Source organism: Canis lupus, chromosome 7 (genome assembly GCF_048164855.1).
Source record: "Canis lupus baileyi chromosome 7, mCanLup2.hap1, whole genome shotgun sequence".
Taxonomy (NCBI): Eukaryota; Metazoa; Chordata; class Mammalia; order Carnivora; family Canidae; genus Canis; species Canis lupus.
Window position 1 is genome coordinate 25616313 of NC_132844.1, and position 144179 is coordinate 25760491.

At 38.3% G+C, this 144179-nt stretch overlaps 3 protein-coding genes, 1 long non-coding RNA gene and 2 pseudogenes across 19 annotated transcripts; 3 read left to right on the forward strand and 3 right to left on the reverse strand.

Annotated features, from left to right (window-relative positions):
- Nucleotides 1–4786: 4786 nt before the first annotated feature.
- On the reverse strand, nt 4787–72473 carry CFAP206 (cilia and flagella associated protein 206). 8 transcript variants are annotated; one of them, XM_072832126.1, is made up of 13 exons: nt 72456–72473; nt 35844–35956; nt 35151–35234; nt 32701–32791; nt 31133–31321; nt 29790–29948; nt 27867–28123; nt 20895–21014; nt 18824–19022; nt 16980–17120; nt 13949–14142; nt 9531–9674; nt 4787–5984 (listed from the first exon to the last, which is right to left on the reverse strand). In XM_072832126.1, exons 2-13 carry the CDS (start codon nt 35949–35951, stop codon nt 5754–5756), a joined length of 1917 nt encoding a protein of 638 aa, XP_072688227.1. In that variant the 5' UTR covers nt 35952–35956; nt 72456–72473; the 3' UTR covers nt 4787–5753. The 8 variants fall into 8 exon arrangements, with proteins under 8 accessions (XP_072688227.1, XP_072688222.1, XP_072688226.1 ...); XM_072832121.1 differs by lacking the exon at nt 72456–72473 and adding an exon at nt 68150–68458; XM_072832125.1 differs by lacking the exon at nt 72456–72473 and adding an exon at nt 37621–37850 and having other exon boundaries at nt 35844–35952.
- Nucleotides 52919–53217, forward strand: LOC140636253 (NADH dehydrogenase [ubiquinone] 1 alpha subcomplex subunit 2 pseudogene; annotated as a pseudogene).
- LOC140636678 (uncharacterized) lies at nt 69004–73349 on the forward strand. 2 transcript variants are annotated; one of them, XR_012033894.1, is made up of 2 exons: nt 69004–69184; nt 72818–73349. It is a non-coding gene; the product is annotated as an uncharacterized lncRNA (long non-coding RNA). The 2 variants fall into 2 exon arrangements; XR_012033895.1 differs by having other exon boundaries at nt 69004–69180.
- Nucleotides 73350–98132: 24783 nt separating this feature from the next.
- C7H6orf163 (chromosome 7 C6orf163 homolog) lies at nt 98133–118447 on the reverse strand. 2 transcript variants are annotated; one of them, XM_072832128.1, is made up of 5 exons: nt 117999–118441; nt 114567–114661; nt 113045–113152; nt 106982–107184; nt 98133–98637 (listed from the first exon to the last, which is right to left on the reverse strand). In XM_072832128.1, exons 1-5 carry the CDS (start codon nt 118144–118146, stop codon nt 98202–98204), a joined length of 990 nt encoding a protein of 329 aa, XP_072688229.1. In that variant the 5' UTR covers nt 118147–118441; the 3' UTR covers nt 98133–98201. The 2 variants fall into 2 exon arrangements, with proteins under 2 accessions (XP_072688229.1, XP_072688230.1); XM_072832129.1 differs by lacking the exon at nt 113045–113152 and having other exon boundaries at nt 117999–118447.
- A 3095-nt stretch (nt 118448–121542) lies between these two features.
- Nucleotides 121543–132061, reverse strand: SMIM8 (small integral membrane protein 8). Of its 7 annotated transcripts, none has more exons than XM_072832134.1 (5): nt 131977–132039; nt 130503–130552; nt 129975–130104; nt 123783–123943; nt 121543–121979 (listed from the first exon to the last, which is right to left on the reverse strand). In XM_072832134.1, exons 4-5 carry the CDS (start codon nt 123915–123917, stop codon nt 121821–121823), a joined length of 294 nt encoding a protein of 97 aa, XP_072688235.1. In that variant the 5' UTR covers nt 123918–123943; nt 129975–130104; nt 130503–130552; nt 131977–132039; the 3' UTR covers nt 121543–121820. The 7 variants fall into 7 exon arrangements, with proteins under 7 accessions (XP_072688235.1, XP_072688238.1, XP_072688232.1 ...); XM_072832137.1 differs by having other exon boundaries at nt 129907–130104; XM_072832131.1 differs by having other exon boundaries at nt 131868–132029.
- A 406-nt stretch (nt 132062–132467) lies between these two features.
- Nucleotides 132468–133377, forward strand: LOC140636254 (chloride intracellular channel protein 1 pseudogene; annotated as a pseudogene).
- The last annotated feature ends 10802 nt before the right edge of the window (nt 133378–144179 follow it).

Here is a 144179-nt window from a genome sequence, read left to right on the forward strand (position 1 = left end):
CTTGATATATCCTAGATCATGGAATCCAGTATACTTCAAGGAACTATGGTTCCTTCTGGTAGAGAATAGTATCTCTGTCTCTGTCTCTCTCACACACACACAAACACACACATATACATATACACAAACTGATAATAATTAGCGTGGTAGGTAAAATGCTGTTGTGCTGTTTTTGAGGCATTTTGTGTTCACATAACATCATGCTGCTGAACCTTACTTAATAAATTTTAATTGCCCAAAAGACTTCCTACCCCATTGGCATGAACCTTGACTAGATTTTTGATGCATCTTGTCGTAACCTGTTCAGCCCAAGACCATGAGAGACAAATTTAACATTCAGACAGAATCAGGATTATTGACCCATTCCAATGAGGGAAATAACACACCAGAGGAATTATGTGGGATGTTGCTGGAAAGAGTTACAAAATCTAGGAGACTGATAGATGGGTGAAATTTAAAGGAAGCAATGTTTTGACAGATTCAAAGCAGGGCTACTTATAAAGAAGTGAACATCAGATCTAGACTGAAGAATAGTCTCAGGATCCTGTTTCTTAAAAACAACAAAGTTACCAGATGTAGAATGCTGTGTTCAGGAGCCCCTGAAATGAAAGCTTTCTTTGGAAATTGGTTGGAAATTGAGGCTGCTTCTTTGTGTCCAAGTGCCTTAAATCCTCCAAACAAAAGCAGGCCATTTCATTCCTACTGGTAACTTCGACAGCAAGGTTCCTAACAGTGAATGCTTTTAGAGAACAAAATTTTTCACTGAGTTAGAAAGTAGACACTCAAAAGAAGGAGTGGTTATTATATTTTACTGCAGCATACCCTTCAGGGAAGTTATTATTTCCTGTTAACTTTCCAGCTGGTGTTTCTGTTTGTTTCTCATTCTGAATTATCCTGTCTTGGAGGAAAACCAATTGACATGATGTGCTTTTTACGTGTGCGTAGCCTTCTATACAACCATGGTTATTGCAAGAAGCAATGATCTTGAACATGTGAACTGCAGGGTCATTTGACTGATAATGAGCTAACCTGTGTCTCAAACAGCTACTGCTGTTGCCATTTGAAACCCTAATGATATTTCTGATTGTAATTACCAAGCTGCAGTATTTGCCTTGAAATTCTCTCACTTCTCTCTCTGCACAGGCATGAGAGCTACCCTAGTCTCAATGAATTTTATAAAAGGAAGCCCGTTACTGTATCCATTGGCAATATAGTAAAAGTGTAGGCTGTGCAGTAAGCAATATGAAAGGCTTAAGAAAGTTACAGCTAAATTCAAGTATTTAGCTATATAACAGATTATTAAAAGTGGTGAAGGTTCCAATATAGTAAACTAATAACCATAAAGAACATTTAGGCAAATGCAGATACCTAAACATAATTGTTTCCATGACAACTTAAGCATATTTTCCTTATTCTGCTATTAAGAAAATTACATTCCAATCTGCTAGGTTGTTATTTTAAAACAATTATTTCCTATGGTGTAGTATTACTAAAGACAACCTAAAAAGAATGTTGCATTTTATAATTGAGAAAGTAAAAAAAAAAAAATACTAGGAGACAGTGTAAATTAAATTCAGTGTCTAGACTTGAAGAGCACAACATGAGTAACAATCATCAACAATCATCTAAACATTTCTTATTTGAGCTTAACTCTCCCTTGCCTCTGCTTCCTTTTTTAGCTACCACAATCTCATTTCTTTTCCTGCCAAGAAGTACTGTTTTGCAGTCTGTACTTATTTCTACCATTTCTGCTTGCTGCAATCTTACTTCTACTCAAGCCAACTCTATTAAAACAGAGCCCAGCAGTTGCCTACTTCATTGACCTTTTCTCATTTCTCATCCTCTTCTGTTTATTCCTCAGACGTTGACTGAAAGCCATGATGTGCCAAGCATTATTCGAGGCATCGAGAGCTTGAAAACAGAAAGTCGGCAACATGAGGATTGAAGTGCAGTAGAATGAGACACTGGAGACTCCCTTCTCTCCTGGCTAACATTAACATAGCACTTATCGTGTAAATGCTTTGGATGGGTTAACTCCTTTAATCTCCTGACAACCCAGTGAGGTCGGAATTATTAGTATCCCAATTTTCATGAAGAAACTGCAGCAGAGAAATGTTAAGTAACACAGCCAGTAAGTAGTAGACCTTGACCTTACTTCCTTGACCAGAGAGATTCCTTTCTGTCTTCTTTTACCTCTCTGACTGCTCCTTGGTCTCATCTTGTCTCTTCCTCCTCATTCCATCCCTATTCCCTTGGGGATGACCTCCCAAATTATCTTTGTCCAGTTCAAATTCCAGTCACCTCTGCTTTATTATTTTGTCATCCCTTAAGCACGGTTTTTCTAAGTACTGGACTCATTATCTTTTTGATCAACCAGATCCTCTTCCCAATTATCCTCAGTCTCCTAGGGTAGACACCCTGAGGTCATACTGTGATTTTTTTTCCTTCTCCTGAGATGTTATATCCGATTCATTAAATCTCACATTTGCCCTTCATGTCATCTATTACCACATGCCCCAATTCTTGCAACAGCTTCCTAGCCATCTCCCAATCATAGAATCTCTCTCCTACAGTCAATCTTCAAGAATCTGCAGAGGTTTCCTAATGTCTGACTACAGAAAGGCAACATATTCCTTTCCCTGGCTTTCAATGTTCTCTAAAAGCTATACCAACCTGGCTTATCCAACTTACTTCCCACCACTTCTCAAAAAATAATCTCCTTTTTCCTCTCTCTTCCAGTGATCCCTTTCCTCTCTCTTCTTTTCCAATGATTACTTTGCTGGTGAGCTCCTTAGCAATTCCCACCTTGATGATTAAAATAATCACATGACCAGTATCCTGCCTCCAGTTTGTTCTTTTGTTTATTCCCTTTTCCTTCCTTCAGTCATCCAACAACATACAAAAGCCAAGGATAGGGACACCTGGGTGGCTCAGCGGTTGAGCGCCTGCCTTAAGCCCAGGGCCTGATCCTGGAGTCCCGGGATCGAGTCCCACGTCAGACTCCCTGCATGGAGCCTGCTTCTCCCTCTGCCTGTGTCTCTGCCTCTCTGTCTCTGTGTCTCTCATGAATAAATAAAGTCTTTAAAAAAAAAAAAAGTGCTACAAAAGCCAAGGATATAAAAATGCCTAGAACACAGTTCAAATCTCAAGAAACTCACAATCTAACAGGGAAAATACAGATGACCACATGTATACCTATTTAGGTACTATGCTAAGGTTATAAATAAAAAGTTGTGAAAACCCAAAGGAAGAAGCAATGAATTCTCCCAAAGCTGATCCGGAAAACCTTCACTGAAAGGGTAAAATCTGATCAGGCTGTTTGAGGACAAACATAATCTCAAGAGGGTGTCCTTGGACGACATTCCAGGTAACAGTGAAAATCAAGAGCAGAGAGTGGTGGTATGAAAGACAATGATATCTTTGAAGAGTTTGATTCAACTTGCCTAATATGTATAGTATATGGAGGTAGCAAGGGAGGAACAGAAAATGAAACTAGAAGATAAATGGATATATTTCGAAAAGTCTTACATAGTATGTGAGGGAGTTTTTCCATTATCCCCTAAGTAATAGAAATGAGTCTTGGTAGGTGTTTAAGTGAGGGAGGTAAAATTTGGGGGAAGGGAGCAGTGTGACATGACTGGATTTCTGTTAGAAACATTATGCCAACGAATCAGGTAATAGGACTAAGTCCTAAATGATAGCACTGGTGATGAAAACAGAAAGACACAGACAATTCAAACCACATCAACAGGGCTGGATGACTTGTTAAATATAGGGGCTATAAGATAAAGGCAGTCAAGAAGTTCTTAATGTCTGCTACTGAGTAAGAGAGTGATGCCTTTAGGGCAGCCCCGGTGGCGCAGCGGTTTAGCGCCGCCTGCAGCCCAGGGCGCGATCCTGGAGACCCGGATCGAGTCCCACGTCAGGCTCTCAGTATGGTGCCTGCTTCTCCCTCTGCCTGTGTCTCTGCCTCTCTCTCTCTCTCTCTAAAAAAAAAAAAAAACAAACAGAGAGAGAGAGAGAGAGATGCCTTTGACCACAGAAATACAGAGGAAAAAAGAAGTCTGTCAGAGAAAAGTGAGGTTGGCCTGCAACCTGCTGAAAAGGCGATGACTGTCTGATGCAGGGTCCAGCATGTGGTTGGGAATCTTTAAAGAGCACTGGGGCTTAGGTGGATGGTCAGGATCCTAGGAGATGACCATTTGGTCTAGCTCCCTTTATTCTGATTCTATTGTACTTACCAGGCAACTTTCTGATATTAAATTTAGCTTTTCAAACTGGGTTTGGTATTTTTATTATTTGGAAATTTTACTTTCAACCTTAACTCAATAACCTCAAATTAGAACATATCAGCCATTCTTTTCTGTATTTAGAAATCTTGCAGAATCGGGATGCCTGGATGGCTCAGTGGTTGAGCATCAGCCTTTGGCTCAGGTCACCATCCTGGGGTCCTGAGATGGAGTCTCCCATCTGGCTCCCCATGGGGAGCCTACTTCTCCCTCTACCTATGTCTCTGCCTCTCTGTGTGTGTGTCTCTCATAAATAAATAAATAAAAGCTTTGAAAAAAAAAATCTTGCAGAATCGAATGAGGGTTGACAGAACAGATAAAATCAAAGACCTGATGTTGTAAAGCTCAGTGTGCTCTAACCATCCCACCTCCTTCAAGGACAGATCCCGCCCCCGCCCCTGGCCCCCACCCCAGGCCTTGCCTCAACAGCCAGTCAGCCTATCTTTAGCATCATTTCTAAACTACAGGTATGAAAGTCATGAACACTTAGAAGTAGGTCTGTTTGAAGTTAATCTTTATGATATATGTAGAAAATGGATTTTGAAACATACTATTATAAATTACATTTCACCTACATAGAAAGCAAATTATATAAACACCTTAATAAAAGTCACCAAGGCAGAAAAAAATGCATTAAATATAAATGATCCCCTCACCATTAAAGCATGTTTTAACAGTCCCTCCCTCCATCTGGGAGTCTTTATTATCCAGGAGTTGATATTAGAAGTATGTAAGACAGTACTAAAACTATTGCTCTAAAATTCAGCAATCAGTAATTCACATGGGCCCTACACACAACTACCTATGGGGTCAGGCAGAGATAAGGCAAAGCAGCAGAAATGGGGTCTGGAAGTACCTAGCCTATGAAAGAGCACAGCATCTCTCACAGGAATGCTAGCCAAGTACGTCAAATATTCTGATTTTTTGCAAGGGGGCAGAAATCCAGATTTTATGTAAAATTTCCAGGTTTTGAAAATTCATGTGGACCTCTACTCTCATTATTCCAAATTAGTGAGGTCTTATTATACATCAATTTAATCTATGTTAACAATTAATAGCTAATGAGGCTGAAAATATTGACTAGATTTAAAAATGTTAATGTTTAACATTAAATGTGATTTTAGGAACAAATAAGCTTCTATCTCAGTTACAGTCTTATAAATATATTAATATCTAAAGAGCATCATAATTTCAGCCTTTAATGCTGCCAAACTTTTTCTAACAGAAAATGGGTAGACAGTTTTACTTCCCAATTTTAATAGAATGCAAAATGTGTTACAGAGAACACTTTTTAGTTTTTTGTAGCAGTTTGACAGTGAATATAAGAATCTGGAAAACATTTACACAACCAATAAATGTGCCAGACCCACAAAATTAACTAATTTTCACAGATACAAAGATACTTGTCAATATTTGCCACTGTCCATAACTTAGTGAAATCCACTTTAAAAATTCAGTCTCTAACTAGGTCTCATCAACAGCTCTGGTTAAGTTCACCTTGACCCCAGAAGTGATTTTACTCTGTCCCCCACGGAGACCAGCTAGGTAAATCTGGGGCCTGGGCACTCGGGTGCTGCCTTCTCTCATAGACTGCGTGCTAGCATCCTTGGGTGGGTACACCTGTGAATAATTCTCTCTTCTCATGTGACTGAGATCGGTTTGTACTGAGTGAGTAACTTTCTGACGCAAATTGGCCTAAAAAGAAAGAGAATACACAGGAATTAGCCCATCTCTAAAGAACAAATAATATCAGCCTCATGTTTTTTCTCAATCCACAGAGAAATTAGCCCTACAACACAGTATTTTTCTACAAAACATTAAAACATTAGAAAAACTAGAACATAATAAATATCCTTTGTCAAGAGGTGGGAAAATACATAAAATGTTGAAAACAGACCCAAGGAAAGAACATACAGATTCAAACTTCACAGTGAGTTCACAATTATTTGTTAACACAATCTTCTAACTCCTTCATTATTATACTTTGAGATTCATACAACTTGGATTTTCCCACCATACTTGGTTTATTGTTTTAAAAGACAAAAATTTAAGATTTTCTTTGTCTTTTTTAAATGGACTTCACCCAAGACTTTTAATATAAAAAGTTCCGATGTCTTCAGGTTACATTTTACAGTATTCAACATCCTGCTTGCTCTTTTTATGGATTACTAGTAAACATGAAGTTAAACAGAGGACTCAGGCTGGGAAACAAAAAGAAGTTTATGAAAGGGAGACTAGAAAAAAAAAATGAAAGGGAGACTAGGATGTACTGAAGTAATAAGGAAGTCCTAGAAAAAAAGCTCAGAAGCATTAGAGCCTGTGAGTTCAAAAGCAGAGACCTCACATTCCAGATTTTGAGATATTGTGGGTGACTAAGAACTGAAACAATTTCCCCCACACTGAGTTTATTGTCAAGTGACTATGACTTGGCTATTCCATTGTCTTCATTAGCGTGATTTTACCACTCCAGGAGACCCTTGCCAAAGGGTCACTACAGAACATCCTGAAAGACATACCTTCAGTAGTAAGCATCAATGCACAGATTAAGCCCTCACATTCTTTCCACCCCTGCCCCATAAATCTTCACCTTCTATTCCCATTACTGCTGGGCTGGGTTTTTCATGATCTTTCCCCAATCCAGTACAAGCCTTCATCCCATCCCCTGACCTACTCTTGGCATTGAAAGACCTGCCTTCCACCACATGTGGATTCTCAATAAATTCTGACCTTGCTGTTTCCCCTCAGGACACTATCAAGGCTCTGCTAGGGTGGTGGTTCCCCCTACAGCTTTAAGCACTACACTCAGTTTTGTCTTATCAGTAGGTTATATTGCTAATATATGGGGAACTGGCATTCAACATAACATAATTCTAGAGCATAATTAGGTCTACAGTGGGAATCAGAATGAAGTGGAGGCTGAGGAATGGGAAGAGAGGGTTCAGTCAGTACACAGTGCAGCCCCACCAAATACCCCGTTCTCTTAACATTTCCAGCCCAGACCTATGCTGGCACCTCTACCTCTCCTATCCTATCCAACCATCACTCCCCTCTTCTCTTTTGCCTTTTTATACCTCAGACCAATTTAAAATGTCACTGAAGTTAATTCTTATTTCACTTCTGTTACATAACTTACCAAGAGGTACTGAAATATTTTTAGTGTATCAATGTCACTTGCGAGACAATTAGCTTCTGAAGAACAAAGCAGTGATATCTATGTTACCTAGTATATATCCAGTGGGCTCAAGTGAGTTTAGTAGATGACAGTAAAGAACATCAGGATGAAGCTTCATGAACTACGGAAGAGTAACTGATAGGAATATTAGCATTCCTATCAGTTACTCTTCCGTAGTTCATAGGAACAAGGATCTGGAAGGTATACCAAGAAACTGATCCTTCCTCATCTCAGGAAATCAAGGGACTGAAAAGCTGCCACCAGAAAGGACAGCAAGAAAAATGTCAAGGATGGTGAAAAGCCTATAAGACACAGAATATACAAATGGACAAAGGCTAGACCTTATATGACAATAGAACTCTGACCCACAACCTCTGTAGCCATAGCTATCAGCACAGAAGAGGCAGGATTTGACTAGCTTCCCTATTTTTTGCTGCCTCCACCATTCAATTAAGGAACAACCAGAGAAAGCCAACTATGCCCACCAAACCAATCATATAAAAGTTCCCACTTAGAGTTAGCCCACGTCCAGTTTTCCCATGTCAACAACATCCAATCAGAGAATGCCTGAAGCTTTCCCCTTTTTTTTCACTATAAAGCTTCCCCACTTCCCCTGCCCACTTTGGAGCTCCCGCCAACTGCAAGTAATGGTGGCTGACTCCCTTGCTATAGCAAACTTTGAATAAATCGCCTCTGTTCTCATTTGGGTAGTCTTTGTTTATTTCCATACCCCATTTTAAAGAGAGAGATAAAATATACTAAGAAAAGGCTACAGATATAAAAGGGTTTATTTCCTTCAGACTCTAAATACTTGTTTAAAATGACGAGGTACTGTAGAAAGAATGAGTGGGAGGAATTCCCGAATCAGACAGGGATGAGAGTTTCAAAACCATCATTTGAGGGCATGCACCTCTTATGATTAGTGACTGAGAATCAGAAGGATGAGAGAGATCAATGCCTGTAGAGAACATGTTAACAACAGGAGGGGACAGTAGCTGTGATATAACAGAGATAACCTTCTGCTCCTCAAAAAAAAAAAAAAAAAAAAAAAAAAAAAAAAAATCCAAAAGAGGACATTGAGAGTGCTTTAAATGCTAGAACCTCATAGATTTGCACAATAGATGGGTATAGAAAGAGAGAGTGGGGGATCCCTGGGTGGCTCAACAGTTTAGTGCTGTCTTCAGCCCAGGGCCTGATCCTGGGGCCCTGGGATCAAGTCCCACACGGGGCTCCCTGCATGGAGCCTGCTTTTCCCTCTGCCTGTGTCTCTGCCTCTCTGCCTCTCTGTCTCTGTCTCTCTCTCTCTCTCTCTGTGTGCCTCCCATGAAAAAATAAATAAAATCTTAAAAACAAAACAAAACAAAACAAAAAAAGAGTGAGCAGCTACCATTGTTCTAGTTACTGGACTGTATAATTGGAGAATAGTTTCATGTTTCTGTATATGCTTAAAATTAGAAGACAATAAAAAAAATTAGAAGACAATCTTGCGACGTAAAGCTGGCAAATTATTTGTGAAGAACTCCATGTACAACTTATTGGCTTTAATAAATAGTTTAAATCACTAACTCTATGAGTAACAATACATTAAAGTTCCCCAACCTATAGCTCTCAGCCTTAGTGTCATCTTCTCGGAAACTCCCGAACCAAGTGAGCCAAGTGGAGGAAGAAGCAAATATGCAGACTGAAGTGAGAAAGATGAGGCAGAGGCCCAAGCAAACAGGTAACTTGTACACCCATGGAAGCCACAGGAGCAGACACAAGGAAAGCCAGAGGCCAGGGACACTGGTACAAATTGTTGGACTGCATGCTGACTTTCTAGAACTTGATTCAATGGATCTTGAATATTCATTGCCATCTGATCACAACAATATCTTGGAGAAACCCACCTTGCTCATACCAAAACAGTCCCCTTTGGTCCTATGCCCTGGACCTGTGGCTTGAGGACTAACACTGTTTTCATTTGTGGCTGAATGTAACATATATACAATAAGTCATCTCTTCTGCTGTCTTAGCTAAAGAAAAAACAATCCTCCAACCTATAAATAATTTTAGAAAATATTGTTACAAACCAATTTTATAGCTTTTCTTCTTAATTCCCATTCATTCCACTCATACGATCTCACAATGGTTGGTGGCAATATGTGTGTATCCGTCTGAGTGCTACTTTCACACTTTGTAATTGGTTTTATATAATGTTTGTCAACATCCTTCATCTAAAGAAATAAAGTTTTGTAATTAGTACTTATTAAAAAAATAAACATTATTTAGGGAGAACAAAAAATATTTATCTAAACAAAAAGATTAGAAAAACAAGAATTTTTGAACATGGAATATACTCATAAAGACAGCAGAGAAAACAAGCTGATAGTAGTGAGCTAAATGTGATAACTTTCCTGGGCATTATGACTCTCTTTGCACCTAACTTTGAGGTATATTTTGGAAGAGGAAAACCTAACATCACTCATTCCTAAGTCAAATGCCCTTCTCACAATTGGTGGCATAAGTGAATACTTGGTTGAAAACTGACAGAAGTTTAAAATAGCCATTAAATATTAAATATGAGGGGGCAGCCCAGGTGGCTCAGCGGTTTAGCGCCACCTTCAGCCCAGGGCATGATCCTGGGGACCCGGGATGGAGCCTGCTTCTCCCTCTGCCTATGTCTCTGCCTCTCTCTGTGTCTCTCATGAAAAAATAAATTTAAAAATAAAAAAATTAAATATGAATCACATTTGTTTAAAGTATCAAAACATCTTTAGGATATATACATATTTTAATGATAGTTGATGATGGGACTTTTATTTTTTGTTGTTTATTTTTTAATTTAAATTCAATTTGCCAACATATAGTGTAATACCCAGTGCTCATCCCATCAAGTGCTCTCCTCAGTGCCCATCACCCAGTTACCCCATCCCCCCACCTACCTCCCCTTCCGCAACCCTTTGTTTCTCAGAGTTAGCAGTCTCTCATGGTTTGTCTCCCTAATTTTTCTCACTCAGTTCCCCTCCTTTCCCTTATAATCCCTTTCACTATTTCTTATATTCCACGTATAAGTGAAACCATATGATGATTGTCCTTCTCCGATTGACTTATTTCACTCAGCATAATACCCTTCAGCTGATGATGGGATTTTTTAAAGTTCATTTATTTATAATCTCTGTACCCAATGTGGAGTTTGAATTTATGACCCTGAGAAGAGAGTTGCATTCAGTAGCAACTAAGCCAGCCAGGAGCCTCTAGGATAAGGATATACCTTAAACTATGCATACACAGCATATTATCCAAGGTGGCTTTGTTTTAGTTAGATATTTTGATTTTCTGCTAGAGAACCCACAGCGTCACTATTAAAACATTAAATATTAACTCCAAGCTAAACAAGATACGATTATGCTGTATATGAAATTGTTGGAGAGGATGGTAGAGTTTAAGGAACTCAGATCATAATGAAGAGAGAAAAGATCAGCTTCTCTTTTTTTAATTCCAGTATAACAGTGTTATATTAGTTGCAAGTGTACAACATAGTGACTCAACAATTCTAAACATTACTCAATGATCATCATGATCAGTATACTCTTATTCCCCCTTACCTATTTCACCCATCCCCCCACCTCTCCTCTGACAACCACCAGTTAGTTCTCTATATTTGTCTGTCTCATCTTCTCTATGTCCATTTGTTTTAGTCTCTTAAACTCCACACATGAATGAAATCACATGGTGTTTGTTTTTCTCTGACTGACTTATTTCACTTAGCATTATGTCTTCTTCATCCAACCATGTTGTTGCAAATGGCAAGATTTCATTCATTTTTATGGCTGAGTAATATTCCATTGTGAATATATATTCTGTATTTATGTATACATATTGTGCGTGTTTATGTATATACACACACACACACATATATATGTCACATCTCCTTTATCTGTTCAATATTAACTCCTTACTCCAAATCAAGCAACAGATAATCACTGATTGCCTTACCACCTACCTCAAGATACAATTTTTTACTTTAAAATGAATTATGATATAGTTGGATAGATAAAAACATGCTGCAAGATGATTAGCAATATTATACAATTCAAGTAAATGGCTAGTAGATAATTATAAGGATCACAGCTTTGAAATATGAAAAGAGAAAACTCATTACTATAGGTACTGAAGGCCACTGGAGAAGAGCTGGGAATTAAATGTACAGAAAAAAGGGAAAAACACGATGAATAAATGGGGGAAGGTTATTCTTTGATGGAAAACGAGGCATTACCTACATATTGCACACCTTTCTGATGATCTGATTCTAGCTTTTCACTGTCTTTTAGGTATCCCACAACTCTGTAAGTTATAAATAAGTGATAGCAAGGCCAAATAATGCTTATCTATAGACATGCAAATTCATAATTCTTTCAAAGTTTTCTATGTAACTTGACAATGTAATTCTCAAATTTATATGGAAAGTAGAGTCAAGTATAGCCAAGATTCTTTAAAGAGGAAAGGATGGGAGAACTTAGTTTACCAGATATCAAGACTTATTATAAGGCTACAGTAAGATATAGGTACAGGAATTCTTCAAAAATTGAAAAATTGAATAGAGAGCCTAAAAATTAAGCTTGTGCATATAAGACACTGTAGATGCTGGGAAAGGACAGAGTATTGAACAAATGGTCAAGGGACAATTCACTACTCAAATGGAAAAAAAATTAAAATTAGATCTTCACCTCCCCCTAAACACAAAAATTAAATCCAAGTCATAGACTCAGGTATAAAAGGCAAATCCATATTTTTTTTACAAAACAAGGTAGAAGAATATTTTTATGATCTAAGATACTTGAGGATTTCTTTAACAAGACATAAAAGTTCAAGACATGAAAGAAAAAAGATTAATAAAATACATATTAAATTGAATTTTTATTTGTGAAAAGATATCACAAAAACAATGAAAAATATAGAACTGGGAGAGCATAGACTAGTGGAAAACAATTGAGAGCCTAGAAACAAACCCATTCCATATGAGAATTATTAATTCAATGGAGGTGTAATAATACTGAGTGTCATCATATTGAAAAGCATATGTTTTTATTATCATTACAGTCACTGCTGGGATCACAAACAGTTTTAGAAGTAGTCAGACTAAAAAATATAATTAAAACCATTATGTTTTATTAAGACATAATTAATGAAACTACTAATTATTTTTTTTTTAATTTTTTTTTTTAATATTTATTTATTTATGTATGATAGTCACAGAGAGAGAGAGAGAGAGGCAGAGACACAGGCAGAGGGAGAAGCAGGCTCCATGCACCGGGAGCCCGACGTGGGATTCGATCCCGGGTCTCCAGGATCACGCCCTGGGCCAAAGGCAGGAGCTAAACCGCTGCGCCACCCAGGGATCCCTGAAACTACTAATTATTTTAAAAACTCAGTAAATGATACTTCTTATGGATGAGACAACCCAATACAATAAACATTAAAAAATTCTTTATTTTATTTTATTATTTTAATGCAATTCCACTTAAAATCTCAAGAAGACCTAGGAGGAAACTTGGCAAATTTATTAAGAAAATTACATATATATATATATATATAAAGATTCATGCATCACTATCTAAGACAATTTTGAGAAAGTAAAAGGGAAAAAGCTTGCTCTATCAAATAATAAAATATATCAGAAAGCATTAGTAATCATGACGCCTGGGTGGCATAGTCAGTTAAGTGTCTGCATTGGGCCTGGTCATGATCTCAGGGTCCTAGGTCAGAACAAGGAGCCTGCTTCTCCTTCTCCCTCTGCCCCTCCCCCACTGCTCCTTCTCTTTCTCTCTCTCTCTCCCACTCACTTCCTCTCAAATAAATACATACATACAATCTTAAAAAAAAGAAAGCAATAGTAATTAAAGCTGTATGGTGCCAGTGTAGGGACAGATACAAGGACCTATTAAATTATCTTACAACTCTAAATTATCACCTGTGTTATCTGTGCTAAGCTCCTTTATGTTTTTTTTTTTAAGATTTTATTTATTTACTTATTTGAGAGAAAGAGAGCAGAGTGAGACAAAGCATGAGCAGGAGAAGGGACAGAGGTGGAGAGAAGCAGGCTCCCCGCTTAGCAGGGAGCTCAACAAGGGGCTCAATCCCAGGACCCTGGGATCATGACCTAAGTTGAAGGCAGATGCTTAACCAACTGAGCTACCCAGGCACCCCTGTGCTAAGCTCCTTTAATTTTAGATAAAGAAATAGTATAGTTTCAATTATTTATCTAAATGTGGTCTTTCTCTTCCAAATTTGTCCAGTCTTATTCATCAGCTTGACTCCTTGTTTTCATTATTCTTTATGGATTTCATTAGTTTCCCTCTTCGTGGGTGAATCTTTTCTGATAGCATTAAAGGCCCTCTTCTGATCCTGTCTCTGCTTGGACTTAGGAAACATTCTACAACAAAGTATAACTTTTTCATTAACTACACTTTTAAAAGTCATAAATTCTTAAAATACCAACTCTGCTTACTTGAGAATATGGAATGAGGGTTTCGAACTGTTGATGAAGTTCCAGTAACTGAATTAATTCTGCATTTTTTTTTGCTTTTTCTTTAATTAGATCAATATAATGTTCAGGATTTTCTGCAAATAAGTATGCAGCATCTTTGGTATGGAAAGTGTAATACTTTTCTTTATATTTCAAAATTCCAATTGCTGGATTTCCTGAAAATTAAGAAAAGGAAATGAATTAGGTATGAAATATTAAGTGATTCCATGTTTATAATGCATCCATAAAACCATCCCCTATAAACTGCATCTTTATCATATGGCTTTTGTTTTTCATTTTGCTACAATGCTACAATTTGCAATTTTAAATTATATATTTTGTTAAATTATATTTTATTTTTATGTGAAATTCATGTTAAAGTATGATTTACATAAAAATTTACTATCCAGATATAAAGTGTTTGAAAATCTTTTATGAGAAGCCAGTCATCTGATGTTTTTTTCAAATCTCCTTTAACTATACTAACTACTGTATACATTGTTTTAAAAATAATTCTAATTCTATGGGGCACCTGGGTGGCTCAGCAGTTGAGCGTCTGTCTTCGGCCCAGGACGTGATCTCGAGATCCGGGATCGAGTCCCACATCGGGCTCCCTGCATGGAGCCTGCTTTTCCCTCTGCCTATGTCTCTGCCTCTCTCTCTGTGTCTCTCATAAATAAATAAAATATTTAAAAAATAAAAATAAAAATAATTCTATAAAAACTATAAAGATGGGACTTTTCCAAAATACAGGAGGGGTTTTTTTGTTTTGTTTTGTTTTGTTTTTTGAGATTTTTTAGTAATTAGTAGTCTCTACTTCCAGCATGGGGCTTGAACTCACAAGCCCAAAACCAAGAGTCACAGGCTCCACTGATCCAGCCAGCCAAGCACCTCCAATACAAGTTTCTGTTAGAAAGTATTTTCCACTGTGAACAGATACTACATAAAATATGGATTATTAAATATCCACATATTGGTGAGAAAAAGTAATATTTTTTTCCTTGTTCAACAAAATGCATTGGCTCTATTCCTGGGACTAAGGTTATTTTTTTTAATATTTGATTTATTTATTCATGAGAGACGGGGTGGGGGGCCGAGACACAGGCAGAGGGCAAAGCAAGCTCCATGCAAGGAGCCTGACCTGGGACTCGATCCCAGGTCTCCAGGATCATGCCCTGGGCTGAAGGCGGTGCTAAACCGCTGAGCCACCCGGGCTGCCCTATTCCTGGCACTAAGGTTATAAAAGAAAACAAAGTTCCTGCTCTCAGTAAATCAACAAATATATCATGGACCAGAGAATACTGCAGAAAAAAATTAAACATAAAGCCAGTTAAACACATAGTGAAAAGAAGAGGATGAGGTTGATATTTTAAATTGGGTGATCAAGGAAGGCTGTAAAATGAAGGAGGAACAAGGTACATAGCTATATGGGGGATAGAGTTTTCCAAGTAGAAGGAATAGGAGGGCAAAGGCTATGAGATAAAAAATGGGCTCAGAATGTTCAAGAATAGTAAGGCCAGTGGGACTGGAACAGTGAGCAAGGGAGATTGGTTGGCAATGAAGTTAGTGACATCATCTGAAAAGGACCCTAACTGGTAAACCAGTGTCATCTTGGCACTTAAGCCACGTAGTCTACAGTCCTGAAAGGAGGGAAGTCCTACAAAATTCCTCTGAAGTAATGCAGGCTGCTACTGTCCAGAAAATAATGTAGTTAACAGAAATAATGTAGCAAACAAAATAGTCAGGACTAGCTTATTCATAGGTCCTCAAGCCCTCCTACTTTCCTATTTCTATTAGAATCCTAGTTAGTGGAAGCTGGAAGGGGCCAAACAGTTCCAGACTAGAAACCAGGCTCTTCTGAATCTTAGCCCATAGCGTTTTCAACTACATCATGCTACCTAACATCGCCCCACAGCCATGTTTCTCTGTTTGTGTCTCTTATGACTCCCTTCCCTTCTTATTCAGAATGGTGGATGGATAGAAGGATGGATAGAAGGAAGAAAGGAAGGGGAAAGGAAAAAAAGAGAAAAGAAAAAAGAAAAGGAAGAAACCATCTATATTCTGTTACTTTTTACTTCTTCATGGCTCTTGACTGTTTCTTCCCCAGTATCAGTGATCCTTACGGGGCCTCAGAATACTATTCTCTCAGCTTCTTACAGTAAACCTTCTGTTACTCCCATTAAGAAAAATCTAATACCATAAAAAATGAGGCAGAATGTGTGTTCTGTTGCCTGTATATACACACAATTCCAATAATTATTTCTAATAAAAAACAAATACCCAACTACGAAATATAGCAAAAGAAATAACAAAGAAAGAAAAAAAAGGAAGGAAGAGGTTAACGGTGTAAGATAAATTAGAAATAATTTTGTCAAACTGTTTTCAGTATAGCCCTAGATGACTTTTTAATTTCCAATTCATAGAGCACTTTTTGGATAATAATTTCTGGCTTATTCTTTGTTTTAGGAAAGCCCTAGTAATCTATACATCACAGAGAGATTTTTACTTGATAAAATACTGGCCATTTCCTTAGACAGATCTGACTTATCCAGAAATCCTGATCTATGTTAATGGAATGTAACCATAAAGTGACAACATATTGTTTAATAAACATAACCAGCCAGTTAGTGTTGCTCTTTCAAGTAATTACTTTGGAAGATGATGTATTTTAGTAATGCCATGTGAATTCCTGAAATCCTTCATTGGACATCTGAGTCATCCCTCTTTTTACAATACTGTGGCATCCATATTTCATTATATACACATTCCATCACTCATCATGCATAGCATAATTTCTTGGTTATGTCAGTCTACCAGATTATTTCATGAGTACTTCAAAGATGAAGACTTTGGTCTGGATCATCTTTGTGGCTCCTTTCCTAGTTCACCACCGATCCCATAAAATTTTAAAAATGAGTAAGTTTTAAAAAAAAAAGTGAATAAGTGACAATAATAGCACTTTATCCAAAGAAAAAATGGGAAAGTCAAAGTAATGTTGTTCCCAACAATATACCTGGAAGGAGAAGACCATCTGTTGTGGCAAATGTATAACCACAGAATCCTCGATACTGAATTAGCAATTTATCAAAATTTGCTGTTGTTTCTGGGAAAAGCCATTCTTGTTTTCTGAAATCCACCAGATGTACTCTATCTTCTAAAATGAAAGAGGAAGACAAGAAAAACTTTAATCAATAAGAAGAGTAAACAACAAGGAAATGAGCAGAAAAGACTGGCTGCTATGTGACTAGAATAGAGAGAGACAGACTTCACTCAAGGCAGTAGAACTCTTCATAATATACTAGGTGGCCAAATACTTTGAATATGATGCTGACATACTAGGACTATTGCTTCTTAAAATGGCGGGGAATGTACTCAATGGAAAGATTCAAGGATTTATCTCTCAGTAATTTACTTTTGATAAGATGTACAATTTTTGTTCTTTACACTTTTAAAATTCTTCCTAATGGTCACTGGTTTACTTATAGACATGTGATAAACACATTGTCTAAATTTTTTTTTTCTTCAAATAAAAATGCATATTTATAAGACACTGGTCTCCAGGGTTCTTATCTTTTGCAATCCTACTATACTTCTGGGCCTGGCTGTATATCAGAACATCAGCTACCACAAATGCCCTTTTGGTCACAACAAGAAGTAAATGCAAATGCTGGGGAAAATAAACCTTCTTTCTTTTTTCCTGCTATGCCCTGAAAGCCTCAAGAAAGGGATGAGATGTGGCAAGTGTTAATTAAATTCTTTTAGAAGAATACTGGGTCTCCCAATTCACTGGGATCAGTAACTGATAGTGTCCTATTGAATATAAAGTGGTGACATATGGTGGAAAATGACACGTTAACTCTAAGCAGTCAGTTGTCTTGCCAATATGGTTGAGTTTAACATCTACTGTTGAAGTGACTTTAACATCTTAATTTCATGTAGTATTTGTGTAGATAGGCTGTTTTAACAAAATAAAAGGGGTAGGAAAAACTAACTGGAAGGATACTTTGAGTCTTTCTGATTTAGTTTGCAGGGGGTTTATATTCTAATAGTTTAAGAATGGAAATTACCACTTCATTTTTATTTTCCACTTTCAACAAAAGTTGAATTTGAAAAGGAAATTTAGAGAGTAAATTATCTGATTTCATTTTCTAGAAAAACCTTTTTAGGCAACAACTTTCAGACTCTATTTTGGCATTTCTCATGAACTTCAAGTTGTCTTTAACTAAGAAGATGCCAAAACAGGAAAAAGTAGTTTGTTGATAAAGACAGCCTTTTCATAAGAATCAATGCATCTCTTAAAGGTTCTAAAATAAGCTCAAATGTGCGGGAATAAAATTCACTGATTTATACATTTCAGCCTGACTCTGAGGTGGATATATGGCAAATAGCATTCCAAAGAAATGGAGCTTTACTTGCAAAACATATGGCAAAGAATAATAGTATTTTCTACTATGAATCAATAATAAAAACACAAAGACTACAATAGAAACACATAGGCAAGGAGCACATTATCAACTAAAATGTTTACAATACCATGAAGAATGGTTATTGCTGGATAGTAAGGTATTCGGTTTATGCGTTTTCCGTTTGCAATATTTTCTATAACAAACATTACTACTCTTTTAATCAAGAGAGATGTTTAATACCTTATCAGAAGGAGCCTGAACTTCTTTTTTTTTTTTTAAGTAGAGTCTACACCCAATGTGAGGCTTGAACTCACAACCCCAAGATCCAGGAACACGGGCTCCTGGGACCGAGCCTGCCAAGTGTCCCACACATGAAATTTTTAAAACAAGAGTGGCTTTATTCTAGAGGCAATTTTAAGAGGAAGAGGAAGTCAAGGATGATTTCTATTACCCAAGTGTTCTTTCACCCTGCACACATCGGTTTTCACAGTCAGTCCATCAAGAAGATTCTGCATCACTTTCTCAGGAAAGAGTAGATCATGAGAACCCAGGAATGGCTCAAGATGAGTTGTTAAATTGCTGAGGACACTAATCAAAACAGTTTCATCCTGGAAGCTAGTCCACAGTCTGGAGAGTGCAATGAAGATGGGCTGAGCAGGAGAAAGCAATGTTCAAAATATAACTGGCTCATAAAATTATAAGTCACTGTACTCTTTTAACAAATTTGTGTTTGTAAAGAAATTCATTCTTCCTGAAGATAAGTCAAAGTCTCCTCAAGTTAAACAATAACATCTACATAGCAACTAGACTCATAAGTTATGAGAAAAAAACTTGGGGACGCTTGGGTGGCTCAGTAGTTGAGTATCTGCTTTTGGCTCAGGTCATGATGCCAGGGTCTTGGGACGGAGTCCTGCATCAGGGTCCCTGCAGGGAGCCTGCCTCTCCCTCTGCCTATGTCTCTGCCTCTCTCTCTGTGTCTCTCATGAATAAATAAATAAAATCTTAAAAAAAAAAAACTTGTATTTTATTTCAAAGCATTTTATCTTAGTGTGATTGTCATAAAGTTAATTTACCCAAAAAAGTCAAACACATTTGATCACCTAAGAAAGTTTCATGGATGCTTGACCTCAAAATATCAAGGGAAAAGATCTTTTTTTTTTAAAGAAAAAAAAAAGCTAAATATGACTCATTACCATTAGATTTATCTGGCTCAATTATGATTTAAAAGAACCTGGAAAATCTAGAGATACATCTTGGGGCATATTTTGTGATCTGCAAGTTAAAGATTTTAGGTCAGTGAGATAAAATGTTTTTTATTCATATTAAAGATCACTGACTTATAGAATAAATATATAAAAAATTAATCAGGTCCTACATAGCCTTTTGTTTCTTGGTTTTAAAACCTAATATTAATATAATGAAATATTACTCAGCCATTATTTTTTTTTTTTTATGATAGTCACAGAGAGAGAGAGAGAGAGAGAAAGAGAGGCAGAGACATAGGCAGAGGGAGAAGCAGGCTCCATGCACCGGGAGCCTGATGTGGGATTCGATCCCGGATCTCCAGGATCACGCCCTGGGCCAAAGGCAGGCGCCAAACCGCTGCGCCACCCAGGGATCCCTACTCAGCCATTATAAATGACAAATATATTTGCTTACAACGTGGATAGAACTGAAGGGTATTATGCTGGAGGGTATTATGCTGAGTGAAGTAAGTCAATTGAAGGACAAACATATAGTCTCATTCACTCGGGGAATATAAAAAATAGTGAAAGGGATTATAGTAGAAAGGAGAGAAAATGGGAAATATCAGAGAGGGTAACAGAACATGAAAGACTCCTAACTCTGGGAAACAAACGAGGGGTGGTGGAAGGGTAGGTAGGCGGGGGGTTGGGGTGACTGGGTGATGGGCTGAGGGGGGTGATGAGCACTGGGTGTTATGCTGTATGTTGGCAAATCAAACTCCAATAAAAAATGTATAAAATAAATAATAAAACCTAATATTAGAAATGGTTACAGAAAATTATCAGAGCTTCAAACTGCTCTATAAAATACTGTATATGCATCTTATACCTCCTTAGGACTACCAGATTTGCCCATAAGATGGTGCAGATAATCAGAAAGTCAGTATATAGGCCTAGTAAACACAGTAGTTATCCTCTATCTCTTCATAGAGGTCACAAGTTACACCATCTCTTTGCTGAAGACAATTTCTAACCAGCCACTGTGAACATGTTTTCAATACTGCATTATGAATTCAGTAAAGGTTGCCACAACCTTTACTGACATTATGGCTACCATAACTTATATCTGCATCTCCAATTTGTAGCAATTGCCTACAAAGAGAATTCCCTCATCCAACCTACACTAGTAGTACAAAATAACTATAAAGAACATGACCAACTTTATAAAACAAATATTATATTTTTAGTAATTAAATATAATTACTTCTGATTCAATTATATAGGACTCAAAGGTATACTCACTCTTAAGCAAGGTCAAAGTTGATGGTGAATACTTACGAAGACTTGTGATGTTGGAACAGCTGTCTTTGACTTTATAGTCATTTTTAATTGTTCCAGTTGGGCTCCTAATTGCTTTGTCATCATTTCTACCTCTTGAGCACAGGTAATTACATCTGACTATGAAAACAACATAATGTACATTAACATTTTTATAATTTCACTACAAAAATCATGTATTTTAAGTCCCATATGGTCCCCAAACCTCCTGAAGGTAAGCACAATGAAAGCAGAAATTCTGTTCTCCCTGGTATCCTCAAACCAAGAATGGTACTGGCACATGGATAGTGCTCCAGAAATATTTGTTGGATGGGTGAATCTTTTGAAATACAAAAGCTATAATTTTTCCCAAAGGTATTCTTTTTCTCAAGGTATTGATATGCGCTATAATTATATTTCTGAGAAATGGATCCTATGACACAGATTTGTTCAGCTGTTATTTTCCCATCCTCAATAATAATATTAATGAGGTGTTCCTCCAAAAATTATTTGGATACTAAGGTTTTTATTTTTATTTATTTATTTATTTTTTTTTTTTTTAATAGTCACAGAGAGAGAGAGAGAGAGAGGTAGAGACACAGGCAGAGGGAGAAGCAGGCTCCATGCACCAGGAGCCCGATGTGGGATTCGATCCCGGGTCTCCTGGGCCAAAGGCAGGCACCAAACCGCTGCGCCACCCAGGGATCCCCTGGATACTAACGTTTTTAAAAGTTACATCCAAAAATAAGATGTTAAAGATTGACTCTGAAATAATGACATTTATTCCTACTGTATGCTAAAATCATATTAAATACTTCTAAGTCCAAAAAAAGGGATGAGTATAAATAGGAAAACCAAGATGCAGAAAGGTAAGGAAATTGCCCAAGGATATAGTTAATAAAGGGTGGAATCATGGTTCTGTCCCAGACCATCAGAACCTAGAGCTCAGCTCTTATCCATTATATTGTACTGTCTGAGATGTGACTAGAAATGGAAATGGTAAGGGTTTATCAGTACAGTGCAAAAGAGTGACAGTCACTTGAAGAGAAAAAAAAAAAGCATTTAAGTCTTCAGATACTTGTAGCCAAACCACAAGCTTTACTAGATATTTTTAAATGACAAATAATTATTTCACAAAAAATATCAGATATTACTGTATTTCAACTAACACAATCTTTATTCACAAATGTACCATTATCCTGTCTTAATTTTACCCACACTATTCTTTAAATATCTCCCTTCCCCTTCCGTCATGCTCCATGTAATTGTCTATCCCATCTAATTAGTCTCTCATCTACCCCATAGTTATTCCCCTTGTTTGTTAGGTTTTAGAAATCAAATATGAGAATGGAGTCCTAAAAATCTCTTTAGATTTGTGCAACAGCAACAAGAAAACAAATGAATCAGCATATGCTCTCCAAAGTAAAAGTTACATCCAACACATAATTTCTTTAAGCCTATAACTGAAGATACTTTAGACTTCCTCCCTGGAGCCATATTTTCAGGGACCAATCACAGAATAGGCACACAGGACTCCTTGATTTTTCCTGATAATGACCTAAAACAATCACTCTGCTTACATGTATCTAAAAGAATTTGTTCACAACGATGTGGAAGTTTTAGTTGTAAAGTTGGTCCTCACAAATAAATAGAAAGATATTCTGTGTTCATGAACTAGAAGAATTAATATTGTTAAAATGTCCATGCTATGCAAATCAATCTACAGATTCAATGCAATATCAAAATTCCAATGGCATTTTTCAAAGAAATAGAATAACAATCCTAAAACCTACATAGAGGCATAGAAGACCCCAAGTAGCCAAGTAATCTAGAGAAAGAAGAACAAAGCTGGAGGCATCACACTACCTAATTTCAAACTGTATTACAAAGCTATAGTAATTAAAACTATAGTAGTGGCATAAAAACAGACACATATATTAATAGAACAGAATAGTGAGCCCAGAAACAACCCCATCATATATGGCCAACTAATTTATGACAAAGAACGCAAGAATATGAAATGGGGGAAAGGATAGTCTCTTGAATAAATGGTGTTAGGAAAACTGGACAGCAACATACAAAAAGAAGTAACCTGGACCCCTATCTTAAACCATACAGAAAATCAACTCCTATTAGATTAAGGAATTGAATGTAAGACCGAAGCTATTAAATTTCTAAAAGGAAAACATAGGGCAGAGTAAGCTTTTTGATAGCAATCTTGGGGGTGATTTTTTGGATTTGACACCAAAAGCAAAGGCAACAAGAGCAATAATAAACAAATAGGTCTACATCAAACTAAAAAGCTTCTACAGCAAAGGAAACCATCACAACAAAATGAAAAGGCAACCTGCTGAATGAAAGAAAATATTTGAAAATCATATATCTGATAAGAGGTTAATATATTAGATATACAAAGAACTCATACAAATAAATAGCAAGAAAAAAACCTCCCAAACAATCCAATTAACAAGTGGGTAGAACATCTGAATAACATTTTTCCAAAGAAGACATACAAATAGCCAACAAATACATGAAAAAGTGTTTGATGTCATTTACCATCAGGGAAAGGCAAATTAAAACCACAGTGAGATATCACCTGTTAGTATCAAGAAGACAAGTGTTGGCAAGATGTGGAGAAAAGCAAACCCTCATGCACTATTGGTGGGAAAAGTAAATTGGTATGGTCACTGTGAAAAACAGTATGAAGATTCCTCAAAAAATGAAAGATAGAACTACCCTATGATCTAGCAATTCCACTTCTGGGTATATGTCCAAAGGAAATGAAAACGGCAACCAGAAAAGATATATGTATCCCCATATTCACTGCAGCATTATTTATAATAGTCAAGACAAAGAAGCAACCTAAGTGACCATTGATGGATGAACAGATAAAGAAAATACGGCATATATACACAGTGGAATATTATTCAGCTATAAAAAAGAAGGAAATCTTGCCACTTGAGACAACAGACAGTCCCTAAGGGTGTTATGCTAAGTGAAATAGGTTAGATGGAGAAAGACAAATATTGTATGATCTTACTTATATGTGAGATCTAAAAAAACCTAAAAACAAGAAAAAACCCAATCTCATAAATACAGAGAACAGACTAGTCATTTCCATTGGCAGGGGGTGGGGATGCGGGTAAAATGGGTGACAGGAGTCAAAAGATATAAACTTCCAGTTATAAGATAAATAAGTCCTGGGGATATAATGTAACAGCATGGTGACTATAGTTAATAATATTGCATCGTATATTTGAAAGTTGCTAAAAGAGTAAATCTTAAAAGTTCTCATCACAAAAAAAAATTGTAACTGTGTGGTGAAGGATGTTACTTACTGCCAGTATTCATTTTGTAACATACACATATACTGAATCAATGCCTTGTACAACTGAAACCAATATAATGTTATGTGTCAATTATATCTCAATAAAAAAGGCAGTTTCACTTAAGAATATCTTTGGTAATACAGTAAAAAGAATGTTTTATTAAATCTTGATCCTTAAGTACAAGCCTTTTAGTAATCAGTGTGATGAGATGGAAAGTACATGTAAAACATGTCTGCTGTATATTAAAATGCATAGTTCTCCCAGGAAAATACTTACTGATTGAATTCTGAGCTGAACTAGCATTTTCCCCCCAGCAGAACATCATTTTTACTTGATAAAGCAACTGACCAATAAACTATAACTACTGAGCCTTAGCTATTTGGCAGATATTTTCTTCAAACAAGTAAATGAAATGAGTCTGTCACTTCAGAGAAACAACAGCTTTGGTTGCCAAAGATAAAATTTGCATTTTGAAAAACTTGTATCTGCCACCATGAAATTGACAGCATCCTAACACTTAAACCTATTTCTAATGAGACTGTTGGTGGAAAAAAAATTAAATTAGTCCTCTAGGAATGCTATCACTTAAAAAAAAAATTTTTTTTCATAATGTGGTCCAAAAAATGCTTAGGGAAAAAAGCATGTGAAGCTGGCATGCTTCTTCCCCATTCCCTTTTAATTGATAAATTCCTCATATTTTGTTCCACGGACATTTTTAACAAGTCTAAAAGAAGTACAAATTCCACCTGATTTGTTTACTTGCATTATCATGAAAAATCAAGAAGTCTGGGGTTGTCTATTCTGTGAATAGCCCTGCAAACATAGCTTAGGGAGAAAGTCTACAAAAGTCTTGACATATACATTTAAAGAAACTGCAGCACTTATTTGCATCATAACAGTAAGTGGCTTTCTCTCTTTGGTGACTGTCTTGCACTTCAAAAGCCCACAGAGGATGGAATTCTGTTCTCTCAGCTATGACAAGTCAACAACATTGTGCTTACTCCTCCTTCTTCTCTTTCACAGTATCTAGATTTGTTTACTGTACCAGATAAAGTTCTAATTGAAGAAAAAAAAATAACTCACTACCTTACTCAGGCTATAATTAAATTTTTTAAATGTTTACATAAGCTGTATGTAGCATTGGCAGAAGAAAAAATTTTAAATCAAAATCAACTCTTCAAAAAGTTATATTAATATACCTATCAAATAATGTGACCTTAAAAAAGAACATTCACAGATTTTATAGACAGGAAAAATTCTCAGCTAAACATAAACTGACGTATTTTATATCCTAGAGATAATATATCCTAGAGATAATATAATTAAACCAATATCCATTCTGTAATAAAACAACCTTAACTATAACTAAGGTAGATTGATGAGAGAAGATTAGATATTTAAAAACAAAACAACAACAACAACAACCAAACAGTGAGTAAGCCAAAAAGAGGCAGATGACAATTAGGAGAACTCATTCTGACCCTGACTGAAGTTAACATGAAATAGTCACAAAGAGTGGTGAGATGAGAAAGTTAACTTTCTCAATAACATAAGCAGCAAAGGGCTTAAAAATGAGATACTGTCTAGAAAAGTAAGAGCTCTCCAGTCCCCTACAGAAATAAAATCAGAGCTGTTCTGCTAAAGCCCTAAAACAATGATGACGGTGGCATTAATAAACATTAACAGCATCAGCATAATCATCAATTTAATGAGCTCATAACTAATAACTACATGCCAGGCATTGTTCTATCTTTATATAGTGTGAGCTATCAACAACCCCATTTTACAGATCTGGAAACCAAGACACAGAGAGGTTAGGCAATTTCCTCAAGGGCATAGATTTAATAAGTGGCAAAGTCATGATTAGGACCCATATGTTCTGGTTGCAGAGCCCACGCTCATCACTTTACCTTCTACTCACTGTCTTTCTAGCTCTGACAATGAGAACTCCAATGAGATTTTTAGACTGGAAGTTAGCTGAACATGCCCCATGATTAAAAGCTCTGAAAAGATGCGCTATAATAAATGACATTCTCTACAACATCTTTACGTTATGAGTGACAGTTTCCAAAGGTTCTTTCTTATGATATCACTTCCAAACACAGATAACAGAGTAAACGTGAGGTTCTTACTCTTGTGGACCTGCAAGCACTTCAAAATAAATTGATTGTAAAATCCTCTTAGTATCTGACTAGTTATAAAAGGCTGATAACCACAACTTCATGTTAGAGGAACATCTACCCAAAAGAATCATTCAATTTAGAACAGCTGACCTAGAGTCCTCATTTCTGAAGACAATTAGATAGTAGGGCAGTTGTGAACACCACCTACTAGTTTGTTGCAATGAAGTCATATCATCTGGATGTTTATTTTTCTATTCTCTACAGTAAAGAGAGAAGACAGATCAAGTGCATCCAGAAGTAGTAACAAGTCATTAAGATACAAGTTGAGAACACATCCCGTTCTGTCTTCCAAGACATTAGTAATGTTCAGTCATATAAAAGACAGTTCAAGGATGCCTGGGTGGCTCAGCGGTTGAGGATCTGCCTTTGGTTCAAGGCGTGATCCTGAGGTCCCAGAATCGAGTCTCACATCGGGTTCCCTGCATGGAACCTGCTTCTCCCTCTGCCTATGTCTCTCTCTGTCTCTCTCTCTGTGCCCTCATGAAGAAATAAATAAAAACTTAAAAAAAAAAAAAAAGGACAGTCCATGAAGGACAGTCCATGACTTGGAACGCATGACTTGGACGCATGACTTGGAACACAGATGTTGTATAAAGGTAAACAGTGACCAGTGGAATGAATGTGTTAATTAATTCGATGGGAGAAGTTGCTTTCACAATGTATACATATATCAAATCATGACTTTGTATACTTTGAATATCTTAGAGTATTGTCAATTATACCTCAATAAAACTAAAAAAAAAACAAAACAAAAAACAAAATCATTGACTGATAGGAACATAGCTTGCTATAAAGATGCAGTTAATGAACTGTGTCTGCTAAAACCCTAGGGCAGGATGAAGATGTTCGTTGGTGATAAGGTCCCTCAATCCTTTCTTCTAGATTCCTGTTTTGTATTTTTAGGATTCTGAGTAAGTTTCCATCTGAAAGAAAGTGCTCTGCCACTTTAAAAACAAATTTTAAATCACCACTTTACCAACTTTTCCAACTATTTGGGGATACTGTTTGGTTTGTTCATTAAATCTAAAAATATTAGCAATAAAAATCTTTTCAACCAATTTTTACAATAACAAATGTTCACATAAAAATTATTTAGGTGCCAACTACCTGCCAAAAAGTACACTAAATATGTGCTCTGTGTGAAAACAATGCAGTATCACTTACATGGACACACATACCACTGCTTAACTACAGCATGCTAACTACCACTCCACTGGGCACCAAAGAGAATCAACAATTAGAAATCAATCCCTACTAAAAAAAAAAAAAAGAAATCAATCCCTACTTATATTTTCCATTAAATAAAAATCCAACTTCCCCATTTCTATTTTAGTTCCCAGCCCTACAGATGCAATATAAGTCAAGCAGTTATTAAGACTGCTTCCTTTATCAATGACCTGATTCTGCCTTTTGCTTCACCCCATAATATATAAAGTGGTTGCATTCTATGGAAAAGGCCAAATCTTATGACATTAACTCACCAAAATGATCTGAAGGAAGACCTCATACTGCCGCACATTATACAGCGCTTCTTTTAACATATATGGCTGAAGTTCTACACTCATAAGCGGGTTCTTTGCTGCTTTCTCCAGGATGGCTGTGTAGCGGTATGCCTGGTCCTGGGCAATCTGAATTTGGGAATCAATGTGCTGAGTGGTGGCTGGGATTGCTTCATGTAGAATGGCTGGCACTGTTTTTAAAAGCATATTGAGAGACACGAAACAATCTACAAAGAAGCCTAGAAAGTGGTCATAATTGTGAGCATTAAATTGAGTGAGTTTTTTTCTCAACCAAATTAATAACAAGACATGCATGTCATACATTTCTTCCCACACCATGAAGGAAATAATTGGGAGAAAGAAACCTGTCCAAACAAGAGATATTGTCAGAAAGATAACCAAAAGGTAGCAGATCAGCTTTGCCACTAAAATATAGAAGAATCTAAAGAAGAGACAGGTTTTGGTATTATGTGCTACTGGCCATATGCCTCTAGAAAAGGCATATTTTGTGAAAAAGAAAAAAAGCTATGTGAATTACAAAATTAAACAGGATATAGCAATATAACAGATTAGTCTAGCAAGATAGAGAACTTTATAAAGAATAGGAATTGGACTTTCTAGAACAGTTTTTAGAATAGAAAAACTGACCCTATTGCACTAGATAAGTGATCTAGTAAAAGACACTGACACCTTATCAGTGGGCATGCATAAGGAAGTTCCTTCTATGGAGTCCCTGATCAAATACATCATGAGTGCCTTCAAACTCAAGATGATGAATGCATTAAGTATATAACAGTACAGTAAATGCTCTTGGATTTGCAGTTTACAAATATCTCCTCTTGGACTTTCACATCCCATAACGGCATCAGCCACTCTTTTCAGGATGATTTTTATTTTTTACGTCACAAGTTTTATTTCCTTTTGGTTATTTGACTTGGAATAAAGAACACCATCGCCTGGGGTACCTGGGTGGCTCAGTGGTTGAATGTCTGCCTTTGGCTTGGGACGTGAGCCCAGGGTCCTGGGATCGAGTCCTACACTGGGCTCCCGGCAGGAGGCCTACTTCTCCCTCTGCCTGTTTCTGCCTCTCTCTCTGTCTCTCATGAATAAATAAATAGAATCTTTAAAAAAAATAAATAAATACAATCTTAAAAAAAAAAGAAAAAGATTGTATTTATTTATTCATGAGAGACAGAGAGAGAGAAAGAGAGAGAGGGGCAGAGACACAGACAGAGGGAGAAGCAAGCTCCATGCAGGGAGCCTGACATGGGACTCGATCCCCGGTCTCCAGGATCAAGCCCTGGGCCAAAGGCGGTGCTAAACCACTGAGCTACCTGGGCTACCCAAATAAATACAATCTTAAAAAAAAAAAAAAAAAAAGAACAAAAAAGAACACCATAGCCCAATGAATTGGGGAAGCTGGCCCCCAGGCAGGCCCCTCATTCCTTCCACTGATTCTCTCTCCCACACGAGCTTTAATAATAATGCTGTAAGTCTTGCCCCAGCAAAATTAAAAATTACTATCCACTATGAATACTCGCTGTATCCAAGGTAGAGTCAAAACTGCATACCTTAGGGGTGCCTGGGTGGCTGAGTTGGTTAAGTGTCTAACACTGGACTTCAGCTCAGGTCATGATCTCAGGGTCATGAGACTGAGCCATATTCTGGCTCTGTGTGGGTGTGGAGCCTACTTAGGATTCTCTCTTTCCCCCTATGCCCTCCCCCACCCATCCTCCCACTTGCATGTGCTCTCTCTCCCTGTCTAAAAAAACAAACATAAAAAAAAAAAGCCTGCACACCATAAATCTAGGAATGCCAGTGAAATACTGTGCATTATTTTCCTCAATGTGCAAGTTAGATTTTAAACCTGTATAACCTGCAGACTTAACCTAATGATATACCTACAGTCATCAATGCCTTCTCCTCCCTTTCCACAGTCTCGGTTAAACAAACGGATCCCAGTAACAATCATGGTGAGTTCATGCAGTTGGCGTTCTTTGTCCTTCTTAGAAAGCGTTAGAAATGTTCCAAGCTCAGCCTGAGGAAAAACACTCTGTAGGGCAGCTAAAACAAACCACAAGAAGGACAACAAAATGGTAGAATAAAGATATCAGAATTTAAGTCACAGGTTTCTTTCAGTAGGAAGTTGAGAACTGTCTTCCTAGAGCTGCTTCTGTGATTCTCTAAATTTCTAATACTTGGTTACAGAACACATGGCAAAATTTATCACATATCAAAACTGGGCTACTGAAAATAATGCCATTGCCTTTTGTCTCTTTTCAATAATTAAGTATCCATCAGTAATGTTTTGACAATGAGCATGAAAACAAGCTTTCTACTTAGGATTCTGAGTAGAAAAAATGTTTTAAAATAATTGTGGAGGAAAATCATTAAAAGGCTAGAAATCTTGCCGATTCCTTACCTTAAATTATCAAAGTGGGCAAATACTTCCTGAAGATTAAATGGTGTCCTTTTCTATCATCCACTTTAAGTGAGAGATGCAACTCCCTTTATCAATATGAAATCTCCCTTTCCAGCGATTCTCATCATCCAGTCAGCCTGGTACTCTTAATCGTACTGCCAGTGTTTCTCTCCTAAGGATTGATGGGTTCCTGGATATGTACAGCTCTAAGAAAATTAACAATACTCACTCTCCAGAAGTGCTGCTTGGGTTTTAGAGTTGAAACACAGTGTGAAAGGAGTCTGGCTAAGTTTTAACCTCTTACCTGTGCTGATTTTATTTTCAGATACAAAGGGGATCTCAGGGGATCCCTGGGTGGCTCAGTGGTTTAGCCCCTGCCTTCGGCCCAGGGCATGATCCTGGAGTCCCGATGGAGTCCTGCCTCAGGCTCCCTGCATGGAGCCTGCTTCTTCCTCTGCCTGTGTCTCTGCCTCTCTCTCTCTCTGTGTGTCTCATAAATAAATAAAAGCTTTAAAAAAAAAAAAAAAGGGAGGGGTACCTCATGGGCATCTGGGTGGCTCAGTGGTTGAGCATCTGCCTTTAGCTCAGGTGGTGATCCTGGGGTCCTGGGATCAAGTCTCGCATTGGGTGCCCTGCAGGGAGCCTGCTTCTCCCTCTGCCTATGTCTCTGCCTCTCTCTCTACGTGTCTCTCAGGAATAAATAAATAAAATCTTTTTTAAAAAATGGGGGGACCTCAGTCTTCAATACTTTCAATTTAACATCTTTGGTAAGATACAACGTTCATATCTTTTCACATGTGTAATGGAAGTTATATAGATTTTTTACCTGTTGCCTCTCTGACAATCTTGATATCTGTAGGCGATCCCAGCCCAGAGCACAGAAGCACGTAGCTGACAATCTTTCGGTAGAGGCTTTCCAATTCTTCTCTAGCACATGCTCTATTATCTGTAATTTCTCTCATAACAGGACCTAATCTAGACTCCAAGACCCGGTGATGTTCTTCAAGAAATTCCTCTAAAATTGGCAAAGGACAATGTTCCATATATTTGATTTAGAATTCTCACATAAGAGTGTAGGACCAGAGGGAAAAAATGGCTTGGGTATGGCAATTCTATTGCACAAAAACAAATATTTTCTTAAGGTGTAGTAATCAAAATAAAAAACACACAGTCGCCAGTAAGTAACCTCAAGGGAAAAAATCTAATAGGAAAATTTATTATAGCGCTTTAAATGGCATACTTTGTCAAAACACGTAAAATTTTCAACAGACAATCCAAACAATAATACCCAAAAGAGCTAAAACCTCCTAATTAAGCAGAAAGTAGCACAGGTAGTACAGTGTATGCAAGCACATATAGTATAAATACACATGTATGTAGCATAAATATTCCTGTTCAATTATGTATTTTTTTATTTTAATTCTAGATAAATTTCCTTTGAGTAGAATAATTGATAATATGATGCTACATCAAGAACTGTTTCTCTCCCCCCTCTTCCTGTGATATGATGGGGTCTAGGCTTAATTGTGGCAGGAGCCACAATTCACTAGTAGTACAATTCTTGCAACTAACTTAGTAAGACACCCCATTTTACTATTTCAAGGGCAATAATTCACATATCAACCATCCACAGTTCACACCTGTACTCTTACCACAAAAACAACTAAGAACTTTATGCAAATTTTAAAAATCTAAATTACGATTTCATCAATTCCATGATTACTTATCACGTTAACATCTCATTATTATTAAGCAAAAAAGCAAGATATATAACATATATATGTAGCATAACTGAAAATTCAATACACAGAGGGAAAAAATGATAACAAAAATCCCCAAATGGATAGTAATGATTGCATTACAGTGGGGCAAAGGCACTCTTGTCTATAGAGAAATTTATTTTCCTTTTTCTTTTGTTGCCAGTGTGTCTTTGATGTATGTACTATGCTATTTACATAAAGAAATATGTTCTAAACTTAAATTTCCCATCATTCATTTCATTTTGGAATAGTTACCTAGGTAAGCATTATAAGATAATAATTATAAAGCAAAAACAAAAAAAATCAGCAAATTAGAATCTTTTAACTTTAATGGGCTGGTTGTTTTAATTTCTATTTATTGTATATTATTAGTGCTATAACAGCTAAAACACAATAGACTTGGAAGCATTACTATCAGAGGCATAATAATTAGAATTGACTTTTAACACAAAGGCCATTGGTGTTTTTCTCATTTACCATTTCCATCTATACTATATACTTCAAAGTTGGAAAAAATTTCAAAAGATAGCTTAAAATTTTAAATTGTTCATTGTAAACCCATTAAAACCCTTACTATCTGAAATACAACAGGAATCTTTTTAAAAAGGTATCAAAATAGGTAGATATATGTTACCTCGACTCGTATAATTCATATCAAAGTAGACTTGCATCTTAATGGTGTCCAGGGATGGATTTTTACTATCCAACAGCCGACACACACAAAGCTAGAAAAAAATACCCATGAACGAAAAAAAAATACCCATGAATGTTTCTAGTTACATTTTCTAAAATACTCAGAAGTATTCTTTAAAGTTATTTTCAAAAAAATTGAGACACATCAAAGCAGTGGTTTCTGATACTTATCCACCAATAACTCCTTTTATTATTATATTGTTCTTTGAGGACTTCAGGCTTCATAGTTTACCCAATGGACAACAATTATTAAGTAATAAGTCCTTTCCCTGAGGTCACCGATATCACTGTACTCAAGTGGCTAACAGCCTAGTTGAAGGCAAGAAACTTGACACCTTTGCTTAGTCTATGCATCTGAATGTGGCTAAGCGCTCCATGAAGAGTATGCTCCTGGCTAGAGCTCACCTAGGGCTCTTCATTACTATTTATTCAAGACTTGAACAACACTTCTTTGCAGATTTGGGGGGTTACTTGAATTTTATGAAAAGCTGTTCCTCTGCTCACAAAAGTTCTCTAGCTCTGCCTTCTATTTCAAAATTTCTTCCTCTGGTCTGTTTTCTCCCATTTTTCCTCCCACATACATTGCTCATTCCACTTCCTTGCTTTGCCCCTTTAGATGAACAACCTGAATTTTTCTTTTCTCTCCTCTCCTCCAAGTTCTTTCTTTCCCTTCTCATCCCTTAGGCTTTATTTCTGCAGCTGCCAGGCACAGCAGCACCAACACTCTCAATGCACCTCCCTGAGCACCAACACTGCTTTTCTGGGAGCGGGACACAGAATGCAAGAGTGAGGCCTGGTCACTGCATCTGAATCCATCCAGGGATAAAAGCACTGTTTTAAATGCAGACTTTACAAATATGAAAATTAACTCATCCACATGATTTTTAATTAAGAAAAAAGAAAACAGTCTTTTCCTCCGATGCAGGATGTACACTGATAATTTATGTACCTATCATATTAAAAGCATATTGAGTTTAATTATTTCCAACTTAGTTGTATTGGGGGGGGGTGAGGGGGTAGGAAACAACTCTTCTTGAGCCCTGAAAAAGAGAAAAATTTATTTTCTGACTCTCCTTGATTCTCCTTCAGAACTTTCCAATAAAATTTCTGGCTGACCATCACAGTCACTTTGCTAAGTCGTATTGCAAGAACAGGCTTCCTACCACATTTAAAATCAGCACAGAAAGATCCAGCTCCAGGCTACTCTGGAGAATCACGGTGTCTCTACTGCAGAATCATCCTAACAACATATTCCCCCCAGCTCCAGGCTTCCAAGACTCTTCTTGATTCCTGTGGCATCTGCATATGGACTCGTGTGCCACTATGTGAATTGTCAGATGTGAAAGAAGATGGGGATGATGAAAGTTTTCTCTGCCATTTGTTTGAGCCCAGAAAATACCCATATACAAGCCTAGGAAAGCTTGCTTCAAGTCTTTTATGTGAAGGAGGGAATTAATATTAAAATCATTAAGCCTGGGAGAAAAAAAGAAAGTTGAACTTTTAGGAACTACATCTAGGAATGTTCAGAAAATAAATGTAAGCACCTATATCCAGGGAGTCAAACTTAAAACATATGAGAAAATAGGAAGCCTTGGTGGCTCAGTCAGTTAAGCACCTGACTTTGGCTCAGGTCATGATCTCAGGGTCCTAGGATAGAGGCGCTTGTCCCTCTGCCCCTGACCCTGCTCATGCTCTCTCTCAAATAAATAAATAAAATTTTAAAAAAGAATGTGAAAAAACTAATGATGTCTAAAATTCTTAAAACTGGGGTTCAGGCACATATACTTGATTTCTAACTATGAATTATTTGCTGTGGCTTCAATTTTTCCTTTAGAATTGAAAAACACAAATTACATTGAATGAATAATTATCTGAATCTTAATTTAGTGCTAGGTCTATAGTATATGAACAGTCAGTTAATGTTCTCAGTGTAACATTAGATTAATAACAAGATGTTTCTAAAATACACATTTAATGACATTGCTACCTGCCAGTATCCATATCCATCCTTCCTTACCAACAGCCCCAATCTGGATTGGGGACAAGATTTGTTCAGCTGAAAACAGAAAAAGAAATCAATGTCCCTGGCTCGCCTGCAGTACCATTCTGGTCAATAAATGTAAACAGATGGGAAAAATTCTAAGAAAGCTATTACTTTCTGAATATAGTGACTGACCCAACTGGCACATGCAAGATGGTGACCCAGGAAGCCAGGAAAAACAACCTATGTATCTTTAGACTTTATGAGAAACAATAAATCTCACATTTTTTTTGTACCACCAGTTGGTAGGGTTTTGTTTCATGAAGCTGAAGGCAATAATGGCTAATACATATATTGTATTCAGAATTGCAAACAAATAATTTAAAATTTGAGAACTGTCGTATAATCACCTTAACAAGTTTCTGTACATCACTTTTCATGAGGGTTCTATCCATGTTAAAGCCATTACTGGGGTCCAAGACAACAGCTTTCACCTGAGAGTGGAAAGAAGCTATTAAATAATTTTATTTCATATAATTATGAAACTGGTTTGTTTCCATTTTTTAAACTGCCTCCTGATTACTCAGGGGTCGATTATTCAGCTGATTTTCTTATTATTACCCAATTCACCAGTGCTTTCATTAGAGGTTGAAGGAAGCAAGCAATAACCATCACATTTGAATATGGTGTTTGAAAAATTATGTGGAGAAATAAATTGAAAAAAGTGAATAGATTTTAGATTGGGAAACTATTTGAATATTTTATCATATTTTTATTATGTATTGTTAAATCTAAAGCAAGAATAGAGAGACCAAGGCAATGAGTAATTTTTATAACAGTGAACAAAAATACATGCTACAGCTCTGACACAACAATATTACCGATGCTTCTAAAACAAATCAAGATCTTCTAAATCAGTGTCTATAAATCTAGAATGACATGCTTCATAGAAAAAAATAATTTTTGCTAACTTGTCCAGTGGCCTCAATATGTTTTCAGCAGAGTAACATTTAGGAAAGCTTCACAAAATCTTAAGAGGGAAATCAGCACCACTTAAAGCTATTTTTCAATAAAGCAATAATTCAAAAAATATTCATTCTTACCATAAAAGCAGCCAGAGTTTCAGAAACAATCTCTCCATGGCCTGCACATTCTTGTCCTATTTCTCGAATGATATTCTTTATAACACTTTCTGCCTGAGTGGGAGGCATTCTGCCTAAGTAAAACAATGATTATTTTTTTAAAGAACTGTATTTATATATGATTTTTTCCTCTTAGATTTGTAAAGAGTCATTCTATTATTTATTAACCTATTAGTATTTATTAGCATCTATAAAAATTTAAAAACTTTTCTCTAATTTATAAAACTGAAGGACTTTGTTGATGACAGAGCAATCAGGACTTCAAATTGGAACGGAAGTATTTCCTATTTTGTGAAAAATGACATAAATAGAGCCATTTTCAAAACAGAACTGGAGCAGCCATTTCAGGGGAACTGCTCTGCATGTCCTCTTCTCTTCTTTACACCTTTGAACTAAGCCCAACTGCCAACATCCCAAGAGTCAGCAAGAACGAGAAAATCCTGTTTGAAAAGCAATAAATAAGAACTCTTGACTAGCGACCACTTCACTTACCCAATGACTGAAGTACAAATCTAGCCCTGCTTGTCAACCCCAAAGAGCTCTTCTTAAAAACAACCTACCCAAACATTTTTCTTCCATAAAAACCCTGAATCCACCTCCTTTAATTGGCGAACTATTTGGGTTTCTACCCAAATCTGTACATCCCCAATTGCAATCCTTTTATCACAAATAACCGCTTTGCCTCTTGAACTGGTTTCTTGTTTTTAGGTTGACAGTCTAAATGCTGGTGATTACCAAAGGTATATTTATATCATGATATATATTTTTCCAATTTAATGACTGAACTGTATTAGGGAGGTAGATTTAATGAGAAACCCCAGTCCTATCGGTGCAGGGGGCAAAATACAGTTTTTAGGCGGAAATGTTTAGTCCGCCACATTCACTAAGTGATCTCTCATAATTACATGGGACTCTAGGAAAACAATTCTTGCTCAAATCCTCTAAATTCTCTTTCCTGCGCATCCCAGCTGGAGTTTGGGCTTTTGACTAAAAATATAAATGAAAAAAAAAAACCAAAACATATTATGTGAAATATGGACATTTTGAAAGATAAACTCCTAAATTATTAATTCCATTTACTACAAACCAATAAAGGGTGGTACGTTTTAATGAGTTTCCCCATCTTCCCAAGCATCAGTAACTGAGCACTGGGATTCTTTGCACGTAGAGAGGAACAAAGGCAATCCGGGTAGATAAAGCGAACTCTCAGCATCACTAATGTTCATTTAAGGTAGCGCTTGGCATTTTGTCCAGTAGAATCAGACGGCCTGGGATCCGTGGCGACCCCATCATTTTCTAGCTGAGACCCTAAGCATTTGCTTCCCCCCTCTGAGAGCCGGTTTCCTTCTCTGAAACTTTGGTATGACTAGTACCCTCCTCCCAGATTGTCCCAAGACCTAAGCGAGCTCTGTGCACCTACTGGTTAAAACAGTGCGAGGCATAAAAGGCATAAAGTAAGCGATTAGAACAGCGGCTTGCAACAGGTACTCAGGGTCAGCGGCGCCTGCGCGCGTTCGCGAGAGCTGCGGGGGCGGGGCGGGGGCGGGGCGGGGGCGGGGCGGGGGCGGGGCGGGGGCGGGGCGGGGGCGGGGCGGGGGCGGGGCCGGGGCGGGGCCGGGGCCGCAGGGGGTTGCTACGGACTCGCCTCCGCCCCACTTCTCCCCTCTCCCGCGGTGCCCCGCAGACACCCGAAGACTCAGACGCGCGCTCAGCGGGATGAGAGGTCTGACCTGCCGACCTGGGCGCCTCTGACCGGACACCACCCCTGTTTCCGCTGAGTCTGGGCGCCGGGAAAGGAATTCTGACGGCAGCTGAGTCCCAACCGAGGCTGCCCCGGGCGTCCAGCCGCGGGGGCTCCACCTGCTGCGCACGCGGCCTCCTCTGGCGGTACACCTGGGGCTGCGGGGCGCGGCGCCTCGAGGCCCCTCCACGCCCCGCTCTGCCCTGCCTCGGGCAGGCCGCGGTACTCCGCGTGGGCCCAGTAACCGCGGAGACAGAACGCGGAGGCCCAACCCAGGGGGCCTTGTGGGCGGAGCCAACGTGGGGAGGCGTGGCCGCGCCCAAACGCCAGAGACTTTGCCCGAAGGGATGGGCAACAATTTTTTTTTAATTTATTTTTTTTATTTTTTTTAATTTTTTTTTAATTTTTTTTTTTTATTTATTTATGATAGTCACAGAGAGAGAAAGAGAGGCAGAGACACAGGCAGAGAGAAGCAGGCTCCATGTACCGGGAGCCCGACGTGGGAATCGATCCTGGGTCTCCAGGATCGTGCCCTAGGCCAAAGGCAGGCGCCAAACCGCTGCGCCACCCAGGGATCCCCAATTTTTTTTTTAAAGATTTTATTTATTTATTCATGAGAGACACAGAGAGAGGCAGAGACACAGGCAGAGAGAGGAGCAGGCTCCATGCAGGGAGCCCGACGTGGGACTCCATCCCGGGACTCCAGGATCACGCCCCGGGCTGAGCCACCCGGACTGCCCTGGGCAACAATTTTTAAAAACAGAAATGAACAAAATATATAGAAGGTCCCAAACCTGGTAGAGAAAAGCAGGCTCACTGCACCTTAGTGGTTAAGGGTGTCAAACACGAGGTTTCTTAAGAGTATTTACTTGGGTGAAAATTAATGAAGAGAAGTCTCCCTAAAAGCGGACTTGGAAGGCTGGAAGGGGTGCCTGCAAGGGGAAGCCCCTCCCACTCCACCATTAAATTATAGGAAGAATTGCCAATTAAAGACCGCAACGGAAGAATCTTCAAAAGGAAAAGAATCGTCAATTACAGCCTGAACAGGGAAGGTGTACATTGTAACCTATGAGAAATCGAATACCCCTGTACCTCAGCCAATGAGAAATCCTCATCCCCTGGACTCTTGCTTTTCTCAAACGGACTTTTTTTTTTTTTTTTTTTAAGACTATCTATTTGACACAGAGAGAGAGGCAGGCAGAGGCAGAGGGAGAAGCGGGCTCCAGGCTGAGCAGGGAGCCCGGTGTGGGGCTCCATCCCAGGACCCTGGGATCACAAGCCCGGCTGAAGGCAGGCGCTTAATGGACTGAGCCCCCCAGGTGCCCCTCTCCAATGGACATTTATTGAAAAAAAAAAAAAAAACCCTTCTACCTTCCTCTTTCTTCTCAAGAAAATAATGTTCCTTGTCTTTGTTGTATTTGCCTTTGGTTTTGTGTAACTCTCTTGTCCTAAATTGCAATTGTCTATTATTCCCGAGTAAACTCGCTTTGCGGGCAAACTAATGCAGAGCTCTATTTTCAAGGTTAACAGTTACTAGTGTGGGAACCTATATGGCCTCTAAAAGGGAGCCAAGGCGGAGGCAGGAGCCAGTTTGGAGAGGATGGGAAAATCGAGAGGTTGTATTGTTGTATGGAGTTTATATAAAAGTATCTAGTTTTAAAAACCAAAAGCAAAAAGGATTGTTGCGCCCAAGATTGCAAATCCGAGAAACCACCAAGGGGCCGACACCCATGCAAGTACATGAGGGTTTATTTACAAGCTCGAGTTTGGGTCCAAGTATACTCCATACAGCAGAGCAGGGACTTGGACCCCAAGACTAAGAAGCACAGCAGTGTTATAGGGTTCAGTGGCCAATGAGATTATAACATACGCAGAAAGTTGCACAGTCATGTGGTCCACACGCAGGTGGCCAATTGAATCACGATTCACCCTATAGTGACCATTTGAACTAGCCTATTATTCTGGTTAGAATTGGCGCGCAGGTTTGGCAGGCAAAAGAGGGGTTTTCATTCCTTGGCTGGTTAAAGGTCAGAGGTCCCGCATTCGTAAGTGTTCTGGTTTCTGATAAGGGTGTGTTTAATAGCTAAACTAGGGTGAGGGAGTGCCTTAAACAATAGGCAGGTCGTGGGCGGGGGTGGGGGGGTGGGGGTGGGGTTTACATGAGATGGCAGGTGTAGCACAAAATGGAGTTAGTCCTGCTCTGCTTGTCCAGGGGTAGGGGATTTTTGTTAGATTTCCTGGGTCCCACAGGATCACAGTTTAATTTCATGTCCTGTTCAAAAGAAGTCTGTAACAGGATGGTGTAAGATGCCAGAAGAGAAAACCACATTCAGGAAGTACATGATAAGGACCACACCCAGGACTGGAGTTGGGATGATGAGGTTTTGTTTCTTAACATTAAGGTGGATTAGGCCCGCCTACTGACCTGAAGTACCAGACAGGATTAACTCTATACCAGAAACCAGTATCAACAAAGTTTTATTTTAACAGGTTACTGCCAGTAATTTTTTCAAACAGTAAAGGAATACAGTTGACCCTTGAACATCCTGGGGGTTAGGTGCTCTGACACCTACCTGCCTGTCCCCCTAGCCCTCACCTCCACGTGGAAAAATGGTATGTGACTCCCCAAAAAACATAATTACTCATAGCCTACTGTTGACTTGAAGCTTACAGATAATATAAAGAGTTGATTAGCACATATTTTGTATGTTGTATGTATTATATTCTGTATTCTAATAAATTTAGAGAAAAAAGAAAATCACAAGGAAAAGACATTTACAATGCTGTATATTTTTAAAATACAAAATGTAAAAAAATGAAAAAATAAAAAAATTTTTAAAAGTACACGTAAAAGTAGACCTGCGCAGTTCAAACACATGTTGTTCAAGGGTCAACTGTACAGAATATATTTTGCTTAAAGATATTCTTAGATTACTAGGAAATGAATAAACACAGGAATGCACAAGTTAGAGTAAAAAAGGATTTTATTTATTCTAGAAAATTCTAGAAAATTCTCCTAGAATATGGATGAAGCTTGTGCAAAAATAGATGTGCAGAGTAGCAAGTTATAATAGCAAAACGTTGGAAATCTAAACACTTGATATTTAAGGAATGTTGACAAAGTGAATATAAGGCAGATATTAAAAATAATGTGAACAAAAACCTTAAGTATTTGTCTAATGTTTTTAAAAGCTAAATGCAAAATGTATATACAGCATGCCTTCGATTATATTCATATATATGCATATATAATATATATATATATATATAAAGTGTATAAATCATGTACCAGTATTCTTAGCAGTGTTTGGATCTGAGTAAGGGTAAGTTATTATTCATTTTATTTTCTTTATTATTTGAGATGGCTAAGTTATTATTTTTATTTCTTTATACTTTTTTAGTATTTCTAGATTTTCTATGATGAGTATATATTGTCTATGAAACAAAATGAAGGAAAAAAATAATGGGGAGAGGGGCTAGCTATATGTAGAGAATGAGCCCAATTTGGAAACTGTAAATAGACAAGGTAAAACAACCAAAAGGAAAGTGAAACAGCAAAATTTTAAGTGGTGATATCTAGGCAATAAGATCATAGCTATTTTCTTCTTTATACTTTAGGATATCTACCAAAATGTTTTTCATAAGTGTATTTCCTAAATGTTTCCTAAACATTTCCTAATGTGTCTGTCTGATGCTAATTGCCCATCTAATATCAATTTTCTCTTCTTTCTTACTAAACCTGATTGTGTGGTTGTGTTGTGAATGATAATGTTCTGTGCCAGAAAAAAAAAAGAAAGAAAGAAAAAGAAAAAGAAAGAAAGAAAGAAAGAAAGAAAGAAAGAAAGAAAGAAGGAAGGAAGGAAGGAAGGAAGGAAGGAAGGAAGGAAGGAAGGAAGGAAAGAAAGAAAGAAGAAAGAAAGAAAGAAAGAAAGAAAGAAAGAAAGAAAGAAAGAAAGAAAGAAAGAAAGAAGAGATCTCACACCCTCTTTCAGCTAGAGGTGGAAACATGTGATATGGTCCTGGCCAGTGAGATTTAAGTGGAACCACTGGATAGATGTCAGAGAAAACCCTTTCATTTTATGTCTATCTCCTTCCCTTTTCATTGTGCTTGAAATGAGAATGTACTAGCTGAAATTCCAGCCTTATTGTGAACATGAAGATGAGGACTACAAAAATCTACAAAGGAGCCTGAGTCCTTGGTGATATTATAGAGCATTTCATATCAGTCTTTTTGACTAGCTACCTCTGGAATTCCCATTACATCAGAGAAAATGAAACTCTACCTCATTAAGCCATTGTTATTTAGGTTTTCTGCTACATTCAGACAAATTCAATAGGTACGCCTTTAAAAATATTATTTAGCCTTTTGTGCTTACTGAATTATTGGTTCTAATTCTTCACTCTCCTGACATGTACACTCTTACCACAGACTTGTATGCTTCCTCCCCCTTTGACTTGGAGCTTAGTTCTAGGACTTGCTTTGCCCAACGGGATGTGTGGAAGTGAGAAATGTGCCAAATTCAGAGCCAAGGACTTAAGAGACCCCATATTTCTCCTTTTCCTCTTGAATCTGTATCACTGCCATTAGAAGAACATATCCTGGGAATTCTTTGGTCCCAGGAGAAGAATGAGAGGCAAATGGAACAAAATTGCCTGAACCAATCTTTCAGTAAGATATACAGCTATCCAATTGGGCCCAACCTAGATCAGCCTAACTCCAGACAAGCTGTAGATGTGTGATAATTAAGAAGTGTTGTCTTCAATCACTAAGATTTTTAGTAGTGTATTATACACTATTACAGTGGTACTAGTTCATTTGTAAATCTTTCAACAATTCAAATTTCTCATTTATAAAACATAGATAATAACAGCATCTACCTCACAGAGTTGAGCATAAAATGTGGTAATACTTATAAAGCATTTAGCATATGACTGATATAAATAAAAGGATCATTAAATTTTAGATATTATTATTACCCTTATCACTACTATTATTGAAAAAATCAAGTATGAAAATATATTTCACATTCCCATGACTTATTGGACTTCTAGTCCATTAGAACTATTTTTTTCTAGTTTTAACAAGGCAGCAATTTAAAAAGAAACATGGGAGACCGAGAGAGTGCCTCCAGAGAATCTTGTCAGAAAAAAATAATGGTAGGAGATATATTTACCTTGAGAAAAAGATAGCATGAGAACTGTTAACATTTTTGTTTAACAAGAAAAGACTTTAAGTATCAGAATATCAGAGCAGAAATCTACATACAGTAGTGGATTTAATTTAACATAAAGAAATAGAGCTGACCAATTGTGATGGAAGTCATACTAGAAGAGCTGAGCTCCAGTTTATTAAATGTTTTTATCTCAAAGTTAAAGGATTACCTTCAAGGATGTTGTGGATTTAAAAATCCACAGCTAATATCACACTCAATGGGGAAAAAATAAGAGTTTTCCCCTAAGATCAGAAATGAGACAAGGATGTCCACTCTCATCACTTTTATTCAAAATAGTATTGGAAGACCTAACCACAGCAATCAGACAAGAAAAAGAAATAAAAATCATCCAAATTGGTAAGGAAGAAGTAAAACTTTCACTATTTGCAGATGACATGATACTATATATAGAAAACCCTAAAGAGCACCAGAAAAATACCAGAACTTATGAGTTCAGTAAACGTGTAGGATACAAAATCAATATACAGAAATCTGTTGCATTTCTATACACTAATAGTGAAATAGCAGAAAGAGAAATTAAGAAAACAATCCCATTTATAATTGCACCAAAAAAAAAATATCTAGGAATAAAGCTAACCAGGGAGGTGAAAGACTCATACTATGGAAATCATAAAACCGATGGAAGAAATTGAGGTTGACACAAACAAATGGAAAGACATTCCATGCTCATAGATTAGGAGAATAAATACTGTTAAAATGTCCATACTATCCAAAACAATCTACAGATTTAATGCAATCTCTATCAAAATACCATTGGCATTTTTCACAGAACTAAAACAGGTAATACCAAAATTTGTATGGAACCACAAAAGATCCCAAATAGACAAAGCAATCTTGAAAGAGAAGAACAAAACTGGAGCTATCACAATCCCAGATTTCAAGATATACTACAAAGGTGTAGTGATATAGTATGGTACTAGGCACAAAAACAGACACATAGATCAATGGAACAAAATAGAGAGCCCAGAAATAAACCTATGCTTGTGTGGTCAACGAATCTATGACAAAGGAGGCAAGGATATGCAACAGGAAAAAGATAGTCTCTTCAACAAATGGTGTCGGGAAAACTGGACACTATATGCAAAAGAATAAAAATGGACTTTTTTATGTGCACAAAACTTGACTCAAAATGGATTGAAGACCTAAATGTCAGACCTGAAACCATAAAATTCCTAGAAGAAAATGTACGCAGTAATTTCTTTGACATCACTATAGAAAAGTTTTTCTAGGTATGCTTCCTTTAGCAAGGGAAATAAAAGCAAAATTAAACTATTGGGACTACACTGAAATAAAAAGCTTTTGCACAAGTGAAGGAAACCATCAGCAAAACAAAAGACCATCCACCAAATGGGAGAAAATATTTGCAAATGATATATCTGATAAGGGGTTAATATCCAAAATATATAAAGAACTCCCACAACTTAACAGCCAAAAAACAATTAGTTCAATTTAAAAATGGGCAGAAAACATGAACAGACATTTCTCCAAAAAAGACATACAGATGACCAACAGACACATGACAAGATGCTCAACAGCACAAGTCATCAGGGAAATGCAAATCAAAACCACAATGAAATATTACCTTGCTACTGCTAAAATGTCTAAAATCAAAACACAAGACAAGTGTTGGCGAGGATGTGGAGAAAGGGGAACCCTCATGCACTGTTGTGGAGAATACAAACTGGTGTAGCCACTGTGGAAAACAGTATGGAGGTTCCTTAAAAAATTGAATACATAATTACCCTATGATCCAGTAATTCCATAACTGGGTATTTACCCAAAGAAAACAAAAACACTAATTCAAAAGAAAAATGCACCCCTGTGTTAGCCAAGGTATGGAAGAAACCCAGGTATTCATCAACAGATGAATTGATAAAAATGGGGTGGTGTGTGTGTGTATATTACTCAGCCATAAAAAAAAAAAAAGAATGAAATGTTGCCATTTGTAACAACATACATGAATTTAGAGGGTATAACGCTAAGTGAAATAAGTCACTCAGAGAAAGACAAGTACCATATGATTTCACTCATATGTGGAAATCTGAGAAACAAAATAGAAAAAAAAAGAACAAACAAAATAGACTCAACTATAGAGAACAAACTGGTAGTTGCCAGAGGGGAGGTGGGTGGGGATGGTGGGTGAAATAGGCAAAGCAAACGAAGAGTACACTTATCATGATGAGCACTGAATAATGTACAGAGTTGTTGAATCACTATGTTGTACACCTGAAACTAATATAACAATATATATTAATCATACTGGAATTAAAAAAAAAAAGAATGTTGCAGACTTCATTCCTATGACTAAGTGACTTTAAGATATCAGGAACCACCATACTTTTATAGAAGTGAGTATATATTTTCTTTTTCCTAAAGTCTTTTTTTTTTTAAGATTTTATTTATTCATGAGAGACAGAGAGAGAGAGAGAGATAGGCAGAGACACAGGCAGAGGGAGAAGCAGGCTCCATGTGAGAAGCCTGATGTGGGACTCGATTCTGGGACTTCAGGATCAGGCCCTGGGCCAAAGGGAGGTGCTAAACTGCTGAGCCACCAGGCATCCCTCTTTTTCCTAAAGTCTTAAGAGCAAATGAGTTGAATATTTTAGTGTTTATGAATTTTTTGAATGTTGAACAGTGTAAATGTTCTCCTTGTTGAGTGTCTGAATTTTGTTGTCTCCCTTGAAGTAGTGCTGAGCTTTCTTTGTTCTTTTTCAGACAGTAAAATCATTTGTGGATCACTTTGATTTCTTTGAGGACTATTTTTAAGCTTTACTAGAATGAGTCTAGAGTAGTCTTCACTCCAAGGAGAATTTGTCCCTACTCCTAAGTTATGGCTGCTTTGAGGTTTTCACAGAAGATTCTCTGTACTCTGGCTGGCCACAGATCCAATGTCTGCTCATCTTCTGTGAATTCTGGGAATTATTTAGCTTACAGCTCTCTAGTCATTCTTTGCTCAGACTCAGATTTATGGAGCTCTATTTTTCCCCCTTAGCTTCCACCTTTCAAATTCTTCTACCTTTCAAATTCCATTTCCCTCAGCCTCTGGGAATGCTGCACTCCATCTCTTCAACTCCGCTGGGTCTCCAAACTCTATTTGAGTTTATTTTCTCATGATCTGGAAAATTCCTCCAAGCAAAAAGTTGGGGAAACCAATTTCATATGTTTTTTTTCTCTCAGGTATCACACTCTTTGTTTTCCAATGTCTGAATACAATTGCTTTACAGATTTTGTCCAGTTTCCAGGCTGTTTGTGACAGGAAGTCCAGTTATTATTTTGTCATGGTCGCAGTAGAGCCCTGAGTAATCTTGGAGAGAGGATAATAGGAAATAGTCACCTAGGAGAGTAGAAAAGTATGCTTAATAAAAATTTTCAGCTCATTATTGGGAAGTGTGAATATTCATTTGAAGGTTATAATCATGAATATAAGGTGAAACCAATCTTCCATGTAAAGTGACTTTATTCAGACATTGTTCAGTAGTCCAGGAGCAGCATGGGAAGAGTAGATGGTGGTCTACTCTGGATTTGGAGTGTTGCCAGACTAGCTGTTATAATGATAGTCTAGGGCTTTTCAACCAGCTTTAATCAACAAAAGCAATTATGCAGTTCTTTAGATATTGCAAAGATCTTACTAAGAAAATTTCCAGTTATTCACAGAGATATAATTAACATTTGGAAGAGTACTTTAGGGTTTACAAGGTTGTTTCACAGATAACAAATGAGCTGTTCCTTACAACAGCCTCACAAGAAAATGAACTTTTGTCATTTCAGTTTATACATTTCATATTCAGAGTGTGTAAGAGACCAGCCTAAGACTATGCAATTACTAAGTCACAGAACCATCTTAGTCCAATTGCTCTAAACAGTCCTTACAATTTGAAGGGAACTCTCAAAGATTCTGTGAGAAGTTCTACTCTTTCCTCCAGAAAAATACATAAAATCCCTAAGTTGCATAGAATTTCAGAGAACTCACAAATTCCCTGAAGCTCACGAAAGTGTCAATGGCCTCTTAATTAAAAATCTTTAATGTACCTGTGGGCCCTAGGATGGCTTCATGGTTTGAACATCAACTCTTGATTTCAGCTGGGATCATGGTTCAGGGTTGTAGGATCAAGCCCCAGGTCACAATCTGTGTGCAGCAGGGAGTGTACTCCCAATTCTCTCTCTTCCTCTCCCTCTACACCTCCCCACACCCAAACCCACCCCCCACCACTGCTCAAATAAATAAATCTTAAAAAAAAAAAAAAAGAATAATGTACCTGGACAGGGGTTAGTTGGATATTCACTTTATAATTATTTATTCAAGGGCACATATGTATCAACCTTTTCTGTATATATATTTCGTAAAAAAGTAAAGAAAAAGCACAATAATGTAGAACTTCTCTACTTTTCATTATGCTTTTTGGCTATACCATTGAATAGAGTTTCATCCAGGTTTTCAAAAAAATCCTCAAAAGTTTAAAAAAATTCAGATCTTGTGTTTTTCACCTATTACATTTTTGTTCTCTATTATTTATATGCTATGCAATAGTTAACCACTTTTTTTTTTGGATAGCTATCGTGTTAGCCTATGTAAAACATGTAGTATATCAATTTTGAAACCACAGTCGAGTCATGGAATTAGACCCAGAGAGTCTTAAAATTAGCTGACAATTTCCTTTCCCAGTTTAACTTTCCTTCTCTGTAAAGATGTTTGATAACAAGAGGGAAAATGAATTTTCAGGGTAATGATGTGAAAGAAATTGTGGAAGCAAAAACAATACAAGTTACCCTTAATTCAGTTTCTTTCAGAATAAGCATGAACTATTTTAAGTCTATTTTCCTGCATCCTTTCACTCAAGAAGATCATGAGATTATTTTTTAATCATCTTCCTTGGAGAGAATACTTTTTAAAAGTTAGTTACCTGGGCACGGATATGAAGAGGTAGAAAAAAACAGAGTTGAGTTTCCTGACATAGAAATAGCATAGCTTCTTAAGTTTTTTAGTCTGACACTTAAAAAAATCTACTTTTCTTGGGAAAGAATGTGCAAAGATCATAAAAGATCCTGAACCCAACTCCTCCCACGTACACACCAAATCTACAGCCATATATGAATAATTTCCCTCTGAAAGAGATCTGAAAACTAGAGTAACTGCTTTCCATAACAAAGGGTAAAAGGACATCCAGACAGGTAGGAGAGACACAAACAAGGTCCTACAAAAAAACCCACCCCAGCATGGTGACACACAACAGAGAGGAATCTCACCAGACAAGTGCTTCTCTTGGAGGAGCAAGGGGTTGATGCCCTACACAGGACACCCGGGCTTCTTCCTGAGTCTGCACCAGAGAAAAGTTCCTAGGACATCTGGCTTAAGAAACCATTGTGCTGACATCTGGGGGTTCCAAAGTGCTATGGGATGCTCAGAGTCCCCCTCAGAGGGCTCACACATGCAGTCTTGCTGCTTGAAGAAACAGCAATTTGGAAAGCCCTAGTGTCAATCCACAAGCAAAAAAGACTATCATAGGCACGGAGGTTCTCCCCAACAAAGAAGGGTGTCAAGCCCCATATCGAGCAACTTCTGCCCCAAGGATTTGCACTAGGAAAACAGATACCTATAATGTCTGGTTTTGAATACTGGCAGGACTTAACTCTGAGAGTTTTGAGTATTAGTGAGGCTTAACTCCAAGAAAGTGAGAGAGCTATAGGAAAATGAGACTCTTCTCTTAAAGGGCCTGCACACAATCACATTCACTCTGAGAACCATCACAAAGGCAGCACTTTGAAAAGTGCCTGGGCCATACACAAAGGAAATGTATTGATAATTTCAAGAAGTGTGCAGGAGGACAGGGATCTATATATACAGAATTGCTGGCAGGTGTCATTTTTCTTGTCTTCTTTCAGTCTAACTCACTGAACACTGGCAGGTCCCAGTTCTGACACTCCATCTACCTTGCTAGCATTTCCTACCCCCACCATAGTGATCCTTAGTGGCCCCATACAGCCCAACACATTTCTCCAAAGCAGATCCTGTCCTTTCACACCCAGTGGGCTGTCTTGGTCAGGAACAGTGGCCTTCCAAAGCAACTGCTGCCCTGGGGAAGGGAAGCTAAGCCTACTAAGCAGCACACCTTTAATGGTTGCAGTTGGGCATTGAAGCAACAGGGTCAGGGTGTGGAGCTGAAGAATACAATAATGGAAATGAGAAACACACTAGAGGGAATCAATAGCACATTATGGGATGCAGAATAATAGAAGAGCAATCTTGTAGGCATAGTAGTGGAAATCATCCAAGCTGAACAACAAAAAGAAAAATAAATTTTTTAAAAATGAGGGTAGGTTAGGGGACCTCTGGTAAAACATCAAGCATACTATCATTTACATTATAGGGGTCCAAGAAGGAGAAGGGGGGGGGCAGAAAACTTATTTCAATAAATGATAGCTGAAAACTTCCCTAAGCTGGGGAAAGACACAGACAGGTGTAGAAAGCATGGACAGCTCTAAACATGATGAACCCAAAACTAGTCCACATCAAAACACATAATAATTAAAATGTCAAAAATTAAAGACAAAGAGATAATCTTAAAAGTAGAAAGAGAAAAGCAACAAAGGAACACCCCATAAAATTATCAGTTCTTTCTTCAGCAGAAAATTTGCAGGCAAAAAGGGATTGGCATGATATATTCCAAGTGCTAAAAGGGAAAAAATTATAGCCAAAAACACTCTACCCAGCAAGGTTATCATTCAGAATTGAAAGAGAGATAAAGATTCTTTGAGACAAAAGTTGAGGGCATTTATTATCACTAAACTAGCCTTACAAGAAGCGTTAAAGGGACTAATTTAAGCAGAAAAGAAAAGGCTCTAGGTAGAAGAAAATTATGAGATAAAAAATTTCACTGCTAAAAGCAAACATGTAGTAAAGGTAGTAAAGCAATCACTTATAAAGCTAATTCAAAGGTTATATAAAATCAATTACATCTATAATAATTAGTTAAGGGATACACAAAATAAAAGGGTATAAAAATATAGCATCAAATATATAAGTTGTCAGAGGGAAGTGTAATAAAAAATGGAGTGTTTTTAGAATGTGTTCACACTTAAGCCACCATATCTTAAAATAAACTGTATATAGTCTGTTACATGTCAACCTCATGGTAATCACAAATCAAAAACTTATAATAGATACACAAAAAATAAAGAGAAAAAAATCCAAGCATAACACGAAAGAAAGTCGTCAAATCACAAGGAAAAGAGCAGGAGAAGAAAAAGGAACACAGGAGACCCACAAAGCAGCCAGAAAACAATGGAAAAAAATAGCAATAAATTCATCCCTATCAATAGTTATTTTAGATGAAAATGGAATAAATGCTTCAATCAAAAGACATAGGGTGACTGAATGGATAAAAAAACAAGACCCGGGATCCCTGGGTGGCGCAGTGGTTTAGCGCCTGCCTTTGGCCCAGGGCGCGATCCTGGAGACCCGGGATCGAATCCCACGTCAGGCTCCCGGTGCATGGAGCCTGCTTCTCCCTCTGCCTGTGTCTCTGCCTCTCTCTCTCTCTCTCTCTGTGACTATCATAAATAAATAAAAAATTAAAAAAAAAAAAAAAAAAAAAACAAGACCCGTTCTATGCTGCCTACAGAAGACTCACTTCAGACCTAAAGACATACAGACCAAAAGTGAGAGGATGGAAAAAGATGTCCCATGCAAATGGAAACAAAAGAAAAGCTGGGTTAACAATGCTTACCTCAGACAAAATAGACTTTAAAACAAAGGCTGTAACAAGAGACAAGGAAGGGCATTACATAATGATAAAAGGATCAATCCAACAAGAAGATATGACAAGTGTAAATGTTTATGCACCCAACATAGAAGCATGTAAATATGTAAAGCAAATATTAACAGACATAAGGGAGAAATTGACAGTAATACAATAAAGTAGCAAACTTGAAAATTTTTATTTATTTATTTATTTATTTATTGATGAGAGACACAGAAAGAGAGGCAGAGAGAGAAGCAGGCTCCCTCAGGGGAGCCTGATGCAGGATTTAATCCCAGGACCCCAGGATCATGACCTGAGCCAAAGGCAGACACTCAACCACTGAGCTACCCAGGCACCTATAAGTAGGGGACTTTAACATCTCACTTAGATCAATGGATAGATTATTCAGACAGAAAATCTGTAAGGAAATAGTGGCTTTGAATGACACATTAGACCATATGGACTTAATGAATACACAGAGCATTCCATCCCAAAACAGCAGAATATACAGATTTTCAAGTGCACATGGAGCATTCTCCAGAACAGATCACATGTTAAGCTACAAAACAAGTTTCAATAAATTTAAAAGACTGTAATCCTATCATGCATATTTTCCCAACCACAATGCTATAAAACTAGAATCAATTACAAGAAAAAAGCTAAAGAAAAAACACACACATATGGAGGCTAAACAACATGCTACTGAACAACGTATGGGTCAGCAAGAATTCAAAGAGGAAATTTAAAAATACCTTGAGACAAATGAAAATGTTCAAAATTTTTGGGACACAATAAATATGTTTAAGAGGGAAATTTATAGTGATATAGGCTTTATGTTAAGAAACAAGAAAATCTCAAATAAACAATCTAACCTTATAGCTAGAGCAACTGGAAAAAGAAGAACAAACAAAGCTCTAAAGTAGCAAATGAAAAGAAATGGTAAAGATCAGAGTGGAAATACATGAAATTGAGACTGAAAAAACAATAGAAAATGTCAATGTGGGATCCCTGGGTGGCACAGTGGTTTAGCACCTGCCTTTGGCCCAGGGCGCGATCCTGGAGACCCGGGATCGAATTGCACGTTGGGCTCCCGGTGCATGGAGCCTGCTTCTCCCTCTGCCTGTGTCTCTGCCTCTCTCTCTGTCTGTGTCTGACTATCATAAATAAATAAAAATTAAAAAAAAAAAAAGAAAATGTCAATGAAACTAAGAGTTGCTTCTTTGGAAAGATAAATGATATCAATAAATCTTTAGCTATACTCATCAAGAAAAAAAGAAAGAGGGGTGCCTGGGTAGCTCAGTGATTGAGCATCTGCCTTTGGCTCAGGTCGTGATCCTGGGGTCCTGGAATCAAGTCCCACATCAGGCTCCCATAGGGAGCCTGCTTCTCCCTCTGCCTATGTCTCTGCCTCTCTTTCTGTGTCTCTCATGAATAAATAAAATCTTTTTAAAAATAAAGAAAGGAGAAAAAGAAAGAATTCAAATAAATAAAATCAGAAATGAAAGAGAAGTTACAACTGACATCACAGAAATATGAAGGATTGTAAGAAACTACTATGAAAAATTACATGCAACAAATTGGACCACCTAGGAAAAAATGGATAAATCTTTTTTAAAAGATTTTGTTTGTTTGTTTGTTTATTTAAGAGAGGGAAAGTGAACAGGAGGGAGAGGGAGAAAGGATCTGAAGCGGACTCCACACTGAGCACAGAGCCCAACAAGGGGCTTGATCCCATGACTGCAAGATCATGACCTGAACCAAAACCAAGAATAGGATGCTTAACCAATTGAGCCAGGCTCCCGCCAAAAATAGATAAACTCTTATGAACACATAGTCTTTTAAGACTGAGTTAGGAAGAAATAAAAATTTTGAACAGACCAATTTCTAGTAATGAAGTTGAACCAGTAATCAAAAAACACACACAAGTCCAGAAGCAGATGGTTTCACAGGGGAATTCTACCAAACATTTAAAGAGTCAATACTTATCCTTCCCAAATTATTCCCCAAAAAATTGAAGAAGGAACAGCTCCAAATGTATTCTATGAGGCCAGCATTACCCAGATACCAAAACTAGATAAATATACTATGAAAGAAGAAAAATTACAGGTCAATATCTCCAATGAACATAGATGCAAAAGATCTCAAGGAAATATTAGCAAATCAAACTCAACAATATATTAAAAGGATGATTTACCATGATCAAGTGAGATTTTTCCAGAGATGCAAAGATGGTTTAATATCTAAAAGTCAGTCAACCTGATACACCTCATTAACAAAATGAAGGACAAAAATCATATGATCAAGGGTTGGGTACCAGAAGAGATGTTGGTATCTGCAGCAAGTCAAGGGATCCAGGCCTAGCTGGGCCTGCAAGAGATTGGTGTCCACTTTGTCAGTGCTTTCCTGGCAGTCAAGGTGTCAGGGAATTCACTGAGAAACCCTATACGGAGCTGAAGAAGACAAACCCAGACCTGCCCATCCTAATATACAAGTGCTCCAATGTGCAGCACAAGTTCCCAATCCACAATGAATGTGGCCAAGAGAAGAATGTGTCTTTGAACAACTTCAGTGCTGATCAGGTAACCAGAGTCCTAGAAAATGAGCTAAGTTGCAAAGCCTGAAATCTCCACTAAGGATTAAGCACAACAGCATCACAGCCTGAGCTTTGCTGGACTGAATACAATGTGGAAAATTATGTTTTCTTTCTTTATGAAGCTTGTGCTGAAAAATGTGATCTCGCGATATCTTTTTCTCATTCCTCTTTCCAACCTTTGTTGTACAACCACTGAGGGAAAAATAAAGTTTTATTTTGTTCATCCAAAATAAAATCATATGATCATCTCAATAAATACAGATAAAGCACTTGACAAAATTCAGCATCCATTCATGATAAACACCCTCAGTGAAGTGGGTATTTTTTTTTTTAAGATTTTATTTAATCATGAGAGAGAGGCAGAGGGAGAAGCAGGCCCCATGCAGGGACCCCGATGTGAGACTCGATCCCAGGACTCCAGGATCATGCCCTGGGCCAAAGGCAGGCGCTAAACCACTGAGCCACCCAGGGATCCCTTGAAGTGGGTATTAAGTGAACATACCTCAACATAATAAAAGCCATATGTGACAAATTCACAGCAAATGTCGTTCTCTGGTGAAAAGTTGAAAACTTTTCCTCTAAGATTAGAAACAGGACAAGGATGCCCACTCCTACCACTAGGCACAATAAAAGGCATTCAAATTGCAAGGAAGAAGTAAAACTGTCACTTTTGCAGATGACATGATACTTTATACAGAAAACCTTAAAGACTCCATTAAAAATTTTTAATTAATAAATACATTTAGTAAATGTGCAATATACAAAATTAATATTCAGAAATCTGTTACATTTCTATACACTAATAACAGACTAGCAGAAAGACAAATTAATAAACACTTCCAGGGACACTCGGGTGGCTCAGCGCTTGAGCATCTGCCTTCAACTCAGGACGTGATCCTGGAGCTCTGGAATCAAGTTCCACATTGGGCTCCTGCATGGAGCCTGCTTCTCTTCCCTCTGCCTATGTCTCTGCCTCTCTGTGTGTCTCTCATGAATAGATAAATAAAATCTTAAAAAAATAAATAAACATTCCCATTTATAATTGCATCAAAAAGAATAAAATACCTAGAAGGTGAAAGACCTATACTCTGAAAACCATAGGATATTGATGAAAAAAAGTGGAAACAACACAAATAAGTGAGAAGATAAATCATGCTTATGGACTTGAAGAATTAATATTATTAAAATTTCTGTACTGTCCAAAACAATCTATGAAATCAATGTAATACCTATCAAAATATCAATATTATTTTTCATAGAACCAGAACAGATAATCCTAAAGTTTGTATAGAACTACTAAAGGCTCCAAAAAGCCAAATAAATCTTGAGAAAGAAGAACAAAGCTGGAGTTATCACACTCTCAGATTTCAAAACTATGGTAATCAAAACAGTATGATACTGGCCCAAAAATAGACACATAGATCAATGGAATAAAGGAGAAAGTCCAGAAATAAACCCAGGATTATAGAGTTAATTAATCTACAACAAAGGAGGCAAAAATATACAACAGAGAAAAGATATTCTCTTCGGTAAATGGTTTTGGGAAAATTGGACAGCAACATGCAAAAGAATGAAACTTGACCACTCTCATACCATATACAAAAATAAACTCAAATGGATTAAAGACCTAAATGTAAGACCCAAAACCATAAACTTCCTAAAAGAAAATGCAGCCAGCAAATTCTTGGCTATTAGTCTTAAAAATATTTTTTGTGTCTGTCTCTTCAACAAAAGCAAAAACAAACAATTGGGACTACAACAAACTAGGAAGCTTTTGCATAGTGAAGGAAATCATCAATAAAACAAAAAGGGAAGCTACTGAGTGGGAGAAGATATTTGCAAATGATATGTCTGTTAAGGGATTAAACAACAACTCGATTAAAAAATGAACAGAGAGGGCAGCCCGGGTTGCTCAGCAGTTCGGCGCTGCCTTTGGCCCGGGGTGTGAACTTGGGGACCCGGGATCAAGTCCTGCGTCGGGCTCCCTGCGTGGAGCCGGTTTCTCCCTCTGCCTGTGTCTCTGCCTCTCTCTCTCTCCTCTCAGTGTTTCTCATGAATAAATAAATAAGTAGTTTAAAAAAAATAAAAAATGAGCAGAGAACCTGAATAGATGTTTTTCCAAAGAGGACATAAAGATGGCCAATAGATACATGAAAAGCTGCTCAACATCACAAAATCATCAGAGAAATGCAAATCAAAATCACAATGAGATATCACCTCATTCCTATCAGAATGGCTAGTATTGGGGATCCCTGGGTGTCTCAGCGGTTTGGCGCCTGCCTTTGGCCCAGGGCGCCATCCTGGAGTCCCGAGATCGAGTCCCACCTCGGGCTCCTGGCATGGAGCCTGCTTCTCCCTCCTCCTGTGTCTCTGCCTCTCTCTCTCTCTCTCTCTCTCTCTATCATAAATAAATAAATAAATAAATCTTTAAGAAAAAAAAAGAATGGCTAGTATTGAAAAGAGAAGAAATAAATATTGGCAAAGATTGGAAGAAAAGGAAACCCTTGTGCATTGTTGGTGGAAATAGTTGGTGGACCCACTGTGGAAAAGACCATATAGGTTTCTTCAAAAATTAAAAATAGAAATACTCTATGATCAGGTAATTCCACTGGTGGATATTTACTCAAAGAAAATGAAAATATTAATTTGAAAAGATACATGTACTCCTATGCTTATTGTAGCATTATTTATGATAGCCAAGGTATGGAAAGCAACACAAGTGTCCATGGATAGATAAGTGGATGAATATGTTATGTATGTGGAATATTACTCAATCATAAAAAGAATGAAATATTGCTATTTGCAACAACATAGGTTGACCTAGGTGGTATTATGCTAAGTTAAATAAGGCCAACAGAGAAAGACAAATGCTATATGATTTCACTTAAATGTGGCATCTAAAAGCAATAACTGAGCAAACAAAATAAAATAGAAACAGACCATAGATATAGAGAACATACTGGTGGTTACCACAGGGGAGAATGGTGGGGAGATGGGTAAAGTAGGTAAAGGGAATTAAGAGGTACAAACTTCCTCCGGTTAGAAAATAAATAAGTCACAAGTATGCAGATATGCAAAGTATAGCCTAGGAAATATAGCCAATAATATTGTAATAACTATATGCTGACAAATGATGGTGACAGATGATAATTGCACTTATGATAAGCATTTCATGGGGTATATAAATATCTAATCATTATGTTGTATGCCTTAAACTAATATTGCATGTCAACCATACTTCAAACAAACAAGCAAATAAATAAAATTATTTTTAAAAAATCTATTCTTTATGATTTTCAACTATCTCCAAAGGTGACAAATGATGAGGAAAGCATTAATTCTTTGTTTCCCCTCTTTTTCTCCATCACAAGAATCAGCCAGTTGAGCAACAACAAATCTTAGGATTAGATTTTCACCACCTAAATCAGGGAGAAATTGAAACTTTTACTGTAGATACCCAAACATGGGGTCCTCTTCTTTCATGTATTATAAAAATCAAAATTATTAAAACATAAAACGAATAAATTTAATCAGTGAATTATATTCTAATCAAATTAAAGCCTCTATAAAAATGTGGAGGCAATAGTGATTCTTAAAATTATTTGCCCCTTAACCAGGTAAATTTCATACACATAGTCCTAATCAGGAAAACCTGATCCAAAGCATAAAAACCTTTGCTAATATCACCTCTGTGGCAGTGATTCTCAACTCTGGAGAGTGAAGGGTAGCATACTTTGGGAGTCCCTTGTGATGAACTCTGATATGCCCAAAGTATGCTACCTTTCACTCTCCAGAGTTGAGAATCACTGCCACAGAGGCGATATCAGCAAAGGTTTTTATGCTTTAGATCCTGTCTTTTACTCACCTACTCCCATACTCATCTCCAATCTTTAGCTAACAACCAATTCTTCATTAATGTCTTTCAAATCAGTTCAATTCTCTCCATTCCCATTTCTCCTGCATTAAAGCAACTATCTTTTCTTGTCTGGATGACTACAACAACCAAGCTTCCTGACTCCAGTGTTGTACCCTCCAAATCTTTGCCTATACTAAAATGATATTTCAAAAATATAAATCTGATTGTATCATTCCCCTGCTTAAAATCTCATGAAGGCTTCTGAGTAGCCTTGGGGTGAAGTCCAAACTCCTTGGCATGGCATAAAAGGGCCTTTATGATCTGATCTTGGCTCCTCTCATCCAACCTCAGTTCAAGCAGCTGCCTCCCTCCTCCTCCCAGACCACACCCTTTCCATTCTCTGAGTATGTTAAGTTACTCACTGGCCACCTTAGCATATAGGTTATTCTATTTGAAAATCCCTTTCCCTCTTCACTTGGCTAACTTTTTCATGTTTCAGAAGTCATGTCTCCTGTGAAGCACTCTCTGACCTGTCAATATTGGGTTTAGTTCCAAACATTTTCACTGCCCCTCAAAGAAAGTTCCATACCCATTAAGCAATCACTCCCCATCTCCCCTCCCCACAGTACTAATATGTGACAGAGCTCTCAGTACTCTAGAGAAGTCTATTTTCTTGTCTGTTTCCTCCACTAGACCACAGACTCCTTGAAGGCAGGGAGATTCTGTGGAATCTCCAGGACCTAACAACAGAGCCTGGGATGAAACAGTCACACCAGAGTATTTGGGTTAGGGAGGTAAGTATAGTGTGGGTGAGTGAAAAAAAGGAGAGAATTTTTAGAAGTCTTTAATGTCTTCACTGAAAGGTGGGAGTGATTTCAGAAGGAAATAATTTTAGAGGGAAAGATAGAAACATTTATATTATAGGTCTTCAGAACTTCCTTTGACTCTACTTTTGGCTCTCCTGCTTTAGGATCCTCTATCTATCCCCAAAAACGCTTTTATGCATCCCCAAGAAGGATTGTTCTCAGTATTCTCTTCTTCCCTCCATGCCTCAAACTAGAGCAGGGTAGTTTCCAATGGTGCCTGGGCTTCAGAAGGTGGGTGCTGAGTTAACTGACTCCTAAGCTTGCAAAGCTTCTTGAGAGACCAGGTACTGGTCTTGAGAGACCTGGTACTGGTACCAGGTGGGTATGGGGGACTGAGATTTAGTTCCAGATTGAATCTCATCTCTGTGATTCTCTCCCACTATGGGGAGCACTATGGCATGGCTCTCAAGGATGAATGTTAATTTGGTACAGTCTAAACCCTTATTAAAGGAAGAATATGTTCTCAATTGTCAAGGAGCTTACTTTGCTTGGCTCGTAAGTCTTCATTTTTGTGAGGAGGGATTTTCTGAATCTCCCTTCCAGGTTTGCTGAAATTATAGAAGAGCTACATTCTACTTTCAGCAGCTGTCTTCTTATGACCAAATAAAGGGCTTGGATGCATCAGATTATTTCAGTTCATTTGTCCCTCTGATGGGGAGGGCTGGCCTGCCAGTTCCACCTGGCACACTGCAAGTAGTCATATATCACCTGGATTTCTCACTTCACTCCAAGCTCAATAACTCTAACACCGATCTCTCTAAAGCAGTCCCACTCTCTGCATTCTTTTTTTTTTTAATTTTTAAAATATTTTTATTTATTTATGATAGTCACACACACAGAGAGAGAGGCAGAGACATAGGCAGAGGGAGAAGCAGGCTCCATGCACCGGGAGCCCGACGTGGGATTCGATCCTGGGTCTCCAGGATCGCGCCCTGGGCCAAAGGCAGGCACTAAACCGCTGCGTCACCCAGGGATCCCCAATCTCTGCATTCTTTATTGGGATGAATTGCCTTTGACTTAATAGCAGGCCCACTGATTTAAGCAACCCCAAACCTGCTTTGGGTAACCCTGCTTCTCCCTCCTTCTAATGCTTCACACTCAGATCTGTCACTAAGCCTATCCATTCTACCTTTTTCAGCATGTCTCATATCCATTCCCTTCTCGAACTACAGTATTCTAACTGAGGCCTGTTACTGGAATCTCTTAAAGTTTTCCCCTCCTTCCAGCCTGCACCACTCTCAAATGCAAAGCTGATCATATAATCCCCTATGTATATCCCTTTGAAGATTTCCCATTACCTACAGGAGAAAATTCAGTTTTGCATCCTTTGCGTTGGATGCAAGTTCCTCCTTGATCTGGCTGGCCTCTTTATCACTAGACCTGCACTGTCTAATAGGATGGCCACCAGCCACGTGAGTTTATTTACGTTTAAATTGGTTAACGTTACATGAAATTTAAGATTCAATTCCCTAGTTGCCCTAGCCACATGTGTCTAATGACTACTGTATTCAACTATGAAGACATAGAACAGTTTCATTGATGCGTAAATTTCTACTGGACACTCATCTCACCCCTACTGCACCTGAATTCAAACTTCCAAACTATTCTTACCTAAGAGCCTTCTATGCTTTAGCTGAGGCAGCTTCGTTTACTGTGCCTTTCAAGATACAGCTCAAATGTCTCCCTATTCACTGAAGTCATTCCCAACCAAGTCTCCCACTGTCATACAATTGGTCATCTCCCTCTCTGGGGCCTCTATTGCACTCTTTGCTAACCACTGTCATTGCGCCCCTAATACTCCTTGTCACCAATTGGTGTTCAAGTCTATTTCCTTTCACTACAGTGTGAGTTTGGGGGCAGGGGCAGGGTCCCAGTGTTATCCATCTGCATACTCCCAGCTCCTAGACTAACGTCTGACATAGAGTATATACTCAGTAACTATTTCTGTGAATAAATATTACAAATAATTATTCATAAATTCAAGATTCAATCAGCCTTTAGAAATAGAGAAAACCCCAATTTAAACCCTTCATCGATGGTATAAACCTTGAAGAAGAAATATATTTTTGGTCAGGTCATCAAAATACTTCTCTTAAATCATGGTCTCCGGATGCCTGGGTGGCTCAGGGACGCCTGGGTGGCTCAGTGGTTGAGCGTCTGCCTTCCACCCAGGGTGTGATCCTGGAGTCCCGGGATTGAGTCCCACATCAGGCTCCCTGCACGGAGCCTGCTTCTCCCTCTGCCTATGTCTCTGCCTCTCTCTCTCTCTCTCTGTGTCTCTCATGAATAAGTAAATAAATAATCGTTTTAAAAAATAAAAAAATAAATCACGTCTCATGCTAGAATTGTATTCCATTTAAATTAATCAATAAGAGGCATGAAAGTTTGAGTGGATAATTGATATGATTTGATAGGCATGGCGAGGTGAGGCTGACTGCACATAGAAACAACTCTGGCTTCAGTAATTATTAGGTTAACACCTAAAATGTTTAAAGCACACACACACAAAAAAATAAAACAAAATAAAATAAAATAAAATAAAATAAATAAAATAAAATGTTTAAAGCTAGCATTCAAATATTTACTAAGTGCCTGGGTTTAAAGTAACACATGATCTTTATGAAAATTTTTTGGGAAAATACCAATTGCCTATAGCTAAATTAACAAAGATCAATATTGTTAACATGTTTGTGTAATTATTCATTACATGCTTATTCATGCATGTCTCCTTCACTTTCTTTTTTTTTTTAAGATTTTATTTTTAAGTAATCTCTACATCCAACCTGGGACTCGAACTTACAACCCTGAGATCAAGTGTCTCATGCTCCACCGACTAAGCCAGCCAGGTGCCCCTGACCAGAGACTTCCCACCTTGCTGCAGAGGGACATCACCTAGACTTGTAAGTCCTCTCTCTGATTCCCCTCTGCCCTGGACTTCCCTTGCCTCTGTCTTCCTTTTACTCTTGGGTTTTGCTCCTCCACTTGAGCTTTAGGATCAGCTAAAGTTTTCAAGTCCTAGAAAACAACCTATTGGGATAGATATTGGAATGGTTTTAAATCTGTAGATCACTTTTGGGGAACACCGGCATATTTAAATCTTTTCATCTTTTAAGTTTTCCTACCGCCAAAAATAATATGTCCCATACATTTTGGTCTTCTTTATTGTCTTTCCATAAAGTTTTATAATTTTTTAAAAGATTTTATTTATTTACTCATGAGAGACACAGAGACATAGGCAGAGGGAGAAATGGGCTCCCTGTGGGGAGTCCAATGCAGGACTCTATCCCAGGACCTGGGGATCACGATCTGAGACAAAGGTAGACGCTCAACCACTGAGCCCCCCAGGTGCCCCTAAAGTTTCATCATTTTAATCATAGAAGGCTTGAACATCTTTTGTTACATTCTGAATGTTTGTGGTCAGTATGTAAAAATATATTGATGTTTGTGAATCAATTTTTGTATTTAACAAATGTGCTAAACTCTCTTGTTAATTCCATATCTATAACAGCCACATCTGATCTATCATTAGATTCTTTTTGATTTTCTAAGTATACAATGACATCATATGCCACTAATGACTTATTTCTTCCTTCCTTTCTTTCTTTTTTTTTATTACTTCTTTTCTTATCCATTTCCTTTTTTAATTGATGGACTTTATTTTTAAATTTTTTTTAAATTTCTGCTTGAGAACTTTTCTTTTTTGCAGATTTTATTTATTTATACAGAGAGACAGAGGTAGAGACACAAGCAGAGGGAGAAGCAGGCTCCATGCAGGGAGCCTGATGTGGGACTCAATCTTGGGACTCTGGGATCATGATCTGAGCCAAAGGCAGATGCTCAACCGGTGAGCCACCCAGGCATCACTATTTTTTAATTTTTTAAAGACTTTTTTTTTTTTTAGCAGTTTTAAGTCAATAGCAAAATTAAGAGGAAGGCATAGAAACATAGAAGGCAAAGATCCTAAATAGATCTTTTTATAAGAGCAGTCCTAGGTTTACAGAAAAAATTAAGCATAGTTTTCATTTATACCCTCTTCCCACCCACCCACCCCTCAAGTCCCTCTACATCTTGCATCAGTGTGGTGCATTTGTTACAACTGATGATATAATATAACTGATTATATTGATATAATATTATTAACTAAAGTCCATGGTTTACATTAGGGATCACTGTGTTGTATATTCTGTTTTTTTTTTTTTTTAATAAATATCATTGGTTTCAGAGGTAGAAGTCGGTGATTCATCAATCTTAGATAACACCCAGTGTTCATCATACCCCCTGCCTTCTTTAATTGTATATTCTGAAAAAAAAATTGTATATTCTGTTTTTGACAAATATATAATGATAGGTATCCACCATTATAGTACTGTCTTCCAAGGTGCTTGTCTTATTTTGCATTCTCACCAGCAAGAGTGATTTCTATGTGCTCCACATCCTCACCTGCATTTGATACTGTCAATATTTTGGATCTTCATCATTCAAATAGGTATGTAGTAGTATCTCATTGCTTTAATTTTGCAATTCCCTAATGACATATAAAGTTATACATTTTTTATCTCCCCCGCCCCCCCTTTTTTACTTTTTAAACACATCTTTTCAAATGCTATTTATTATCTGTACATCTGTTCATATTTTTTGCCCATTTAAAAAATCAAGTTGTTTTCTTGCTGTTGAGTATCAAGAGTTCTTTATGTATTTTGAAAAATAGTCCTTTATCAGATATGCATCTTGCCAAGATTCTCCAAGTCTGTGGTTTGTCTTTTCATTCTCTTAATCAGCTCTTTTGCAGAACGGAGTTTTTAATTTTAATTAAGTCCAACTTACCAATTTTTTTCCTTTCATAAGTGGTGCTTTTGACATTTTATTTAAAAAGCTATTGCCAAAAAAAATAAAAAATAAAAATAAAAAAATAAAGCATAAAAAGCTATTGCCAAACATGGGGCACCTGGCTGGCTCAATCAGTAAGGCAAGCAACTTTTGATCTCAGGGTCATAAATTTAAGCCCCACATTGGGCATGGAGCCTATTTAAAATATTAAATTAAATAAAAAAATAAAAAATTATTGCCAAACTCAAGGACACTTAGGCTTTTTCCAGTGCTGTCTTCTAGCTTTGTACAGTTAGTTTTATGATCTATTTTGTTAATTTTTGTGACAGGTTTAAGATTTCTGTTTGTTCACTTGTTTGTTTTCTACTTCTGGATGTCCAGTTATTCCAGCACATTTGTTGAAAAGATTATCCTTTCTCCTTAGAATTGCCTTTGCTTATTTGTGTGCGTCTATTTCTGGTCTCTCTATTCAATTCTACTGATCTGTTTGTTTACTCTTTGACCAGTACCACACTGTGTGTTTACTGTAGCTCTGTACTAAGTCTGAAAGCCAGTAATGTCAGTTGTCCCATTTACTTTTCATGTCTTTTTATCTCTTATTATTCTAATTTGGATTTGTGGTTAGATATTGAATAGTAGTAATAGTAATACTGAACTCTATTATTCTCAGAGAAATGCTTATATTATCATATTAATTATACTATTTCCTGAAAATAAATATCTTTTTGTTGTTGTTGTTAAGGAAGTTCCCTGCTATTCCTGATACGGGACTTTGCATTTTATTTTTTAAAGATTTTATTTATTCATTGATGAGAGACAGAGAGAGGAGTAGAGACATAGGCAGAGGGAGAAGCAGGCAACCCACAGGGAGCCAGATGCGGGACTCCATCCCAGGACCCTGGGATCACGACCTGAGCCAAGGCAGACGCTCAACCACTGAGCCAACCAGGCACCCCGGGACTTCCATTTTAACAAACACTCCTGGTGATTCTAGTTCAAGTGATCCAGAGACACACATTTTGAAAAAGTAATTAACATGAAAGAAATACCATGTCTGGCAAGGCATTCCCTACCTTTCCAGAATTATATACAAATTCTGTCTTTGATTCTGATGAACAATGATATACTTATGTATTAAACATTAAAAAACATAGATTAGCTATGTTGATGACTGAGTAATAAACATGACTTAAAATGCCAAAATGTCATAATTTATTGATACTTATATTTTTTACCAATATAGAATTGCTGAAGACTTCTAATACAATAAACTATACATAACCATATAACCATAACCACAACCAAGATAATGAACATATCATCAGTTCCTGTCCCCAAAGGTCCCTATTGTCCTTTCATTCCTCCCTTATGCTCCTATCTCAGGCAACCACTGATATGCTTTCTGTCTCAATAGACTGGTTTGCATTTTCTAGATTTTTATATAAATGAAATCACACAATATGTATTTTTTGCTTGTCTAGCTTCTTTCAGATAGTATAATTGTTTTGAGATTCATCCATGTTGTTGTGTATACCAGTAGTTCATTCTCATTTATTACTGATTAGTATTTCATTATATGGGATATACCACAATTTTCTTATCACTAGTAAATCTCAGTTTTTAATGTGGTAAAAATAAGTTATTTGTCTCAGTAGAACAGAGTAGAAACTCTGTAACATTACAGAAATTCCCCAAACAAGAATATGAAGAACAAATTATGAGAAGGAACTGTTTTGGGATGCCTGGGTGGCTCAGCGGTTGAGTGTCTGCCTTTGGCTTAGGGCATGATCCCGGAATTCTGGGATCAAGTCCTACATTGGGCTTCCTGCATGGAGCCTGCTTCTCCCTCTGCCTATGTCTCTGCCTCTCTCTCCCTGTGTCTCTCATGAATAAATAAATAAAATATTTTTTTAAAAAGAGAGAAAGGACTGTTTTGATCAAAGGTGAGATCTTTGTGATGAGAATAAAGTCTGAAAGAGATAAATAAAGCAGAGGAGGGTGAGGAATTTGGAAAGCAAGAATAAATTATGACCTGAGAAATCAACCATAAGAATCTGGTAGCAGGTATAACCATGAATTTCAAAACATTTAAATTTAATGAAGTTAATTTATCAGTCTTTTTCTCTATGGTTAATACATTTTGTGTTCTGTTTAAGAAAACTGCCTACCCCCAAAGTCATGAAGATATTCTAAGTTGCCTTTTGGAAGCTTTATCATTGCCTTTCACATTTAGATACACACAATACTGTAAATTGATTTTGATCTTTGATATGAAGTAGAAGCCAACATTCTTTCTTTTTGTGTTTTCCCGTATGGATATCCAGTTGATCCAGTACCATTTATTTAAAAAGAGCTCTTTCCTCTTCACATTGCAGTGTTTCCTTTGTCACAAGTCGAGTATGTGTAAGTGTGTTGTCATTGGCCTGTTTGGTGTATCCCAGTCTTTTATCCATCTTTGCATCAATATCATAGTGTATTTATCAATTTAGCTCTGTAATAAATCTTGGTAAGAACAAAGTATCCATTGTTCTTCTTTAAGATTATATTGGTTATTTTTAGCTCTCTGTCCTTCCATATAAAACTCACAATCATTGTTAATTTTCACAAAAATATGTTAGATTTTTGCTGGTTTCTTTTTTTAATTTATATTTTTCTTTTTTCTTTTTCCTTTTTTTTTCTTTTTTTGCTGGTTTCTATAGATCAGTTAGAATCTATAGATTAATTTTTAACATCTTTATAATATTGGGTCTTTCAATCCATGAGCATAGTCTATTTTTTTATTTACTTAGTTCTTTAATTTCAATGATATTTTATAGTTTCCTATGTATGTGTTTGGTATATCTTTTGTCAATTTGAGGACCATTGGAAAAGTACTGGTGCTTAAGCTCCTCTCCCAGAGATTCTGAATCAGTCTGGTTCCAGGCATTGATACTTCTCCAAGACTCCCAGGTGGTTATAGTGTGCAGCCACAGCTGAAAAACATTGCTTTGGAAACCTCTCTCAAGGCTGACATTAATCTATCATCAGTATTCTTGTGGTGTTCACTCAGCTAAAAACTGTTCACATATATTATCATCCAATCTTGATCCTGTATCTCTGGAATCTATCAATGTTATCTTATTTGGAAAGAGTCTTTGCAGATATAATTAAGTTAAGGATCTTGAGATGAGGAGATTACCCTGGATTATCTAGGTGGGCCCTAAACACCATTCCAAGTGTCCTTATAAGAAGAGGCAAAAGAAGACAACAGACACACATAGAAGGTACCGCAAAAAAGAGAGAGGTGTAGCTACAAGCCAAGGGAAGCTAACAATCTCTAAAAGCTGGAACAGGCAAGGAACAAATTTTTCTCCTAAAACTTCCGGAGGGAGTGTGGCCTGATGATACCTTTATTTTAGGCTTCTGACCTCGAAAAGCTGTGAGAAAATAAATTCCTGTTGTTTTAAGTTACTTTGTTCATGTTATTTTCTTACTGCAGCCCTAGGAAATCAATACAGGGCCTAATCAGATGACATTTGCTCATCTAAACCTGCGACTGTGCCCTAAAACAAACATATAAATAAAGTGAAGTGATTAAGACTTTGGATGTAAACAGCCTTACCAGCTGTGTGATCTTGGAAAAGTTAAGCTTTTCTTAATTACTTTTCTAATCTGTACAATAGTGCCTACCCACTGTATGGTTCTTGTGATAATTAAATTATTTAATGTATAGAAGGCCCTTGGAAGAGATTGTGGAACAAGGTTAATACTTAAGAAGTGCTAACATGGGACCCCCTGGGTGGCTTAGTTGGTTAAGCATCCCACTCTTGAGTTTGGCCTCAGGTCATGATCTCAGGATTGTGGGGTTGAGCCCCACCTTGAGCTCTGTGCTCAGCAAGGGGTCTGCTTGAGGATTCTCTCTCCTTTTCCCTCTACCCATCCTCCAACTCACACATGCACATTCTAGTGCTCTTTCTCTTTCTCTCTCAAATAAATAAATCTTTTAAAAAAATAAAATGTTAAAGAAAAAAAGAAGTGCTAATAGTTATTGTAGGAAAAAAATCTCATAAAGAAAGGATGTGATATATCAGGTAGAGTGGCTAGGTGTTATTTGTTTTGGTTTTGCTTTTTAAGGAAAAATATCTCTTCTTTTCTAAGACAGAGTTTTAATCAGAGGTGCAGAGGGAACCTCTAAGGCTATGTGGACCAGATACTATATTCAAAGTGTTGAATGGACATGTACATTTTTTTCTGGAGAGAGGGGTCATGGTTTTATCAGATCCTCAAAGAGTTTTATGATTCCGTAAAAACTAAGAAGGATTGAAAAGACAGAGGGTAAGAACAGAGTGGCCTGTGGTGAGGGCATGCTTACCACCCACAACACTCCACCCTCACATTCTCCATCTTCTCATCGAAACAAACGTTACAATTATCATGTTGAGCAGGGTGGCCAAGTAGCATAGCACAGTAGTGGAACCGAGGGGTGGCTTGGGGACAAGAGCTTTAGATTCATCTTACTTCCCCAATAAATACATCTCCAATAAATACTTCCCTCAGGATGTTGTTGCCCTAGCCTATCCTATATAGAACATTCGAGTGCAGCCTTTGACATAAATAAGATAGTCAATAGTGTATGTGCAGGGAAGGGAGATTTAAGATGAGGCAAAGATGGAATTGATGGAGCAGGGAACCTTTCTTTCTGCATCTTAGAAAACCATAAGAGGAGGAGTTGGAAGCAGAGGAGTCTTGAGTAACCTCCCAACACAGTAATCCTGTTTTTTTAAATCTGTAGTGACCCAGATTTGTTCCATTTGCATACTGTCTCCAGCAGTACCCCCCAAGCAGAGGACACTAACAAGGTCAAAGTTGATGAGAAACAGTATGGGAAAGTGTGCCAAGCTGACCAGGATGGAGCTGAGTTTACCAAGTGTGGATTTCAGGAGGTCCACTGGGTAGAAAAAAAAGAGTAGTACTATGACTTCTGATACTGAGTGAGATGAAGCTGAGGTCTGTGGAGCCTAAGTATCAAGAAATGGTGAAATGAAAGTTTCCTGGTATGTGACCAGTGCTGTTACTAAAATCATACTCCAATGTTGGAATGGTTGGAAGCCCAAATTTGTGGTGTCTACAGCATGTATAAGTGAGGTACTGTTAAGGCTGAATAGCAACCTCTATGAGGGAATTAAAGGGAGTATGTACTGCCAAGTGTGTGACTTTCATTCCCAGGAAGAACAATAATCAGGTTGTTACCCTCAGAGGTAAGCAGAGCACCTAAGAAGGAAGCTCCTCCTGCTACATTAATATCATCTTTCATACAAAAAAATCAATTCAAAGGATTACTTCCAAATTCAACCTCAATGATATATAATATGTGGCAACCACACGAATGACTCAAATGATTCCTATGTAGACCACAGTGCTTATTTTCTTACCTGTATGTAAGGGAGCCATCTGCTGTCAGAATAGGATCCTCCAGCTGCAAATTCTTCCATTTCACCCTCCAGCTACATAACTACGTGAGCTACCTCCAGATCAACAATACTGTAGAATTTGAGAAGCTGACATGAGATCACTGTCAGGGAGAAGTAACTCACAATCCCCCCATCTCTTTTGCAAGTCTGAAAATATTCATTAAGCACATAAATCCATTTATTACACATTGCAATTCTCAAAGAGAGTTCTGTTGTGCTAGAATTAATAAGGCAGTCTGTAATAACACATGTCCCTGCCAATTTCCTTCTTAGTGTTTTTGGTAACACTATTCCTTCCTGAACTTGTCTTTGCCTGTCCCGATCCTACCCAACCCGCAACTTCAGTTCCAGTCTCATTTCCTTTGTGAAGACTCTGTCATTGCTCCAGCACACAATGGCCTCTCCTTGGACCTCTGCTCTGTCCCTGAGGCCGCGCTCTTGTGGGCACTTCATCATCCATGCACTGCTTCATAGTAACATATGCTCACAGCCAGCATTTCCCATATGCCCACACTGTTGTAAGCACTTTTTAAAACTTATTAGATCTCATAATAACCCTATGAGGTGGTTGCTATTATCATTTCCACTTTACAAAAGAGGAAATTGAGGTCTAGGAAGGCTAAAATAAAACCCTGCCAACATCATCAAGGCTATTACACAGCGTGGCCACCATTAAACCCACACACCCTTTCAGATGTGTTTGTAAGCACCCAGAGGACAAGAACTCTTTCTTTCTTTCTTTTTTTTTTTTTTAGGACAAGAACTCTTATAAAATTCTTTGGGAGTTCTCACAGTGCCTAGCCTAGCAACTAGAATCTTAGGGGCTGAGGTCCAATGTTTTATTACAGTTTACTAATTTTACATGAGGTCAGAAGACCCAGAAAAGAAGATCATTTTATCCCATTAATCAGGCTGATAAAAAACTAGTCTGACAAGATACTATAGTAGTAACAGGAAACGTACCAAGGATGTACTATAAGCCAAGCACTGTGGTAGGTATGTTTATATATCAACCCATTTAATCCTTTTATACGTCCTTTCAGAGAGGTACAATTATACATATTTGATCATTGAGAAAACTGAAGCACACAGAGAGGTAAAGTAACCTTGCTTGAGGTCACAGAGACTCCAGCCTATGCCTAATCTACACACTATCATGTCACACTTACCATGGAAGAATTCTTATTTGCAAAGGAGTTTGGAAATTGTGAAGAATATACAATGAGAAGATGGTCTTCCATATATATATATGGAAGAGGCATATATATGGAGAGGCAGAGATATAGGCAGAGGGAGAAGCAGGCTCCCCGCAGGGAGCCTGATGCAGAACTTGATCCCAGGACCCTGAGATCATGCCCTGGCCCTGAGCCAAACGCTCAGCTGCTGAGCCACCCAGGCGTCCCTGGCCTTCCCCATATTATACCACCTCCCAGTCTCATCGGAATGGTGCAGGAGGGAGGATCTCCAGAGACGCATTGCACAGTCCTGTGGGGATCTCATGGTTACTGCTGCCAGCAGGAGCTGGCCTCAGGGGGGCACTGCTCCCCTTTTAACACTTGGCTTTTATAGGTGTCCTTTTAAAACTCACAGCGATCCTAAAAGCAAGTCTGGAGCATTTGAAGGTAATAAGACAAACAAAAAGCATACGTAACAAAGGATACCATAATCTGGTTACAAGCGGTGGTCTGCTCTCCAAGGCTTGGACAAAATGGTCTCTTGACCTTCCTTTCTGCTGAGGCTCCATTCTGTGTTGACCCCACACAAACACTCACCTGGCACCTTTCTTCTTCAAAGTCAGGCCCTTAGAGGGCTGAGTTTGGGAGAAGTAAGACTTTTCTGTGAGGTGACACAATATTCAGATTCCTGTTTCCTGGAGGAAGACCCATTTCTTTCACAGATGACAGACACTCCCATTCAGTGCTCTTTTGTGGAGATGGCTTCCATTTAGCCACTCCCTCAGGAATGAGACCTGTTTTTTAATTTTTAATTTTTAAATTTTTATCTATTTATTTTTTGAGACCTGTTCTTAAGCCTCAACAGGACATCCTAAATCTAATGTCTGTAGAAGATATTTACGTGTACAGTAGTAGGTGGCCACAAACTCTTTTCTTTTTTTTTTTTTAATTTTTATTTATTTATGATAGTCACAGAGAGAGAGAGAGAGAGAGAGAGGCAGAGACACAGGCAGAGGGAGAAGCAGGCTCCATGCACTGGGAGCCTGACGTGGGATTCGATCCAGGGTCTCCAGGATCGCGCCCTGGGCCAAAGGCAGACGCCAAACCGCTGCGCCACCCAGGGATTCCCCCCGCCCTTTTTTTTTAATTTCACAAACTCTTTTCTTCAGGGTATCAAAAAATAGAAAGAATTCTCACACCAGAATGCCTCTGAGATTAAAGAAGCCAACACAATGAATGCACTGCAGCCAGGAACACATCTGACAAAACAGTATGCACGTGCACATGAGTCTGCTGTGCATGGATTAGGAGGCGGTGATGGGCATTTGTTTCTAGATACCATAATTTGGGGTATTAATGACTGGGATATCATCAGGAAGGTTACATATGGAAATAAAATCAAGGACAGTACATTCACAATCACTTCTACTGATGCTACCTCCAAACCTGTTTGCTCACTATTGCCAGGAGCCTGACTACCTTGAGGAGAACCTCAGACCCATAATTGTAGATGCTCAAAAAGCTATCCATTAATGTTATTAAATGCCTGTTTAATGCTTTCATTTTTAAAAACCAACTCTTTCTGAATTTAGCAATGATGCTTTCCTTACCTAGAAGTTTTTTCTGGGCTTGCTTGTGGGATCAATTTGGTTTTAGCTTCTAATGAATCCACCCCATCTAGTCCCAGGATATATAGACTCTTGTAAGTTCCAGCAGTTCCTTCTAACAAGGCGCACATCGCAAGTATAAGGCAGTGCTGAGTCAGTGGTTATTGATGAGGACAGATGAAACAATTTCTTCTTCTCAAAAAACACTTGGGTTTTTTTTCTTGAGAATGAAAGACATACAGAGAGAGGGCAGAGACACAGGCAGAGGGAGAAGCAGGCTCCCCAAGAGGAGCCTGATGTGGGACTCGATATCAGATCCCGGGATCACACCCCAAGCCAAAGGCAGACGCTCAACCACTGAGCCACCCAGGCATCCCTCAAAAAATATTTCTTTCTAGTTATTTAGAAACAATGTTATCAATCATATCTAATTTATAGATATACCTGTTTTCTAAGAAGATCTTCTGTGGACATAGATATCTGTGATATCTTTGCATAAAGTAAAAGGTCTGCAAATTTGGCCTATAGGCTAAATTCATCCCCTGCTTGTTTGTTTGTTTTTTTTAAAGATTTTATTTATTTATTCATGAGAGACACAGAGAGAGAGGCAGAGACACAGGCAGAGGGAGAAGCAGGCTCCATGCAGGAAGCCCGATGTAGTGATCCCGGGACTTGGGATCATGTCCTGAGCCAAAGGCAGATGCCCAACCACTGAGCCACCCAGGTGTGCCACTGAAGCACCCCACTGCCTATTTTTGAATGACTTCCAAGCTAAGAATAATTTTTATATCCTTTAGAGGAAAAAACCAAAGAACACTAGTATTTTGTGACATGTGAAAGTTATTTGAAATTCAAATTTCAGTGTCAGTAAGAAAGTTGGATTGGAATGCAGCCGTGCTCATCCACTGTAACATCACAGCAGCTTTTGTTCTACAGCAGCAGAGCTGAGTAGCCACAGCAGAGATGATATGGCCTGAAAGGCCAAAAATATTTTGTATCTGGTCCTTTACAGAAAAAGTTTAGCAACTCCTGACATTGTGTAACAGACTATCTTACTTTGAGGCATAAACTTTTAACTTCATTCTTTTTCAAATCATTTATAGTGGCCTGATTTTACGGATAAGGAAATAAGAGACCCAAAGTGGTTATAAGTAGTTTGAGTGATATAGAGCCTGAACTAAAACACTTGGTTAAATTATCTAAGCTCTCTAAACCTTAGTTATATCACTTACCAAAAATTGTGATGGTGGTTGGGAAAGGGAGTAACACGTGCAAGGGGCTTAGCATACAGTCTGACAGAAGTGTTGACTAAATGTAGCTATTTTTATTAGCTAATAATATAAGTATACTATTAAAACTCAGATCTTCTGATTTAAACCAGTACCCTTTTCACTATAATAAACTGTATTCCCCCCAAAGAAAAAAATAGGAATAGGTTATATAATCATTGATTGTTTTATCAAGACTTGAGATAGTTCTACTCACTCTCCAGACATCTGATCCACTCATATCCTCAAGTTTCTACCGGTGTGACATCATAATGGCCAGAGATGGTCTTTTGGGAGACAGATATCACTTACTCAGGAAGGCCTTACAACCACTTCTCTTCTGATCTGTCCAGTGAGGATAAGGATGCTCATTCTACATAACTGGAAGCTCAAAGAAAATAATAGACATGAAAGCATTTTGAAAACAGAAATGTTGTTGTAGTTAAATCATACATCTATGGAGCCCTTTGCAAAAGTAGATGATTCCTAAGATTGCTATCTGATCATAGGCTATTGGGAGTCTGGTCATCAGGTGAACTATGACTTAACCGCTAATTCTTTTTATTCCTTGATTTGGAGACGAGCAAGAAGCACCCAGCTCAGAACCTTGGAGGGAGTGCCAGCGATAGAAGACAAGAAGTTGTCAGCAGAGGAAAGTGAACAAGTGAGGGATATTCTGAAGTCCCTACCAGCTGTGTACCTAAGCATTACCCATGCCGTGTCTCTCTCTACGGACCCTGTCTCCCTCTATCCATCCGCCTTCCTTTCCTCTTCCTGTCTTCCCTGTCCTTCTCTCTCCCTCCCCGTGTGCCCTCCTGTCTCTCCTCTCTCTTACTTCATCCTCAAGAATATCATTAGTCTTTATACAACAAAATACTTCAATTCCATGTTCTTAATGTTATATTATTATTCTACTCATGTAAATTGTTGTTTCATGTTATTTGATATGAAAGAGATAAGTAGGACTTTGTTCCACTTATTGTGACGAGCACTGAGTAATGTATGGAAATGTTGAATTGCTATATTGCACACCTGAAATTAATAGAACATTGAATGGTAACTATCCTGGCATTTAAAAAATAAATGAAAATAGGACTTTCCTGTTTGCAAAGCTCTTTCACATGCATTATTTTGTTAATCTTCAGGGTTTCTCAAAACCCTACTAAGAAACAATGTTCCAAATTATAAAAACAACAACAAAAAAAATTATGAAAACAAATAATGATAGCAAAAAGCTTTCACCTATTTTTTTTCTAAATAGGAAAGTGTCTCTTGACTGAGCAAAAGAGTTTCCTTCATCATGAATTTAGAGATCACTTGGTTGATTTAGCTCTTTGCTTTCTGATTCTACTGTGGGTATCTTTCTCTGATCCATTTTGAAGATGTTCATGATTATGTTATTAACTAGCAAGTCAATTCCTATTCTGTAACATGGGATTGGAGGGCCTCCATGATTACCTGTGACCTCTCTTTCCCGTTTCATTCCTCATGAAAAGAGAGAGTGAGGTTCTTGTCTAACGGAGTTGAAGAATGAATCTCAAAGAAGAGAGAGTAAAGCAATAGAAGTTTATTAAGCCAGGATACAGAGAAAGCTCTCAGGAGTAAGAGGGGTTGCCAATGAGGACCTCCGATGAGGTCTTTTATTTAGGACTGACCAGGGAGCTTGTGGCCTTATCATTCTTGTGACTTCTTAATTTGAATAAGGGCTGGTGATAACATCTTTAATGACTTACTTCTTCTTTGGGGTCTGGCTATTCTTTGTTGGTCACAGATGACTGTCATAAAAAAAAAGACACCCACTGCCCCCAACCCTGACATCTAGGGCAGGGTGGTCTGCTTTGTTCCCTTATCTCTTGTTTCCATACACGTCAGCATTTTGGGGATTTCTGTGAGCCTGACCATGTAGCCTCCTACCTATCTCTCCCTCCCTAGCCCCACCTGTGCCTTACTCACCCATGACCCCTCTTTATGTACCACATAGCTTACATTTTCCTGACTGTGCCTTTCCTCATCAGTTTAGCTCTGCTTAGAGTATCCTACCTTCTCACCAAATCTGCCAATGGAGACTGGACTAGGCCTTCAGGGCCCTGATCACAGCTAGCGTTACATTTCTCTCAACTCCTAGAGCCCTTTGTCAATGCCTTCACCGGAGCACTCCCTACATCTGGCATTGTAGTCATTGTTTAGAAACCCATCATCTCTGCTACTATCTGACAGATCTCTGTAATCCCTGCAAATTTAGGGCAATGACTGCAAACAATAGATTTTCCACACTGCTTAATGAGTGACCAAGCTTACCACTTCCAGCCTAAATTTTCTATACAAGATATGAAAAAACTCAATTTTTACAGGTTTTCATTACATTTTGAAGTGAAATCACTTTCTTCATTTAGTACCAGATTTTACTTTAGCATTTAAAAGGTTTTATTTATTTATTTGAGAGAGAGAGCAGGAGTAGAGGGAGGGGCAGAGGGAGAGGGAGAAGCAGATTCCCTGCTGAGCAGGGAGCTAGATGCAGGCTTCATTCCAGGACCCTGGGATCAGGACCTGAGCTGAAGGCAGACGCTTAACCGCTTAACCAGCGGTTAAGCCACCCAGATGCCCCTACCTACCTTAGCATTCTTTTTTTAAGATTTTATTTATTTATTCATGAGCGGCACAGAGAGAGGCAGAGACATAGGCAGAGGGAGAGGCAGGCTCCCTAGGGGGAGGGAGCCTGATGCTGGACTTGATCCCAGGACCCCAGGATCACGATCTGAGCCAAAAGCAGATGCTCAACCATTGAGCCACCCAGATGCCCCTACCTTGACATTTTTGACATGCAATTCGATATGCTAGTGCTGGGTGTTTTTCCACCTAAAGTCATAGTTCTGAGAAAAATGAAAAACATCTGCCATAGGCATTTATTCAAGCACCGCAATTACATAAGGACTAGGCAAACATGAATATGAATCTGATGCTGACCTTTAGGATGGCTTTCAGTTTTTCAAAACTATTACATGAGCTCAAGGCTAGCTTTACTTTTAGATTCCAGTAATCTAGAAAACACTCCAAATTATTTATTTCTCTGCAATGGGTCATAAAATGTGACATTAGCATCCTGGAAAAAATTACATTTGAATCCACTTATAGTTGAAAGAGAATATGTTTGATGATATTTTTGAAAGCACCCCCTCTACAAATAAAGCAGGAATAGGTTATATAATCATTTATTTTAAAATGTTAATGGTATTTTATTAGGATTCAAGATATCTGATCCACTAATGTCCTCAAGTTTCTGCCAAGGTGACATCATAATGACCACAGATGGTCCTTTGGGAGATGGATATCACTTAGTCAGGAAGAAAATACAGTATATTTTCAGCTCAGATTTCTTAGCAACATAAGGAATTAATTTTGTTAAAATCAAAAGCCATAAAAAAAAAATCAAAGCCATTTCCTCTGAAAGCTACTGTTTCTTTCTCCTTTCAAGTTCAGGAATCTCCCCCACACCCAGACCTTTTCATATATCCTTTTAAAGGTTTATACAACCTATCCATATGACTTTCTATAAATAGACCATCCCTTTTTTTCTGTTATAAGGCTTTTCATATTTGTTTTTTTTTAAAGTAAACTTTATGCCCAGTATGGGGCTCGAACTCACTACCCTGAGATCAAGAGTCAGCATGCTCTACCAACCGAGCCAGCCAGGTACCTCAAGGCTTTTTATGTTTGAATAGAAATAAAGGAAATACTGAATTGAGTTTAGGTGAAATAGGGGCTAGGAAAGCAAGCTTGGTGGCTTGGCCCTGGGATTATGGAAGGAAATATGTGCAGATGTGTCCCTGCTGGAAGAGAATGGCATTGTCAGTTTTCCTATCTTCTCAAACAACTTCACCCCTGCAGAAAAGTGCAGTGTCCCTGATAGCACTCCCAGTGACTGCTGGAACGGGAATATAAGCATTCCTAAAATGGACCTGAGGCTGAATTCCTGGTCCCCCTGAGGGGATGAATCATAGGTTAAATCTTTAGAAATATGGCTTGTGAATAAAAGCTGGTTGATTTGTTATTGATTAAAACCACACTGGGGGTCTTCCTTCTCCTCTTCACTTGTAGACTCTCAAAAACACCCATAAGCCCTCCCTAAGCCTCTCTCAACTCTTGCCCTGCTCCTGTCACAAGTAAATAGCTAAGTGCACATTTAAGTTTATCATAGTCTGAAGGGCATTTTGGGGGAAAACCATATATTTGAAGCAGTTGGGAATCTCATCTTAGGCAGTTTGTCAGAGAGTTAAAACATTAAACTATTCCTTCTAGGTGCTCCCTATCATCACTTACTGTTTTTATCAATGAAGTAGATTTAGGTTTGCAAGGCTGGTCATTTCCTCTGAGGCATTCTGCCTATAATTCCTATAGTTATACACCAAGTAATGGGGCCTGAGAACACAGGTTCGCAGGTTTTTTATTCTTTTTATTCTTGCAGAGATTCTTAAGCTTACTCAGTTTTTTTTTCTTTTTCTTTTTTTTTTGCTTACTCAGTTTCTGACGATTTAGTGTCTCAATAATTTTTTCATTGGCAAAAAAAAAAAAAAGAAAAAAAAAGGGATCCCTGGGTGGCGCAGCGGTTTGGCGCCTGCCTTTGGCCCAGGGCGCGATCCTGGAGACCCGGGATTGAATCCCACATCGGGCTCCCAGTGCATAGAGCCTGCTTCTCCCTCTGCCTGTGTCTCTGCCCCTCTCTCTCTCTCTCTCTCTCTCTCTCTCTCTGTGACTATCATAAATAAACAAAAAATTAAAAAAAATTTTTTTTCATTGGCATCCCTAGCCCAAAAGAAGTGCCTAACTATTCTGGATGTATGCCCAATCAAGTACCTAATAGGTTTAAATAACCCAATAGCAGCAGTTTGCATGGTATCTGACAAATGTCATTGTGTTTCCCTTGAAATTTAAAAATACCCTGCTTCACCTCTGTGAGTTTGCTGCAGTGCCCCAGGGCTCCTTGGCACACGGTTGGAGAATGCAGCCTTAATGTTTTAGGGTATTTAACAAATAATCCAATTCCAATTCATTTATGATTTCCTTATGAAAAAATAAATAACAACTGCTATGATTTTACTTCTCTCTAGGTGATAAAATGATTGGCATGTATTAACATAAAGAGATCTCAGAAACATAATGTGAAGTGAAAAAGGCAAGTGTTGGAGTAATGTATACAAGATAAGAGCATCTATTTAAAGTTTATCTCTTATTTATGAACACAAAAGTGTAGTAAAATGAGGATGAGAAGGGAGTGCACTCAGGAGAGCGGTTGTCTCTGAGGAGGAGAGAAAATGGAATTGAAAAGACAGTAAGGAAAATGCACATTCTATCTGTGCTATTTTGTGTGTCATTCGACTACATAAAGTAAACATGACCTTGCTTTGGACTGAATGTGCTCCCCCAAATTCATATGTTGAGATTCTAATCCTCAGTGTGGTGGTGTTATGGGGTCGGGCCTTTGGCAGGTAGTCAGGTCATGAGGATGGAGGCAACAGGTGCCCTTATAAAAAGAGACACAGACTTTGCTTTCTCCCTCTTCTCCCTGCTGTGCAAGGACACAATGAGCAAGATAGCCATCTGCAAGCCAGGAGGCAGGCTCTCACCAGACACTTGATCTGCTGGTGCCTTGATCCTGGACTTTCCAGCCTTCAGAACTCAGAAATAAATGCTTGTTGCTTAAGCCACCCAATCTATGGCAATTTGTTATAACACCTTGAGCTGATTAAGGCAATAACCAAATGTTGACACTTGTTATCTGGGGAGTGGACTATCTATAGGTTTTTCTTATGATTCTCTGTACTTTTCTATATTAAAACAAAACAAACACACAGAAACCAGCAAGAATTGAAAGCACAGATCAAGCATTATTTTTTTCTATATTGATCAACTCTTCAGCTATTTCATTTAGTTTTGGATCATAAAATAATTCTGAATCCTTTCTGAGGGTCAAAATAGCCATGATACCTACTTATTCTATCGCATTCAAAAACCACATCTGCTGTGCTTTATAAGATTAGTTGCTTATTAATCCTAATAAGGTGTAGCTTTTGCTATTAATCAGTTTCAGAAGACAGATTTACATTCGAATTTAACACATTATTGTGTTAAAGAAGAGACCAGGAGCACCTGGTGGCTCAGTTAAACATCTGATTCAGTTTCAGCTCAGGTCATGATCTCAGGGTCATGATATCAAGCCCCAAGTCAGGTTCCCCACCCAGTGATAAAGATTCACTTGAGAATCTTCACTGCTTGAAGATTCTCTCCCTCTGCTCCCCCCACCCCCACCTCAGCCCTGCTCACACATGCATGTGCTTTTGCTGGTGCTCAATCTCTGTCTCTCTCAAATAAATAAATAAATCTTTTAAAACAGAAAGAAAGAAAAGAAGGAAGGAAGAAAGAAAGAACATCTTGATAAATTTTTTAAAATTTCAATATCTTACATATGGTAGACGTTTGATAAGTGTCTTTGGAATCCATGAAACTAATTTGTCATTTTCTCAACATTAAAAAAAAACTAGCAATGAGAAAGAAACTTCTAGGCACAGAAATGTAGTAGTCTGATAATGTGGCTTGTCATTTTTATTATTTTTTAAATGTGATATATTCAGATAGTTCAAAATTAAAGGTTTAAACTGATACGCAATAAAAACTAAGGCTTCATCCAACACTTGATCCCCAGCCACTCAGTTCTCTCCTAAATAGGCAACCAAAATGACCAGTTTTGTGCATATGTCTGGAAAAGAGATATTTTATCCATGTACAAGCAAATGGATAGATACTCTTTTTTTCTTCTGTTTATACAAATAGTAACATACTCATTTTCATGGCTCTAAATACCACCTATGGATGACATTGATTAGACAGTCACTGGGATGTCTAATAAATATTTCAAATTCAACATGTGCAAACTGAATTCTTGATCTTTCCTCCAAACAGGCTGCGTCAGCCACTTTCCCATTCTGTCCATGGCACCCCCAGCTTCCTGCTTGCTCACTCAGTCCTACTTGACTCTTTTTCACATGCCACATCTAGTCTGTCAGGAAAGCCTGTTGCCTACCAGGAAGACTTTTCCAGAATCTGATCACTGCCCACCATCCCTTCTGCTGTCACTCAGGTGATGGCAACCAGTATCTCCCATTAGAGTCCCTGCCTGCCCTGGCTTTCCAGGGCTCTCCCTGCCTCCACTGCTGCCTCCCACAGCCTATTCTCCACAACCACCAGACTCTAAGTTCCAAGTCATACAATGCCATTCGATGCCTCAGATCCCTACAGGACTCCTTGTTCCTCAGAATGAAAGTCAACCTCCTTACATGGTGCTGGACTGATCTGCCTCCCACTGTCTTCCTCACCTTCTCTCTTGCTACTCTTTCCAGATCCTTCCATTCAGCTGCTGGCCTGCACCTGCACCAGCAGACATATTCCCACCCTAGGGCCTTTTACTCCAGCTCCCAGGCCTGGAACTCTTCTTCAGACACTCTTCAGACAAATTCCTTCACCCCCTTCAAGTCTTTGTTCAAATCTCACCTTATAAGGCCCAACCTGACCATGGTATTTTTTATCAGTACACATTATCTTCTCCACCCTGAGGCCCCTCCATCTCCCATATTCTGGTCTACTCTTTCTTTTATCCATAGAACTTCCAGTTCTTGATATACTATTATGCAATGTTCATCATTGTTGTTTACTGATTGTCTCTTTTAACAGAATGCAAGCTCCACTACAATTAAGATCTTTGTCTATTTTATGGACATATCCCAAGTGTCTAGTGTGATGTCTGACACATAGCAGATGCTCAAATGTATTTGATGAATACATGAATGTATAAATAGATTATACTATGCATATCATTTGCACCTTGACTTTTTCACTAAATGATATAGTCATTCATTCAACAAATACATTTTGGAAATCTCAGAAATTTTTAATCAGCACATATATTCTTTTTAATTTTTTTTACAGAAGCTTATTATTTCATTATAATTACATCATTAGAAAGATGTATTGTGGGGTGGCTCAGTCAGTTAACCATCTGCCTTCGGCTCAGGTCATGGACCCATGGTCCTGGGATCCAGCCCTGGGTCGTGCTCCCTGCTCCATGGGGAGCCTGCTTCTCCATCTCCCTCTGCCTGCCACTTCCCTTGCTTGTGCTCTCTCTGTCAAATAAATAAGTAAAAACTCTTTTAAAAAATTTATCATAATTTGCATAATTCATATAACTGGTTCTATTTAGATTGATTCAAATCTTTTATTTTTACAGAATAATACTGTAATGACAGTCTGGTTCATGCGTTATTTTACATGTGTAAGAATATCTGTAGGATAAACTGCTAGAATTGGAATTGCTGGGCCAAAGGGTATATGCTATTTAATTTTAATAGGTATTGCCAAATTTAATTCTATAGAACTTGTACCAATTTACATTCCCTCCAGGAATGTATGAGAATGTTTGTCTGCTCCCACTGTCATCAACACAGTTATAATCTTATTATCTTTGCCAGTCTGATAGGTAGATAATGAATTCTCAGTGTAGCTTTCATTTGCATGCCTCCTATTTTGAGTGACTGGAACATTTTTCCATAGGTTTAAATGATGTTTGATTCTTTCTTATTTCCTATGGTTGTTGATCTATTTCTTATTGCTTCCTAGGAGTCTTTTATATAGCAGAGAAATTAGCCCTTTGTCTGTGATAGGAAATGCAAATACTTTTCTCTGGTTTGTGGTTTGACTTTGGACCTCCTTAGGACTTTTGGCCTAGCAGATTAGAAAAAAAATGTCTTTATGAAGTTGAATGCACCATATTTATTCACACTTTATTCTTCTGAATTTTGCATCAGACATAGACAGCTATCCTCAATCTGACTTATTTGAACATTCTTAAATGGCTTCTTCCAATACTTTTGCAGTTTTATTTTTACTTTTGAACCTTGATCCACTTGAGATATCTCTTGATGTGCAGTGAGATAGAAGTAGATAACTTCACTAGGACTACCCACTTTTTCCCCAAGCCATTTATTGAATAAGCCATTTTTTTTTCACTATTTCCAAGTGCTATCTTTGCCCTAAGCTAAATTAATAAGTGATATTAAGGATATTCCAAATCAAATATTTCATCATTTGGGACACCATCCCTAAGTTCTCCCTATATCCTTATATTTTATTCTTTTTTAAAGAAGATTTTATTTATTTATTTACGAGAGAGAGAGAGAGCAACTGTGGGGAAAGAAGCAGAGGGAGATAGATGGACAAGCCGACTCTGCACTCAGCGTGGAGCCTGACATGGGGCTCAATTCCATGATCCTGAGATCATGCCTGAGCCGAAATGAAGAGTTCAATGACAAACTAACCGAGCCACTCAGGGGCTCCTATATTTTATTCTTAAATTCTATTCTGTGCCATTGAGTCTTGCATCTATTCATGTCTCGGGACCACTGTTTCAGTTTCTAATGACATGTAGTGAAAAGGCCTAGTGCTCATCATCACAAGTACTCTCAGAATTCCCTTAAATATTCTTTCTGCTTATTTTTCCACGTGAAATTTAGAAACAACTTGTCTATTTCCTCTTGAAAACAATGCCAGGACCAAGCCCCAAGATCAACAACAGAAGTAACAACAACAACCTTGTGATATTTCTCTGGATTTCTATTATATTCATGCCCTGCAGCTCCAATCTTGGCTATTGCCGTTAGCGTATTGAAATCACTGGAAAACAAAGTCTTTTCCTGTCCTGCATCTGAGCTAATTTTTATTGGAGTTTTGGTTGCAGGGGCAAGCATAGTTTTATCTTCATAGCTGCTCTTAGGCTGTTGTTCTGGGCTCTGAGCCTCAGCAATGCTGATATCCTTCTATTCATATTTTTCCTTATCAGTTCGTGCTATAGCATAATTTAAAGTGGTTTGTTAAAAGTCATAATTATAAGGGACTTATAATATGCATTTTATTAACTTCTTTTAGACAGAAGTCTTATAATCCTGAAACAATCTTGCAGTCATTCCAATTCAAGCTGTATGTTATGACTCTGTTCTTTAAATTTTTAAGTATATTTTCCACTTGAGTTCTTAAAGTTTCAGAGACACGACTGGTTTCTATGCAACCACTCAGGTGAAGTACATACTCTGTCTTGCTACTTTCCATTCCGTAGTGAAGTGCTTAGCATCTGTAGTCAATAAACATACTCCACAGGATGAAAGAGAAAAAAAATTGAGTAGAAGAATTTTAAAATAGCTGTCAGTAGGCTTTTCATAAGATTAAATTTTCAAAAGCTCAAATAAAAAAAATTTACCGATCATAGACTAAGTATACTTTAAAATCTACAAGCAGTAGATAGGCCATAATTCACATACACAATGCATACATACAGCACATAAAAAGAATGAGGAAATAAAATATAATGAAATCAGTACATCCTAAGATTTAGATAAGTGGCGTTAGGATCTGCATGAGAAATGCAGAACCATATGTGTTTGTGGGCTCATTTTTATAGGGATAAAAAATAACATTTGGAGTACTTCCTTTCTCTCAGGAACTATGCTAAACACTCGATTGAATCCTCACCAAGACCCTATGGTCCAGGCTCAATTATTATCTACACTTGTGGGTGAAAAAAAAATGAGGTTTAATAAGCAATTTGTCTAAAGCCAGACAGTTACCAGCTGGTAGACCAGGATTTACTCCTAGGAAGCCGGACTCCAGATCTCTATGCTGCTACTAAGCACAAATGAGACGCTGGAATGGGAGCATTTGCATGGTTTCATCCTAAATGGTGTAATAATAAATGGTCTTTCAAAATCAGCTTTATAGAAGTTTAATATACATAATAAAATTCACTAATTGTGTGTACAGTTAAATACATGCTTAAAAATGTATTCAGTGATATTATCATCACCAAAATTATAATACTGAACATTTCCATTACTCTCCAAAATTTCCCCATGCAACTTTATGAATTCCCCTTTGCCCCCAAACTCCCTGGCTCCTGGCAACCCCACTGATGTTCTTTCTGTCATGAGAGTTTTGCCTCTTCTAAAAGTTTATATAAATTATATAGTAGTTGTCTTTTGAGGATAAATAAAAAAAAAGATGTTATTTATTTATTTCAGAGAGAGAGAGAAAGCATAAGCATAGGGAGAGGCAGACAAAGAAGCTGAGCAGGGAGTCTGACTTGGGGTTCCATCCCAGAACCCCAGGATCATGACCTGAGCTGAAGGCAGATGCTTAACCAATTGAGCCACACAGGCATCCTGTTGTCGTTGTTGTTGTTGAGAGAGAGAGGGAGGTGAGGGGTGCAGAGGGAGAGAGAGAGAGAGAGAGAGAATTTTAAGCAGACTCCAGGCCCAGCGTGGAGGCCCAGACTCCAAGCCCGGGCCCAATGCAGGGCTTGATATCACAACCCTGAGATCATGACCTGAGCCAAAATCCAGAGTCAGATGATTATTCAACTGCCCAGGAACTCCTTGAGGATAAATTTTTAAATTTATCATGATGCATTTGGATTCATTATGTTATTGCATGTATCAGTAAGTTACTACTTTTTATTGTTGAATGCAATCCATTGCATACATATACCACAACTTGTTTATCCACCAATTGATGGATATTTGGATTATTTTCAGTTTGAGGTCATTACAAATAAGGCTGCAATGAACATTTGCATACAAATCATCTTTTGACATGTTTTAATTTCTCTTGAGTAAGTACTTCAAACATGACTCCTAGTTTGTATGGTATCATGTAGTCATATGATAAGGTTATATTTCTTTATAGGAAACTTCCAAATAATTTTTCAAAGTGTGTGAACCATTTTGTATTTCCTCCAGCCATGGGTAAATGTTCTAATGACTCATACCCTGGTCTACCCTTGGTATTGTGCATATTTAAATTTTAGGCATTAGTGTGTGGGCGTGTTTGTAGTGGTGTTTCATTGTGGGTTTTTTTCTCACAACTATTTATTGAAGGCCTATTATTTATCATGCATCATGCTACCCACAGGGAATAAAATGGTTAGTAATGCAGAGTTGATACTTGCCCTCAGAGTTTAAAGACCAGAGGAGGAGACAAATAAGCAATTATAACAGAGAATGCTAAGCAATATTATATTATGGCACCTCCTAACACAAATACCTGCCATTTTGTGTCCACCAACTCTTCTTTTCCATAATCAAAACATTTAGATGCAAAGTTGCTCAGAAATAGAAAAAAAAAGACTTTAGTAGAGGTGATTTTATTTTTTAAAAGATTTTAGTTATTCATGAGAGACACAGAGAGAGAAGCAGAGACATAGGCAGAGGAAGAAGCAGGCTTTCTGTAAGGACCCTGATGTGGGATGTGATCCCAGGATCCTGGGATCACACCCTGAGCCAAAGGCAGATGTTCAACCACTGAGCCACCCACGTGCCTAGTAGAGGTGATTTTAAATTCCTCTTGAATACATTTTTTTTCTTGAATACATTCTTATACATTCTTGTACATATTAGCTGCTTTGTCAGTATTTATATCTTGAAAATCAGTTTGAAAATACACAATTCTTTTAGAACTCTAGACACAGGTAACCTGATATTTTTTAGAGTAAAGAACCAAAAACATAAACACAGCATCATTCCTGATTTGTGCTTCTAGAATCCTATAGAATTAGGATTTGTAAGCTGATATTACTTTTGAAAATTCTTTGAAAAGACAAGAGGAGTGTGGTCAATTTTCCAAACACTTATAAAGTTCTATGTAATTGAGTTCTGAAGATACACAGGGAGAGCTACAGCTTTTCAGTCTGGAAGACGATGAAGACACTCTATCAGATCACCCCATTATAGCAGTTAGTATAGTACTACCTGAGCAGAGATGACTGCACAGCACAAAGCGAACCAAAATAATGGCATTTCTCCCACTCATGGAGAGACCTGGGGAGGATTTCACAGAGGTGGCATCAAGGTTAAGTGGTGAATTATCAGATCCAGAGGTAGGATGGAAGAAAGATCCAGGTGGAAGTAGTCAGGTATACGGCTACTCCACCTTTATTAAGACTTTAATAAAGACTTTAATAACTTTCCCAGAAGAGCAGACCAGTACCTCTCAGATGTCATACAGTTATCTGAACCATTAAAATAATGATAAAAATCTGGTGTCTAGAAATTCCTCCATTCAAGCAAAGATTAGGAGAACAGCCATCCCAGAAAATACGGACTAGGTATAGCCCCACATTTTCAGTTTACCTAGGCTGATATTAATCTGTTCTGAACAACTAGGCAGGAAACAACTAGCCATGTTCCATTGTTTAGTAGGAAAAAACGGAAAGATAGCAATCAGTGTGAACAACAGTATAATTAAGAGAAGTCAACTTGGCAAGGGTTCTTAATTTATACTAAATTGAAGTTTACAAAGCTCTCCTTCCAATTTGAAGGACTACGAAAGAAGGTAAGGTTTTGTCTTGAATGAAAGAATGTTGGTTTAGGAAAGTAACTTAATTTGTTAAGGAAACAGAAGCTTTAAGACAATTCTCCTAAAATTTCAACAGGAGCCAATGCAATGCGTATTCCATTCCATTAAACTAACATCCATAATGCTTATGAACTGGGATTTACTAGAAAATCCCTGAAATGTCACTCTAAGTACCATTACTTCTCTGAAAAATGGCTTTTCTTTCACTCTGGTCTCAGGGAGGGTCTCAGGCTTGAAAGACTAGCCCTTGTCATTTTACAATTAGATGATGTACGAGCATAAATACTGTAAGAGACTAATATTCCCTATCTATAAAATGAAGCTAGTAATATCTACTTCGTAGGATTCTTGTAAGGTAAAGTATATCGAGTTCTTTTTTTTTTAATTTTTTAAAGATTTATTTTTATTTATTTATGATAGAGAGAGACAGAGAGAGGCAGAGAGAGAAGCAGGCTCCATGCCTGGAGCCCGACGCGGGACTCCATCCCCGGACTCCAGGATCAGGCCCTGGGCCACAGGCAGGTGTGAAACCGCTGAGCCACCCAGGGATCCCCAGTATGTCGAGTTCTTAGCATAAAGCTGGCACCTGGGGCAGCCCAGGTGGCTCAGCGGTTTAGCGCCACCTTCAGCCCAGGGCGTGATCCTGGAGACCCAGGATCGAGTCCCCCATCAGGCTCCCTGCATGGAGCCTGCTTCTCCCTCTGCTTGTGTCTCTGCCTCTCTCTTTCTCTCTCTCTCTCTCATGAATAAATAAATAAAATCTTAAAAAAAAAAAGCTGGCACCTAATAAAATGTCAACAAAATGTATTAATCACCCTGTCTTTCTAGCCAGGGTACTGCAGTGAACTGCAAAGAGGTAACCGTTAGCAGTTTGACTTATCTCTGAAAGCCTGTTCCCCTGAACATGTCCTCCATAGAACCATCTTCTGACCAGTAACATATCTGTGCGTCTCAAGATATCCTGAAGCATCATTTTCTTTTTACAATAGGGGCTGGGATTCCTCAAGGTAATTAGAGATGGAAGATAATTGAACTGGGGATAAAATTTGCCCTTTGGACAAAATAAAAAATAAAATTCTAATCCTCATCAGTTTGGAAAAATCATTTCAATAGAATAGTCAAAAGAGAAAAAAATTTGAGTTGCATATTGTTTCTTTTATTCAAAGGTTGAATGGTCAAGCCACCTAAGACTTCCAGATTTTTCTCTTTTTTTCCTGTGTGATCTCTGGTTGTTCCCATTTCCAAATGGTGATTGTGGCTTTCCAAGGAAATGTTCAGGAGGGCAGCTGCCTTGGAGGTAGGTTGCCAGGGCTCCTCAACATTAAAACATGCACATGAAGGCTCCAGAAGGGAATGTAGCTGCAAGAGGCCTTTGCTAGCTGTTGGAGGTAGGCAGGCATGCTGCCCTGCCTCTTTGCCCCAAAGTCTGTTTTTGGTTGTCTTTTTAAAAGAACCCCTCAACAGATGCTCTATTTAATAATTTCATTTTATTTTTTAAAGATTTTATTTATTTATTCATGAGAGACAGAGACAGAGGCAGAGACACAGGCAGAGGGAGAAGCAGGCTCCATGCAGGGAGCCCGATGTGGGACTCAATCCCGAGACTCCAGGATCACACCTGGGGCCCAAGGGAGGCGCTCAACTACTGAGCCACCCAGGCTGCCCTATTTAATAACTTTAAAAAGGCAAACCATTTGTAGTCATTTAACACAATCTCAAAGCCTTGATTGCAAATGATGGTGAGATTGCCCGCATGGCCAAAATTATCATATGCTGTGTCCAACTTCTCAAGGTACACCACTACTTTTTTTTCTGGTGATCCCATAACGGAGCAGTTGATGTTGCATTAAGAACCATCGAGGCCTACCTTGAAGACCCAGGTGCCCAGCAGCTCAGGGTCTAAGTGCAGCTGGCAGGTGTGTGGCAGCAAAAGGATGGAGAGCAGCCAGCAGGGCCAGGGATCCACGATGGTGGGGGCCCCCAGAGGAGAGAAGGAGAGAGCAGGAGCCAGAGAGCAGCAGGCTGAGAATCTCATTTTAATTTACGTTTCCCTAAAACTAATCTTGAATAGCTTTTCATGTATTTAATTGCCATTTGTATATCTTCTTTGGTAAAAGGTTCAAATTTTGGCAGAGAAGGATTTTTTTTTCCTTTTTAAAGATTTTATTTATTTACTTGAGAGAGAGAGAGATAGCGAGAGAAAGCATGAGCAGTGGGGAGAGGGAGACACAGGCTCCCAGCTGAGCAGGGGGCCTTCTCTGGGCTCTATCGCAGGACCCTGAGATCATGACCTGAGCTGACGGCAGACACTTTACCTACTGAGTCACTCAGGTGCCCTGAACTGTGAATGTACTTTATATATTCTGCACTAATGACCTTTATCAGATATATATTTTCCAAATATTTTCCCTCATTTTGTGGCTTGCCTTTTTAGTTTAAAACATTTTCTGGTTTAACTTATGCTTTGTTCTCTGACATATGGGTTCTTTAGAAGTTGTTTAATTTCCAAATATTTAGGGATTTTTCAGATATCTTTCTGTTACTTTGAATTTAATCTAAATAATAGATTTCACATACTTTCAATCCTGTTAAGTTTATTGAGACTTGTTTTTTGGCCCATTTTATGGTCTTTATTTTATGAACATTCCATATATATTTGAAATGTTAATTAGGTCAATTTGCTTCCTAGTGTGGTTCATGTCTGCTTCATTCTTACTGATTTCTGCCTTCTTTCTTCTGCCTCAATTACCAATTGAGGATTGTTGAGGTTTCCAACTATAACTGAGGACTCATTTATTTTTTCTTTCTATCAGTTTTTGTGTTATATAACTTGAAGCTCTGATATTGCGTGAATACACATTTAGTGTTATTACAATCTCTTGATGAATCAATCTCTATCATTTTGAAATATCCCTTTTTTCCCCAGGTAAGTTGCTTGTTCTTAAATCAACAATGTCAGTAATTAATATAGCCATTCTACTTTTCTTTTGACTAGTTTTTTCATGACATTGTCATTTTTCATCCTTTACTTTTAACCTGTGTATCTTTACACCTGACTTGGATTTCTTATGAGTAGCATATGGTTAAATCTTGCGTTTTTGTTTTGTTTTTTTTTTTTAAAGAAAGAGAGGCAGAGACATAGGAAGAGGGAGAAGCAGGCTCCATCCTTTCAAAGAGCCTGTAGTGGGACTCGATCCCAGGACTCTGGGATCAGGCCCTGAGCCAAAGGCAGACGCTCAACGGCTGAGTCACCCAGGCATCCCTTTTTTTTTTTTTAAGATTTCATTTATTTATTTATTTATTTATTTATTTATTTATTTATTTGAGAGAGAGGAAGAAGGGAGAGAGCCAGCATGAACAAACATAGTGAGGGTCAGGGACAAGCAGACTCCCCGTGGAGAGTAGAGCCCAACTCAGGGCAATCCCACCACCCCAAGGTCATGACCTGAGCCGAAACCTGAAGTTGGATGCTCAACTGACTGAGCCACACGGTGCCCCAAGACATGTTTTTTAATGCAATCAGACAATCTCTACATTTTAATTAGAGTGTTTGGACCATTTACACTGAATTTAAGTAAATCTGCCATATTGATTTTTGTTTTCTATTAATCTCACCTTTCTTTTTCTCTCAATTTTTGCTTTCTTTTGGTATATATATATAGGCTTAGTTGCTATACTTATTTGTTTTTTTTGTTTTAGTGGTTGCTCTAGGCTTTACATTGTACATCTTTAAGTTATCGTGTCTACATTCAAATAGTACACCACTTCACACAGGTGTGTAAGAGTCTTACTATGGTGTGCTTCCATCTCCCACCTCCCATTTGGTACAATTGTTGTCATATATATTACTTCTACATTTGTTATAAACCCCACATTCTTTTTTTCTTTTTTCTTTAAATAGTCAACTATAAAGAGATTAAGATGAGGAAAAATGTCTTTTACCTTTACTCACATATTTATCACTCCCACTGTTCCTTATTCCTTTATGTAGATTCAAAATTTTATCTGTTATTGATTCCTGCTGCCTAAAGAACTTCCTTTAATATTTATTATATTGCAGAAGGGTTAACAATAGATTTTCTCAGTTTTTGCTTGTCTGAAAAAGTCATTCTTTTGCCTTCATATTTGCAGAACTTTTCACTGGGTATAACTGGTTTTGCTTTTCTCTCTCAGTACTTTAAAGATGTTGCTACATTGTTTTCTGGCTTGTTTAGTTTCTGTTAAGAAGCTTGAAGTTCACTGTCATTCTTTGTTCCTCCACAGGTAAAGTATCTTTTTTCTCTGGTTGAATTTTAGCTTGTTTTTTAAAATCACATACTTTCAACAGTTTGATTTATACACTTCAGTGTGGATTTCTTTATACTTATTTTGCTTGGAGTTCATTAAGCTGAATAGATCTGTGGCTGTATATTTTCCTCAAATTTGGAAAATGTTCAGCTATCATTTCCTCAAATATTTTTTCTGCACCTCTCACATATGTTTCCCCCTGCAACTCCAATTACATGTATGTTAGGCTTTTTTAATGCTGTTCCACAGGTCTTTGAGGCTCTGTTAATATTTTCAGTCTGTTGTTTTGTGATTAAATTTGGACGTTTTTATATATTTTTTTAAGATTTTGTTTATTATTTGAGAGAGAGAGAGAGAACACACAAGTTTGGGGGATAGGGCAGAGGGAGAAGGAGAAGCAGATTCCCTGCTGAGCAGGAAGCCTGATGAGGGGCTCAATCCCAGGACCCCAAGATCATGACCTGAGCTGAAGGCAGAGGCTTAACTGACTGAGCCACCCAGACACCCCTCAGTTTTGATTCTTTCTTTCTTTCTTTCTTTCTTTCTTTCTTTCTTTCTTTCTTTCTTTCTTTCTTTTTTTTTGTTTGGATTTCTATTGCTATAACTCCAAATTTATCTTTTCCTCTTAATCCTACCCAGAGTATTTTTCATTTCACATGTCCTATTTTTCATCTCTACATGATTCATTGAAATACACACACACACACACACACACACACAGAGGTACCTGTACCACATACCACTTTGAGAGATGCTTTAGATGGCACATGCACATGTCCGCCCAATTCAACAGATGTTAACCTCTACTACTTCAGTCTCAGGAGACCATACTGCTATGGCATGCACTTAATCCCTGTATCCATTTCTCCAGAGTAAACCACTACCATTTCCCCACTGCAACAGACTCTCTTGCTTCTGCTCCTCCTTAGTGCAACCCCACTCTTTGCTCTCATTTCTGTACCTTTCTCCACCATCTTCCTTAGCCTTCCTGGTACCTCCTTCCTCCCCAGTTCTCTGCTCACACATTCCACTCTCAGTTCATCTTTCTTCAGCCCAACCCTCAGGATACTGTTTCATTTCCCAGCCCGATGCTTCCCCAGCCTTCTATTTCCTCAACTTCCATCAACACCTTCTTTTCACTCTTCTCCCAGCACTGAACACTCATTTCTCAGATGCTCACGGACAGCTTCAGTCAAACTCTAGTTCTTCCAAATCAACCTCAAAACCTCCTAACCACCTAACCTCCAAATTCCATTCATACCTCTGTATCCATCCTAACTTTTCTTTCTCAGGCTGGAATTCACTTTGCTGAGGCTCTGTATGCATCCCTACCAGAATCCTGTCCACTCTTGTTCTTAGCCTTTGAGGTCATCTTTACCTGCTCAGATCCTCTTCTTTCTGTCTGCCTTTAGCATTTCCACTCTGTCCTGCCAGTCTCTGTGAGGTCATAATGCTTCCTCCTTCTCTCTTTATTCCCAAAACATGATGTTTACTTAAGTAAAGAGTTACTTAAATCAAATATCAAGTAAATAATACAAAAAAGAGTTCTTTAGATATGGGAAAATTATGATGAGAGTATGCAATGATTGCCTTTTGTTAACTGATCCAAGGAGCCTACAAAATCATATTAATACAAAAGGCTATCTTTTATTTTCAGTTGATGATTTCAATAATAACCTCCTTTATTTCTTTCACCTCTTATTTGGAAATAAAGGATACTAAATGGTCTTTTACTAATTATTCAAAACTTAAATTCATAAAATGCAAAGCAAAATTAGTGATAATTTTAGGCATTTCCTTAACAATATATTGTGCATATTGTTATGTTGCAAAGTCAAGACGAGTCATAAAGTCAAGATCAGATACACATTTCAAATAAACTGAATTACCAAATACTACTTGTTTGCAGAGAAGTCTCAGAGTATCAGTGTTCTTATGGAAGCAGATAAATGCCTAGAGATGAGACACAGGGTGTGACTTAGACATACTTCCTGGAAACTTGCTTGCCTAGATTCCTCAGCAATAGAACAGTTAGGTTTATTCTCACAGCTCACCCATTATGTGTTGTTGTTTTTTTTTTAAGATTTTTTTTTTTTTAATTTGAGAGAGAGAGAGAGAGAGGGCATAAGCAGGGGGAGGGGCAGAGGGAGAAGGAGAAGCAGACTCCGCTGAGCAGGGAGCCTGACACAGGGTTCCACCCTAGCACAATGGGATCATGACCTGAGCTGAAGGCAGATGCTTAACTGACTAAGCCACCCAGGCACTTAACAACTCACCCATTAGTTTGGGATGCATCCTGGTCAAAGTCTACTGAGTGTATCTGTGAGAGCAGAGAGCATGAAGCCTCTAGGGTTGCCTGGAACTGAGTGATCACAGTTACAGGATTTTTTTTTATCTTCTTGAGGCCTTCCCTGAGGCTGTGATTCTCCTTGGATTTCAAGTAACCCAGAGATCACATTTCATCAGATAGGACTCTGTTGGCCTAAACCAACAGAGGAAATAACTATCTCTTCCTGGCCACCTGACAGCTTTGAGAACAACACTATGTAAGAACTAAAAAAATTTGTCCTTCAGATTATAGAAGTCACTTTGCTGGGAATAAAATTTGTATCAAGCCATTCCTTCACTAAAGTGGACAGGACTTAGTACTAAGCAAGAATATCAGTGAGGCTAGAAGTTGACTCAGGGTAAACATTAACACCTGCCAGTACAGCATAACATGAATTAGTAAATGGAGCAATGAGCACAATACTTTGCTTCTCCAGCCCTTGAGAATATTATAACATGCATATTCACTGTCTTTCTATTCACTTGGCTGACTTCTCCAAGATTAATGACTACCATGTATGTCATGTACCAAGAACCCAAGCAATTAACAGTACCTGACATCTAGTACATTGATTCCTGATGCATGTTGAATAAGCAGGAGCAGTACTTAATATCCCATGTGTCTCTATATATCCCATATGTTTCTAGAGATTGTATTCTCTAGATTGTAGAGATTCTAGAAATATGAGATTTCTAATTGGAATCTATAATTCTATAATTCTATTATGTAATTAAATGATAATCCTTCAAATGCACAAGTGGTACAAATAGCCCTGCGTGGGAATCCTGAGTTGAGAGTGAGGGTACTAGTGCAGTATAAAGTGATATGTCAAGGATACTGCCTGGCTCTGGAGTTTGTTATGGGTCTTCTGCAGAGTGTCCTCTATGGTCTTCAGTCCAGCAGTGGAAACTAGCATCTAAAACAGGTAAGAAGGAAAGAGAGCTATTAGAAATAGGAAATATCACATGTGGTCAAGAATAAAGAAAGCAAAAAGCAGACTGACAGGCTTGGATCCTGAAAATTTTAAGACCTAACATGCAGTTGCTATGTACAAAGGGATAATTTTAACTTCATTCAACTCAAGATTCAAGTGTTCATATTGGGAATTAACTAGAGTAAAACCCACTTATTTTCAATCGTGCAATTTGGAATCAGATAGCAATGGGTTGAATGCATCTGAACTTCTCAAATAGTCTGAAGATTTAACCTCGAAGTGCCTGAAATTCTTCATGTGGTTGCTGTGGAGTAGAAGTGGAATAATGCAGGTGAAGCCTTCCCTTGCTGCCTGGCTTGTGATAACCAGACAACAGATGGCAATGCTTTCTTCTCTCCTCTGAATGATCTCAACTACGTGAGGAGAGTTTGGTGGCAGCAAATGAATGTCAGACTCCCCTGATATGAGAGTGAAGCTAAGTTTTGCCGAATAGTGTCTACCTGGTGTCAGCATGAATCAGGGCGTCCCCAAACTAGAATATGCAAGCTTTCAAAAGGTCAAGTGGAATCTCAGTTAGGGTGACTTATTTGTAATATGAAGGTCCATTGATTACTAACTAGCCCAACTCCTGTGTTTTGTGACTAAGCTGGGTGGGGGCTTCTCCACCTCTCCCAGTGGTACCATGCATCAGTTTCCCAGCCTACAGATCTATTTTTTCTAAAAAACAAAATATTTTTTTTCTTGGTGGAATGACTTCTAGAAAGTTAAACTGAGGCAATTTCCTAGCATCCCCAGATAGCCTCCAAGAATTAATATATACTGCTTCCTATATATCAGAGATCATGGGAACTGCATGTACAGGTAACTTCTAAGACAACTAAGAAAAATGTACTCTTTAAGTTCTCCTTAAAAGAATTCTCTAAGGGGCACCTGGGTGGCTCAGTTGGTTAAGTGTCTACCTTTCACTCTGGTGATGATCCCAGAATCCTGGGATTGAGTCTCAAAGCTTGCTCAGGGGAGAGTCTGCTTCTCCCTCTCCCTCTGCTCCTCTTCCTGCTCATGTTCTCTTTCACTCTCTCAAATAAACAAATAAAATATTTTTTAAAAAAGTATTCTCCAAAATTTTTACAGTTTTAATAACTTACCTGGTGCTTAGTATCTAAGGTCTATAATGGTCTCTTTAGGTATCATACTCGAAGTAAATGATACCAAGAGAGTTAACTATTCTCAAGTCAAGTTATGCTAAAAACAAAAACAAAAACTGGTTCACTCAAGGAATCTTTTTTTGCATGTGAAAATAGCCCAATTTAGTCTCAATCAAGTTTCCCTGGAAAGCCTTAGAGTAAGGGTCCCACTGAGAATTCAAAAACATACCTTACTTTCAGTTTTCACTTGGCTTAGAGAGTCTCACCTTTGAGCTACAGGCAATTGATCTCTGTTCAGAACCCCAGAAGGAATCTTGTCCTTCTTGACTTTGGAACAGTGGGAGGGAGCTGTTGGGTATTCCCCTCCATAAATTCACCCCTGGACCTTGGGATCTGGGAGAGCTCATCAAGCACATTCAGGGGAAAGTTGTCCAGTTCTGCTCCACTTCATTCTTGGCTCCCAGTCATGGCCACTGGAGCAATCAGGTTTCTGCACAATAATTGGGAATTGCCCTGCTACAATTACAATGTATTGTGAAAGCAACACATCTTTGGCAGCCACTCAGTGTTTACATAGGTACTAAATTTGGCTGATGTGCTATAATCGTGGAAAACACATGGACTTGTGGTCAAACAATTCTGTGATCTTTAGCAAGTGACTTTGCTTCTCTGAGTCTCAGGTTCCTCATTTTAAAATGCAGGTCCTCATAGGTATCTTACAAGCTTTCTGTGAGATTGCAAAAGACAAGGTTTAGTAAGGAACCTAGTACACTGTCTGATGCACAGCACATAATCAGTAAATGGCCATTGCTATATTTTCCATTACATCATTTCTAAAATCCACTAGGATCATCCTTATCAGTGCCATAGAAACAAGAGACTATTGAGAGGTCCCATAGAATGTGGCACTGGAAATATGAGTGACATCTCATTTGTAGTCTACTATCAGCCTTTCCTGCTTTTTAGATCAAATTATGCAACCATGTTGACCTCTAATTCTCAGGGGTATATTTTATGGGAAACATTCAAACTAGGGAGAACTATGGGTTGAGGTGATCAAATCACAGTGAAGGATTTGGGTAAGTGCAAAGATGATGTTCCTCGAACATCAAACATGAACACACATGTTCAGTGTGACCCTGGGAAAGATAAAGCTGAGTGAGAACAAGAGAAATGAAAGAAGACTCTCGCACCAGGGTTGGTGTTAACTTCAGACTCTAAAGTAAGTGGCAAGTGAGGGCCTGGGATCAGACAGTCTGTTCTGATAGAATCCCTAGGATCACCCCTATGACATGACGATGATTAGTACTTTGGGGAGTGGGCAGGTAGTCCTCTGGTGGATCCAAATTGCTTTAAAAACTCTAAGGAAAATGTTGGGTGGGATTGAGGTCAGAACAAAGACTGCAGTATGAACAAGGAAAATACTCAAACTACAGATAATTTAATTTCTTCCAATCTGGTTGAAGACTGAGTAGCTAGGTTCCTTTTTTCAAACCCAAAATACATTCCCTGCTTTCTTTTCATGTTACTCACTATATCACTGATGCCAAAGGAGTCCTGCTTAACTGTGGCCATAAGGTGAATCGCTTCAGAAGACAGTCTCCTCTGTTGCCCTACAGTATATGCTCAGATTTGAATCTGGGGTAGGACTCCAATAATTCAGATACCACAATCTTAGGTACAACTTCATTTGACTTATATGAGACAAAAATGATGCATGAGAGAACAGACCATGTTCTTCCTGTCCTCATCACAGAACCCACAAAGCCATACACTTGCAGAGTACCAATCAGGCACCAAGGCCTTGATGTTCAGACTGAACAAAATAATGACTAAAAACATGGACCGAAGACCCATGCTCTCTGGCTGTGACCATTACAAGCTGCATGACTTTGAGAAAGTGACTTAACTTGTGACTGTGCTACTGGTTCATACCTTTCACAGACCACAAGGTGTGAAAAATGAATGAGTTAGTTATCTTGTGTACCATGTTCAGTGTGCCTGGCACACACTAGTGCCCCCACGTGTTAGCTGCTATTATCTACTTGATGTTGAAAAACCTTAGGTCTCTCTGTATCCATGTGCCTGTGTCTTGTAATATTTTGAACCGTAGCTCTGTCATTAGTTGTGTGCCTGGGGAAAATTTTTTAAACTACTCTAGCCTAGGTTTCTCTTCCTATAAATAGGGGACAATGGTGACACCTGGGTGGCTCAGTGGTTGAGTGTCTGCCTTCAACTCAGGGTGTGATCTTGGGGTCCTGGAATCGAGTCCCACGTCAAGCTCCCCACAGTTTCTGAGAGAAGCTTCTCTCTCTGCCTATGTCTCTGCCTCTCTGTGTGTCTCACATGAATACATAAAATCTTTTAAAAAAGGAAATAGCGGAAAATGATCATTACTTTCAAAAGTCATCGTGAGGATCAAATATCAATGTTTTTAAAGTGCTTCACACATATAAATACCTGAATATGTACATAGTAGTTTTTATTTTATTATCTATAAACTGTGTAGGATAACAACAAGCCCTGTCCTGTCTCTCTCATGGATTGTTGTGAGAACATACATAAAAAAGCAGTGTAAAGCACTATATATAGATGTTATTACATCCAGCACGTAGGCAATCAGTTAGTAGGGATTGTTCAGTCCCACAGTATCAGGAAGCTAAATAAGGAAGAGAGTGTAGTCCATTATGTGATTGTAAACAAATTGCTGCTTTTACCATTAGGAAATCAAAGAATGGTCAATGTAAACAAATCAGCTTAAAGCTTGCTCAAGAACAGTACTTTTTAATTTACTGAAAAGTGCTTTCCAAGTTTTTATTTTAAAGCCACCAACACAAGTTGGTGATGAATAATTTAAGGATGTTATGTTGCCGGACGCTGGGTGGCTCAGTTAAGCATCTGCCTTCAGCTCAGGTCATGATCTCAGGGTCCTGGGGTACAGCCCTGCAACAGGCTCCCTCCTCAGTGGGGAGCCTGCCTCTCCTTCTCCCTTTGCCCCCCACTCATGCTCTCTTTCTCTCTCTCAAATGAAGAATTAAAATCTTAAAAAAAAAAAAAAAAAAGGAGGCAACATTGGACTGGATAGAATTTTTGGAGAAGTTTTTATGGCCTGGGTATTCTTTCATTTTAATTAAGTAGATGTTGATATGTGTTGGTTCTGAGCATTGTGGTATTTAACAGTTTTCTGCATTTTAACCCAATGAAGGTGGGTTCAGAGTGCTCCTGGGCTTGAGTATAAACAGAAGAGAACTCCCTATCCCTGAAGCAGGAGACTGACCTCTGAGGACATATTTTTCTTTCACAACTGGCCAATATAAACGCGTCTTCTCTGAATTGCTTTATATAGGGTTCTCAGAATTCAAACTTTATCTTATTGTATTTAAGGGAAATTGCTTTTTTTCCTACAATGCTATTGCAGGTCATGAAATAATAATCTTTACCGGAAATTAGCATACCTCTCCACAATGGGAACAATCTAAAAACATATCCCTTTACTTGCTTTCAATTGCAACAAATACTAAAATAGTTACATGTCTGATGTAAACATGAATAGAGCCAGTTACAGAAATTTGTTTGGACTTTTTCCAATAAAACTTTCCCCCTCCTAATTAGTTTTGATCCCTCTCACTGTTTTTTCTCCTCAATTAGATTTAGAACTCAAAGTATCCTGGAATGTGCATTTTTAATATTTTGATTTTCCATCAAAATGCCTGCAGTCCAATAGTATCCTGCACATAACTGGGGATCAACACATAGTTTTTGAGTTAATTTATTTAGTCTTTGGAACAATGACTTTTGTAGTGAAATTTCAGTTGTAGACTTTTAATCAGGAGTTGTTTCATTCTCCTGAATAATAAGACTGGAAGGTGTTTTCTTTCTTTCTGGCAGTATAAAATCTGCGTGTCCTGGCGAAAGCTTAGGAAACGTATAATTGATGTATTTTTGAAATGCTGCCCTTGTTTCCTGTAATTCCTCCTCCAGGAAATCTTTCCAGTTTGTCATAATGCCTAGTTGTTTTGCTATGGACAGCAGCTCCCCCTGAGTGTTAACCAGTTTATCCATCACATTTCCAAGCGTGGCCTGATGTGTCTTCTCTGCTTCTTGAAGTACTTCCTGAACTTCTTCTTGCTTCTGTCTCTGAGTCATGCAATAGTAAATGTTCATTTCATGTTCTTTTTCTTTTATTATCTGGGTCATACTCTTCTTCTGATCCTTCATAGCTGTTATACCAGTATTCAAAATTTCCTCCGTGGCTAGTCTACAAAAGACACGGATTTATAAGTTAGATGAGTTAGCCACTAAAAACAAAATGATGTTGTTTTTTTGCCTCAGATATATGAGAAATTTTTGCATTGTTTAGATGAGCCATCAGTCTGAGACAGGGGAGTAGAGATGAGCTTTCAGATGCATTAGCTGTTAACAATCCAAAAGTATTTTTCCAGCAGGGAGATTGCCCACTGACTTCCCTACTGGGGGCTAGTGTCTGATGGTAATTTTAGGGACCTGAATCCTCTGTAGCCAGAAAGCTATGAATGCAATGCAATTAAAAATGAAGAAGTAGGGTCAAAATTTTAAACCCCTAGAGAAAGTATTTCTGTGTATCAATCCAGCTATTCCCCTCAGCCAGAAAGAAGGAAACTGTACCTAACTTTTATCTGAACAATACTCTAGGATAGCCACCTCAAACCTTTTGGTCTCAAAACCCCTTTTCACTCTTAAAATGACCAAGGAACCCAAACAACTTTTGTGGGTTTTTTGGTTATATCTAGTGACACTGGCAGTGTTAGAATTAAAAGCGAGACATTTAAAAATTATTTATACATTTATGTAAGGTATGATTAAACCTCTTAAATGTTAAATGTAATTAATTTACCTTTTGTCAAAGATACATTTTCCAAATTAAAAAACTTTGGTGAGAAAAGTGGCATAATTTCACATTTTTTGCAAAACTCTTTACTTGCTTGGCTTAATAAAAAAAAAAAGGTGGATTTTTCACATTGTTTCAATATGTTGTGACATCACACATCATAAAACCCTGGAAAATGTCACTCTGTACCTGTGAGATAATGAAAGTGAAAAGGCAAATAATATCTTTGTATTATTAAGAAAATAGCTTTGACCTCAGGGACTCCCTGAAAGGGTCTCAGGGATACTGAGCTTTCCTTGGACCACACCTGGAGAACCACTGCTGAATGGGTTCACAGACCTCTGGTTGTATTGTATATAATTATAATTTATACCAGCCAACTGTTTTGAATTCTTACCACGTCCCAGGCATGTAAGTGGATGAGCATCCCATTCATAAATTAGAGCTCAATGTTTCCTCAAAATGACTCCATGAAGTGGGTCTATTATTCTGCCTATTTCACTGATGAGGAGACTGAGGCTCACAATAATCAGGTGACTTGCCCTGTTTCACTTAATCAGTACAAGTGGCCAAATGAGCAACCCAGGTGGTCTAAGTCCAGGTCACAAGCTTTTAGCCACTTTTGGTAGATGTCTTTGCTCAACCTAGTTTGAGTAGAACCTCCCAAGATTTCAGAATTCAATAACTTACAAATGCTGATTCAAATATGTAAGACTGTTCCTGAAAATCCTTCTCCTCTGCCTCTGGGTCTAATACAATCTTCCTAAGACTTAGCCCCTGCTCTATCTTCTAACTTCTATCCTCCAAGATGCAATACTCTCATTGTCTCCAGTTTTTTCAACTTGACTTTCAAATGTGACAGACTTCCCCAATCATGAGGTAAACATCAGTTGTCCTTAGCCTCTTGTTGCTACTATGTAATATTTCCTTCCTTTTCCCACCAATCATGCTATACCTATGACTAACAATAAGGATTAACATTTACTGAGTATTTACTGTGTCCCAGGGACTGTGCTAAGAATTTTACATGCATTACATCTCATTTAATTTTCACAATAGCTCACTGAAGATGGTACAATTTTTATTTATTATTTGTTATTATTCCCATGTAACAGGTGAGGAAATTGAGGCTTAGGGAGATTTAGTTATTGTTCAGAGACACAACTGAGCAAGTGGGAGAGCTCTTGCCCTAACCACTATCTGCTGCAATAGCATAACAGGTCATTATAAAGTTTTTATTGGGAGGACAACGCAAGGAAAGTAACATTTTAGAATTGTTATTCCAGTAATAGTGGCTAAACTGAATAGTAAAGGGGTGATGTAGATAGACGAATAGTTACTATTTTGCAACATTCTGGGTGTGCAATGATTAGGGTCTGAATTAATGATGAAAAAGAAAGGAGTAGGAAAAGGGAGAGAAGGGGTAAGTCCAAGAAATATTACAAAGCCGTAAGTGCCAGAGTTTGTGTTGGCTAGGATAAAGGAGAGGCAGAAAGAAAAGGAATCAAGACCAACTTCCTTTCTCAGTGCCATGTTGGGGATGCCCTCAGGACAAGCAAAAAAAAAAAAAAAAAAAAAAAGAAAGAAAGAAAAAAGAAAAAAAGAAAAAAAAGAAACAACCCAACTGTCCATCAATAATGTAGATAAAATAAATAAATAACACAGACAGTAAATTGTGGTATATTTATATTATGGAATAATGTTCAATAACGAACTATAGTGACATGAAAAAACAAATGAATCTCATAAACACTGTTATGCAGAAGAAGCCCTATAAACAAGATTACACATCTACTGAGCCCATTTATGCAAAGTTCAAAAAAAGGCAAAACTAATCTATGGATTTAGAAGTCAGGAGAGTGACTACCTTTGGCCTCCTATCACATATGTGAAGAACTGAAAAAAAAGGTAATGATTGTGAGGAGTATGAACAGGGACTCAAGGGTATTCTTTAATATTCTATTTCTAGACCTCCATAGTGTTTTAAAAGTATGTCCATTACTTGATAATTCACAGAGCTGCACACTTATGACTTCTGCATTTTAATCAATTATCTGATATGAATAAAAAGATTTAACTAAATAAACTTCATCTATCTTAAAAAAAAAAAAAAAAGACCGACTTCCTGGTTCTCAGCCTTGGTCACAGGAGAATGGAAGTGCTATCAGTGGCTAGAGCTGGGAACCAGCCTCTACACATACCCTGAAGATTTAGTCTGATGTTTTATAGAATGTTTAGGATATTGGAGAGATTGTGAAGGTGGTGAGCAGGGACCCTGAGGCTTTGATCAGAAGGAATTGGAAGGAAGCTTCGAGTCAGCCCCAAATCCTCATGGAGGAAGTGGTGCTCCTTCTGGAACCACCACCTTGTCACATGCAGATGTGAACTTCCTGCCTGGTTGGCCTGGCTTTTTCTTGGCCCACAAAGAGGATGTGTTCATCTATGGGGCCAACTAGAAGGCTCCACCAGAGCTGACCCTAGGTAAAACTGCTCAAATAAAGTTCATCTTAGATGACTCATGCTCCCACCCTCCATAACAGCCCCCTTTAAAACTCCTTACTCTCAAGATGGGTTCTCACTAAAAAGATCTGGTATTTTTTGGAATGTCCTTTTCAACTCCTCCCAGCCTGCATTAGAGCCTGCATTTTTGACCCTTTGGGATTCACTCTCTTTGGTTAGGTTAGAGTATCGCTGATCTTTATTCTGATAATTTCCTTGAAATCATGGAATTGAAGACTGGAGGAAAGTGGGTGCAGGGCATGGAGAGATGGCCTGGAGTGCCCATTCATCCTTCTATCTTCCCTGTCTGGCATGGTGCCTGGTATGTATACAACAGGTAACCAATAAATGGGCAGACAAGTGGGTAATATAGATGTAGTTCTCTCCAATACATTTTTTTATGCCAAATAGCACCAATTTAAAAACAGCTAGAGTAGAGCATTATAAAGCCTGAAATAATTCATACTTAAAAAGGATTCTTACTATACACAAAATATTGATCATAAAAAAATAGTCAATTCTTGTGGTATATCTAAAATATTTTTTGATTTATACAAGTTACCCATGATAATTTTTTTTCTCAAAAGATAGCCTAGAAATCACATCATATGGTTTAGTAGTTTGTGTTTTTTTTCTTTTCTCCAAATGAAAGCTTAGACATTTTTTCTCTCTCCTCAAGTATCTGAAGGATCACTATGCATAGCAGGGAGGCAGAGCTGGAAGCCAAGGGTGGATGTGAGGATGAGACTCAGCACATTTGGATCCACTTGACAAGTAGAGGCATTCAGCATTTTAACCAAGCCTTTCAACCAGTTGTAAAATACCTGAAACAGAAGTACCTAGGAGGCTCACCAACACCTGGCAGGCATCTAGCAGAAGGAATGTCAGGTTCAATTTGATGACTTCCAATGCCTCTTCTGACACTATGTGAATATTCATGCTTTTTTCTGTAAGTGGTGAGGTCTCTCTGCATCTCTCACTTTATAAGGCTCTAATCTTGGGATTTCAAAATTACAAACCATATTTACATGTAGTGGTGGCCAGAAATGGAACTATTTTTTAATAATTTTAGTGTGTGTCCATATATATCTACTGGATTCAGTCTGATATTTTATAAAATGGGTTCTCAGAGAAGAAAAATAGACTACTAAATACAAATTGAATCTGATATATAATAATCCAACCTTATTAGACTCTTCGGGGAAAAAAAGCATGGAAAAACCATACTAGCAACTGATTTGTGCTTTGCTCTTTAGGGACTCTCTTAGCTCTCTCTCACTGCTTTTGGTTGAAATGGTACAAGATACATTGCTCACAGGTTGAAAGAATAATATCTGGCTCTTCATTCTCTTCTACCTATTAACTGAATTTTTCATTTTCCCCATATAGGCTGCTAAGAGCACACTTTTCAACCTCCTTTCTATGTCCATCAGTAAAAGTCCTAGCTCTCAAGGCAGTAAGAACCATACTTCATTTCTCCATTTCTTCAATTCCTAAATTATAAAGGGATTTATTCCCAAAATTCATTTGTACATCCAATGTTCAGAGTGATATTGAGCATTTTCCTGATGAGCCCACAATAAACTATTAATCCCTTTTTTAAAGATTTTATTTATTTACTCATGAGAGAGAGAAACAGGCAGAAACACAGGCAGAAGGAGAAGCAGGCTTCACGCAGGGAGCCTGATGCAGGACTCGATCCTGGGACTCCAGGATCACACCCTGGGCTGAAGGTGCCGCTAAACCGCTGAGCCACCCGGGCTGCCCTTAATCCATTTATTTCATTTGAACTATGGGACTGTTAGCAGTATTTTAATCAGTTATGACCACTGTGTTTTAAAGAAAATACATTTTGATTTTCTGTGAAACTACCACACCCTGATCTTGCAGGAGGATTAGTGATACCCCCAAACAGAGGCGACAGACATTATACAGGTTTGGTGGGGGGGCATCTTCAGAGGCCACCTGTTAGTGGCACATCTATATCTTAGGGTTATTCATATTTTTCACCTTCCCCTGGTTCTGCCTCACTACACTATCCACCTTCCCCTCATGTTGTTCATGCTTTCTCACTCTTGCCAGTCTTTCACAAATGGGACCACCTTCCTTCTAAGGCTCAATCCAAGACTAACTGCCTCCAACAAACCTACCTCACCACATAGCACACAAACTTGTTGCTTCATCTTTTCAGGACTTTCCCAGCACTTATGTGTTCTTTGTACCCATTCATCTAGCCTTGGTGTATGGGGCTGTCATGCTTTAGTTATTTCACATGTTGAGTAAACACCCTTATTTCCTTGTACCAGAACTCAGGCCCACATCCATAGAAGACACTTTATAAGCTCTGGTGAAATGAGCAGGGTAATGTATTGGAAGGTCATAAGCTTTGGTGTGGTGTAGACCAGGGTTCACATCTGGCTCTGTCACCTCTTTTCTACACGGCCTTTGGCAGGTTGCTCTGTTTCTCTCTTAAGACTCAGGGACTTCATCTGAAGATATGGAGGATGGTAGTATCCCTTGGGAAGGGACATGAGAATTCAGTGAGAAGCACACAAAGGGCGTTGCATATGCTGGGTATTAAATAAAGGGTAGCTATCATTAGGAATTATAGCCATGAACACTAACATTCCTGAAGAGTCACTTCATTCATGCTTTGTCTTGGGCTAGAAAACATTTAGAACCTTTCCAAACAAAACTTGCCTTCTTACTTCTCCCTCCCTCCCTCCTTCCCTCCCTCCCTCCCTCCTTTCCTACCTCCCTCCCTTTTTCCCTTCCTTCCTTCCAGAGAAAGAGTACAGTATCTCCTAATCTATTTAGAATCTAATTACTCCAGTCCACAAAAAAATTTTCTGTGAATTTAATGTATTTGTCATAATACATAAATGTTCTGAATCCTTAATTTTTCAGTGGAAGCTTATAGCCAAATAAAAGAGCTATAGCCAAATTCTAAGCAGTGGTCCTTCTCCCTATATTAGTTTCTGCTAATGCTCTAAAGAACACTGGGATCCAGGGATGCCTGGGTGGCTCAGCAGTTGAGCATCTGCCTTTGGCTCAGGGTGTGATCCCGGGGTCCTGGGATAGACCCAAATCGGGCTCCCTGTGAGGAGGCTGCTTCTTCCTTTGCCTGTGTCTCTGCCTCTCTCTCTGTCTCTCTCATGAATAAATAGATAAAATCTTTAAAAAAACAAAACGAGAAAAACCAAAACACTGGAATTCAGCAATGACTAGAAATAAGATCTGATGTGCTGCAGAGTGGGTTCAGCTAATTGGAACACATTCGAACCTTTGTTTAATAAATATTTAGCACATGCATACCATGTGCCAGGCTTTCTTCCAGGCATTTGGAATACATCAATGAACAAAATGGACATTCTAGTTGGCTATCCTTCAACAAGAGACATGAGAGTTCCCTAATTTAATAAAAGGCAACTGATTTAATAAAAGGCAGCCATTGAAAATCTTCTACTCAAACCTCACAGAGGAAAGGGCCAGAGGTGGCGAGTATGGTGAAAGCAGCAGAGTGAGGGAAGGAGTAGATATTGCAGGTGTGTGAGGAGTAGACCCAGAAGCTCCCACAGGAGAGGCAGTGTTCCTGTAGATGGAAGGTGGGGAGAAGGTAGAGGAGGATACCTCTTTCACTGCATTGCACCACAACTCATTTGGGAGTTACCACCTTCCCTTTCTCCCAGAATCCTCTTTCACCTTACTTCTCTGTCTCAACAATGATTTATCGCCCATGCATGAAGGAAGGTACCACCTAAACAGTCACAGCTGCAGCCCTCACTCTTCCTTATCTGCAAAATAAGAATCCTAGGGATTTGGCCCTTGGCCCTGTTCTAAACAGTTCTAACAAAGAAGATTTTACCCATTAAATACATACAAATAGATTCATTCCTAAAGCCAAAGAGCAAAACAAAAGAAACAAGTCCTGGACTAAAAGGCCAAACAGAGGTTTCAGTCTTGGTTCTGTTGCTGCAGCTATATGGCCTCGGACAGATCACTTAACCCCTGGAAACTGTGCTTTTTCTTTTGGTCCCAATAATCACTAGGGATCCTGACTGCTGTCCTATTAAAATCGGTCAACTCCATCAAATGTTCGTTGCATACATAAAAGTGGTTACTTCAGTATTCTTTAAAAAAAAAAAAAGTGATCTAATTTATGTAGGCATTATTTGTGATTATGTATAAATATAAAGTTGTAATTATGTCAAAAGGGCATGGAAGGACATAGACCCCATTATTCAAAATGAAAATTTGGGATGCCTGGGTGGCTCAGCAATTGAGCATCTGCCTTTCGCTCAGGGTGTGATCCTGGTCCTGGGATTGAGTCCCACATCGGGCTCCTTGCGGGAAGCCTACTTCTCCCTCTGCCAGTGTGTCTCTGCCTCTCTCTGTGTGACTCTTATTAATAAATAAAATCTTTAAAAAATAAAAATAAATAAAATTAAAATCCATGGGAGATAGGGAGGGTAGGAAAGCAATGAGTCAGGATTTAGCAAGTTTTGCCCTACGTATTTCCAAAGTATCAATTTACAGCATATATAACTTGTATAATAAGGAAATGACCAAGAAGTAACACATCCATGCTGGTGTATCATATTGGTTAGTGGATGTGAAGATTGACTTTTATGTGTTTATGCGGAAATGTTTCTTGATTCCTCTCCTCAGCCTCTTAAAACTGGAGATACAGAATGCAAAACACATTATTTAGGATGGTATTATGTCTTGAGAGGGGTGAGAGGAAGAAAATGTGATTGAGGAAAAAAACATGGGAGTGTCAGAAGTGGTAGCAATTTTATTTTTTTTAATAAAGATTTTATTTATTTATGCATGAGAGACATAGAGAAAGAGAGAGGCAGAGACACAGGCAGAGGGAGAAACAGGCCCCATGCAGGGAGCCTGACATGGGACTCGATCCCAGGTCTCCAGGATCCCATCCTGGGCTGAAGGTAGCGCTAAACTGCTGAGCCACCAGGGCTGCCCCGCAATCTTCAATCTCTTCAGATGAGTGGTAGGTCCTTCAATATTTGTGCTGTTTTTCTTTAAACCACACACACACATATACACACATTCTACAATGTTATATACTGTTCTCTATGTTTGATATAATCCATAATAAAAATGTAAAAACACAGAACCTGGGAAATACCTATCTATGTGCCTCAACCTTATCCCTTTCTCCAAGTTGATTTGGCCAGAGTAAGATACTCATTTGCAAATGTGTTCTCTGGAATACCTTTTCTGGGCCTGGATTGCTTCTTGGGCCATCTGTCTTTCTTCAGCCCTGGCCTTCTCCACAGCCTGGACCTTTTCCCTGTGGCACTCCATCATAATCCTCTGGATTCTATGCATCATGCGTTGTTCTGCAGCCAAGTGTTCTCTCTGCAGTTCATCTTCCATGTTTTGGTGCACCTCTATCTTGGTTTTGGCTGCCAATTCCTTAAGCAATAGTTAAAGAGGTTTAGATGTTAAAATTTTGATGTTTAAAAATACACACTAGGAGGTTATTAGAATCAGTTCATCAACCCAGTGGAATGTGCAGCTGTGAACACTGATGACTTAAAAGAAGAGTGTGGGAGTGCCTGGTTGGCTCAGTCAGTGAAGTGTCTGACTCTTGACTTCAGTTCAGGTCATGAACTCAGGGTCATGAGATCGAACCCTGCCTTGGGCTCCACACTGGGCATGCAGCTTGCTTAAGACTCTCTCTCTCTCTGCCCCTCTGCCCCCACTTGTGCTCTCTCTAAAAAAATAAAATAAAATAGGGGCACCTGGGTGGCTCAGTGGTTGAGCATCTGCCTTCAGCTCAGGGCATGATCCTGGGGTCCTGGGATCGAGTCCCACATCAGGCTCCCTGCAGGGAACCTGCTTCTCCCTCTGCCTCTGCCTCTCTATGTGTCTCGTGAATAAATAAAATCTTTTTAAAAATAAAATAGTGTATATAATATGGAAAACTTCATTTATATGATGCTAATGCCAGAAATGTTGCAAACTATAGAACGTAAATATTCATATAGGTAATATTGGAATATTCCCAAAATGCTGAATGGGAAAATAGGTCTTTTTATTCGTTGATTGTCCACATATTCTATAATATCATAGTATATTTATACATAATTAGAGATACATAATATGATTCTCCTTTACAAAGTCAATCCTGGAAAATGACAGAAATAATGACTATGCCCCCTGAGTGTCTCCTGGGTAGAAGGGAACCTGAAGTTCAAGCAGGTAATAGTTGCCCATAACTGTGGTTACAGAAGCTCGTCTGCCAGATCTCTTGCCATTTGAGCATTTCAGCTCATTAGCATTGAGGAACTCTTTCTCGTTCACCAAGGGGACAGGAACAAGTGCTCCATTGCTTCAGGGTAGAAGGACCTGTGGAGGATGACTTCGGCCAAGTAAAGAGAGGAAGCACTAGTCAAATTGGGACTCAAGAAAAACAGATGCTCAAGGAAAATCCTGTAACCATTTTGGAAATGTCTACCAACTCTGCCGTGTGCCAGGCACTGTGCTAGGCCCACGTACTACAAACACAAGAAGGCAGGAATCCTCCTCCTCAAAGACTCACTGTCCAGTGGAAGTCTAGTGGAAGAAACCAGCAACTTAATCATGCAATGAATGTTTTAGTAGAAATGCAAGAAAGGAGCTGTGAATTCTGTCTAAAGTTTCAAAATTTTCATTTAAAGGTAAATTTTTATCTCGATTTAAGGGATAACAAGATAGTATAAAGAAATAAGTTATTTTACATAGTGAGTCAGTGGAAGAACTAGGAACAGAAACAGAATTCTCAATGCCAGTTTCTTGCTTCATTGCTGGCTGTGATGCTAGGGTCTTTCAAGAGATTCATCGATTTATTTTCATTCCAGAAATCCTGTACAATTTAATTACAATGAGCATGTCTGCTTGCTTTTCTCTCTCTTTCTTTCTTTTGAACTCTATGTCTCAAGGGAAACTAAAACCACTTTAGCTTTTTAGACAAGTGTTTCAGCTATTAAAATATTCGTTAGGGTTCAGGTTGTTTTTTTTTTTTTTTAAGATTTTATTTGTTTATTCATGAGAGACACACAGAGAGAGAGAAGCAGAGACATAGGCAGAGGGAGAAGCAGGCTCCATGCAGGGAGCCTGATGTGGGACTGGATTCTGGATCTCCAGGATCATGCCCTGAGCTGAAGGTGGCACTAAACCGCCAAGCCACCCGGACTGCCTAGGCTTCAGTTTTTTTCAAGAGGAAGCAAGTTTTCAATTTCTCACTTCAGCTACTCCAAAGGTGAAAATTTTTAAAAAGGAATAAAACAAGAGAAAACAACTTAAAGAATCTCTCCAGAGTGGCTGCAGGTCATGTATTTAGAAAGAAATTTTAAGGAAAACACTGGCTATTTAGAAATGCCAGCTAGGTTTTCCATACTACAGAGGCTTTGTCCTTAGAGGACTAGAGCTTTTTGACAATAAAACATTTCGAATGGAAATATTTATAAATGTCTTTAACATTTATCTTACTTCATAAAAAGAGTAGAGCGAACATACTTTGACCTTTCTTGGTGATCCAGGCTGGTAGATAAAACAGAATGGTTGTATTGAGCTAAATATTCTATGTCACACTTTAGTTAATTGTTCAAGTTATGGGGCTACTTGTCTCTGTCAAAAATGACCCCAGACTGCTTTGCTTTTTTGAGATCTGATAACTGATTTTTGTAATTTTTTTGTTCTTCAATGCTATTATGCTGAGGACTGTCTGTTCTCATTACTGTTTGTGATCTCCTTTTTATCATTTCTAGTTTCTGACATTTAATTTATTCTGGATTTGTGACACTGAGCAGCCACATCTATTGGGTTCAGGCTTTTGAGTAAGTGTAAATAATATTTGAGTGGGGAATGGAGAAGTTCTGCTATGAGTAATAAGCCTGAGTTGCTGTCTTGTAGTCAGAGGCCTTTATTTAAATTCCTCAGGGATATTTTAAATTATTTCTGGGTCTTCAAGTGTATTCTCAGTAATTGAGATTGCTGAATGCTTGAGTTTTAGATAGATGAAGTAGTATCACAAAATATTTCTATCTGAATCACAGAATTTAAAAATGTCACCCCACCCCTTTATTTTGTCTGGGTTCTGAACTTGGATTCAAAGAATTAAACCAAGTCCTTCTTTTATGTAATGACATATTAAACGCAAAATCATTTTACTGCCTCACAAAGCATGTGGAATATATCTTTAAAGTTACAAAAATAATTCAATGACTGACTGTTTGGCAGTGTTCTTATTCAATGGAAAGTCTCCCAGTTAAATTACTTTTACTGAAATGCATTTTGAATAAATCAGCCCATATATTGAGATATTGTAAGAAACAGCCTCATGAAATCCATCAAATTTACTGTGCTGATGTTTGACAGACATTTATGACATAATATCTCCCTTAGGAGAAATTTCTCTCAGCTATCACATGTAGGAATATCTGGACCTCTCTGAGTATCTGATCTGTTTTTGCCTTATGGACATGGTGATTCATGGCATTTTTCTCTTTGCACTGGCTGTCAGAAAGTTCAGAGCCCAAATAGTGATAATTGCACAGGAACTCATGCATATATACAATTTTTAAGTTTTTAATTCACTCTAGACTTCATTATATTTTCTACTCTAGTTTTCCCTTAACTTCCATTTTATCAGTTGCTTTTCAATATTCTTAGATTTGAAAAAGTTAATCTAAATCTCTTTTCAAAATACTACCTGTCCATTGGATAAGGTCTAGAAATTTTATTTAACAGTAAGCATCTGCAACTTATGCCAAATTCTTAATATCACAAAAGAGTAATACCTGGTGAGGTCTACATATCCGAATTTAATAATATTTGGTTTCAGAATAGCTTGGTTTTCTGCTCTACATATTGGTAATCTTGAACTGTAACATGTGTGAGAATCAGATGGACTGCTGGTTAAAAACCTTGCCCCTGACTCTGTAGGTCAGGTGAGGCCTGAGAATCTGCATGTTAAGCTCCCAGGTGAGTAGATTCTAAAGCAATTGTTTTGTAGACATTCCTTGAAAAGCAATAATGATGTCTATGTCTGGGTATACTAACTTGAAACAATCCTATGCATCCCTCCTAGACAAATCATTCCTTCCTTATACTAAAAGTGTCCCTGAATTGTCTTGGTGGCTCAGTAGGTTAAGTGTCTGACTTTGGTTCAGGTCATGATCTCAGGGTTCTGGGATTGAGTCCCATGACAGGCTCTGCACTCAGTGGGGAGTCTGCTTGTCCCTTTCTCTCTCCCTCTGCTCCTCCCCCTCCCCCACCCCACACCCTGCTTGTGCACTCTCTTTCTCAAATAAATAAATAAAGTCTTTTTGAAAAATGTTCCTGAGATGGCAGTATAAATGTAAATTCCCAAACCCTAGACAAATATTTTAGAAAGGTCAACCTCCTTCTAACTTTTCCCCTTTACATTTTCTTAGGCTTTTTCTATGTTAGCACCTAAGTGTATCAACTCCACCCAAAGACTATCCGGGGTACAATCAATGTGAGCTCCTTGAAACAGGCTAAATTATCCTTGCATTTTCACAACCTAACTCCAGGAGCGATATTTAAAATGTGTATGTATATCCTCTGGCTGCAGCATTGGAGCAAGGTCCTGGAGTTCCTCACTAATTTAAAGGGTTGACCCTTACTGGATTGGAGGAGGCCTTAGAGTCTGGGGGAGAAGCCCAGTGATTGGGGAGTGGTTATCTAATAACTGATAGAGAAGTATTTAAATTCTTAATGGCCATACCAGAAGATGCCAACTGAATATGAGGTCCACCTAGACATGCTATAAACTAAAATAGGGAATGGGAGTGAACCACTGCAGCCAACTTCTCAGGACCCATGGCCAGTGGAGCCAAGCAGAGAGGATCCTACTACTGTTCAGGAACCTTGGGGCAGAGCTCCCTTTCCTGTCAACAAATTTCCTGAGGACAAGGACAGCCCATTTAATCCCATCTAATGCCAATATAATATAGGGTAGGTGCTCATTACCGAAACAATGAAAAAATGGGCCAGTGGTCCCTGAACTATGTATTAGTTACGTTCTTATTAAGTTAGGCCAAACCTGGGGCCAAATTTCTGCCACTTTCTCTCCAGCCTCTGCCCATGAGTCGTCACATCCACACCACATCCTGTTCTGCCCCTCCCATGGCCGACATATGAAAACAGTTCTATATTTTTTTCCCTTGATCAGATTTTGTGACTGAGGTACTGAACTAAATAATGAATTCCTGGACCTCTGCCTGGCAGGTTTGCTAGTTACTGACAGTTGTGTGCTTGAGCAAGTTTCAGGTTAGAAAGAAGACCCCTCAGGATGCCTGGGTGGCTTAGTGGTTGGGGGTCTGCCTTTGACTCAGGGTGTGATCCTGGGATCTGGGATAGTGTCCCACATCACGCTCTTTGCGGGGAGCCTGCTTCTCCCTCAGCCTGTGTCTCTCCCTCTTTGTCTCTCATGAATAAATAAATAAAATCTTTAAAAAAAAGAGGACCCCTCATTTTATGAGCTCTGGTGCCACAGGAAATACTTCAGTAACAGCTCAGGGGCCCTCTTGGCACCACAGTAAATACAAATTGAGGGAAGAGGATGCAATCAGAGAGTCCAGGAGAAGGAAGAAACAGACTACTTCCTTTATTCAGCCCCAATTTGAACAACTGGCTAAGTCCAGGCTCTGCACTGGGCACGGGTCTCAAGTGGGAATGAGAGAGACAGGCCTTATCAGAGGCCACAGTCACATGGGGGGCAGAAATTCAACAAGTAATCACACAATCTATTTAACTACAATGCTGATGGGTGAGGACCACTGTAAAAGGGGACAATGTGTCGAGGACAGTGTGTGGTGGCAGGGCAGAGCTGCTCAGGTAAAGCTTCCTTTGAGTAGTAATGTTTGAGCTAAAACAGATGAAGTTGAACAGATGAAAGAACATTCTAGCAAAGACTCCTGAGGTAGGAAGGAAGGGGATGCATTCAGGTTTGAGGTCCCCAAAAAGGGCTGTGTGAGACAGAAAAGGGGCTGGGGCCAGAGATGTGGTGGGTAAGGCACATGGGGTAGCTCCTTTGGGCCTTGAAACCCCATCAAGGTTTGGATTCATCAATCAGAGACCATGGGATTCTCCTGCACCCACCCATCACTGCTGCCTCTCTTCTGTGAAAATCCTGAGTCTCTTGACCAACCTCCACGAAACACCCACGGAGGTTTTACATATTTTGTTTTTTCTCTTATTCCTTTGCCAGAGCTTTTTACTGAGCTATGCACCCTTAAAAAGACAACAAATAAGCTGTTGTGAAAACCTGTAAGTCTTTTTGATGTTCCTCTTCCAGGATCTGAATATTAATTTTGTGTTTGTCATTTGCTTCCTCAAGTGCTTTCTCAATTGCTTGTTTTTGACGTTCATCAGCCTTTGAAAGAAACAGCCCATATTTATTAATGTTTATGTATTAATGTATAAATTTATATTAATACAAATTTTTCATGTTTACTGAAAATTAGCAACTGCCATGGGGACCCTAATTACTTGTTCTGTTTCCATCTCAAATCTCCCACAGCAAACTGACTGCCTCAGCCAGAGATGCCCTAACACATCCCAACTGATGGCTAACATCACTGTTTTGGGAATTGCTAAAGAGAGTTTTTCTGTAAGCTGCTGGGTTGTCTTTTCTTTGGCACTTATTCCTTGCTTGACTATCAAAGTAATGTGTGCTCATTGCTGAAAATCTGGAAAATACAGAAAAGTGGAAAGATGCACAAAGCTAGAACTTGCTGAGAAGGGCGGCTGAGCACCATCCCTGGCCTCCTGCATCAGGTGTTCAGAAAGAGATTTTATTATTTTATTTGAAGAGAATGCCCAGATCATTAGATATGCTGACATTCAAATGGTAGGTTATTCATAAAGGCATTGCTTTGTACTAAGGTATATAGTTAATAGTTTGCAATTGATTTGAATTTTCCTATTATTGATGAACAGAGAGGACTACTATGACTTTTATTCATATTACCCTTCACACTTGGAGCATTTGCACTTTGTATTTGAATACCAAGTTTGTGCCTGCACTAATGCTGGATAATTCTAACACTCTTTGCTATGATGTCTGTGTTATATAGAAACTGAGAAATAATGTTCTAAGCACTGTAGCTTGTCCTGCTCTCACAGAGCATTAATTCTCTTTAGGAAGTTGTTTGTATTATTTTACCTATGACTGCAAGAAGTAGGGGCTAGAGGATTGATATTTTGTTCAGTTAAGTGTCTGGGATCTGACTGTGAGCCCCAACACCCTCAAATTGCCTCTATAGCCCTCAGCAGTCATAGGGACAAGGTATTAAAGACTTTGGAGAAAAAGGAGCAAGGAAAGCAGGCCATAAGGTAGCATTTGGAAAAAACAGGAACTTGGTCAGGGGTGTTATATACCACATAAATGGATGGTCTACATATTAAATAGTAAGCAATAATAAGCAATTGCCAACAAGGATGTCATGTTTTTTGGTTTGTTTAAGTTCTAATCCAATGAGAATAAAGGGAGCAGGAGTCTTCCATACAGAGGGGCAATTTAGAAGGAAGCTCCTAATGGTGTCTGCTGCTCACTAAACACCTCCTGTGTATCAGACACATTATTTTACTGAATTCTTTCAATAATCCTATAGAATACTATTTTTCCTCTTTTACATCAAAGAAGCTGAGACTGCAGAGTTGAAGAACTTGCCCAAGGTCCCACAGATACCCAGGATTCGAAGCCAGTTCTGCTTATTGTTTTGGACAAATCCAAAAAGTGAAAGAACTGTAAAGATGCATTTAGGTTGATATCCAACTTCTTTTACCTGAACCCACACATCAGCTTCTGCTTTTGCAATACGTTCTTTGAGTACTGCCTCTTGAAATTGCTCTTCTTTATCCAGAATATCTGCCCCGATATCTGTGTATTTGGGGAAAAACAATCACATGTGTCCACAGACTGTTTTTTCTTTTTTCACTATCACCTAGTTACTTATTAGTGTTCTCTAAAAGATATACTCTTTCAGATGTCAATCTTTTCTTTAAAGATACCGATGAAAAGGGTAGGTCTTTCCCTAATTAATGAGGAAGAAGCTCACAGCACCACCAGGTCTGGAGACAGTCTGTTCCCTTCATCACACTCAGGCCACACAATAAGCAACTGGGGAAGTAAAGTGGCAGAAAAGAGCACATTTTGTGGTCTCAGAGCAAAACAGTAAGAGAATATTCAAGTGCTATTAGCACATCATCCTGCTCCTCTCTCCCTGCCCCTGAGTGCGGGTATTACCTCCCTCAGTAAAGTGGTAGCAGAATGTTCTCTTCACTCTGTTACATGCCTCTCTTTCTCCATGGGTAGGTCTTCATAGTTTGGCTGCCTCAGTTGTGGAGTGAGTAAAGGGATAGCTGTTTAGTACTTCTTGGTCAATAATCTCATTTAATTTCCACATGATAATATTCCCATAATAGCCTCCCTATTTGGACAAGAAAATAAAAGGCTAAAGAGGTTAGAGGACCACACAGTACCAGACAGCTAGGGACAGAGCTAGACCTGCAGCCAAGCTCCATCTTGGCCTGCCAGAGCAGACTGTTAGGTGGCTCAGGACCTGTGTGCAGGTGATAAGCCTTTTCATTGCTCAAGGCACACACAGAGGGATCTCTGCCCCAATCTCTTATACTACTCTTCATTCTATTTATTTCTCACATCTTAGATTTGTTGAATTGTTAACTTTTCATGTGATTAGGTCTTGATGATCAGCTTCCAAAAATTATAAAGCATATCTTATATTACAGTGTCTCTCTCTTGATGCCCAGCTTGGTGATAAGCACAGATAAGCCACTGTGGACATACGTGTTTGCCCAATGTCTCTGCACTCCCTCAGGACCCATTTCTCTCAAGAATATTCCTCTCTTACCTCGGGTCGTTCTGAGGGGACTACAACTCCTAGCAACCAATCTGTTTGGCCCATCATATTGTACCCATTCTCCAGGATTATATATGATGATGTAAGGAGAACATGGCTTTTTCCTCTGAGATTTCTAAGCTAGAGGTAATAGCCACTTAGAGCAATCTGGAACCACTTCTACTCTTCCCAGCTGCTAGAGTAAGCCTGGCTGCGGTAGTAAACAATTAGGCCAACTCATTGAGAGCAAGCGTGGATAGATCTAGGAAGAAAGGTGATGAAGCATGGGCCATCAGTGTCCTGAACTTCATAAAAATATGATACAACTGTGGGCTGCTCTTACTCTTTTTTATGCCTAAATTCCATTATTTTATATTAGTTACTTTCAACCCTGATTGTTCAACAGGATTCTTGCATAGCTTAAAAAAAAATAGTTGGAAAAGACTACTAATACAAAGAAAAACTTGGATGGATCTCTCAATGGCATTATACTGAATGAAAAAATGCCAATTTCAAAGAGTTACATACTGTATGATTTCATTTATATAACATTCTCAAAAGGATAAGATTATAGTGATGAACAGATTAGTGGTTCAGGCTAAGGTGTATTAAGGGGTAACACAAGGGAGTTCTTTTGTAGTGACAGAACAGTTCTCTGTCCTGATTGTGGCAATAGTTACATAATCCTATACATGTGATAAATTTCATAAAATTATACACCAAAAAAAAAATGCATGTAAGGTCTGTACCTGAGTTAGCAGTATTGTTCCAATACCAATTTCCTGGTTTTGACAATACACTAGCATTATGTAAGATATCAATGAGAGAAACTGGAGAAGGAGTACAAGGGAACACTGTTCTGTTTTTTAATCTTGTGAGTCTTAATTTCCAAATAAAAATTTAAAAAATTAAAAATTTCCAAATAAAATTAAAAAATTATTTTAATAAAAATAAGAAACAAATATAAAAAAATAAAAACCAACAATGCTGAACCCTGATTCTGAAGGTTCTGATTTAGGGAGTCTGTGTTGAATTAATATTAAGTCCAATGACTCTGTATTTAGACATTTGTAGTAAAAACAAATGTTTTAAAAGCTGTGTGCACTGGGTCACCTGGGTGGCTCAGTCGGTTAAGTGTCAACTCTTGATCTCAGCTCAGGTCTTGACCTCAGGGTTGTGAGTTCAAGCCTCATGCTGGGCTCTACATTGGGCGTGGAGACTACTAAAATAAATAAATAAGTAAGTAAGTAAGTAAATAAATAAATAAAAGCTGTGTACACTGCTAGGGTTGAGGACTACTGCCCTATGCAATATTCATTTAACATTTTTACAGACATTCTCACATGCTTCTGAATTTACTTACAAAGAACAGAGAATTTTGACTCTTGACTTAGTCAATGATAAATACAGGTCACTGAATATAAAATATTAATTTCTAACTAGATTTAATTTGTCCACTTAATGTTTAGATTCAGATATCTCAGAAGGCATAAGGAACCAATCAATAAACACACATTTAAGAAAAGATAACCACTGACATGGACGTAAAGTCAAATAATTTTAGATATTATTATTAATAAGTCATACTAAACATGTACTGAAAGTTAAAATCAGTTTTGGTACTGATATTTGTAGAGGACAACTCCAATTTGATCTCCCCTATACTGTAGTGTTTTCAAAATACTCTCCATTCTTTAGCTAGCTTCTCATATTTTTAAAAATCAGGAGTGAAATCAAATCACTAGTTTACCAGTTTATAAGAAGAGAGGATCAAAGAAGTATTTTGAGAGTCCTTAGGAAAACATTCCTAAGGCTCAAGTCAGACTATAAACTTTGATGGGAATAAGAATAGAAGCAAAAAATTGTGATGACAAGCTGATTTGCTTAGACAGTAGTCTCCGGTTATCTCCATGTTAACTATATTTATGTCACCAGCTACTAGTAAAGGTTATAGTGCCACCCACTTATTAAGGTGTTGCTTAGGGGTATTTCCTCTCCTGTATGTAAGGAAGGTGCACAAGTATGGGCAAGAGCAAAAAAACTCCCATTTACTATTACGTGTCAATAAATAGCTCATTAAAACCTCATAACCAACCTACAAATAGGAATTAGCATCCCTTTTTAATATAGGATCCCTAACACCCCTATAAGGAAACAGATTGAGAGGCTAAGTGTACTGTCCAAGACACAATAACTGGTCAGAGGAGAAGCAAGATTTCAACCTATATTCTTCTCATGCCAAAGAGATACTTCTGGCAAGATAAGCAACTTTGATCAGAAGAGAAAAGTCTACATAGCAGAAAGAATGACACAATATGCTGTCAAATACTAGAACAAAGGAAAAGAACATTCACTTACCCAGTATATCTTTGTGAGTGTAAAAGCGTGTCTTAAATGGCTTGTATTCATGGATCCGTTTGAAGGTTTCCCCAAAAGGGGCAGGTGGAATTATTTTATTACAGACAGCACAGCAAACAAAGCTTGTGTAATTCGGATTTCTGATCATAATTGAATTTTAGATGTCTTTTACTATGTGCAGTTAAAATACTCTTATGCTACCAAAAAAAAAAAAAGTTGTAAGAAAAGCCAGAAGTTTAAGAAAGCTGGAAGCGATTCCAGGTTTTAGAACATTAGAAGCTGATAAGAATGAAATGATTTGCCATGATTAGGTAGTGATTATGTGCCTAATGGCAAAGAATGGTATGGAAAGCCTTTGCCATATAAGGTACAGGCACTGGATTTGGGAAGATTTAAGCAGTAGCTCTCTTCCAGACTCTAGCATTAAATTGTTAACTTACTTAGCAACTGTTGCTAGGTAAGACAAGCTTTGCTCATAAAAGCAACTAGAAATAATGACAAAAGGAGCATGGTACAGCCATTCATATCCTAGATACTCTGTACTAGTTTCCTTTTGCTGCTATAACAAATTACCATACATTTAGTGATTTAAGACCACGCAAATTTATTCTCTTGAAGTTCTGGAGGTCAAAAATCCAAAATGAGTCTTATGAGGCTAAAATTAAGGTGTTAGCAGGGCTGGTTCCTCCTGGAGGATTTAGGGGAGAGTTTTTCCTTGCCTTTTTCACCTTCTTGAGGCCATTCAAATTCCTTGGCTCATGGCCTCACATCATGTAGCTAGTCTTTTCTATCCCTGTATGCATGGTGACTTTACTTCTTCCTCTGATCTTCGGCCTCCTTCTTACAAGGACCTCTGTGACTATATAAGGCCCATATGGATAATAAAGGATAATTTCTCATCTCAAAATCCCTATCTTGATCACATCTGCAAAGTCCTTTCTGCCATATAAGGTAACATGTTCATAGGTTCTAGGAATTAGGATCTGAACATCTCTGGGGGTGGGATGGGACAGGGGAATCATTATTCAGCCAATCACACTTTCTCTTCTCTTTTTCCTTCCGTTCCCTTCCCTTTCTTTCCTCCCTTCCTCCCTCCCTCCCTTCCCACACTTTCTTTTAAATGGTTTATTTAAAGAAGTGATTTCTTTTAGGCCAGCAAAGGAGAGAACTTAATTTTTTTTCAGGTTATCTATAAATGTGATGTTTTGGTGTCATGGCAATAAAACTGGGAAACATCAAAGTATCTTAAAGGAAAAATTACTTTCCTTTAGTCAGCACTCCAAATTAATAAGCCTGATTTTTAAAATCACATAGTAAGTTGTCATTGTCCTTGTTTTAAAATGGAAAGTCTGCATCCCAAGAACCATCCTCCATGCCTGACAAACTAGGAAAAATTGGTCACCCTATAGAGGATAAAGCTATAAACCAATAAAATATTTAGGAAATTCTTAAAAACCAATTTATCAATTGAATAGCTGTTCCTCTGGGCAAATAGCTCTTTTGTCAGGACAGATTAATTCCCTGGGCAAAAAGGTCACTTACCACTTATTAATTGTTTACTTACTGAACTTGTCTCCACACCTAACCTATTACATTTACTAAGTTTTGCCCAATCTCAACTAGATTTCCATACCGAAAGACCTTCCTTTAATTACTTGAACCCTGACTCCAAAATGCTGTACAGCTATTAGACCATTTCCTTCTTAGACACAACTGATTTTGTCAAAGTGGCATTTTTTCCTTAAGAGAATGATTAAGAACATCAATACACAGCCAGGCAGCCTTGGCCACTCTGCACACACAAAGCCTGTGCTGTAACTTGTAACCACTCTGTAAAAAGTATCATAGTTAGGTTACTTGTTCCTAAAATTCAATATGATTGTTCCCTCCTATTATTTTCCACAGCTGCATGCCTTGCTGAATCCACTGCATATGTATCAACAAATATTTCATAAAGCCTCATAGCCAATCTGCAAGATATGGATTATCTATCAGAAAATAAGGCAATACAATTGGGAGTTTTTCTTTGAAAAAAAAAAAAAAAGCATATTATACTGAGGTATGATGTTTTTATTTGATTACAACCAAATGTTATCTATTTTAATTTTTGTAAATTAATGTTGCAATGATATTATAAACATGAAACAAACTTTCTTATGGTTATTTTTCAGTAACCAAAAGCAACAATATGATCCTATTTAATATAGAATACATCCCTATAAGGAAACAGATTGAGAGGCTAAGTGTATCATCTAAGGCACAAAACTAGTCAATGGAGAAGATAGATTTCAACCCATATTCTTCTCATGCTAAACAGACACCTGTGCAAGACAAGCAACTTTGATCAGAAGAGCTGATAAAAGTGTATATGGCAGAAATGACATATGCAAATATGCATGTATTCATACACATAAATGTCATATGGCTTAAGGCTGCTCTGTGCATTTCCCACTGCCCTTCTGTGCTTCAATGGTCTCTTGATAGTTCACCTATCTCCCGCACCAAATATCAATTTATTTTGTTGAATAATAAATAGAGGAATTATTAAAGATGACAGTGTGACATTAAATGAGTAAATTGAAAATATAAGAATTCTAGTTCTTTAACAGCCAAGAACATAGGGATACCAAAAACAAAAGATAATACTTTAAATCAAAAGGCATTTTATACCACTTATGTGCATTTTAAACTGATGCAGTGTACTATATAGAGAGGTATAGCAAAGAAATATTTAGGGCTCAGGAATAAAGATTTGATTTAGTTGCATATTGATAACAGTTAAACTCTTTAATATCTACAAATAAGACATAATTGCATTTTCACATATCTTACAAAACCACAATAAAGTACTGGAAATTAAAAGCTCAAACTATGATGATAAACTCTGCCTATGTAATTATTGTTACTTGGTAATAATAAATGATACAAAATTTCATGGATAAGATTTATTACTGATTACAGTGATTTGGAAAACAGGATAAAAATTTACAAATGAAACACATCCAGAAAAATCTAAATTATATAAAGTAAAGCCAGGAGAGTAAGAAGACCTTCTTTTCTTATCTATTAAATAGTTCTAGTTTTAAAATAACCATAAGGAAATTTGGTTTTATGTTCATAATATCATTGTAATATTAATTTACAAAAACTAAAATAGAATATTTGTTGTAATCACATAAAAACATCATACCTCAGTATAATATGGTTTTTTTGGAGAAGAACTCCAATTGCATTGGGTTATTCTTTTATTAATTTTAGTAGTTGAGTGGGAATACCTTTTCAAAGGAAATAAAATTCTGGTCCAAAAGTAGCTGAAATGGAGTACCTAAATATATGAGCCACCTGTGACTCTAAAAATTCTTTGTCTTGAATGTTGACTGCAGGCTTCATAATAATTTGCAATTCTTTCTTTCTTTTCATAAATAACAGGTTCTGTGCCAGGAAGAAAATGAACATTGCCTTTGCGGACAGCAAAACAAAACAAAACTCTCACAACAGTTGCAAATGAACAATTCACCTTAAAACATTAAAAATACCCTGCAAATTTCACAGCATTGGGTTCTTTTATTATATAGAACTTAATAATTAACAAAAACAACTTCCGTTCTCTTGGCACTTTGATACGAGGACTTAATTGAGAAGCTCCCACTGTGGAAAAAGAATTAGGTAAGGGCTGCAGCCTCAGGGCCTGGCTGCAACTGCTACCTTTTTTTCCTCATCAGCACTTTCCAGAACAAGAAGCTGATACTATGCACTCACAAAGTCTTTCCTTTGAAGATTTCAGGGCCCTTTAAGAAGCTCCACTGGTGCTATCCAGCACTATTAGTCCCATTTAGATGTTCTTCTCCTCATGTAACTGTGTCCCTCACTATCAATAGCTTCGTACAGGTCCTTTTTATTCTCTTGTGTTGCATGTAGATAACCAATATATGCCACGCAAAGCGAAAGAGTTATCAATCCGAAAGCCATTACAGGTTTGTTCTGCCAAAGACAAAAAAAAAAAATAAATCCTCATTAAGACTAATAATTTGAGGAGACCCAAATATTTGTGGCACTTCCCCCTTGACATACCAAGTCTTTATTACCACACTAGCATTCCTGTGGTGATATTTTCCATTATAACAATTTACCTAGTTCCTTATTCAATTACTTCAGCTCCTGATCATTCAAAAATTATAGAAGACTCTTGCTTCTCCTCTCTAGTCTTTCTCCTGTCTCCAACCTGGTTCTCAGGCCTCCACCTTCAGGAACATGGTGGTTGGAAGAGAGGCGAAGGGAAATGAGGCACGGAAATGGATCTGGTCCGCAGAGTTTTCATTGTTATCTGGGTGACATGGAAAAGCTGCTTAACTTGCCTGAACCCAGCTTCCCCACAGGCAAAACTTCAATTAGTTAATCTTATTAGGAATAAAGTATACATGCTATTCTTCTTGCCTGAGTTCATGGATAACTTGCAAAAAGCCTTTCATTTTCATGTCACATATTAAGTGCAACAAAAATAACAATCTATACACTCTTCTCTGGGAACCTACTCTATAAGCTCAAGAAATTTAGTGATTGGGGCAGATACTATGCTGTTATAACCTTGATTAACTGCTGAAAACTCTAAGACCCTAAGAGACAAAGCAATATAACTTTGAAACTGGAAAAAAAAAAAAAATAGGCAAGATGTTCACAACTCCACAGAAATGTTTTGTCCCGTCTGTGGTATAACTCATATCTTCTTTTTTGTGCATTCACACTCAACAAATTAGCCTTTTGTAGGTCAGTGTGAGTGCACAGTAATTGTAATCAATACAACTTTCAATTAGTATTTTCTGCTTCTGTCATATCTGCTGTATTGCTATTTCAAATCTTAATCATCAAAAGAATAAAGGTCAAACTTTTTCACTTGGATGGACACACAAGAAAGGCCACAAGCTCAAAGCAGTTTGAATCTACAAATCTTGAAATGCACTTGGCAATTAAAACAACAAATCTGTTCAAAGGTTGTAAAACATTCTACCTTGACTTAATGATTTGATTGTTAAACTGACCTATTTAACTTTAAACAGTTTACACTGGCAACTATGTTAATACTCTAACCAAATTCAACTCATTTAAATATATTGTATAACAACTTGATTTCATTTACATTCATTTTAAAACAAATTTATCTTTATTTAAAAATAAAACTGGTCAAATATAGTCAATAATTTGCAACAAGAATATAAGTGATTAGCTAACTCCTTTACAGTGTACAAGTGTATGTTTTGTAACTTTTCATAATATTTGTAGTATCCCGTAAGTAAAAATATAATAAAGGCTGGAATTGTAGTCTCTAAGAATGACCAGATTTTTATTTTGTTTTGTTTCAAGGGAAGATCTTATTTACTTAATAGTACCTGATCAAATAACAAAAATTTCCTTCAAATTAGTACAACCATTAAAATAAAAGTTTAAATAGGAATTTGAGAAGTGATCTATTAAAGTGCGACTATATTGTGTTAAGGTTCTCAATACCCTCAAAATGATGAGTTTTACATGTATATTCAGAAAAATAGCATTTAAAAAATAGCAAGGTTCTCAATACCCTCAAAATGATGAGTTTTACATGTATATTCAGAAAAATAGCATTTAAAAAATAGCATTTAAAATTTTCCTTCCACCTGCTTTTATTGAGAGGTCATTAGTCAACATGAAATTTTCATGATACAATCAAATGTTACAGGAAAATAAAAACTTCCTATTTCTGATAGCCTAACTAAACTGAACATAACATCTTATCCTAGATATATTTCTTACAGGCTTAATGAAGAGCTCTGGATTCACAGCTCGAAATAAGGTTGTTGTGCGGACTCCTCTAAGCCCTGGATTTTGAAAGTCTTTCTCTTTGGGTGGTTCCTTTTTAAAGCCGGGAGACTCAGGTGCTGAAGACATCTTCTTGACTAACAATGATTTATTACCTAAAAATAAAAAAAATAATAAAAAAATATTTTTCATGACCATGTTTTTTGATAATGTTCTTTAAAAAATCATTCCGTACTCATTCATTTTTTTGAATTCTAGTCCAGATATATACCAAAAGTGATTACCAATTGTTTTATTACTTTGTATATCATGTACTTTGTAAATGGTGCTTTAAATGTTGTTTGGTAAAACTTATTTTCTCATCTCTCAGAACAAACCAGTGAGGTGGGCAAAAGTTGTTTTCCTACTTTCACAGAAGCCTGGAGAATTATTCCTTGGTCTGAGTCACACCGTATCTTGTTATATGAAAAAGGTATTAAGGGTGGGCGGGGCAGTGGTTAATCCATATCCTTATTTCCTCCTATTTTCACTCTTCCTCACCTTCCAACAGCTGAAAGGACGCTAGCATCCCTCAATTTCTCCCACAGCTTCCCCTCTGGCCTGTGCTTCTCAACAATCTGCTGGCCTACCCAAGCATGAGCACCAAGCAGTAAGGCTAAGTAGTTATTTTCACTCCTCACTGGCATGTCAGTGACTTTCTGGGAAGGATTGTTCTGCTATCTCCTCAATCTGAATATCCTTCTTTCTCTAAATTACTCTAACTCTATCCTATTAAATCCAAATGTGTCTTTTAGCTTCTGGTTCTCCCAGCTAAAATGTCAACATTTTGTGAATATTCTTCTCTTCTAGGTACTAATAGGCAAAAGCTTATTCTTATCATTCCTGCCACCTAATGTTGGGGAGGAAGGGAAGGGTTGGAAGGGAAGAGGTAGGTAAAGAAACCTTTTAAAGGCTGAAATTAATGACAATATAATAAACTTCTCTGGGGAAATGTGCAACCCTACCATATAGTACATGTTATGACACAAGAGTCCAACATTCATATTTAAGCACTCATTGTGGCTTTGTTCATACAGTCTTTAAGTCTTTCATTTTACAGATTTTATAAAAGCAATATTTTTACAATTTCATTAAGTATGGAGAAAATTAGGAGTTCAGGTTTTTTTAAACTATTTTTTTAAGATTATATTTATTTATCTGTGAGAGAGAGAGAGAGCGCGCATGAGTGGGAGGGGCAGAGGGAGAGAGAGAGGCAGACTGCCCACTGAGCAGGGAGCCTGATGGAGGGCTTGATCCCAAGATCCTGATATCATGACCTGAGCCGAACAAAGGCAGATACTTAACTGAATGGGCCACCCAGGTACCCCAGGAGTTGTTTTTTCAAAACTATTTTTGTTGAAGTAGTTACTTCATCTATACCACTTAGACCACTTAGATAAATACTTTATCAGAAACACCTACCTGAAGGGAAATTTTTTTTTTTTTTCTGAAGGGATAGATTCTTAATGCTTCTTATATATACTTGCCGGGGCTTCTGAAATGTTCACTGTCCCCTGTTCCATCATCCACTGAATATTATGGTTGTCAATGTCATCATCATCATCATCATCATCATTCACTTTGACATTAGTTAGCTCTTCTATAGCAATTTTAGGATTTGCTAACTCTTGGAAAATAGTTCAACTTGTTATCTCTAGCTACAAACTCTTTAAAATCAAACTGGTTTGAGAGACCAGTAACAACTGAGTACCAGACTATTTCAAATACCATGCTTGGTTTGCAGTCTTCTTCCTGGTTAACCTCAGGGAATTCCACAGGAATCATGTCTGTTTTCTGCCAAAATTTCACTATGTGGATGGCTCTACAGACCACCGGATCTCAGCAATCATATCAATAGCTAGCTTCATTCTATTTTCTGTTTTCTCTTCTAAATTTAGAATTGTTTCAGCAGTGCACTTTCACTGTGAAAATTATACCCCCATCTGATAGCTTTAGAATGGCTGTGCAGTTCAATGGGAAAAACTCAACACACACATGATCCATGCATAGGGCTATGTTGTAGGCAGAGCAATTGTCTACCAGCAGGAGGATATCATGTTTTGCTCTTTTCATCTCTTGCCAACATTACTGGGCCATTCGTTAAATAAACTTCTCATTTTTCAGGTACAGGTACTGGTTTGGTAACTACAGGGGAGCAAACAAACATTTTTTTTTAAAAAGATTTATTTATTTATTTATTTGGGACTTGATCCCGGGACTCCAGGATCGTGCCCTGGGCCAAAGGCAGGTGCTAAACCGCTGAGCCACCCAGGGATCCCCCAAACAAACATTTCTGAAGCACTGAGGGTAAACTGACTTGCCAAAGACAAAGAGTATCACCTTTCCTGTCCAAGACGCATTATAGCAGAATAGAGCAATGATCAATCTTTGTTTACTTCTTTTGCAAAGTCTACCTTGGCCATGAAGTACATGAGGTAGCAACTCATAAATTTAATTAGCATTTCAAACATCATTCAAACTGTAACTAGTAATTGTTGTTTGTTTTTTTTTTTTAAATTTCTCCTGTATGCAAGTTACTAATTTTTTCCACTGGAACTAGTTTTTTTTTTTTTTTTTTTCACTACAGACAACTTCTAAAACGATTTCATAATGTGCCTGAAATTTGTGCAGCCATATACACTTGCTTGAAACTCATCTTGCCCAAGGCTGGCAAAAAAATCCACTGCTTTCTGCTGACCAAGAGGTCCACTTATGTGCCGTGTCCATGTCCTGCACTAACTTAAAAACATTCTTTTAAGTTTATTTAAGTAATCTCTACACCTAACATGGGGCTCAAACTCTGAGATCAAAAGTCACCTGCTCTTCTAATGGAGCCAGCCAAGCACTCTGACCTGCACTAATTTCTTGATACCACATAAACATAGCTATTATAGGGTACTGGCATTTGTTTCTGCTTTAGGCCCAGAATCCCTTTAACTTCCTCTTCATTTATGACCTAATCCCTCAATAACGTCAACAATATAGGGGGAAGGATTTCTTTGCTGCTACTCCTTTCTCATGGCAACAACCTACTCCTATTGCTTTCATTTCCTTCTATTAAAACTGCTAGCATTTCATCTTTCCCTCTCAGCCATGAGAGCAGGGTACTTGGCATGTACTAATGCCTTTAGAATTTAAGTGACAAATGTGGGTTACCAGATGCCTAAGCCTAGTACCAGTGATGTTTCTACTTAACACGATTGACTGTAACAGGGAGAAAGAAAAATCAGAAAGAAGCAATCACTAAAGTGGAAGCAATAGTATAGTCTGTAAATCGGCTATACCCATAATAAAAATGTGAGGCAGTAAATAGTTAATACAATAGTCATACTGTGAGGACTGAATCACAGCCTCAGAGTATACTGCTAATTGAAACTAAGGCATTAGATAAAAAATAGTAGGAAGGCCTGAAAAAGCAAATACACAAAGGTAGGTCATCTAACCATAAACTGACAAAGCAGCATTTTTCTTCAATTAATGAGAAACTGCTGTATATAATTAAAACAAAGATATCCAGTAGAATATGGTTTAAAATTGTTTACTGGGAAGAAAAACAAGATAATGGGGAAGGTGGGTACAAAGGGCACATACTGTAGAGCACAGAAGGGTTTTCGGACCACAGTTAAACACATACATTCTGCGTTGATAAAAATATGCCAAGAATTGAGTATGGTTAACTCAGTCCTTACCTCAAGTCCAAAAACAAGACAGATTTCACCATTTCAAAATCAAAGGATGCAAAAAAATTTTAAATTAACTCTAAGGGATTCAGTGATGTTAAATGTTGAAATTCAACCTATATGAAATGTCTACAAAAACTATGGACTAAAAAAAAAAAAAAAAAAAAAAACTATGGACTAAGTGTTCTAACATGAATTGTAATGACTTAATTTGTTTTTAAGTAGACTCTACACCCCGTGGGAAGCGCAACACAAGAAGCCCAACCCCCAATGTGGGGAGCCCAACATGGGGCTTGAACTCATGACCTCGATATCAAGATCAGAGATTAAAAGTTGAACGTTTAATTGACTGAGCCACTCAGGCACCCCTATAAGGACTTAATTTTATTTGCAAGATTCCTTGGTCTCCTCTTTTCCTTAGTAGAACCTATGTTTTCTTTGTAATGAAGTAAATAACTAAGGTAGTATTTATTATACTGCAATCTCTAGACATCCATATTCACTTAATAATGCACTATTTATGTTAAACTTTTTACCAGGAATGACAAATACTTGAACTGGAAGCCACCAGAAATGTTTATTATAGAGACATTTACAAATTAAGGGATTACCTACCGCACTATATTTAAAAGATTTCATATGCTACAGGGGCACCTGGGTGGCTCAGTGGCTGAGTGTCTGCCTTTGGCTTGGGTCATGACCCTGGGATCCTGGGATTGAGTCCTGCATTGGGCTCCTTGCCAGGAGCCTGCTTCTTCCTCTGCCTGTGTCTCTGCCTCTCTCTGTATCTCTCGTGAATAAATAAATAAAAATATTTAAAAGAGAAAAAATATTTCATATGTCACAATGTCCATTGCTTGTGATACTTTCAACAAAGTGGATAAGTAACATTTTCCATTATATATCAGTCTTTCATAAGATGTGGTATGAGACAGTTCAATTTTATTGCTTTTTTAAATATTTTATTTGAGAGAGTCAGAGAAGGAGCAGAGGGAGAGGGACAAGCAGATTCCACACACTAAGGAGCCCAAATCGGAGCTTAGTCTCATGACCCTGAGATCATGACCGGAGCCCAAATCAAGAGTTGGATGCTCAACCGACTGAGGCACCCAAGTTCCCAATTGCTGCTTTTTTTATGAGCCACAGTCACTGAAGATGTTATAATAGTTCTCCCCAAAATTACATGAATTTGTTTATACAATCTCTTGAACAAAGAATCTTAACATACACTTTGAATTAAAAATGTAGATTACTGAGTCTATAAAGGGCTTTAGTAGTCAAAAATGTTATATATAAGACACAAAACAATACAGTATCTTGTCATGTAGAAAGTTCTTTTGAATCTCTTTATATCTCTTTATATGCCTGACCCACAGAGCTATAGATACATGGCTGGAGCAGAAATTAAAAATGTGTTGGTTGGATAAGTATATAGAGAGAGTGCAAAACCTTGAGTGTTTTGTTCACAGTCAAAATTTGAGGGGAAAACAAATATCTACATCAAAAGTAAACTTTTGGGCAGACCCGGTGGCTCAGCGGTTTAGCGCCACCTTCAGCCCAGGGTGTGATCCTGGAGACCCTGGATCGAGTCCCACGTCAGGCTCCCTGCATGGAGCCTGCATCTCCCTCTGCCTGTGTCTCTGCCTCTCTCTCTCTGTATCTCTCATTAATAAATAAATAAATAAATAAATAAATAAATAAATAAATAAATAAATCTTAAAAAAAAGAAACTTTACGATACTTTTTTTTTTAAAAAGTAAACTTTTAATCTAGAAGTGAAAGCTGACTATTTTCAACTGCAGAGCTAATGTAAATTCCATTTGTAAAAGCTGCTGAACTAATCATAAATTAAAGCACACCAGTAATCTGACATCACCACTTGAACTGTACCTAAGACAAAAACACATCTATTTAACATCTAGCACACTTCCTTCAGAACTTGTCCTCCCATCACTTTGTCCAACTTTCTCCCTTACTCTTGTTTCCCACTGCAAGCACTTACTTATATTTGCATATGATATTGACCAATCTCTACTTCAACTCACTTTTAAAGATAGGTTTATTTTTAAGCTAGGGAAAAACTTCTCATTTATTGTGTTAAAAAGGAAATCACACAAAACAAACACACACAGAGTCTGGCAGGGATGATGGAAACTTGGCATTGCTCTGCTCCTAGCTAAGACTAAGTGATTAGTCTGTGTGTGGGCCCACTTGCAAAATACTCAATAAATCAGGTATCCAAGAGGCCACCCTTGGCTGATGCAATCTGTCCTGGAGCCCTTCTTGTATTTCTTTTCCATTTTTCCATTTTTCCATCACCCGTTTCTTGTTCCTTTATTGACAAATGATATGAAACTGTCGTTTATATATTTTTTATGGGTATGATTTTTCATACCTACCTGTAAAGAAAAATTATCTAAATTAAGCTCTATTTACTTCCTATGTCTCTCCCTGGTAAAAAGTTCACCTTTTTCTTCTGTCCATCCTCTTGTGAAGGAAATATGTGATGGGAAAAGGAAGCTGCAGTGATAAAGGATGCCTCCTTACACAGCTCCATGAGGGTCATTCACACCTCAAAGTGTGAGAATAGCGCCCTCCTGGAATTAATAATACACAATGTGTGAGGCTGTACGAGATAGTCTTAGACAGTCAGAACTGGTCATTTTTTGATAATTTTCCCTCCTTCACTAAAATTCTCGGTCAGGGGGATGATCCAGAAAGTATTTGGCAACGGGTATTAAACAACTCATTGACATAAAATTGGCATGACTATCTATATCATGTTGTACATGGAAATCAGACCAAGACAAAAAGACTATGAGTTACTTTGGGGAAAAATTTAATCTTCGGATATTCATTTTTGAAATCAGTATCTCAATAGAAGATGTCAAAACAAAATTACCAGAATTATAGGATGTTAGAGAGAAGGAATTATAAAATGGACAAACTATTTTAGTGAGATATAAAATATACTTGTTATTTTAGTTTCACTTACCACAGTATCTTGATATTTAAGAAAATAATTCGAAGTCTGGGACAGAACACCTGTAAAATAATTTAAATTAGAATAAGCAAGTTTGGGATAGAATCAGGGTTTTACGCCTTGAGGGAATTCAGCATAGCCTCAAATTCCAACTTTGCTACTCATAAGCTGGAGCTCTTGGAATAAGTGACAACCTCTGTGGGCCTCAGTCTCCACCCAAAGGGGTAATGTTACCTACTGCATGGAACAGCTGTGTGGATTAAGTGAGATCACACTTTTAAAAGGATATAACAGAAAAAAAAAAAAAAGATATAACAGATGTTCAATGTTAACAGCTATTGTCATACCATCTAGTCAAATTCTTTTCTTTTTTTTTTTTTTTAAGATTTTATTTATTTATTCATGAGACACAGAGAGAGAGAGACACAGGGAGCCCGACGTGGGACTTGATCCGGGGTCTCCAGGATCACGCCCTGGGCCGAAGTCGGCGCTAAACCGCTGGGCCACCCGAGCTGCCCCAATTCCCTTTTTGAAACAGAGAAACCTAGACCCAAAGAGATTGTCTTTGCCAATGGGAGTGAGATAATCCAGGCCTCTCCATTTCCAGCTCACCCCTAATCCACTACTTCACCCCCACAGTACTCCAAAATCGGTAAGATGCTGCATTTACACGTTATCACCAGAATCAGGAAACCTAAAATTGTAAACACTTGAATTTTCTAAATGGATTCTGTATTTCTTGTTTTTGATGTAAAACAAAAAACAAAAAACACCTACTTTTAAAAGTGTCTTTCCATTTCTTGAACTTACTGTACCTGAGGAAGGGAGAAAGATGTTGGGGGCAGCCCAGGGCCCCAGCGGTTTAGTGCTGCCGCCTTCAGCCCGGGGCCTGATCCTGGAGACCCGGGATCGAGTCCCACATAGAGCTCCCTGCATGGAGCCTGCTTCTCCCTCTGCCTGTGTCTCTGCCTCTCTCTCAAATAAATAAACAAACAAACAAATAAATAATCTTAAAAAAGGGGGGGGGCAGAAAGATGTTCACAGCGGCTGTTACAGACAATCCGAGGGCCGTAAAGTACGACTTAGGTCTACTTAGGTCTACTCCCCTCTCCGTGTGCAGCTACTACTCAAAGACAGATGCGCGTGAAGCCTCCAGAAAAAGCAACTGCATTCAACCAAGTTCCAGACGCTGTGCTGCAAGGAGAGCAAGTGACACCGTTTGCCCCTAAATAAGAGTTTGGTGAGCTGGGACGCCACGGTGCTGTCCAGGATGTGGGGATGCGGGAGGGGGTCCAGGACCAGGGCCGGGGTCCTGGCACGGGAGGGGGCTCCCCCCGACGGCTTGGGGCCCCCACGAGCGGCGAGGCTCCGACGCACCTGGGAGTCAGGCCTGCAGGGCCACCGGCCCTCCAAGGTCAGGGAGCAGAGAGCGTGGTGGGGCGGCCGCGCCGAGCCCCGCCGTCACCTGCCAGCAGCCGCCGCTCACCTGCCGCGAGGTCACCTCCGGCGCCGCCTCCCAGCTCCGCCTCGTCTCCGCCTGCGGGACAGAGCGGCCCGGCGCGCAGCCGGCTCGGCGCCACAGCGGCCCCTACAGCTGGGAGGCTGCGGCGCAGGGGCGCGCGGGGCGCGGGGCGCGGGGCGCGGGACCCAGGCCTGCAGCTCGGTCAGTCCCAGGGGGGCGCGCCCACGGACTCCCCTGCAGGACCCTGCAGGGGGCATGTTTAGTTTCTTCCTTTCTTTCCTTTAGTTTATCAGCCTCCCTAGGTTCTAATTTTGTGTGCCTGTGTTTTGTATGAATAAAAGGAGACATCACCTAGAAATCTATATATGTTTATTTGTTTATTTGCTGGAAAGAAAGTATTCTGAGATGGGAAAGAAGGCTGGGATTTGGTGTCCTCCTGCCCCGATTTTAAACGCACAGTCAGATGTGCAGTCACTGCTCTGTCATTCTACTAGTGCCTTGACATTGCAAGATGCAAGGTGTGTGGAGCTGTGGTGTGATAAGAATAGCTAGGGTTGCTGACTTGTACATACTTTCCTGATGTTAAATTTGTGGGGGGGCCCGTCGCAACCATGGCTGAAGAACAACCTCGGGTTGAACTGTTCCTGAAGGCCGGCAGTGATGGGGCCAAGATTGGGAACTGCCCCTTCTCCCAGAGACTGTTCATGGTACTCTGGCTCAAAGGAGTCACCTTCAACGAACGTAACCACTGTTGACACCAAGAGGCGGACCGAGACGGTACAGACGCTGTGCCCAGGAGGGCAGCTCCCTTTCCTTCGCTACCGCACTGAAGTGCACACAGACACCAAGATTGAGGAGTTTCTGGAGGCAGTGCTGTGCCCTCCCAGGTACCCCAAGCTGGCAGCTCTGAACCCTGAATCCAACACGGCTGGGCTGGACATACTTGCCAAATTTTCTGCTTACATCAAGAATCCAAACCCGGCACTCAATGATAATCTGGAGAAGGGGCTCCCGAAAGCCCTGAGAGTTTTAGACAATTACTTGACATCCCCCCTCCCAGAAGAAGTGGATGAGACCCGTGCTGAGGATGAGGGCATCTCACAGAGGAAGTTTCTGGATGGCAATGAGCTCACTCTGGCTGACTGCAACCTCTTGCCAAAACTCCACATAGTACAGGTGGTGTGTAAGAAATCCAGGGGATTCTCCATCCCAGAGGTGTTCCGCGGGGTGCATCGGTACTTGCGTAATGCCTGTGCTCGGGAAGAGTTTGCCTCCACCTGTCCAGATGATGAGGAGATCGAGCTGGCTTGTGAGCAAGTGGCCAAGGCCCTCAAATAAGTCCCTCCTGAGGCTCCGTCTCTCCTCTCCATTTTCTCCACAAAGACACCAGCTGGTGGCTACCCAAAGGACACACTTCAAAATGGCCAGTGGGCAGAGAATCCTGAAGCGCTTGTAGGGGGCTGGCTGGGGGGCTGGAGGGGGTGATGGGGAATCTAGGTAAGATTTTTATTGTGGGGTGGTGCGAGTAGGACAGTGTATTTCAGTAATAAAATACAGATTGGGAAAATAAATAAATAAAAAATAAATTTGTTGGGGGCAGCCCGGGTGGCTCAGAGGTTTAGCGCCGCCTTCGGCCCAGGGCCTGATCCTGGAGACCCAGGATCGAGTCCCAGGTCGGGTAGCCTGCCTCTCTCTCAATCTCTCTCTCTCTCTCTCTAATAAATAAATAAAATATTAAAGTAATACTTTCCTGATGTTAAAGTTTGTTGGTATACCAGTTGCATGAGTGGGTGCCTGGGTGGTACCGTTGGTTAAAGTTCTGACTCTTGATCTCAGCCCAGATCTTGATCTCAGGGTCATAGGTCAAGCCCCATATTGGGCTCTGTGCTGAGCCTAGAACCTATTTTTTAAAATGACAGTAATTTAAAAAATACAACAATTTTAAAAATTAATAAAACAAACAAAATAGAATAGCAGGTGCCCAGATTTGGGCATGGATTTGTGTTAAAGTTTGGGCAAATGAATTTTGAATTTAAACTTGTTCATTCAAGCCAAATTGATTTTATATTTGACTTGAGGTTTAATTTCTAAAAGTTCATCAGCATCTGGTATTACTAGACAGTCTTCTGACAAAATAAGTTAAATTTTAATTAAAAAGCTGTTTGTGACATAAAAAGATGCTCATTATCACAAATCATTGGGGAAATGCAGATCAAAATCACAATGAGATATCATCTCACACCTGGTGGAATGACTATCGTCAAAAAAGACAAGAGGTAAATGTTGATGAGGATGTGGACAAAAGAGAATGCTTGTGCACTGTTGGTGGGAATGTAAATTGGTGCAACAACTATTGAAAACAGAATGGAGGTTCCTCAAAAAATTAAAAATAGAAATACCACATGATCCAGCAATTCTACTTTCAGAAACATATCCAAAGTAAATGAAATTACTATGTCAAAAAGATATCTGCATGGCATTATGTTTATGTGCAGTATTTTTACAATAGCCAAAATATGAAAACAACCTGAGTGTCTGTCAGTGGGTGAATGGATAAAGAAGATATATGTACAATGGAATACTATTTAGCCCTGAGAAAGAAGAATATCCTGCTGTTTGTGACAATGTGGATGGATCTTGAGGCCATTATACTAAGCATAGTAAGTTAGAGAAAGACAAGTACTGTATATCATGCAGAATCTAAAAAAGACAAATGCATGGAAATAGAGACTAGAATGCCGGTTACCAGAAATTAAGGGCATAGGAGACATGGGGAGATATTGGTCAAAGATTATAAACTTCCAGTTAGAAGGTGAATAGTTTCTGAAGATCTAAAGCACAGCATAGTGATTACAGTTAATAATACTGTAGTTTATACCTGACAGTTGCTAAGAGTAGATTTTAAATATTCTCACCAGGGACACCTGGGTGGCTCTGTGGTTAAGGATCTGCCTTAGGCTCAGAGCATGATCCTGAAGTCCCAGGATTGAGTCCCACATTGGGCTCCCTGCATGGAGCCTGCTTCTCCCTCTGCCTGGGTCTCTGCCTCTCTCTCTCTCTCTCTCTGTGTCTTTCATGAATAAATAAAATCTTTAAAATAAATAAATATTCTCACACACACACCCCCAAAAAAACTAGCTGATACCATGGTGGTTATCAGCTTGCAATATATATGTGTGTTAAATCAAGACATTGTACAACTCAAACTTGCACAATGTTATCTGTCAATTATATTTTAGTAAAACTGGAGTGGGGGGGAAGTTGCCCACAAAATCAGCCAAAGGATCTACATACCAAACACAATATCAAACTTCCAGATGATGTTCAAAATTTTCTTAAAGAAAAGAAAAAGTTATTTGTGGAGTTGCCACAGAACAAATGAAAGACTACAAAACGTTCTTGTGCTGCATTATCAACATACCTGTATTTTCTTCTTATCCCTTAGGGTTCTCCTACCTAATCAGTAAAATGCCAAGTATCATTATGGAAACCAAACTACCTTTATGGGCCACCTGCGTGGTTCAGTCGGTTAAGCATCTGCCTTCTCCTCAGGTCAAGATCTGAGTATCCTGGGATAGAGGCTTTTCAGGCTCCCTCGGCAGCAGGGAGTCTGTTTTCTCTCTCTGCCCCTCCCTCCCTGCTCCTCCTCTCTCTCTCTCTCAAATAAATAAATAAAATATTTTTTTTAAAAAAGTACCTTTACTGTCATGATCAATCCAGACTAATCAGGTGAAAGAATATGAAACTTAAGAATGTGTAAAACGAGTGTAAACTGTAGGTAAAGACAATAGAGAAAAGCCTAAAGGCTTTGCCAAAGTCATGGATATGAAAGCAATGAAAGTGATGTGAATAAACAAGAGTTCTTTCCATTTTATCATGCTTTTAAGAAATCACTTTGAAGAATGAGGTCAGTCTGAAATCAGCTTTTATAATCATTTTAAACAGAACCATCAATACTTAATAATATTTAACAGGAGATTTGGTATTTGCTAGAATTAGAGATTTTATATTTGATGGGATTAGCTGCATAAAACAAAAGTTCATCTTTATGAAAATGCATTCAAATTTTCAAAATATACCTGCTTCCATTAGGAAGTTCATCAAGTGAACTTCATTAGGAGTTCATCAAGTGTGTCCCAGGGACAATACTGATGATCTGTGAACCTTCTCAGGGGAATCTCTGATGTGCTGGTTCTTTTCTTTTCAGGCATGAATTAATAGTTGACTTACAATATTTAATAAAAATCAAACATTAATTTAGTGTTGTTTTATCAAAATCAGAGTTTGTTTTTTTGTTGTTGCTGTTGTTTTTATAAGATAAATGCTGGCTTGTTTTCCCAGCATTAAGCCAAGACAAAGTAGGTAATATAATTAATGTGGGCCATGGGGTACATGACTCCATTGAATGAATTATTAGCTGACAAACTGGGAAAAATTAAGCACGTATGATATAAAATAATCCCGGGGTACCTGGGTGGCTCAGTGGTTAAGCATCTACCTTCGGCTCAGGGCATAATCCCAGGGTCCTGGGATTGAGTCCCACATCAGGCTCCCCGCAAGGAGACTGCTTCTCCTCTGCCTATGTCTCTGCCTCTCTCTTTGTGACTCTCATGAATTAATAAAATCGTTAAAAATTAATAATAATAATAATCCCAATTTTCTACTCCTCTATACTCTCCCCCTCGCTCCTGTGTCTACTCTCCCACTCTGATTCTGGAATTGGCTTTGTGACTTATTTTGGTTAATATGATATTAACAAGTACGACAGGAGCAGAGGATGACAAAGTGCTTGAACTGGTGACTATACCTCAACTAGTCAACTGGAGATGAAAACCACATAGAGCTAAATCAAGTCATCCTCATCATTCCAGTTGAGGCCATCTGAGGCTGGCCATCAGTCAGCTGGCCCCAGATATGTGAACAAACCCAAGCACGATCAGCAAAGCCACCTACCAAGATCAGACAAGTCTGCTAGATCAGCTGAGCTTAAATAGGTGTGTTGGTTGTTGTGCAGCTTTATTGTGGCAATAGGTAATTGATACAATGTCCTCCATTTACAAATTCCCTGATATAAAAGAGCATTTGATTTGCTTGGTAGCTTGAGGAGTAATCCACTTCCAGTGGGAACAGTTAAGAAGAACAAATGTTTGCTTTCGTAAAAACTATATTTTGGTCTAGCATCATAGGAATATCTTTTATGGGAAAGAAACAAAATCTATCAAATGGTAGGAAACATAAATTAGTTTAAAAAATGAGAATGAGGAACTGATATTATTTACTGTTTTTGTTCCACATAATATTTTTAGCAAAACTGGTTTTGGTACTTTCCATGTCAGGTCATCTTATACTTACTTTTATCACATTTACAAATACTAGCAAAAAAAGATTTATTCTATATTAATTTTTCTGAAGTCTCATAATCTCAAGCACCTTAAAAAAGAAAAATTAAAACCATTTTTATTTCAAGTTTTTTAATTGAGTGGAAGAAGCTGGAGTTCCTTATCAGTGCAGTTAGTTTCAATTCAGTGAGAAAAATTCTAGTGCATTTCATGTGACAGGTACTATACCGGACATTGGGAATTTAAAGATTAAGATATATTCTCGGCCCTTGAGGATCTTAAAGATTGGTGAAGGAGACAAATATTAAAACAGATGATCTCAATTATAATGCGATGAGTGATAACATAATTATGTGCACACATTTCTTTGGAAGCACGGAGAATGGTATGTAGCTTGCCCTGGAAGGGCTGATGACCAAGCTGAGAGAATCAGAAGCATTAACTAAGGCAAGGAAGCTAGAAAGGATATTTCAGGGCAGGAGAAACAGAATGAATAGTCTTCAAAGCATGAAACCATACAGTCCAATGAAGTATGTTACATATTCACCAGAGTGTGAATAATAAAATGGAAAATGGGAAGAAATGAGATTGGAAAAACATATAGGGTCAGTCCAGGAGGGCTCTCATCCATGGTAAGGGACTGGAACAGTATTCTGAAGGTCATGGGAAGTTACCACAGTCATTTAAACCAGGAACTACATGGTCAAATGTATGTTTCGTATAACTTTCTCCGAGAGCAAGACGGGCTATAGGGCACAGAACTAGTTAAAAAGCCAATGCAGTATTCTAGGAGAGGAAGTGAAGGCCTGGATTAGAACCATAATAGGAAGTATAGAGAATATGGGATGGATTTTGGTGGTATTAGCAGGCAAACTGGTAAGACTGGTGATTGTCTTGAATTGGGGTAGAAAGGGTAGGAGGTGAGAGGAGAAAAAGGAAATTAGGATCATGTAGTGGACCCTGTGGTACTCTTCCCAGAATCCCCTTCTTAGGGGAAACCTGGAAGATCTGCGGCTGACTGCCCCCAGCTGCTCCTTTGCTGGGTATTCTTATGGCTTATCTAGTCCTTCAAGGTTTGCCTGTGACTGATGACAGGCTTTTTAATGGTATTGGATATATGCATCTGAAGTTTGGGGGGAGATAAAGATTTAAAAATCATCAACAGGGCAGCCTGGGTGGCTTAGCGGTTTAGTGCAGCCTTCAGCCCAGGGTGTGACCCTGGAGACCCAGGATTGAGTCCCCGTGGGGCCCCCTGCAAGGAGCCTGCTTCTCCATCTGCCTGTGTTTCTGCCTCTCTCTTTCTCTCTGTGTCCCTTATGAATAAATAAAATCTTTAAAAAAAATAAAAATCATCAACATACAGAATAGGCAAAATTATGAGGGTGGATGTGAGCATATAAGGAGAGGAGGCAGAGAAAGAATGGTGGGCTACAAGACACTGGGAACATCAACAGTGAGGGAGTGAGTGGAGCAGGGGGAAATCATGAAAGGGTTTGAGAAAGGATAGTCAGAATAGTGTGAAGAAGAACAGGGCAGGAATGCCTAGTAATCTAAGGGAGTTGAGGTGATTAAGAGGAGAGTAGATTAATTACAGGCTTCTTTGCCATCAGCCAAACTCCTCTCCAAACTCTTCTTCTCCTTTCTCAAATACAAGTCTAGTCGTGTCACTTTTCCAATCAACATTTCCTGCTGGGATCCCCTTTCCTGTCCCTGCCCTTTGCCTCACTCCTTATTCTATATGGTTAATCAGAGGCGATATCATACTCACAGCTCAGTCATGCTTGATGTGTAAAAATTATCTTCCTGGAAGCTGACTCTTGGAGAAGAATCATAGCTATCCAGAAGAAAAATTTCTTTTCTTTTTTTGCATTCTTGGGTAAGGTTAAGTGGCTACACTTATTTCATTTATTGTATAAGCTGAGAAGTCTAGCAGAATAATTTTGAGCCCCCAAAAAGACTGAGCACAAAGATCCAGCAAACCCTGCCCCTACTCATCTAAAAACTCTGGTGTCTCTATGTAGGAGGTGATAGATAAACAGACTGTCTTTCTTGGTTAAGTGGGAGGGATGAGATTTATGCATAAGCTCATGGAGAAGAAATGGAAAGAGAGAGTTACTTGTTCTGTGGCGAGTTAGAAAAAAGATCTGACTCCCTAGGAACATGGGAGAAACAGAAGGGAGCATTTTTTGGGTATAGGATCTTGGGAAACTTACCATATAACTGTTATTTCAGTTGCAAATCACTGAAACTAACTCAAGTGCAAAAGGATCTGTATTACATCATAAAATGTTGAGTACAAGGAGACAACTGGTTTTGGGAACTTTGAGTTATGGGACATCCAAATACATCAACAGGACTCCCTTGTCTCATCTCTTTAGATACACTTATTCCATATATGGAGTACATACCTGCTGGTAGTTTTAGGCATCTACCATGTTACAGTACATCCAACTAGAAAGGGAGCTTTTCTAATCCTTCATATCTCAAATCTTATAGAAGGGTTCTGATTATCCTTATGACCATTGGGTCATGTGCCCTTTTTCAGGACAAACTGCTGTGCACAGGAGGAAGGGGGTGCCATGGCTGGTCAGGCCTGGGTTGAGTCATGTTATCACAGTTGTGGAGGAGCAGCTACCTGGGGATTGGATAGGATAGAGATGCTAGGAAGACAAATTCGGCAGATGTCAACCCAACAGGTAGACCTGCTTTCCAGTTCAGGTTATGCACAGCTGGAGCAATGAGTATGCGCCTGAAAAACAGCAGCCAGCAGGGACCATAGAGCAGAGCTTTTCCACTGAGTGGTGCTGCTGCCACATTCTCACTTGCTGGTAAAGAGATATCTTCTTCCTGTCATGGCTAATGAAATGAGGTGGCCAGAATGGAAGACATAGGTGGCCTGGTGCCAAATGCACATGAAAGAACCCCAAGGGATGTTAAAACATAGTATATCATGGGACACCTGGGTAGCTCAGCCAGTTAAGCATCTGGCTCTTCATTTCAGCTTGGGTTGTGATCTTGGGATTGTTGTATTGAGCCCTGCATCAGGCTCCATACTGGGCAGGGAGTCTGCTTGGGATTCTTTCTCTCTCCTTCTCCCTCTGACCCTCCCCATACTCACTCCCTCTCTCCAAAATAAGTAAATAAATAAATAAATAAAGATAATGTATTGTTACCTGACATCACAGTTTATTTATTTATTTATTTATTTATTTATTGGTTACATTTTATTTTATTTTATTTTATTTTATTTTATTGGAGTTCAACTTGCCAACATATAGCATATCACCAAGTGCTCATCCTGTCAAGTGCCCCCCTCAGTGCCCGTCACCCAGTCACCCCATCCCCCCGCCCACCTCCCCTTCAACTACCCCTTGTTTGTTTCCCAGAATTAGGAGCCTCTCATGTTCTGTCATCCTCACTGATATTTCCCACTCATTATCTCTCCTTTCCCCTTTATTCCCTTTCACTATTTTTTATATTCCCCAAATGAATGAGACCAAATGTTTGTCCTTCGGTTGACTTATTTCACTGAGCATAATACCCTCCAGTTCCATCCACGTCGAAGCAAATTGTGGGGATTTGTCGTACAAAGTTTATTTCTTTGTTGTCTTTCTTCTTTATTAGGATGCAAGTTCCATGAAGGCACAAATACCCCACAAAAGCTCCATAAAACTCCATGTAAGCTCCAAGAAGGCTCCATGTTTTGCTCATAGCTATATTCCCAGACACATTGAAAAGCTCTGGAAATATTTGTTGAAGCAATGCTGAGTGAACTAGGGAGATGTTAAAAGGAGATACCATAAGGAAGCAAAGGATGGGTCCATAGGCCCAAAGCATTACTTTGGGCCTATGGACCAGTGAGAATCAGGGTGAGAGTGATACTGTGAAAGGGAGCCTACTGGAGGAGGGTGGAGCTTCCAGGGTGGGTCTACAGGTACCAGTCAATTCTGTCTTTAATAGCACCCAGGCCTACAGAGACAACTTATCTCTAGATTTTGAGGCTTAGATCTTTTATTCCTTTGTCAACCTGCTCCCATCACTGAATAAAAACACAGTCCCTCAAACTACCATTCTTACTCTTCCACCCTTCCACAAACCCAATTTCCAGAAAAGAGGGAAGGTCTCAGAGGTAGAGAAGGGCCCCAGTGAGGCTTTGTTATGGCTTACTGTAACTAGCCACGCCCCTGAGTAGGGAGGGTCTTGGTCCTAAACCTTGCCAATAAGTCAGTGATATGCCAGCATCCATGTTCAAGTGATGCTGAATCCCATCTCCAGGGTGTCTCATAAAATAGATCTGGAATGAGGCCTGAGAAACTGCATTTCAAATCCAAGTGCTGCTGCCACCACTCCTTGGACCTCACCTTGAGAACTACTGACCCATATAATGGGTCACTTTCCTTCCTCATTTGCCAATTAATACATAATTGCTTTTATTATGTGGTTTTGAGGTAGCTGAGGGGATTCCATCTTAGAAAGGCTCCATCTCTGCTGCTTCTTCGTGAGGTCCTATTTATTCATGATCAATATTTGCCTCTGAATAAGCATGTTCAGAGTGAACATGCTCAATTAACCTCCACCCAAAATAGGATCTAGACTATCACCAGTATCCCAGAATCCCATTATAATCTCTCAGTTACTATCTATCCCCTCTGTTAACTTCTATTTTTATTTCTATCACCATATTAATTTTTTAAAGTTTATGTTTAAAATTTATTCATATGGATGCATCTATCAGTTGTTCATTTCCATTGCTATAGAGTATTCCACTGTATTAAGAACAAAGATTACTTGCACCAACATAAACTTAATTGATGGGATTGATCGCTGAAACTACCTGTGTAGTTAATGACTACCCTTAATCCCCAGGGAATTCTTGCCAAAGCATTTATTCTTTTTGTATGTCATTGTGTATAATTTTCTGACATTTTGTTATATAGGTTCCTATAACCACTACCAAAATCAAGATTCAAAACTGTTGCATCACCACAAAGTAACTCCATTGTGCTTTGCTTTCATAGTCACATCCTCCCTCTACTTCCCTAATGTTTGGCAATCATTTATCTGTTTTCTATAATTGTGTTATTTCAAGAATGTCATATAAATGATGTCATACAGTATGTAATCTTTTGAGATTGGCTTTTTTTTCCCCCCACTAAGCATCATGTCTGTAAGATCCACCTATACTGGTAAAGTTTTTGGCTATTACAAATAAAGGTGCTATAAACATTCATGTGCAGGTTTTTAAAAAAAAATTATTTATTTATTCATAAGACACACAAAGAGAGAGGCAGAGACATAGGCAGAAACATAGGCAGAGAGAGAAGCAGGCTCCATGCAGGGAGCCTGATGTGGGACTTGATCCTGGGACAGCAGGATCACACCCTGAGTCAAAGCCAGATGCTCAACTGATGAGCCTCCCAGGTGTCCCTGTAGTGGTATTTCATGTGCTTTTAATTTGTATTGATCTAATGGTCAGCAATGTTGAACATTTTTTCGTGTGTTTATTCGCCATTCATATATTTTCTTTGGTGAAGTGTGTGTTCATGTCTTTTCCCATTTTCTAATTGGATTGCCTTTTTATTGTTGAGTTTAGAGAATTCTTTATTTGTTCTTGATATGAGTCCTTTGTCATATATGTAAGTATTTTCTCCCAGTCAATGGCTTGTCTATTTATCTTTTTAACAGGAGTTTTTGCAAAGCAAAATTTTTGAGCTTTGATGAAGTACAATTTATCCATTTTTTATTCTTTCTTTCATTCATTCTTTTCTTTTTCTTTCTTTCTTCCTTTTTTTTTTTTTTTGGCCAAAACTTTTGGTATCATTTCTAAGATCTCTTTACCTATCCCTAGATTGTGATGAGTTTCTCCTGTGTTCCCTTCTAAAAGTTTTATAGTAATATGTTTCATATTTAGCTCTATAATCCATTTTAAGACAATTTTTGGGTAAACTACAAGGCTTAGGTTTTTTTATTTGCTTGTTGCCTATTGCTGCCCATTTATATGCTTGTTTTTCATTTAGGCATCCTCTTGCAAAAATGCTGTTCTTTTGCCTCATTTTCTACTGAGCTTTCTAGTTTGTATTTATTAATTTGCATGATTAAATAGATGCAAGTCTATAGATTATAGACTTCTATAAAAATACGGGAAATGAGTTTCTTTTCAGATGTATTGCAAAAATCTTCTCCCAACCTGTGATTGCCTTTTCACTCTCATTGTGGTATCTTCTGATGAATAGAAGTTCTTAATTTTAATGAAATTAAATTTATCAATTTCTTGAAAAATTGAAGTTCACGTCACTAATCCTTCTGATTAGTGTTTTTATATCATGTTTAAGAATTTTTTTCCTACATCAAAGCCATGAAAATATTCTTCTTTATTACCTTCTAGAATCCTAGAATCGTTAGTTTTCTCTTTCTTTTTTAGATCTACAATTCTTCTACAGTTATATTTTGTGTATTGTGTGAGATAGAAATTAAGATGAATTTTTAAAGATTTATTTATTTATTTATTTATTTGAGAGAGAGAGAGAGAGAGGCAGAGACACAGGAGGAGGGAGAAGCAGGCTCCATGCCGGACCCCGACGTGGGATTCAATCCCAGGACTCCAGGATCGCGCCCTGGGCCAAAGGCAGGCGCTAAACCGCTGAGCCACCCAGGGATCCCCCAAGATGCATTTTTTAATATGGATTTCCAATTGACCAGCATTGTTTATTAAAAAGGACATTATTTCCCCCCATTGTGCTACAATAATATCACTGTAAAAAACTAAGGAGTGTATATATTGAGTTTGTGTGGACTTTCAGGGAATTGGCTTACATAATTGTGGGAGCCAGTTAAGCTGTTATCTCCTTATCTGATGTTGGAGTTTGAAGTCCACAGGGCAGGCAGTCA

What these genes read in the sequence shown, in the direction of transcription:
- C7H6orf163 (XM_072832128.1), bottom strand. Translation starts at nt 118,146, where the DNA reads ATGATCAGAAATCCGAATTACACAAGCTTTGTTTGCTGTGCTGTCTGT. An exon ending in CACTCACAAAGATATACTGG is followed by an intron (nt 114,662 to 117,998) that starts GTAAGTGAATGT and finishes CCAAATACACAG; the next exon opens with ATATCGGGGCAGATATTCTG. An exon ending in AAGCTGATGTGTGGGTTCAG is followed by an intron (nt 113,153 to 114,566) that starts GTAAAAGAAGTT and finishes TTTCTTTCAAAG; the next exon opens with GCTGATGAACGTCAAAAACA.
- SMIM8 (XM_072832132.1), bottom strand. Translation starts at nt 123,917, where the DNA reads ATGTCTTCAGCACCTGAGTCTCCCGGCTTTAAAAAGGAACCACCCAAA. An exon ending in CAGAGCTCTTCATTAAGCCT is followed by an intron (nt 121,980 to 123,782) that starts GTAAGAAATATA and finishes TGTCTTTGGCAG; the next exon opens with AACAAACCTGTAATGGCTTT.
- CFAP206 (XM_072832120.1), bottom strand. Translation starts at nt 37,333, where the DNA reads ATGCCTTTTATGCCTCGCACTGTTTTAACCA. An exon ending in GATTGTCAGAGAGGCAACAG is followed by an intron (nt 29,949 to 31,132) that starts GTAAAAAATCTA and finishes GGTTTGTTTTAG; the next exon opens with CTGCCCTACAGAGTGTTTTT. An exon ending in TTCCAACATCACAAGTCTTC is followed by an intron (nt 19,023 to 20,894) that starts GTAAGTATTCAC and finishes TCTCCTGCTCAG; the next exon opens with CCCATCTTCATTGCACTCTC.